Here is a 144,179-nt window from a genome sequence, read left to right as displayed (position 1 = left end):
GCAGAGATTGTAGACACCCCTGTGGGTCTCTGAGGGTTAAATGTTCTGTAAGTATACAATTGGCTAAAAGCATTCATTTCTGGCAGCCACAATCCAAACAGTTATACCCTACAAAAAAAGATTGTCTTAAACAAGGCAGCCAGGCAGAGAATGAAAACAATAAACATAACATAACTCAGTCTATACAGAGCAGTGGTACAATGGTGTACAACCTCAACACTACACAACAACCACATTACAACCACAAGCTATACATATTGCAGGGAGGGCTTACATACTATATAAACTAATTTAGAAGACGGCATAATAATTATCTTATATGATCTTTATTGTCTTTACATTGTTAGAACTTTTGTTTTTCTGTCTTGATGAAATGTTTGACTTTGCGTTTGGGATGATAAAGACATCAACTTAAATTAAAGTGAAAAATACATTCAGATTCAGAATACACAGAATTTATAGAATAGCCCTTTTTCACAGCAGCCATTTTAACTTGTCATATTAGGAAAAGCACAGGTGTTGTTATCAACATTAACCATGGCTGTGACAGTGACCCGGCATGTGCAGTACCAGGACCATGAAACCAAAACAATGTTATAGAAAATAACACATAATAATACTATTTCTACATATAAGTGATAGCAAACTCAACAGTAACGTATATATGTAATAACAACAATAACAAAATAAAAACAGAAAAAGAAGTGTGCACATGTGTATGCATAAGTGTGTACATGTGTGTGCGTGTGAGGGGGATATTTGTTTACATCTGAATGTGTATGTGTATACATGATGACTGAGTGAAATGGACAAAAATACATGGAGAAAAGCAAGCAGAAGTTAAATATTCCTTTCTTCTTCTGTAACATTTTAAAGAGGAACAGTTTCTTGTTCTTGGATAAGCCATTCTATAATTTGGTATCCCTGAATCTTGTAAAACTGCTCAGGAACATTCCCTTCAGTTGAATGTATCTTATAATAAAACGCATATATGAAAAGTATTTATGTTATGAATAGAAATAATCTTTTTTGTTTTTGAACAAAACGTTTTTTAAATAGAGGAGCAGATGAGCTGTGTGACTCTGATCAGGTGCAGTCCTAATAAAACAACTAAGTAAACAAACCTTTAAGATCAACAGGAAACATTGATATCTTTGATTTACTGTGTTAAGAGACCTGTCAAACAATTAAGTGATAGCATGTTTCCATACTGTCTTGAGTTTTGGTGATGGGTATAATGCATTGAAAGGGGAGCCTTAGATTGTGCAAGTAGTTCATATCCAATGACACACTAATTAATAACACGTTTCTCTCCACAGAATGGCTTTGCTGTGGTCAGACCACCAGGGCACCATGCAGACCCCTCCAATCCAATGTAAGTGTTTGTGATTGTGTGTGTGTGCGTGCGTGCGTGCGTGCGTGCGTGTGTGCGTCACATGCGTCACATGCTTAGCTTTCCTGCTCTCGCTGCACTGTCAGCAGCTTGTCTGTGGGGGATATTTATGAAGTGACACAGAGACAAAGGTACAAAATAAGGAAGATTAATACCATGTTTTTTAGGTATGTCGTGTTTTTTTTCACTGGTGCTTGTACTACTTATCTTTGTTCTCATTTATCCTGAGCACATACAAGTACGACTATACAGTTTTCCATTTATGATATATATACTAAAAGATACTTTTATTAAGAACAGCGGGTGCAACATGAAAACAAGCTACACACACATACACACACACACACACACACACACACACACACACACACACACACACACACACACACACACACACACACACACACACACACACACTATTTAAAATGTTCATCCAAGAATGGTGTAAAAGAAATGAGCCAAAAAAGAGCTTCAGGATTTTTCTTATCAATTAAAGTGATGATGTTGTTCTAAAGTGTATTTTAACTTGTATCCACTCTGGCTGTCTCTACAGGGGTTTCTGTTACTTCAATTCAGTGGCCATAGCTGCCAAGCAGCTCCAACACAAGCTCAGCGTCAGCAAGATCCTCATTGTTGACTGGGTAAGAGACAGCTTGTCAACTCTGGCTTCATGCTGGTATTTTCACTACTGTTGTTTTCTATTGATGAAAATGCTCATGTACGTACTCAAAGCATGTATTTGATAATAGGTAGTGGGTTTAAATCGCGTGGTTCCACTACTGTACATATAATATTGCTACCCCCATCCTGTTGCTAGGATGTCCACCATGGTAACGGAACCCAGGACATTTTCTACAGTGATCCCAGCATTCTCTACATCTCGCTTCATCGCTATGACGACGGGAACTTCTTCCCTGGCAGTGGGTCACCGGCTGAGGTGGGTGAAGAAACTGCATATCTTTACTGAGATATAGTGCAACAAGGAGGACATCATTACTAAATGAATTGTTGGTTTTAGGTGGGTTCTGGAGCAGGCGAGGGTTTCAATGTGAATGTGGCATGGACAGGAGGACTGGACCCACCCATGGGAGATGCAGAGTACCTCGCTGCATTCAGGTAGAACTACTGCTCTTTTTAAACATAAGCTCACACACTGATTAGATAGCATTTTAATGTCTTTACATCTTATGTGGATGCAGTTCATAAGGACTTGAACTGCATTCATCAGTCACATTTTGGATGTGTTTGGTGTTTGTTTTAGCGTGCCCTAAAAGTGGTGCCAATAACTGTTTTCAATTCATGTCTTAGATGTGAGCCTAACATTAAAAAACAGTTTAAGTTGTATCACTGTTTTTGCTGCCACCATTACTCCAGCTTTTATTGATCAGGATCAGGGTATACAGTGGAGTTGTAATGAGCCGCTCTCACTCTCTTCCTTCACACTGAACCACAACAAACACACTTTAGCTGATCAGAGGCTCCACATCTCCTCTGACGTAATTAATAATCCCTGTCATTTGGAGAGCATGTGTCTAGCACTCTCTGTTTCCATTAACTCCTGATGCTTTACAGTAAATGGTCTCCAGGTCTTATGTTTGACGGAATGTTGACTGTTACTTCCTGCTTGTGGGTTGGATAATTGTCATCGGTGGGTGGTTGGCACCAATAAAGTTTCAGTAGGGTGGGCCTTCTGGTTGTCTGGTGCATCCAACCGACAAAGGAAAACTGTGACAACCACACGTTTACTGGAAAAGGGGCGCAGTGGCAAACCAGCAGACATGAAGGAGGAAACAGCACATGTACACACAAGCATGCGTGTGTTTATATGCAGTTCTCATTCACAAACACACGTGTTGAAACACGTATGGTCGGTGGGCCATAATCGTTACAGTAATAAAAGGACAAAATAAGCCAGCAATCATCTGCTTCAGTGCATTTAGTTACTGTCATTACTTTGTACCTCCAGTTATACACAAAGTCATTTACAATCATTACTAGTGTCATGCACCCAGTGTTTTTATTAGTCTGGAGGAAGGAAAGCATTTAATCCATTTGCTCGTAATTTAGATTTGAATTTGTCCCACCCTGTTTGTTCCTTAACATCAGAACAGAAAATTGTGAGCACAATGAAGTAGGTAATGCTGGCTTCAGTGTTCTGTTTTCATGGTGAGTGACCTCCCTAATGTTTTTGGATGTTGTGGAGTTTTTGTTATGCTGGGAGGGAATTTTGTGCCTTCCAGAGTTGGATTTTTTTTTTTTTTTCCTTTTTTTCCAAATTTAAAACAGAATATGTTATGGAAAGTATTTCATGACAAAACAGAGTTTAACCAATCTCCAAAGTGATCAAATCGAGGAAGAATTGAAGAGACATGCTCCCTCAAGTTCAATGGGAATGACAAAACTGATTCAAATTATCATTATTATTACATAATGTCAATCGTATGGCCCAGTATTCAGATCTGGACCTAATAGAAGTTCACTTTGCTCGGAGCTGCAGATGGCGAGAGTTGACCACATCAAAACATTTCAGATAATTATCTGCTCAGCTACAGAAAATAAGACTCATCTCAGGACCTTAGAACAGGATTTGAATTTAGATCACAGATTGCATGTGAAACTTGAACTGTAGTGTAAACTTGCATGTCTACAAATACAATGTGGTGCCTTTTTATACTGAGGGATAATTAAGAATGAATGACAAGTCATGTTTTTGGCACTATGAGCCTTTAGTTCAATAGTAGAGAGTGAGGCACGTGGCAGGAAATGTGTTAGTGAGAGAGAGGGCATGATACAGCTAATAATAATCATCATTATTTTACCATAGGTCTACATAATCTCATTGTAGGCCCTAATGGGGAGGCCTGTTGCCTTAACAACTCATAAAAAGCATTGTTCCTTTCATATGGAGTCGAAATCTAAAAAGGCCCCTACCTCCCACCCACCACATACACGCCATACACCTCCTCTGTAATTAATAAAGTTTTCAAAATGCTGAACAGTCTGTGGGGTGAAAAACTTAACGTGTAAGCCATTTAATGGAATTCATTTTATGGGTTTAAGTTTGTGAGTGCTTCAGCTTCAGAGGGGGAGCTTTGTTGCATTTTCACCTTATCCTTCATTCTCCCCAACCGCCCACCCCCCTCCCCCTCCTCCTTTTCCATCACCCTCAACCCCAGCCCCATCACCCCTCACACACATACACACACACATACACACACACACACACACACACACACACACACACACACACACACACACACACACACACACACATTCTCCCTCTTCCTCTCCTCCTTTGATTGATCTTTAATAAGCGTCCCCTTCTCTCCTCCACCCTCCCTCCCTTCCCTCCATCTTTCCATTAGTTTGTCTGTAGTTACTCTCTCTGGGGGGAGCGTGGCAGCTTTAATGGGTCTACAGGGGAGGTGGGGTTGGTTTTTGCGGTTATGTGTGGGGATGAGTGAGGAGTGCGTGTGTGCGCATGCTTAATTTTCACGTGACTATGATAAAGTTTAGGTCTGCTTTATGGATTGACTTTATTTAATGAATCATCAGGTAATACATCTTCAAAATATAACATACAGCATTATTAAAGCGGGGACAAAGTCAAATGATTTCTCGTGTGTTTGCGTCTGTATGTGCATGAACATTCCTCGTCATCATTCCGTCTTGTTTGTCTTTGTGTTATTGTGTACGTGCATGTATACGCTCATGCTGGAATGCGTTTGTGTGTTTTATCTGTGTTCTCATTTTTGTCTATGAGCTCATGTTGCCATCTGCATGCAGTCATGGCAGCAGTATGTGTTTGTGTGCATGTGTGCGTGTGTGAGTGTGTGTGTGTGTGTGTACAAAAAGGGAGGGAGGGAGGGAGGGAGGTCTCCAAAGTCCCCAGGCAGAATAATGAAGGTAAATGGATCCCATATGGACTGTTTTTCCTCTTTTCTCTGTGTTGTCAATGACGTGAGGAGAGTGACAACCCTCTAATGGGAAACAGACTCACGCTCGACTTTGAACTCCACCGACAGCATCAAGCTGCAGAGTCAAGTCCTCCCCTCCTTCAGGACAGCACGGCTCTCATTCTTAATAAGAATAGCGTTAAGAAAACCTTCATCTGTTTCAAGTCCACAAACAACACCAAGCAGCTATAAGAGCTGACAGAACAATATGACTTTGTCAAGCAGACAGTGTTACTGGAGGCTCGGCAGCCTCTACAACATCCAAACAAGAGTCAGGGATCAGACAATCTTTGGTTTCACTTACTATGTTAATGACTTTTTTAGATTTAATTATTTGTCCTTCAGGCAACTGCAATGATTAGAAATGCGCACTTTGACTTTTAAAACAACTACTGTTCACTTAATATTAGGGACAACCCTCATGAGCATATGATGAGATGTGGGCTACAGCTCTGGTTGTTGAAATGCAATATCATTATTGGGACAGTGTATAGAGGTGTTCTTCTGTTGTGGTCTTCTGTGGATAATTAAATGTGACTGTCCCCAGTGATGACTCAGTGGGAATGTCATTACTGTAATGTAAACACTTTTTCCACTGTTAAATGAATGCTCATAGATCTTGTGATTAAGTGAACACATTCTAGCTTGGCTGTTTATGTGACTATAAACAAAAAGCCTAATTTCCTCTCTTTCTTTTCTTTCTCTAGTAGCATAAAATTAAAGGTGCAGTGTGTAGAATTTAGTGGAAACCGGCGGAACAGACTTGGCAGGAATGAAATATAATATTCTTAAGTATATTTTCATTAGTGTATAATCACCACAAAATAGCAAATTGTTGTGTTTTCATTACCGTAGAATGAGCCCTTTTATAGGGGGCGACAAGGACAAACCAATCACTTGGTCTGGAGAGAGCCTTTCGCTTTTTTTTTTTTTTTTTTTACAGTCACCGTACATTCCTCTGCATGCTTCTGCACCTTTAAGGCTCAAATGTGTACATGGGTCCATGTGACAAACAAAAGATCAGACTAACAGATGTTTCTGACTGTAGCAAACACAGCAACATTTTTTATTACCTTTACCTAGTAAACAGGAAAACTGGACTTGTATCAACCTTTATTGGCACCCAATAGGAACTATAACAACACAGACATTTCCTCACAGCGTCAGTGTGTGTTTGTGTGTGTGCCTGCAGGACTGTGGTGATGCCCATCGCTCAGGAGTTCTCCCCGGACGTCGTTCTGGTGTCGGCTGGTTTTGATGCTGCCGAGGGCAACCCCGCTCCTCTGGGAGGGTACAAGGTCTCCGCCAAATGTAAGCATGACTCTCCACCACAGACTGCACAGTCTGTCCTCCGGTCTACAGCCCAACGTCTGGTTTTTATCAAGGGATGCCAATAAGAACTTTATTTTGTGATCCTGTGGGTATTTGGAGATATTAATAGATTATTACAGCTCCTGTCAAGCATGGACCAAAACGCAAGAGAGTTGTGCCTTCTACAGTACCATACCTCGGAGCATCACTGATGTAACCATAATTATAGTAATTAGTAGCCGGCATGGTACTGTGGGAGGATCAGCAAGGTAAAAATATACTGCACATTTGTTTAAGAGAATATTGGAAATTATAGCAAAAGCGGTTTTGGTGCAGTAAGTTGTCTCATGATTGCAGTTTACCTGCGTAGCTTTATTCTTATTTTATTTTGCGTGGTTCATATCTCATCCTGACATTTCTGTGTGTTTGTCTACCAAAGGTTTCAGCTTCCTGACCCACCAGCTGATGTCTCTAGCAGGGGGTCGTGTGGTTTTGTCCCTTGAGGGAGGTCATGACCTCACAGCTATCTGTGACGCATCCGAAGCTTGTGTCAGTTCACTCCTTGGCAATCAGGTAAGGCATGCTCGGTAATGGAGTTCTTATTAATACCTTCCTCAGAATCATCTGCTTAACCAACAGATGAGGGAAACATCTGTCTTAGTGCTGAAGTTCCCAGAGTTTGTGGAATATCAGGGCTTTTTAAAGGCCAGACACAACAGGCAGGGAGGTCAGGGAAACTTCCAAGTCACAGTTACTTACTGTACTTACTGTAATTATGTGTCCCATAGTACTATGTTGTATACTAGCTACTGTAGAAAATGTGCACTTTCACATTGTCAGTTGTGTATGGATTCATGAAGTGCCTATGTTTTTTGTGGTTGTTTAAAACTGTGTTTACTGCATCTCTGGGAACAATTGAAATGATGTGATTGTGTTTTAATGGTTGCCTCTCTGTCCTGTAGGACCCACTGCCAGAGGAAGTCCTGCTCCAGAAGCCTAATGCTAATGCAGTCCGCTCCCTGCAGACTGTCATACAGATACAAAGTGAGCAGTGTATTCATTTATTCATTCATATATTTTTGTTGTTTTATTTAATTGTGTTCGTTTTCCTCTGTTACCTTTATACCATTATCATCAAGACATGCAGCCTCTGGATATGATACTTTGATCAGAATAGTATTAAACATGCAGTATTAGCATGAGGACACCAGTAACCTGTAAATGTGCGTGTCACAGGTCAGTACTGGCAGAGTGTGAAGGCTTACAGTGGATCAGTGGGTCTGTCCTTCCTGGCTGCTCAGAGAAGAGACTGCGAGGAAACAGACGCTGTCAATGCTCTGGCCTCACTCTCTGTGGGAGTTCTTTCCAGCAAGAGGTACCTCACACACATTCAGCCACACACGCTCATACAACCAAGCAAATATAAAAATCTAACTTTCACACTCTCAATAGCTCTCCCCCTAATGCTTGTTTTTTTTCACCTTTTCCTCCAGCCTTCCTGCTGAGCCGATGGAGCATGACAGTGACTCCATGTAGAAGAATCTGACCGATCACCTCACGGAACTCACTTTCAGGAATTTGGCCCAACCTGTAGCCTTGGATCTCCTGCGCTGTCAACGACCATGAAGGGGACATTTTTGTAATGCCACTGAGCCCCACCACCCACTTGCCTTATTCACACACATGTACATACACCAACACACAATGCTGAACCTCTACAAACCTGCCGCATGAGCGCCTCAATGCTGGCAACTATTCAGCTGAAGCCAGCAGCACTACTTGCAGCTGGGAATCCTTCTGAAACCTCACCAAAGAGCAATACAGGATGCTTTTTTTTCCCATTAGACTTTTCATGTCTCCTGACTGACATTGGATTTTGTGTGTGTTAAAAACTCAGAAGTACAACGGCTCTGTGACCACAAACCATATAGAAACAGACAGAATTCAGATGCAGAGTCCTGCTCTGATTTTTCTTGAAGCACTATATACCAGCTGTTTTGTCGCCTTAACTTTGCCTTAACTTAAGGACCAACATCAGGGTTCAGAGGGAGGAGACTTTGGATTATAAATTCCTCTCTCCTGTGCCATTTTGCTTCCCAAATCGGAGGCCAGCTGAACAGGATGCAGAATGGCTAATGACTGAGTGAACCTCTGACATCAGGTGAAAGCTTGCACGCTTACATCTGATGGATAAGATGAAAAACAATAAGAAGTGGTCACATCATAAAGAAAGAAAGAAAAAGAAAAAAGACACAGAGATTGTCTGTATTGTTTTAATGATGTCATTATATGCAGTTTAACCACTAAAAGAAGACAACAAAGAACTTGAGGTAAAGAGAGAAAATGAAGACACAAAAATGGACATCTGTGGTTTTGTAGAAACAAAGAAAGGGCAGACGTCCCTGTTGTTTTATTGCACTGTGCATTCCATAATGTGAACCATAAGAAATTCCAAAGCTCTGGGAAACACAAAACAACTCCTCTTTCTAGGTTATTTAATTGTTTATTGAAGATTTGGATGAATGGTGTTTGCTCTCTTTTTCCCACTCGCAATCTGAGATGTCTTATGAAGTCTCCGACTCACTCAATGGACGCGAATTGACCGAAATACTGTGGAGTTGTATTTCCCATGAAGTTCATCTGGAAAGTAGGAAAGATTTTAAGAGCAGGATTTTTTTTTTCACTGCTATTCAGTGTCTTAAATGCACACACACACACACACACACACACACACACACACACACACACACACACACACACACACACACACTACACACACACACACACACACACACACACACACACACACACACACACACACACACACACACACACACACACAAATAAATACCTAAACACACAAGTACTAAATAATGAACTTTTGATGTACCACTAGTATTGAATACTGTATATTATTGTTTATATTTGAGACTAAATGAGCGTTCATTCCACCACTGAGGACCATTGTATTGTTTTGTAGTAGCAATAATGTTAATGCACTTAATGGACATCACCCAAAGATAACTGCCTTATAACAGCCTGCACTTGGCAGTGGGGCTGTATGGAAGCAACACGAGGGACCAGTATGGATACTGCTCTTACAATGACTCTTGTTCTTAAGACAGCATTTAGAACCTGTGGATTTAGATGAACATCTTATATGCAGACTTTTGTATACTGTTTGTTGCAAGGATGAGTTCATTGTTGTCCACATACATGCTGTATAATGAAATACAATTTGAGAGTCCTGGTTTATAGTCCTTCAAATGTTTTGTTTGTCATATATGGTTAAAAAAAAAAGAAAAAAAGTGGCCGAGTCACACTCTAATTAAGGAAACTCATCCTTTGTGTTTTGTTTTGAAGTGAACATGAGTGTTTTTCCACGTGACTCTTTTCCATGAGTACACACTTTTACTCAGCTTAATGTCACCGTGCTTGGAAGCAGCTCTGCATGTCATGCTACCATCAGCAGACGCTATGTTAAAAGTGTGAAAAGTGTCTTGTCAGTCATCTGTACTGAAGTGATGTTCGTAGCAGAAATCATGTGGATCAGTCTTTTGAAGAATTTTCTGAGAGCTCTGCATTCCAACAATCAAAATAAGAAGATCACGTTTCTTAGACTGGAGGTTATTGTGTAGCAAAGCGGAGCTAGTTGAAGTGCATTTTCCCTGCACTAGGCTTTAGATGGACAATACTAATGTTTTTAGATCAGAGCTGTGGATAATGGAGTCTAAAGGTCTTTAAATTTGACAAAATACACAGCCAAAAAAAAACCTTTCAGATTTAAACTTTTTTTTTTAGGGTTTTAAAGTTTCTTAAAATAGCATCTTGACACAAAAACTCTTCAATGAAACTGCTGGCATTGTCTGAAAACAGCTTAAGAGTTTTCTCTTTTAAGTCCATGATTGGACTGAAAGCAGCATAATCAGATTTTTAACTCTTGTTGGCAAAGATTTCAAAAAGTGAGACCTGATTTGGCGTTTGTGTTTAAATGCCGGTTTTGTTAAAAAAGGAATAAAATCTTGATTTGAAATGAGCACAATCTGAACAGCATGTTAATTTGACCGGCCAAAGGAGATATTGTCAGCTTAACGTCTAGGAAGGAATCTGTAAGTGCGCCAGGAGTTCAGCTTGCTTTAGTCAGACTCTGGGCATCATCTGCCCAACAGAAGGCCTCAGAAGCTTTTATAGAAACCAAAATGGTAGGAAGTCCCACTGCTGTCGTTGTACTTCTCCACCCTAAATAGGAATTATGTAGGAAGTATTGCATGTGGAATTGGCATTCACTGAAAAATGCGTCATTCTTTTTAACGTTGTTCATAGTAGTCTTAGCAGCAAGTGACAGCATTGAAACAATGTGCTGTGTCTCTCTTATACAGTGTGCCCAGCAGGTGCATGTGGTGTCGATGAAGTAACTGTCTGACGTATGGATGAGCGTGTGTGTGTGTGTGTGTGTGTGTGTAAGTTGTGTTGGTATTTGCATGTGCACTAGTACATATGTACACTTGTGTCATGTGTTTCTGTGCATGCTTTTCCAAGTGTTAGTATGTGTGTGTGTTTTTGTGTGTGTGTGTGCGCGTGTGTGTTTTGTGTGTCTGTCAAATACTGTAAATGACTTCTGTATTATATTCCCAGTGGATGTATTATTGTCTTATGTAGAGGCCAGTATTGCCTCAGCTCTTAATTCCCTTTATTACTGATGTCATTTGTACCTTCTTCTTAAAGAAAGACACTGTAAATAGAAACTCCAAGACCAAAATACACATGTCACACATGTGCCTTGATGCATTCAGTAGTATGTGTATTGGTAACTAACTGGACTTACAGTAACTCTGTATCTATAAACATGACATTGAAATCTTTGTTTCATACTATTCTTTATTATTTACCTGTATGTGTTGTTTTTCTTCCATATTTCCTACCATTTGTATGTATAGAAAGATTGTCTATTTTGTACTGTTATTTTTGTCTTTTCCTCTTGATTAAAAAGAAATAATTTCCAACAGCTCTGGTTTTGCCTTTTTGTTGGAACATGATATAAACGTTGCATATATACTGTGTGCATAAATGCATTTGATAATAAGAAGATTTGTCACGTACTGTTTCCAAAAAGTTATAAAGGTCAAATTGATTGAAATTATAAAATGTAATTCTATGAAAAATATAATATCACCAGCAAATGATCATGAACTGAATCCAAAGAAGAAAAATGTACCTGGTCTAACATGATTCTTCTTTTAAAAATCTTCAAGTTTTTTTTAGAGGAAACACACATAAGGGAGGCCTCTCCTTTTAATGTCTCTTTAAAAGAGGGTGATTGCAGTTTGTTAGTTTCAAGTCCATCCAAAATAACTAATTACATATAGAAACTTTCGAAAATGTGTACAATGGGAGATTATTAGAGTACAGCTTGAGTGACAGGTGCTAACTCCTCCAGAAAGAAAGCTAATTTGCTAAATCAATTCCAGATGTTTACACATTGTTTACCAGCAGATTTACTGATGCCATAACTACAGCAAAATATTACAGCCAAACATAAAGAATGAATTCATTCCATTTGTAAGAATGGTGAAACTACAAGCTATTCTTGCCAGAGCTTTGTTATTGCTTGCTGCTAACTACAAAAAACACAACTTATATGATAATGCCTAAAAAAGCTAATAAACAGATATCTCATGTCAGCCAACATTGGCCATTTAAGTAAATTAAACTCAATTAAACACAATGTAGAGCAATACTGTCACAATGTGAGTGCGTACATGCACAGTGTTCTTTACTTCTACCACAGAGGCAGTAAGAAAACAATATTGTGTTCAACATGCCGGGCGAGGAATTTTTCCATTAATCTTAAAATGACTGAACCCTTACTCAGGCATTAGGATACACAGCAGTAAACCTGCAGGCCAGCGTCGCCTAACTGAAATGATCAAGCTACAACTCCGAATTGAGGTCCAAACAGGCTATAAATATTCCCAGAGCCCTTAATTGCACATTAACGTGTTCTTTTTGGAGGAATTAACTGTTCCTGACTGACCAGGCAAAGGCACACAGACCTCATTAAAAAAAAAGAGCAGATGAAGGAGGGAGGGAGTTAAATAGAGAGAGAGAGAGAGAGAGAGAGAGAGAGAGAGAGAGAGAGAGAGATAGAGAGACACAGAGAGAGAGAGAGAGAGAGAGAGTGAGAGAACAAATGAGACAGTTTAACAAGACAGACAGGAGACGAAGAGGGTGTGGTGCTTGTATAAATCTTGCACCTTTCATCATCCAGTTTTAACAAAAACAAGAATCTCATGAATAGTTTGAGAATAGTTTTTATTCTTAAGACAGTCTCAAACTATTAAAATGATATACAAGCTGCATGTCCAGGTTTTTTTTCTTACTCCTTAAAAAACAACAAAGCATTACACACCACCTATTAGCCTGATTACCGTCTGAAGTCTTGTTCCTTAGCTGCAGGTTTCAGATTATTTTACACTGACAGCTATTATATAAGTTTCTTTAGGATAACATCTTGGGGAAAAGTGGTATAAAGGATGAAAAAACCCCCACAAATACCAGTCCACCACATCCACCTGTACTGTCAGTTTCTTCTCAATGAATGACAGTTCTTTGTTGGTTAACTTGTCCCAGAGAAAATGTCCTCAGTCTGCATACTGATCAAGATGCCTTCAGTCCTTTTTTTCTTTTTCTTTTTTTTCTCCAAAAAGTGAGGTACCTAAAATGTTTCCACTTCTCTCAAAGTCCACATGTCTAGAATGGTAAAATGGTAGCACGGAGCAGAGATGAACAGGGAAGATCACAGTCACTTTATTCAGCAGCTGGAAAGACAAAAAGGCAGAGACGTTTCAGTTTACTTATACTCATTTCAAGTATGTGTCCGTGTGGGTGTGTGTGTGTGTGTGTGAGAGTGAGTGTTAGGGTGGGGGTCATATTGGCCACATTTTAACAATTCAACATGGACATGTGAATAAAATCTTTCCAAATTATTCCCCAAAAAAATCCAACCAACAACATAATTTCACATTTCCAAGATAACTCCTTAACTTCTCACAATTCGTTTCGTGAATGGAAAAACAACATGAGGTAATTGTTCAATGTTTTATACAAGGTGATACACTGCACTGTAACATTAGACTGAGTTTCAGGATTGACAGTATTGACAGTAAATATACTTTGGACCATAGTTGTTGCCAAAAATCACTGTTTAAAAAACCTCTGACACCAGTAAGTAGCAGCAAAACTCAAAGCTGTCACTGCCTCAGCAAATAAATCCACATGTACTCAGTATTAATCTCTCTGATTTTTAAAGCCAGTCACCCTCGTTTCATTTACAACATGCACATGGGCTGCTTTTCCTCTTCTGGCCCAAAAACTGAATTCTTTTTAAATGTCAAGTGTCTTCTAACATGTCAGTGAAGGTTAGTCTTCTGAGACCACACTGTGCTGACTGTGAGGCTCAGTAAAAGTCTGGAGCTGGAAACATTAGCTACCTCCCTGGGACACTCTAATTATAGGTTGCAGGGCTTCATGCATATTCACAATGATGGAGGAAGTTGTTTGTCATGGATATGCACCAAATACAAATCCCATGTCAAACCCTGTTCTACTGGAGTTTGCTTGTTTATATGAAATGAAAGCTCAAATGTTGCAGGTGGTGCAGATTTGAATTGCATTAATTCTCTTTAAGCCAAAAAAAAAAAAAAAAAACAACACTGGATTTTTGTTGCTTTAGAACACATATATAATTTGGTAGTAAGGCTGTCTTAGAGAATGGTTCTTTTTTTAAACTCATGACACAGGGGGGGAGGAAGGTAGGAGGCTACACCTATGCATGTGTGCGCATTTGTGTGTGTATAAATCAGCTCTCACCTCCTCCATCACTCCGAGCGGTTTATAGGAGCCCAGCAGGGAGCCACATCAGCCTCCCCTTTGATGGTGACACGCATGATTCATAGCTTTTAGAGACCGTTTGTTTTCATTACGCCTCCTCGTCAGCTCGCCGTAGCTGTATCACGGTTTCATGCAAACGCAAGCAAATTTGGGCCCGAATGAGAGGAAAGAATTTCAGAGGAGAGTTTTTCTGGCACTAGAAGAAACAAAGGGGCTTGGTTTTGGGTATAAAGAGGAGAAACTTAAGTCAGGACGACGGCTGCCCACGGTTACTTTTTCCACCGTCGTTTGGGTTCAGAGGCGGTCAGGGATTCATAATGTGTCAGAGTCTTGGAAAAGTAGGAGATCAAAGTATACTGAAATAGTCCAAAGGTCCAATATCTCCTGAAACATCCAATTTAGTCTTTCCAGCTCTGACTTTCTTCTAATCCTTCATCTGCATTCTCTTTATAGATTTTTATAAACCTTTATATACTTGCTAGCCCCAGATATAAAGCTCCAATGTAGCTCAGAGTATGCATACCTATAATGATGAAGATGGCAATGATGATCATGATACTGATGGCAGTTATGATGATAAAAAATCAAGGGTGATGATGGGGATGAAGCTTCAGCACCCAAGGAAGCCCAGAGGTCCAGCAGAATGAGCCGAGCTGTCACATGTGGAGGCAACATTTAACCATCTGGCTCGAAATGTTGTTGATACAAGTCCGGCTGTTTTTGTCTCTCACCTGTCTTGTCCTCCACTGTCATCTATGTAAACAGAGTGTAAAAAATCCTTTTAAAAAGCTATGAATCATACACCCACCACAATGTATGATGTATTTCTTCAAATGCCAAAATTGCCACACATGAGCAGGAACAGCTACAAAAACAAAAGCACCTCAAGAGGTCATAGTTAGAAATGATTGAAGATACATGGCTGGACAATAATGAAAAACTACAATGGATATATTTATATGTTTTTATGTAGGGGTAGTGGTTTAAAAATCAGCTAAATCCAAACGCTCACATAAAACTACTGGACTCTCCTCTCGTCTAGAGTCACGCAGTCTTTCCATCATCACTGAGGTAAACAGATGATGTAAGCTGAGGTGTTAAAATACTATGAGTCAGCCCTCCACATCAAGTAACAATATTTCCCTGTCAAGAAGAATTTATCATACATTTAATGGCAAGAGTCAAAAGACAAATTGTGCTTTCCGGCAGGGTTAGTGACCAGCAGACATGGTCGACCAGGCTCCCTCCATCCTCCAAACCGAGAAGGCGTAGCTCAGTCTTTCGTGGGCCAGGTAGTTACACCCAGTCAGCTTAGAGTCCATCTCGTCGCTCTGCAGAACCTGGTACAGAAAGTCAATGTAGCGCGATGCTAGTTTAAGGGTCTGGATCTTGCTCAGTTTGTCAGAGGGGAGCGTTGGGATTATCTTACGCAACGAGGCGAAGGCGTCGTTCAGAGATTGCGTCCTCTGGCGTTCCCTGATGTTGGCGATCACCCTTTGTCCATGTGGGTCCTCGAGGCCTGAGAGATCCCCTGGACTAGGACCGGGGCCGGGAGAAAGAGAAGGGTCTGAGGAAGGAGGTCGATGCTGAGGACTCTTCTTGAGTCTTTTGGTTCCAGCTGGCGTGAAGATCTGGTTGTCCTCCCCTGGCTTGACCTTGCCATCATCCAACGACGTAGTGGCGATAACTGTGGTAATGTGATCCTCTGTGTGTGAGCCCGTCTGCCGTTTATGCCCGGTGATCCCCGGCGTTGCTACGACGACGGGACAGGCGTTAGAAGGTGGTCTTCCTGTGTTCTCCGCACTGGAAACCACCTCTCCCTCAGGGTGGTCATCATTGGACTGCTCCTCCTCTCTCATACTTGGCCACGGTTTGTTTTTTCTTCTCTTCTTCTGTCTCCTTTCTGTGACTCCCCGCTTCTCTCAGTATCTCTGGTGCTTCTCTCTTTCCTCTGGTATGTCTCTCTCTCTCTCTCTCTTTCTCTCTCTCCACTCCTCCTCTTCTTCTTTCAAACACTTTTCCTCTGTCCTGTTTCTGTTTGTCTTCAGGAACTCCCTCTGTTACGTTGCGTGCTTCCTCCGGCCTTCTGCTGTGTTGTTCTTCTTCTCCAACAGTTATCAGCTTTACATTTTGTCACGTCCGAACACGCCAATCCAAAATGATTCACTAATCACCCCTCAATTTTGGGGGTTTTCTTCATCTACACACATGAAAACCTGCCTACGATCACTTCCCAGCCCCTGTGAGTGTACGCTGCATCGGCAAATCAGGCTCATGTCTCGCTCCTGTGGCTGCATGTGAGTCGACAGCAACCTGAATCTGACTTTTTAAAGGGAGGGAACTGTGTAAGTTACAGCTGCCCACTCGTCTGACTTGCTGATTGGTCCAGAGGTCTTTTTTTTCCGGACAGCTGGGCTTAAGACAACAGGAAGAACGAATCTTAAATGATTGGCCCGATCAAAGGGACGAGGCGGAGACAAAGGTGTGTCGTACAGCCAACCAAATCGAACCTTTGTGACGTTCGCTTCTTCTCATAGAAGTTGCCCAAGTTTATAGGTTCCAGATTTCCTCCAAAACAAGTCCTTACCATCCCCCCTCCTTCTCGCTCCCTGGTTCTCTGTCCTCCCCTGCCTCCCCTTTTTACAACTCAGCACCATCATCGGTTGCTTTCCGTTTGAAAAAATGTTTCTGCAGTTTAGACAAAAAGAGAAAACGGCAGAATAGTCTCTACACGTGCTTTTGTTTCCTGCTTGAAAGTTGTACAAAATTCGTCTACATTCTTTTGCCACATGGTAACTCTGCCTGCTTTAAAAACAGTGACCGATCTGATGATTTTCTTAACATGTAACATTGGAAGCAGATGGAGAATTGGTGAAAGTTTTACTTCATGGTGGTGAATCAATTCTTTGAATTTGGGAAAATGATTCTTATTCTTATTCTTATTTCTCTCGTTCTCTACGGAGTAAAAAACGGACTATATATAAATAACTGAAGGGTTAGGGTTAAAAGGATATATGATTATATTGCAGTGTTTCTCTTTATCTACAGTAAAGTAGATACAGATCATAATCATAATCATATATCCTTTTACCATCACACAAACTATGGCCTCCAATCAGCATAACAAAAGCAAAAAGGTATATTTACTGTGCTATGGACGTACAAAACAAAGATCTACTGGATTAATAATTGGACAAACGATCACATAAATATTCAAAGAACAGCATCTCGTGTTAACAGAGGGCTTTTTCTTTTGTTTGTGAAACAACAGAGATGGTGTGTTTTATTTTACTGGCAGTGACTTGGCTGTAGTTTCTAAGCACAGACCTGGAGGGAGCAAGGAGCTGGCATTCAGGCAGCTCTGCAGCACCGAGGTCCAATCACAGAATTAAGGAAAGAATGAGTTCTGTGGATCGAAAGTGAGGCCTGTGGGACGCTGTGTTACTTTCATCTGCTGAGCTGCATGTAGAGCAAAGGCTCGGTCCAGGTCCAACGTGCACTTTGCTGTCCAAAGTTCTGGGGTGAACCTTCAGCATGGACCATGGCCAAACCCCCCATAAGAGAAGAGTCTATTGTTAGGGGTTTTGTTTTTTTGGACACAAGATGCTCTCAGATGAAAACGCTTGAGTGAAAATGGCTTTGAACAGGCACGCTTCGCATTAGGACACAGAAGTGGAAAATATTAATGTCAGTCCCTCCTCTCTCTGTACTGAGTCAAGATGGCTCAGGTCCACAACAAGAAGAGAAACCTCTATTGTCTGACCGCAGATTATACAATTTCTCTCATGCACACGTCACTGTTCACCATAACAGTGTAACTGTGTTTTTGTTGCCACAACAATATTTGCACTAATGTACAATGTGTAATAGCACATGGATAAAGGTGCTGCACTAGAGTCTCCTCAATGTTATCTTCTTCTTCATCATCTCTTTCTATTAAAACTTTTAATCATGTCAAACTTAAAAGTAAATAGCAGTGCAAAGAAATGAAAGTGAACAGTCTGCAGAGTCTGAGATGAAATGAGGAACAAAGCAGCCAAAAAGCTCAAACACCTTTTAAAATATCATGGCTTAAAGATTGTGAGACTTGGGACTGGAACAACAACAAACAGATGCAGACATTGTGGTCAGGACATGGTAGCAGTTAAGGTAGCACAACATCTGGTTATATCTCACTGCCCATTCCTCCTAGAGCATAATCATGTGTGATTGTGATTAGCTGATGGTTTCTAAGACTGATGATAGACCTTGAGATTAAACAATGTGCTCTTTTTATCACAACCTCTAGTTATCAACTGTATACATTATGCATAATTGCAACAAGGAATTTCTGTCTACTTGTTCTGTATATTGTTACATAGCTTAACCAATGTCAAATCAGGGCCGATTCATGACTCGAAAACTTCACAGTCTGAAAAAAAATTTGATTCGAATGCAAGTTTGTCACTGTTAATTGCAGGCAGACTGCATGAATGTACTTGCATGCGATCTGCCTGCAAAATATACTCTAAGTGACCCAGATCTTTTACTTGAAAGAGAACTGAGAAACATGTGCAGTGAAATGAAATAAGATGAATTATTTTCATGTTTGCATTGGTTTCCTCTCATCCTAGACATGATAAATAGTAGAAATGCAATCCTCCTGACAAAATGGCGCATGTCAACTGGTGCCTCTTTTTTTGCACTGTTGCTGCCCACTGCTCCCAAATATGAGAAAGTTTAAAATGTTCATTATTTACTTTACTGGGATTAATTTAGTTTGCATTTCATGCAATGCACATGCATCCGCACAAGCATGCAGCAATGCAATCCTGCAAATACTTTCATATTGTTTAGCTGATCAACAGTTTCTAGCAGCTGTGCCAAGTAACGTGCAATGTACCTGCAAAGATAAAGAAGAAGACTGGCAACTAGTGTAAGCATGGAGGATTGTTGGTTTTTGTTGTTTTATAAGGATTGATTTACATATATTTAACATATTTGCTAGGCTTCAAGGATTCAATGTGTTTTGGTGGGAAAATATAAACATAAACATAATTTTGTATGCACAACAACTGCACATGGTAACCATAAGAACTTAACTTTAAGTACAGTAATTGATACTGTATGTCTGGCCTGATGAATATAAGTCCAATATTCAGAAGTGAAAGAAGAGAGCAACAGTATCTCAAACCAGGCATGCACTCACACAATGATCAAATTAATATTAACGTTAAGTCTGTTGTTTGATTGAATAGAAACATTCAGAGTAGAAAGCCAGAGTTAAAGTAACAAGCCGTTCTCACACACAATGCTTCAAGTTGTTGTGGGAATTAGAGTCTGTTTCATCCTCCTCTCTGTAAACATCATCAGATTGTGTGTCCTGTCTGTAGGCGATGGGACACCTGTAATGGATCACAACTATTTACATATCACAGCTTCTTTGAAACTGTTCCTTGCTTGCTAAAAATAAATACCTCAGAGCCAGAGGAATGACGGAAAATGGATATCAGGTCTTGATATAAACACTCATATATTGGGACGGGGGAGAGGGGAGGGGCGAACCATGCTCACAATGCTTTGTGTTGTATGGGAAGGCCCCCCGGAGGCTGACGGGGTCTGGAAAAAGGGGAAAGAACACCGGACCCTGTCTGTTTGAACTTCACGCTTAACTGAGGACTTAGCATAAATATTTCCACTGAGAGAAATGAGAGAATGTTATCACATGTGGAGCTTATATATACACACAGCACACACACACACACACACACACGAGAAAATGCATGGGTTTACAGTGTGGCATGCATTTACACAGAAAACACAATATAAACAGAAGGATGTCAGGTACAGTACCTGGTAACATGTGGTTTGTTATTCTGTAAATATGGAACAGCACCTCCCCCTTTAATCCACTTCATTAAATTCATGGACAGCAGCTCCAGGAAAACAAGGGCAGCAGCCAGAGGAGACTGTTTGTCCCATTTACATACAGCAAGACTTGGATATCAGCTATTTCTGAGAGAGCAAAAAGTCTTTGTAATATTCTCCCAATAGAAATTAGGAACTGTGCTTTATACAATGTTTAAAATATATCTGAAATATGATAAAAATCGAGCTGCAATGACTACAGTTAGAGGCTGCAGCCGATGTGAAAGTACCTTCAAATGCAATACCACCAACCGCTGCTAGATGCTGCAATTGACTCACTCAAAACTCTCTTTCTAGAAATACTAAGTCAGTCATTTTTCTGAACAGCTCATTATGGTCTCAGTTGCTGAATTCTGACCCTTCCTACTCTACAGTACCTTATTGTTATAAATGTGCTGGTGGTCATTTTGTAAATTGGTGCTCCATTACTAAGATTTGAATTGAGTAACTTTGATGTCTGCCGTGTGGGTGTTGATTGACAGCTGTGATTGACAGTTGGCTCAGTTGCTGCTCTCTCCTCGCACTGTTGCAATATATTGATAAGTTTAATGTTATGTGATACTTGCCCTGTTAGTGCAATTTAGCCAAAAGAGCTAATGTTAGCTTTGGTGTGAGGTACTCCTTATTTGAAAGTTCCTGGCTTCAAACAGAAAAGATGGAGCCGACAATGAGCTGCAACTTTGGGGTTCAAACTTGCTCCAATGCAAACCAATAGGTGACATCACACCTCACTACAACTAGTAAAGATGTACATACGGGCTAAAATCTATTCAGATATGCATTCATAAGTGCTGTTTTTTTTTAATTAATTGACTCTAACTTGTTGATAATGTTTTATATCAGTCTGATTGTTTAAGATTGTCAGGAAAAAGGGTTGTGATACATGCTCTCCATGTTTTTTTCTCTTTCTTTTTATTGCAACTCTACACAATGCATGTGTTTAATGAATTTGTCAATGTTAAGTCATATTATAAATCTGGTTGCAAAGTAGCTATTGAGCTAATCCTGGCACATTTACATTGATGTTGTTTAAATATTAGTGTTGAGTAATGTGCATTGTCCCCTATAAACAAACACATAAATAAATCCACGAGCCAACCGGTGGGTGTTATGGAGGCACATGCAAAGGATAGCCTCACACCTTAAGAATCCAATTACGATGTAAATGATAGGAACCATGGTCAAATGCCAAGTCACTTCATCATGTTGTTTTGTTGTTGTTGTTGTTTTTCCCTGAACAGTTTCTTTGCTGGGTTGAAGTAGAGGGAACAGAAAGAGAGAATTTAATGTATGTGGGTTGTATATGGGTATGATATTGACATGTATCAGTCCAGATTAACCATAAATAATCATGACAGCCCAGTCAATGCCAGATATGCCATTGAACCTCTAGTGAAAGTATTTTTACAATGTCACTAATATTTTATTTTATATTTTAAACATACAATGTGCCACAAAATAAAAGGAATACGGTATGTCACTTTACACCATCAGCAAAACATATATCTTAGCAAACGATACACACCAAACATGATCACATTTTGACATACAAGTATCAACACAAAACCCATGGTGCAGGTGAAATATAACCATATTAAAATAATTATTGTTGTTATTGTACATAATGACCACCGCCCCCAAGGACACCTGCATAAGAACAAAATAAGTTGTTTAAGATAGGGTTCAGCAGGAATAGAGGCTGCACACAGACCCATGAACACCTGTGATAGCCTGCTGTGGGCAAATGAGGATAGAAAAGCTCCTAAAGCTGCCCCCACTGTCACACCACACCTTCCTACCCACCCATAGTGGTCTACTACCTGTCCATACTGGTCTGTTACTGCCCCTGCTGCAGCAATAGATACCCCTATTGCCCCTGGAACCCCCATCAGAGCTCCTATAGTGAGCCCTGGACTTAGCATTGGAAGAACACCTTTTAAAACACCTAAAACTGCAGTACCATAACTTGCTGCTATAGCACAGATTTTACCTGCTCCACCCCTTTGCCATGTGTCAAACAATGACATTCCTATAACAACTGCAAACTGTTGAGAGGCTAAAACTCCTACAAAAATGCCCTCTAGTACAACACTGCTGGTGTTTGTCGTAGATGGTGACTGTTGGGCAACAATCGGCTGTCCTACAATATTAAATACATCAGTTATGATCAACATCAATGGCACAGATGCAATGTTTAGTTTGAATATTTTGTCATATTCATTTAGAGCCAAAATAGGTACAACTGAGAGAATCATAAGACACAACTTTGATTTGACAAACATAGTCATTGTAAGCCCAGGGAGCACAGCAAATGACAGAAACCACAAATATAAAACTGAAAGCGTGTAATAATTGCAATGTCTAAAACAGACAAGCGTTAAAACAGCTAGAGTTGGTATCATTACTAAAATATTCATGAAATGTTTCAAATGATCTTTAAAGGCAATGGACAGAAAACCTTCTAACATGAGACCCAGAATGCAACCTGTTGCAGTGACACCCATGAAACACACTAGCCCAGCCAAACATTGCACCTTCCCCATCGCTGCTTCACCCATTTTTTTAATCACCAGGGCATACACTGATAATCCAGAACAGATTCCTACAGCTAATGACAAGTTTAAGGTGAAATTACAAAACACGTTAGCCAATATGGAAACATAATCGTTATACAGAGGATCATCCCTTTGTGACATATGCCGTTTTCGTCTTCTGTCGTCTACTGTTTTCCAATGGTTATTAATCATAATGTATTCGTCTAACTTGTCCATAAGCAGTCTGTTGTCAGCCAGAAGTTCCACGGACTGAAGCATGATGACAGCTGTTCCTCCCAGCAGCAGTCCTCCTACAACTCCACATACCACTCCAATGCAAAAGGTGGCAATAGAGGGTAGGCGTAGACCTCTGTTACAAGGGGAAAAAACAATAAAAACAACAAACAGGAAATTCCTCAGCTATGATCAACAAATTCAAATTCATGCACACAGACAGTGATAATGATCAGCCTTCCACAAGCACTGAAAAGCTGTCAGTTAAGCTGTTGGCTGAGTTGTTTTGTTGCATGAGCACACACACACACACACACACACACACACACACACACACACACACACACACACACACACACACACACACACACACACACACACCATGTTTCCATCACTTCAGGGGACATTACATTGACTTACATTCATTTACTGGACACTTATCCTAACCGTAACCATAACCACTACATGCCTAATCTTAACCCATATCCTAAACTTAACATAACCCTAAACTTATAATAACTTTAAATCAAGTCTTCACCCTAAAATAAATCATTTACCTTAAGGGGACTTGCCTTTTGTCCCCATAAGACAGGCGAGTCCCCATAACATAACTGTGTGAACAGATTTAAGTCCCCACAACATTAGGAATACCTAGTACACACACACACACACACACACACACGCACACGCACACACACACACACATGCGCACACACACACACACACACACCGCAGATGCAACAAAACCTGCATAAAATCCAATAATACACTATACACATATAAAAACTATAACCATTAAACAATAATATTGAAATACATTATTCATAGACTGCTATTAGCTAAAATGATGATCCAGTAAAAATTAAGCTTTATGATTGGGTGGGCCTGGGTGCATATGGGGATTTTGTGCATATGCATTTTTTATGTATCTGGTCTGCTGTGTGGCTCACCTTAAAGTGAAAAAAAGAAAAGTTCATAGCAGTAGGGTACAACTTAATGGCATCGTGTTCACAAATGATAAGAGGATGCTGCTACATGTTTTGGACATAGACCACAGGGCATACTTCAATTGATTATACTATCGAAGCAAAACTGAAATTGTTCCTGCATATCTTTCTACACAGAATTTATTGGTTATTTTTCCTTACACAATGATAATGCATCATTACGTTAAAACATTTTTAAAAAGGGAAATAAAAACAACATAAATTTATTTAAGCTTTATTGTATTGAAACTTTATTTTGTCTTTTACAGGAGAGGAACAAAATATATGCCACCTCCAAGAACCATGTCCTCATTGTATAAATCAATTTAGATGTGTCCAAAGATATTAGCTTTGACTACCATCTTCTACGTTCTTCTTCGGGTTATTCATTTGAGTTTGTGAATGTTGCATTGCTTTCAGTATTGTTGCCTTTCCTCAAGAATGGTGCAGTGTACATTAACAGGGGTTAGAACGTTTAGGCAGGTCTAACCTGTATTTAGCTGAGGAGTTTCTGACAGAGTTCAGCACTGCACTCGTGCAAATCAAATATGAAACTGAAGTCATGCAAGTCAAGTGAGTTCATGTCAAATTTGTAAGTTCATGTCCACAAATCTATAGATTTCGTGACTATTTCACAAACTGCTGTGAGACTCTGTTGGAGCTTGATGTAGTTAAAGTAGTGACAGTTGATTTTGAAGTAGTTATAACAAGCTTCACCTCAAGCAGCTACAACAGTTACATGCTGCTCCCCAACACTGATGCTTTGGTGTTTGGTAGTATTCAGTATTACTATAAATGACATCATTAGATTATTAATACTTAAGAATCCAATATACATATGTGAGAATAGGACACTTTTAATATCTTATGATAATGAATAGCAATTTCACGCTTTTAAATTGTATATATTAAAGTTGCATTCCCTTTTTAATTAATTGTGTTTTAATATTTTGTTAACATTGAATCAATATTGACCATATCGTTTTTTAAGATGAATGAGCTCACCTGTTTGAAGAGTGAATCACTGAGTCCTCCTCCATGGTATATGAATGAAGCGCCGGTGTTTCTGTAGCTGTAATGCAGGTGAAGATGTTGGTGAATCTTTCTTCTTGATTCTTTCTAAGCATAAGCCATGTTGATTAAAACTAGATCAAATTAGTGTAAACCAACTGCAGATATCATATATCAACAAGGCAGTAAAGCATGATGCTCTCCACACTTCATGGTGTTCTGTTATGATCTATAAAACATTTTCTTGTTATTGACTTGACTTACCGCTCTGAGTCTGTGCCATCACCTCGATCCACAAGTATTATAAGGGTTATATTTAGTGCTAGTATTATATAATTATTTATGTTTTGCCTCACACAAAAGCAGGTTTTATAGCTATCCGAATGAACCTTTGTCCTCATCAAAAGTTCTCTTCTCACTCTACAGTACAGCTACTGTGTGATGAACAGATCGCTGAACCTGAACAACAACATTTCAATCAGTAGTTTATTGTATGTAGAAACAGATCACACCCTACCCTACCCCTAAGCACGGAAGGATATCACTTTGCAACACTGGTGTACTGCAAATGTATCTTTACAACATTGCACAATGATCAATTTTAGTTGCATACTGAAGTGTGTGTTGATCACTTTTGATGTTTACATTCACAAGAGTTACATTCTACAATACTGCAAACATGAGATTTATGTGTCGATTTTTTTTTTTTTTTGGAGCAGTTTGGAGCACACACACACACACACACAGACACACACACACACACACACACACACACACACACACACACACACACACACACACACACACACACACACACGTTAACATTCCAGAGAAGACACAGGAGGATAGGCACAGACTGTGGTCATACACAAGAAAAAAAAGTTGGATGGGTTTTCAGTCATTACATTTCTGACAAAACACATTTGAGTAAATGTTTATTTCCAGTGATGGCAGGTACTGAGTCTAAATGTTAACACACATGTTCAAATCTAAACATGCAGAATGAGTTTTTATTGTGTATTAAATTAAAATGAGCATTAGTTGGTCACTGAAGTGGACATCTGAGGGTTCAACTCAGTGGACAAAGCAGAGTCTTTAATGAAGGAACAATATTTACAGAATACCAAAGTCCAGGTTTGAATTAATAGACACAAATAGCACAGTAAGAAGCTGTGCTATCTGCATTAGACTGCTCAAACTTTGTTTGAGCAGTCTAATGCAGCATAGAAATAAAATAAGATATTAAAATATATACACATAACACTTAAAGCACAAGCACGAGCCAAGCACAGCTCACCAATACTCATTACCACATACACATTCGTACCCACACAGATGAACAATCTGATCAGTTTCTACAGAGACTGAACTACAGATTATGGGTTTTTTGTTGTTGTTGTTTGTGATGTTTTGGATTCTGTACTGAGACACAGTGAGAAATGCGGATGTTCAGGTTCTGAGATGCAGGCTGTTATGAAAGATATAACTTCCAGTAACTTCCAGTTCATCACACAGTAGCTGTACTGCTGAGTAACAAGAGAGATTTTGACCAGGACTTTGCAAACATTCATTTCAATAGCTATAAAACTGTGTGAGGGACACAATGACTAATTATATGGAATTTATAGCATTTGTGGATTGAGATGATGGCACAGACTCAGAGTGGTAAGTCAACAAGAAAATGATTTATAGATGATCTCAGAGCACCAGGAATGATTGAAAACAATCTTTATTTTATTTTTTACACTTATTTGACATATAGCTTTAACCAACATGATCTATGCTTTCAAACAATTAACAAGAACATTCACCAACATCTTCACCTGCTTTATAGCTACAGAAACACCAGAGCTTCATCAGTCTGCCATGGAGGAGGACTCAGTGAATCAATCATTAAACAGGTAATATCAGGAATCTTTATTTAATTTAGCCCAGAAACATCACATTTATCATACATACAGTATATTTACCAAACAGATTTAAGTTATTATGAGAACAGTGTCTTCAGTTTTAGTTTACCTTTGCTATAAATCATTTAAACATGCTTCACTCTTCCCTTTTCTTCTTCATTTGTTCATTCCAGTCGTGTGAGGACCCTTTTTTCTTCAGGTAAGATGATTAATTTAATACTGTTTCACTATGTTAAAATACTGGCAACATTTCCATGAACTAAGTTTTATATTACGTCTACATAACAATACAGTATAAATAAGCACGAAATATCAAACAATCACTGGATTAAAAACTCTTTTGTGGTTTGTGGTAATGTAACACGCAGTCTTAAAGGAGCAGTCAGAAAAAAAAGAGTCAGAGCAGTGATGGAAAGATTTGAGATTGTAAACAGTGCAAAGAAATGCTGAAATATCTCAACACAGATCTGACTGAGCTGACTGACTAAACTACTCTGCTGACAGCTTCACAGACAGGTGTTGGCTGCTTGTAGAAGATAGATATCCATCATTGTCTGAACAGGGCAAATCTACAATCCATCCATACAAATCAAATAGTATTTGACCTCAGTTCCAAATTCACTTTGTCTTGTGTCCTACAACTCTTTCTTTCTGTCAGGCTGGATGTCTTTCATTGGAGCTTTAACTGGGATGGTATTTGGAGCTCCAGGAGGACTTCTACTGGGATCACTGGAAGTAGCCACACTCACCTGCCTGGAAAGCAACAACAGTCTGACTCAGCCGTTACCTGAAGATGTTATGGTTGGACTAACAGGGACATTGTACAACTCTATAGTGATACTGTCATCAGCTGTTGGGATCATGGCAGGAATAATTTCATATGGAGTAGTGACCTCATTAAAAGGAGAAGGAGCTGCTGATGAGGCTTTGGCTGTATCTGCACCAGTTTGTCTGATGGTTGTCACTGTAACTGGTGCAAGACTGGGAGACATCCTGTTTAGAGATACATGGATTTGGATTCATATAGTATATGGGTCTTTAATAGCACTGGTTTTAGTATTTTTTACACATATTGTCTTTATCTACCTTGAGAACTGCAAACCATCTTTATCAGTCCCACGAATGTATACTTTAATCATAGAGGCAATTTTATTTATCCTATTTAGCCTCATGTGTACATCAAGTATACGTTTTCAGTCCCACAATCAAACTCTAACACTCCTGCTATCTACAATAATCATAACTTTTTCATACCAATCTTTTTCTGTTGTCAAGTATTTGAGAGCTGATCGAAGTGTACATCTTGAAATAGTATCTGTGTACATCATGTTTTTTATTAGTGAAACATTACTTACAGTGATTAAACCAGTGACAGCCTTTAACACCGCTGCATCAACATTCACTGTCATAGCAGAGTTCAATCCAGTTTTTACCTCTCAGCTGTTAATGGTTATTCTTGGAATGTCATTATTCAAGATGTGTCAAACAGGAGGTGCAGATAAAGTTTGTTTTGCTGCAGCATTTTCTGGTGGTGCAGCAGTTTTAGGTATCATAAAGGAGGCTCAACCTGTGCTGGGTCCGGCTCCCTTGATAGGAGCTCTGATGGGGGTGGCAGGGGCAGTAGGGGTATCTCTTGCTGCAGCCGGGGCAGCAGCTGACCGCTATGGATGTGGAGGACGGTTGGGGGTAGCAGTGGGGGCAGCTGTGGGGGGGTTTGCAGCTTCATGTGCCCACAGTGGGCTGTCAGGGGTGTTCATAGGTTTATGTGCAGCTATGATCTCTTTTGTACATGATTGTGAATGTGTCGCTATAATCTGCTATGATTTTTTTTGCCAAAGGCATCACAACAATAATCGCTGTTCGATAGTTTTAAAATGTATGATTTCAGAAGTGTTCTTTAGGTGGTTACTTTATACAAATGCTATAACGATATGTGATGTGGCAGAATGAAGATGTTTAGACCTGCTTGAAGCTCAGGAAATATTTCTAAAATGAAAAGAAAGCGTTTAGCTGTAGAGTCAAAGTGTGGTGTATAAGAGCCATTTAGGATACAAATTAGACATCCATTTTTTAGATTTCCCTCATTGAACAAATAGTATTATCTGTTGTTTTTATGTTAATAAGAATGTGACTTCATGTTTTTGAAAAATTGCAATTTGAAATAAAAATAAAAATAAACAAAAAAGCCTTTCTCAAGTGCTGTAATAACAGAATCAATGAAGGCAACTATCTGTCAAAAACACTATGTTGCTTATTAGGATTCAATTAGAGTGGTAAATACAGGGTTGTACTGATAAGACTGGTATTAATGAGTCAACGAAGGTAAATCTCAATCTCAATATTTGTGGACATTGCAAGACTGAACTTCAGATTATGTTTGGTTTTTTGTTGTTGTTGTTTGTACAGATGCACCAATATCAATACTGATATCTGATATTGATCTGATCCTGACTCAAATAGCTGGGTTGGTATTGGGATGTCATTATTTGTGTTATGGCAAATGGGTGGTGCAGGTAAAATCTGTTTTATTGCAGCAGCTTCTGGTTCAGCAGTTTTAAGCATCATAAAAGAGGCTCCACCTGTGCTGGACCCAGCTTCCTCGATAGGAGCTCTGATGGGAGCGGCAGGGCCAGTAGGGGTTTCTCTTGCTGCAGCTGGATCAGGCATCCAGGTAATCATGACTGTTTGAGGCGTTTAACATTGATAATTTGTGCATATTTCATGCTGTGGTCATATAATACAGACTTACCCCCTCTAGAACACTCTAGTAGTCTGGCAGCATACATTCTTAGTTTTTGGCTTTTTGACCGTTACTTGTCAGTCAGTGAAGACAGGAAACACAAGGAGAGACAGATGAGGATTATATTATTTATGACATGTATGTATAGCTGCTCTACGACCTGTGTCCTCTGTAATTATTGCACAGCTTTTCTTTATTAATAATTCACTGTTTTTGCCACCATCAAAATCAATAAAGATAATTTTTGGGGAAATCCTTCTTGTTTGACTCCTGATATACACTGCTTAGCAAATACTATTGTTGAATTAATTTGTACAACAGGGACAAATGTGCAGTTTAAATTAAAGTGTGCAGTATGGGAACGTGATGTGGCAGTTTTGTGTTTTTTGCACTTCATTACACAACATTTTGACAGAAAACACAGTCACTAATCAGGTAAATACAGGGTTATACTGATAATATTGGTATTAATGATTCAACAACTGCACATTTTCTCTCGATAACATTTGTGGACACTGTAAGTCTGCACTGTTTCTACAAAAACTGAACTGCAGATTATGTTTTTTGTCATTGTTTGTGCAGATGCATCAATGTATTTATCAGTCTTACCCTAACTCAAATAATTGAATTGGGTGACAATGGGCCAATCTGCTATCAGATACCATTATTTTAATAAATAACAATTCAGTAAACTTATATCAGTGTATTTATTTTTTACAATTTGTTTTACAAAGTGAGGAAAGCAATCTTTAAATCAAGTTGATGTTGACATACACATAAAAGAATGATTCAAGTCCTCTCCACACAGTGAGGCACACAGCTTATTAAACACTGGTATCGGATCAGTACTCTCAGCCAGTTCAAAGCCCAGGCATTGTTATAGGGACTGAAAATATCTAATGTGTGCATCTCTATTTGTTTGTGAGGTTTTGAAGTCTATACTGACCACAGTCAGAAAATTTTGTTGTTCAGGTTCTGAGAACTAAGCTGTTATGAAAGATATACCTTCCTGTAACGTGCTGTTCATCACACAGTAGCTGTACCACAGGTTAACAAGAGAGCTTTTTGTGAGGACTTTCAAATAATCTAGATAGCTATAAAACCTGTTTCTGTGCAAGGCAAACAACAAATAATATAGGACTTATAGCACTTGTCAATTGAGGTGATGGCATAGACTCAAAGCATAAGTCAGTAAGACAACAACAAGAACACCATGAATTGTGGAGAAAATCATACTTCACTGCCTTGTTGATATGATATCTTCACTACCTCTCAAGTCTCACGCATTGACCGTGAGACACATGCATTTCAAGCAGTTGACGGCACACCTATTGTTTCTCACGCTGAGAAGTGATAGAGCCCACAGCAAAGAAATTAATATATTATATACAGAATGTAATCCATACATCCCAACTCTCCCGCATATTGATAGCGACTCCCTGACGCCCGTAAATGAGATCCAATTTCACAGAATCTGGAGCGAACGAGCAAGAGTGCGTGCTAGAGAGTGACTGCGCGCGCGTGTGTGTTTGTGTGACTATCAATGCAGCGCGTGTGAGAGCAAAGCGTCCTTTTAGCTCTGTGTTGCTGCTTATTAGACAGCAACATGGGAGTGTAAAACAGCACAAACTATATCAACAATGTGAGCATTCACACTATGAACTATAACGTTGCGGTGTCACGCACACGCTGCGCGCTCCAGCTGCATTTTACGGCTGAATAAAATTGATTATTGATGTTACTGCTATATGTTGTACAGAGCTGATTCAGTGTGTTGATCAGAAGTATTTCATGTTTCAGTACACAGTCCCAGCATCTGTGTATAATAAAGAGAGACAAACCTATCTAAAGAAATCCCCTCTGGCTGTCATCCTGCTCCAATTTATAGCGCATCAGTCCGCAGTGAGAGAGGAGCAAAGCTGCATTAAAATAAATAGTCATCTGTCTGTTTCAAAAATTAAAATTATATTTGCCGGTTTTGAAGTTTTACTGTAAATGTCATGCTGGATACAGATTTTGCCTTAACATCACTTGTATCATACATACAGTATATTAACCAAACATCAGTAGATTTAAGTTATTATAAGAACAATTTTTTCAGTTTTGTTTGCTATCAAGCTTCTACACAGGTTTTGCTCATATTTTTCTACTTCATTTGTTCATTCCAGTCATGTTAGGAATCAGTCCCTTTTTTCTTCAATTAGGTTGATTATTCTTAATCCAATTGTACTTAGGCCTGCATTTATATATGGCTTAAAGAGCGTTTATTTATTATCAGTCTTATAATTTTTTTAATGCAGTTTGACATAGTAACATAACATACACGGTTTTAAAGGAGCAGTCAGGAAAAAAGTGAGTATCAAAGCAGTGATGGAAAAATTTGAGAGGGTAAACAGCTCATAGAAAAAACTGAAACATCTCAACACAGATCTGACTGTTTGTGGAAGAGGAATATATAATATAATATCATATAATATAATTCAATGTAATATTATATTTTTTAAAATAAGAAAGTAGTAGAGTTTTGGATAACAAGCAGAGTGCGTTGCGTCTCAAATACCACTCAAACATACAGCTGACACAGAGAGACGTCCTCCCGCTCGCCAAAGGTGTGTGTGTGTGTGTGTGTGTGTGTGTGTGTGTGTGTGTATGTGAACAGGTGAGTTAATGTAAATAGTTCCTAACTGATATCACACAGCAGATTTTTGGAGCATGCAGTATTTCAGTGTTCTGAATTGTTTCAATAATGTGCACATCCAGCATATGTGGATGTTTTAATGGGGGTTGAGTGTTTTGCGTCTGGCCGTGACAAAATATTTCTTTGAAGAGAGGATGTGGTCTAAAGAAGTTTAGAAGCACTGTGCTACACTTTCAATTTCACTCTCAATATTGAAACTCCATTTTCTGTCTTTGCTTAAGTGTAGACCTAATTCAAGTGTTTCATTTAGATAAATAGGACAAATCCAGTATTGCTGACAAACAGTGTTTGACCTCAATCAACTTAGTTCCAAAAGAACTTTGTCTTGTGTCCAATCATTTTTATTTCCCGTCAGGCTGGACATCTTTCATTGGAGCACTTTTAATTGGGATGTTATTGAGAGCTCCAAGAGAAGTTTTACTGGGATCACTGGAAGTAGCCACACTTATCTACCTGAAAAGCAGTCTGACTCACTCCTTTCCTCAAAGCACTTTAATATCACTAATAGAAGGAACATTGCACAACTCTATAGTGATACTGTCATACTCAGAAGTGATCAAAATAAAGGAGCTGCTGGTAAGGCTTTGGCTCTAGCTGGGTCAGTTTGTCTGATGGTTGTCACTGTTACTGGTGCAGCACTAGGAGCCATCCTGTTGTAGATATATGCTATGAATTGGCAACTGCTAAAATATCAGATAAGGGGATTAATTACTTTGTTGTTTGTTTCATATAAATATGTGGTCCTATGTGTAACAATTTGAAAGCAGTAAGCTTGTTGTGTAATAAGAATGCATCCCAGCTGGAAGACAGTTTACCCTGAAGTGTAATTAAATAGGTAGATTCTTGATGTTGACACGTCCCACTTGTATAGGTTAAAGGTTTATTATTAACAGGAGATCGGGGTCAAACAGTCAGTCATAGCCCTGATCATACTTTGTTAAACGATGCAGAACTAACCATAAAACCCCCACAGGATGTCTGTGATTGTGTAGTTTCAGAAGAAGGGGGTCACCTGGAAGTCACTATTGCGCCTGTTTAAGGAGGTCACAGGAAAGTCACATATCCTGGACTGTGAGAAGATGGAGGATGGAGTCAGATCAACAGCCAATCAGGAGGAGACAACACCTCACACATTGCATCAACATTCTGTATTGTGTATAAAATGGGTCAGGGAAAGCATAGAGTCAGACTTCATGAACTGACAAACCACTGTTGTTCTTCAGGGACAGGAAGATCTCAACCCAGAGCTCTGTATGTTTTATTCATTTACTGCTAAATAAAATAGCCTGTGAGACCGCTCATCTTCTCCTATCCTTTCATTTAACGAACACACGGACTAAGCTAACACATAGCGTAAGATTTAGCAAGTAGAATTACAGTAGCTCAACTCTGTGATAGTATAGTTGTAGGAATTTTGACATGCTTTGTTTTGTTTTGTGATATATTTCAATCTTTACAGACGTAATTTGAATCATGTGGCTTATGTGTTTTTGTGTTTTATGTGGGTGTTTTGCATGGGCCATGACATATCAGACACATACACACACACATATATATATATATATATATATATACACACACACACTCATATATGTGTCATAATAGTTGTGTGCATCTACTTGTCCTTAAGTGAGAGTAGACAAGATAAATAAAGCAGTGTGGTCAATTTGGTAAACGTATGTGACACACAGGCCTAGACTACGTCTGAATCAGCAAGATGGCGGCGTGAGAAATAGGAAGCGATGCTGTTCATTTCAGTACAGAAGCACACTTTATTGCTGATAGAAATTATGCTCTTATGTTGATATTATATACTGTATGCTTGCAACAGTCATTGTTGCGTTTTCCTTATTTGGTGGAATGTATGCAATATTTTTTGGTAATGGTTTTGCATGGAGTCTTCATAGAGGGCATTTTTAATAGAAATAATGATATTTAGCATGATGTATTGCATTGGGATGTAAGTTGCATTCAAATTTGAGACTCACTGTAAGGACTTGTGTGGCATTTAACGTGTTTTGGTTGGGTGCTAACTTTTTCTGTAGTATGTGTGGTAAGTTTGTACTTTAGCTATACGTTCCCATAAATTTATGGTGTTCATGCCTTTGTAAATTTAACTTTTTTTATTTGTAAAGTCAGAAGATGGGGGCACTTCAAGAGTAGTCACCCTGGGGCACTGGTTTTAGTATTTTTTACACATATTGTCTTTATCTACCTTGAGAACTGCAAACCATCTTTATCAGTCCCACGAATGTATACTTTAATCATAGAGGCAATTTTATTTATCCTATTTAGCCTCATGTGTACATCAAGTATACGTTTTCAGTCCCACAATCAAACTCTAACACTCCTGCTATCTACAATAATCATAACTTTTTCATACCAATCTTTTTCTGTTGTCAAGTATTTGAGAGCTGATCGAAGTGTACATCTTGAAATAGTATCTGTGTACATCATGTTTTTTATTAGTGAAACATTACTTACAGTGATTAAACCAGTGACAGCCTTTAACACCGCTGCATCAACATTCACTGTCATAGCAGAGATCAATCCAGTTTTTACCTCTCAGCTGTTAATGGTTATTCTTGGAATGTCATTATTCAAGATGTGTCAAACAGGTGGTGCAGATAAAGTTTGTTTTGCTGCAGCATTTTCTGGTGGTGCAGCAGTTTTAGGTATCATAAAGGAGGCTCAACCTGTGCTGGGTCCGGCTCCCTTGATAGGAGCTCTGATGGGGGTGGCAGGGGCAGTAGGGGTATCTCTTGCTGCAGCCGGGGCAGCAGCTGACCGCTATGGATGTGGAGGAAGGTTGGGGGTAGCAGTGGGGGCAGCTGTGGGGGGGTTTGCAGCTTCATGTGCCCACAGTGGGCTGTCAGGGGTGTTCATAGGTTTATGTGCAGCTATGATCTCTTTTGTACATGATTGTGAATGTGTCGCTATAATCTGCTATGATTTTTTTTGCCAAAGGCATCACAACAATAATCGCTGTTCGATAGTTTTAAAATGTATAATTTCAGAAGTGTTCTTTCAGTGGTTACTTTATACAAATGCTATAACGATATGTGATGTGGCAGAGTGAAGATTTTAAGACATGCTTGAAGCTCAAGAAATATTTGTAAAACCAGAGTTTAACAGTAGAGTCAAAGTGTGGCGTATAAGACAGACAACACAGACTTCTGTATATGTCCATCATACACTTTTTTTTATATGTCTCTTGTTGTGTTTTATTTTGTTTTTGTTGTTTATTTTGTAAGGATACTATTTAATGTTGTTGAGAATTTGCAATATAAAATAAAACAAGAAAAAAAAAAACTTTCTCAAGTGCTGTAACAACAGAACACACAGCAGAGTAACGCCATGAGCAGAATAACAGACAGGACAAACTATACAGTGTATGATGTTTGCAGGTGATCTAAGTTTATAATAATGTGGTGGCAGTTGATCAACTAGAGAGACGACAACTGATGGTTGATGAACAAACGAGTGAAAGAAGATTTTTGTGTTTTACATTAAAAAATCTGCCATTTACTGTAGAAGACTGCAGTCTATGAGTGTGAGATATTTCTATGTAAATGTGATTTATTTCATAATTCATGGTAAGAAAAAATGTATTAAAAAATCATGTTAGAATCTCATGTTACCTGATGAGCGTTATATTCAATCCAACAGGATCTTGTCAATACATTTCTGACAAAAAACATCAGTAAATGTTTATTTCCAGTGATGACAAGTACTGAGTCTAAATGTTAACACACATGTTCAAATCTAAACATGCAGAATGAGTTTTTATTCTTATTATATTAAAATGAGCATAGATTGGTCACTGAAATGATTAACTGTGTGTGTCCGCTATCTGTCCCGCATTGCTTTACGTTCTTCCTCCCTGGTATCGGCTGTCAGGCCCTTCTGCACTTACAGAAAGGGGAAACATACTTTCACGTCTGTATCCCAGGGTTGAATTTGAGGTCTTAGTCCCCGCTGTGAACCTTTAGAGTCAGTGATTCACAGCATCACTCCAAACCACAATAACCACTCTGTCTGACCCTGCAATTTTTGATGAGATAAGCAAACCTATTAGTATTACATGATGTCTGATTAAGTTGATTAGCAAAAAGGGTACAAAACCTCACACTTTACAAAGGTTCATGTGGGATTTATAAAACCTGTTCCTGTGTGAAGCAAACAAATAATAATTATATTGCTTTTATAGCATTTGTTGATTGAGGTGTGTCACAGTCTGTTCTGCTCTTCTCCTGCTGCTGGTAAATTTCCTTTCACCAAACCCTTGCTCATCTCCCGCTAATCAGCCTCACCCACCTCATCAGATAACTCTGTTCAACTGGACTCTCAGCTGCACCCCATCTGTATCAAGCCAGTATATATACTCCTGTTGTCCACTCACTCTTGGCCAGATTGTCATTTGCAATTGCTTCATGCTTTGCCAAAAGGGCCAAAACTTGTTTGTTACCTGCCTGTCTTGTCCCATCTTGAAGCAGCTCATACATGACAGAAAAAGATAAGTCCTTGTTTCATTTTCTGCTTTTATTTTTCCATGTTTCATTCCGCTGTCTTTGAAGTTCTATTGTTCAAATTTCGACAAATGCAGTGAAAATCCAACACCTGAATCTGTTTTTGATGCAGTTCATGCAAAGGTTAAATACTCCAACAAGGAAATATCTCAGCTATCATCAACCAAAGGCAACTGTCTGCCAAAAACATGTAACCACTTTCTTTGTGTAATGAGTCTGACTTCTTTCTCATAGGCTGTTGTCATGGTGATAAGACTAATGCTATTTTAATACATATTTGTTTAAGGTATGTTAATATGATTTATTTGCACTTTATGGATATTTTCAATAAAAATACAGTCACTAATCAGGAAACGACAGGGTTAAATTGATAATGTTGGTATGAATGATTCAAGGCAAATTTAATCTCAGTAGCAGCTCCTGTCCAAAGGCTGTGTCCAGATTGAAGTGTACAGGAAACAGTTCTGCTGGTGGACACACAGATGAACAATATGATAAGTTTCTACAAGGACTGAACTACAGATTATTGTTTGTGATGTTTTGGACTCTGTACTGAGACATAGTCAGAAATGTTGTTGTTCAGGTTCTGAGCTCTGGGCTGATTATGAAAGGTGTATGTAGGTTTTCCAATAAAACCTACTTAAATTATTCATATGGAACCTACAGTGTAACTTCCTGGAACTTCCAGTTCATCACACAGTAGCTGTACTGTAGAGTAACAAGAGCTTTTGACGAGGACTTTTGTCGTGTTCAAAATTTGAGGAAAGCGATGCAGTCGATGTTGAGAGTTCAAATATCAAAGTATTTATTTGACAAAGCAAAGAATCATACACAGCTGTGGACGTGGTCTACTTCACTCAGAAGTTCTGTAGAAAAAGCTCTTGAATTCCTTATGTACTTTGCAGTTTTGGTGATGCCACATCCTTATTGGTTCACAATGGATGCTTTTGTCCTACTTTTGGGGTTTTCCATATTATAGGTGTACGTGTCATATGCTTTAAGATTCTTATTGACTCAGGTCTGAGATCTGTCAAAAAAAGATAATGAATTTGGGACCAGTTCCTCTTAATTAGCCCACAGGAACCCTAAATCCTTCAGTGGAACAACTGAGATGCATAATTGTCCGCTATCTGTCCCGCATTGCTTTACGTTCTTCCTCCCTGGTATCGGCTGTCAGGCCCTTCTGCACTTACAGAAAGGGGAAACATACTTTCACTTCTGTATCCCAGGGTTGACTTTGAGGTCTTAGTCCCTGCTGTGAACCTTTAGAGTCAGTGATTCACAGCATCACTCCAAACCACAATAACCACTCTGTCTGACCCTGCAATTTTTGATGAGATAAGCAAACCTATTAGTATTACATTATGTCTGATTAAGTTGATTAGCAAAAAGGGTACAAAACCTCACACTTTACAAAGGTTCATGTGGGATTTATAAAACCTGTTCCTGTGTGAGGCAAACAAATAATAATTATATTGCTTTTATAGCATTTGTTGATTGAGGTGTGTCACAGTCTGTTCTGCTCTTCTCCTGCTGCTGGTAAATTTCCTTTCACCAAACCCTTGCTCATCTCCTGCTAATCAGCCTCACCCACCTCAGCAGTTAACTTTGTTCACCTGGACTCTCAGCTGCACCCCATCTGTATCAAGCCAGTATATATACTCCTGTTGTCCACTCACTCTTGGCCAGATTGTCATTTGCAATTGCTTCATACCAGACCTTCCAGCACTCATTTACAGATTGTTTTCCTGGTTTCGACCCTTGCTTGCCTTGGACCTCCTCTCCTCGTGTCTACCCCGGTGAACCCACCAGCCTTCTGTTCCTGACCTCGAATATCGCCTGTTCCTGTCTGCCTGTGGCTGTGTGGCGTCCTCTGGCTTCGATCCTGTTAGGATAGCCCAGAGAGTCCTGCCTGGTCATACACCTCAACTCCGTGAGTGCTACTGGCATGATCTTACCTGCTTCCTATTCTGTGATAGGAAGCAGGTCTTATACCTGCCTATACCTGTTCAGTTACCTTGCGGACTGTAATAAAGAGCATTTGAAACTGCTCACTGGTGTTCTGTGCTGCAATTGGGTACTACCACCTCCATCCGTTACAAGGTGATGGGACAGATTTAGTGGTTGGTCAACAAGAAAATGCTTTATAGATTACAAAACACCATGAATTATGGGAAAAAATCACTTTACTGCCTTTCTATATCTTCAGTTAGTTACCAATATGACCTATGTTTTCAGAGAATTAACCAAAAGGTTCACCAACATCTTCACCTGCTTTACAGCTACAGAAACACCAGAGCTTCATCAGTCTGCCATGGAGGGTTCAGTAGGTGGCTCTTCAAACAGGTGAGATCAAGACTATTTCTTTAATTTAGCCCATAAAGAACAGATTTATCATACATACAGTAGATTCACCAAGTATGTAGTAAGTTATAAGGACAATGTGCTCATCTTTTTCTACTTCATTTGTTTGTTCCAGGCGTGTGAGGCCCCTGCCCCTTTTTGCTGCAGGTAAGATGATTATTTTGACTCCAATGGTACTTAGACCCTCATTTATTGACCATAAAGGCACAGAAGCATGAGGATTATTGTTATTACAACAGAATTGTGGATATCGGTCTTTAAAAGAGTACTGTCATAGCCACACGACACATGGTTTTAAAGGAGCAGTCAGGACAAAGTGAAAGTCAGAGCAGTGATGGAAATATTTCAGATAGTAAACGGCTCAAAGAAAAGAATCTCGACACAGATCTGACTGACTAAACTACGCTGCTGACAGCTTCACGGACTGCTTTTGACTGCTTGTAGAAGATAGATATTCAGTTTTGTCTGAGTTTATTCACTGTAATGTTATACCTTCCATATTTGTATCATGTTGCTCTCTGATCTGTACACTGATAAACATGGAGACAAGAGATAGACACCCTGACAGTGGATCAGACTGCAAGTTCTTCTCTCATCAGCAGCTCACATTACTATTATAATATCCAACTGAAATGTTTAGGGTTGTTTTTCATTGTACATCTTAATTATAACCTAATTTCAAATTTAAGAAAATAACTTTTTTTTTTTAGCAATAGTATTTATCATCTTCACATCACCTGTTGGCTTTTGTTCTGAGTGATTTGAGAATGAGCTTATATAGTTGAACTTCATATTGATATAGTATATTAAGCTATATTTTATAGAGCTGATAAGCTTTTGTGTACATCCAGTTTACACCTAATTCAAGTGTTTCATTTAGATAAACAGCACAAATGTACAATCCATTATTGCTGAAACTGTTCCAAAATAACTTGATATTGTGTCCAATAATTTTTATTTCCTGTCAGACTGGATATCTTTCATTGGAGCAGTTTTAATTGGGATGGCATTTGGAGCTCCAGGAGGATTTCTACTGGGATCACTGGAAGTAGTCACACTCACCTGCCTGGAAAGAAGCAACAGTCTGACTCCCCCTTTCCCTGAAAGTACTTTCATAACATTTCCTGTAGTGGGGCCATTGTACAACTTTATAGTGATACTGTCATCAGCTGTTGGGATCATCGTAGGACTTGTTCCATATTCAGAAGTGATCAAAATGAAAGGAGAAGGAGCTGCTGGTAAGGCTTTGGCTCTAGCTGGACCAGTTTGTCTGATGGCAGTCACTGTAACTGGTGCAACACTCGGAGCCATCCTGTTTAGCGACACATGGATTTGGTATATAGTATGGGGGTATGTGATGGTAGGATATGTTTCACTTGCTTTTGGTGTGGTATCTGCTTTTTTTGGGGTATCTGCATTGTGTGAGTACTGGGGTGTTATAATCTTGGGAACAGTAATTGTTCTATCTGTCCTCCTGTTGATATCAGCTGTACATAGTTTTACCAGTCAAACAGGAGCAGTTATAATATTGAGTTTCCTGTACTTAAGAGTAAAGGCTTTAACAAACGCAAGTCTAGATTTTAAAATGGTGCCTGTGTCCATTGTGTTTTTAGTCACTGATATATTACTTGCTGTGATTAACCCAGAGACAGCCTTTGACACCGCTGCATCAACAGTCACTGTAGCAGAGTTCATTCCAGTTTTTACCTCTCAACTGTTAATGGTTCACATTGGGATGTCATTGTTGGTGTGGTTGTTGTTCTGGCAAAGTGGAGGTGCAGGTAAAATCTGTTTTGCTGCAGCAGTTTCTGGGACTACAGTAGTTTTAGGTGTCATAAAGAAGGTTCTACCTGTGCTGGGCCCAGCTTCCTCGATAGGAGCTCTGATGGGGGCAGCAGGGGCAGTAGGGGTTTCTGTTGCTGCAGCTGGGGTAGCAGCTGACTGCTATGGGTGGGGAGGAAGTTTGGGGGTAGCAGTGGGGGCAGCTGTGGGGGGGTTTACTGCCTCATGTGCCCACAGTGGACTGTCAGGGGTGTTCATAGGTTTATGTGCAGCTATCATATTTTTTGTACTAACTACTTTCAAATATTACAATGAGAAAAATATAAACGATCAAGTACTTTTAACATCAGTTTCATGTTGGATTTTGGGGAAATTCTTTTACCGTATATATCTGTATTTCAGATATGAGTGAATTAATTTGTACAGCAGGGACAGACAGTTAAAATATTTCCAGTGTACCGTACGGTAACGTGAGGTGGCAGAGTGAAGATTAGACATGCTTGAAGCTAAAGAAATATGTATTTGCCTTAAGAGAAGACAGACTTCTGTATACACATTTTTACATGTCCCTGATTGACAGTATTGTTTTTGTTTTGTTTTTTTATTGTAAGGATATTATTCAATGAGTATTTCGATCAGCAAAAAAAAAAAAACATAAAAAAAAAAAACAGTAACACATCCCTCTAACAACAGGGCTGCATGGCTGATCGAAAGGGTCAGGGCTGAAGCTACAAGCTTATAGATGCCCTAACCTTAAAACCATACCTGTAAATATATGCGTGTGTATATACATAAACAAACATACATGCCATCTACACACCTACATGTACATACTCAGCAACTATCAAGTAAAATAAACCTTTAACATTAGTCCCAGAAATCATTCCCCACCGTCAAGACTATCTTTCCAAAATGATTTTTTTGCACCAGATTTTTACTTTGATTTCATCAGTTAACTTGTTCCACAGCTTCACCCCACAGACAGATACACGCATGCTTTTCAGAGTAGTGTGAACAATTGGTTGTTTAAAATTCAATCTCCCTCTTAGATTGTATCCCCCTTCTCTATCACTAAAGTTTTTTTGTCTGTCACCAGGAAGTAATTTATGATGTGCTTTATACAGAATTTGTCTGTATAAAACTCTACTAGATCCCAAAATTTCAGTGTCTGATTTTATGAACGTTAAATTGGTGTGATCATAATAACCTGCTTTGTTCACTATTCTTATTGCTCCCCTTTGCATATTGTATATTAGCTGTAGGTTGCTTCTGTAGGTGTTTCCCCATACTTCAACACAATAAGTCAGATATGGTAACCCAAGTGTACAATACAGTGTTTGTAATGTTGAATTTGTGATATAAGATAAAGGTTTTTCTCAAGTGCTGTAACAACAGATCACACCGCACAGTAACACCATGAGCAGAATAACAGACAAGATAAACTATACAGTATGATGTACAAGGTGATTGAAGCTTTCACTATGATGTGATGGCAAATGATCAACTAGAAAGATGCCACCTAATGGTTCATGAATAAATGAGTGGAAGAATATTTTTGTATTTTACATTATATAATCTGTGAAAGTGTCATTGATTTATTAAGAAACTGCCAAATCATGAGAATATCTATTAAATCTTCCAAACAAATGTCTTTGAAATAGGCTTCAGGTTTTGGAAAAAAAAGAAATGACAGCATTTTTATACAGAGTCACATGTTAAAATCTCATGTTCATTATCTGATGACCTAACCTGCTGGCTGGCAGGTTAGTTCAGAACAAGTTCTTTGTGTTGTACTTGGGTTTTTTCTTTGCCAATGGCAGTTTTATATGTAACATCTGTGATGCTCAGCATGTTTCCAAGGCAACCCTCTGTCAGGCTGTCAGAAATGCAATGAAGGGTATTGATAGCCAAGTGGTTACTGCGCATGCCTCATAGTGAAACTTTTGCTGCAGGTCTTTCTTCTCTCTCTCCACCAGCTACTGTTGAATTAAGGTGAAAGTGTCCAAACATAAATCTTTAAATAAAACTAAATTTGACTCTTGCACTGAAACGTTTACACTTTTGTAGTGTTGTATGTATAAAGCCATTTAGGCGTTGCTTTCAAATATACAATACTAAATACTGGCAGTATTGGGATGGCTGAAAAATTGACTTTCTGTTTTGCTTAGAAGATTTCACTAACTACTGAAATATATCACATGTTGAATGTAGCCAATGAGTGCTGTTTAATGAGGGCAGGCTAAACAACATCACAGCTGCTTGTAATGAAACTATACTACTTACTTGTTTGATCTATATTTTTATATTTCATATTCAGTTGCTGCCAAGTAGGCCTACGTTTTATACCTGTTGGGGTCTGCATGAATATTAAATGTGCCGTCCGCACACATGCACGCTCACACACACACACACATACACACACACACACACACAGAATATAAATGTTTAATAAGTTGACCACTCGAGACAAAATGTTTCTTTTTTTTCCCATTAATACTCACACATTGACTGTCAGTAATTGTCTTAAATATATACTCATCATCTGCATGCATTCATTAATATTTCTAACTCCTCTTGTTGCCATGGTGAATCATGTTATCTGTGCTCCATTGATGAGGGTTTGATATCTCCTCATGTACGAGCTTCACTCAGAGTTACTTTGACTCAGAGTTGATTGAACTAACTGTTATCACCTGTTCTGAAACCGAAAACTCTGAGTTTGACAGCTCAGAGTTGATCAACCTAGAGTTAAGGTTTTAACTCAAAGTTAGTTAAACCTGCTTCCTGAAACAGGCCCCAGGTGTTCAGCCAAACAGTCAACATTGATGTATTCTTTCAATATATTGTACAAAGTTCAAGCATTTTTAACGTTTTGATCATTTTGCACAGTGAGGAATGTTGATGTTCTATAAATTATAATTATATAATTAACTAAAACTAATATATTCTTATTATTTATCATCATTCATCATTAATAGATGTTAAAATAATAAGTAATTTATTTTACTAACAATAATAACAATTGACCATCCAGAGCCTCTGTATTGCCCAAACACCCCCCCCCCCCCCCCCCCCCCCCCCTCTTTTTACATGAAATGGTTCAGTCCTGAATCCAAACCAAGTGCAGCACAGGTGCTGCATTTTCTAGCAGTGAATTGCAAGTGAGGAGGAATACTAGTTTGGCATAATACCTCAACAGCTTCATAAAATACAGTCAGGGTTCAAAGGTAAGCTTTATCAATAGTGAAACAAGCTGTTAGTTTTGCAGTGTTAGTGTTTGCAGGTCACTCCTCTTTCAGCTGACATTCAATCAGTGTAGGTACATTTTTAGCAAGCTGTTCATACTAACTCAGTTGTCCCTGCCTCTGGTGCCAGGGAGAACATCCCTGTCCCACCATGAATTAATGATGTCATTAAGATTACATTTAAACTGTAAAAGACAGTCTAAACCACATCACATTGCATCTAATAGTGAGTTCCACTGTATGCAGAATGCTGCCTGCATGTCTACACAGTGTTATACCTTCACAGCTCATTATCAGTAAATATTGTACAGTTAGTTTTCGACTATAAGAGAGTTACAAATCTGCACAGGTAGAGTATATTAAATCTTTGAATGGGTTGGTTGGGTTCTAGAGGTGTGGTTACAGTAAGTGTGCATGGTTGGTGTGGCCTGTGCCTGGTGGTAGGGCCCAATGTGATATCTGTCCAATTGTTATATTTTATTTGGAGCATTTTTTTTGGATATCACTGAGATGACTGGAAATAGTCATATGTAACATCCTGGTAAGCTGTACACCGATGTTAAACACCTTGTTACTTCAAAAGACTGTCATGTTGTTGACAGGAGAATTGTGTAACTTCATAGTGACACTGTCATCATATGCTTGGATCATTACAGGAGATGTTTCTTTTCTGAAGTTATCAAAGTGAAAGGAGATGGAGCTGTGGCTTGGCAACTCTTTAGCTCTGTCTGGTCCAGTTTTGTCTAATGGCTGTCACTGCAACTGGAACAGCACTTGGATATGGTGTAGTATGTGGCTATATGATAATACTGTTAGTATTCTTATCTTCTTATTATTCTAATCTTGTGTATTCACTGCTCTGCACATATTACTGTTTATTCCAATAAGAGATAAACTCTGTGTGATGATATACAGGTATTGTACATTTAAAGCATAAATTAGGAACTCACATCAATGGATTTTACAGATGTTTTGTCACACACAATGCATTATGTAAATTTAAGGTTACTGTTTCATTTGGTACAAGATGACTGAAGTCTCCAGTAATGTGACAGTAGTGTGTTGTCAGCTTTAAGTGCCACCTGGTGGTTGAAGAATAAACCAACAGGTGTAAACTCACCTTTGTCACTTTCATCTACTGTGGATTATTTATAGGTACATATGTTCAAAAAATGTTATTTATCTTACTGTATTGCAACAGAAGTGTTGAATGGAGATCAGCTGTGTACAATCAAGGTGTAACAATAGGGTTAGTTATGTTCTGAACTATTAAGATGCACTGAGACAAAAAGGTGTTGGATTGGCATGAAAGAAATATGTTAATCGGGTATAAGTATATTCAACTGTCTCTTGTTAAATTAACATGGCTTTTTAATCTTAATTTAGGGCATTTCTGTCATATCAAGTATATTCAAATGTCATCTGTCATCTTTTTTGCAACGATTTGTTCATGTAAAATGTTCAGAAGAACAATATGAATAAATGATGCAGTATACACAAACTGCATATTTGCAAAATTAACAACCCTCCATCTTCCATTTTTGCAGCGTGGAGGAACATTATGCAAATTAAACAAACTTAACACAAAATGTATTTATTGTATAGTACCAGTCAAAAGTTTGGACACACTTACCCATTCTCTTAAATTAGAAAGTGTGTCAGTTAATTGTAGCACTGGCCTTGGTCTTTCATTTCCAGAAATGTCAATTACTCTTGTTTGCTTATTGATTTGTAACTTTAATCATCATTTCATGGTTGAAAAGCTTGTCCTGGCTTTTAATGTGTGGCTGAAAGTTTCAAAAGTAGAGTTCAGAAACAGTGACCTGAATATCAAATAACATTGTGGCAAGCCATTCCTGCACTCACAGGAGATGTGGACAGACTCACAGGGTCAGATGCTCAACTTAAATTTAAAAAAGGGGTGAGGAGTGCACAGTTTTCAGCTCTGAACTGAAAACTTTGGACATTATTTTTACGATTTTGAATTTGAGTGAATTGATTCTCAAGTACACAAGGTGGAGCCAGAGGCAACACCTCTTTTTGCTTACTTTTCGAAGTAACTACATTTGTGTGTGTGTGTACAGTATATTCAATAATTAAGTAATATTCAAGTAATGGTGATATTGCCACTTTTACTACTAAAACAGCTTATGCATAATTATGAGTATGCTTTATCCTCTATGGTTGGACACTCTGCTCATATGTGGTTTAATTTAACATTGTTAACATTAACATAAGCATTGTGTAAAGAAAAAGATGGTCAAATCATACTTTTGCTTTTTCAAATCACTACACAAATTCACTAAGTAAGGCCTAAAAGTGCTCAAATGCAGAATGCATGAAGTTAAATCAAACTCAATCTGACATGACAAAACTCCAGAACAAGCACGTACGTGGCCCTTAAATTGAAATTGTTTCATCAATTTTCTACTTCTAATTAGTTTATACTAATAATTTTAATGATTCATTTGCAAGGTTTTTTTTGTTACATACTGTTTGATGCTGGCACCCTGTTCTTTCCCAGGCCCCTACTTCCCACACCTGCCAACCAGATGTCCTTCCTGATGTCCTTGTCTCAAAGCAGCGCTGGTGTTTGATGTCCCAAACTGTGCTTACGGCACAGTGACAAAACAGATCAGTAGAACCAGCAATGACACCTCATAATCTCATGTTAACCTACTGTAATGGAAACATGGGAATGCATTTGAGGAATGATACATGCACATTATAATGAATGTGTGAGAGTTATTAGAAAGGAAGGGTGTTTCTGTTATTGGTTTCAACAGGATGAAAAACAGCTGGAGCGTATGAGACTGTCGCATTATCACAATTTTCTGTCAACAAATGTATGCTCAGTTGGTCAGTAAACACTATCTGTCTATTTTATGAACCTAATGCTTCCGTGCTTCAATATACTATGTATGAGTTCCTGAACTCTCTTCACTTTTACTTTTACTTTTTTCCACTTGACTTTTCGGTGGCAGGTGACCTTGATCCCTCAACTGAAAAGTGTCTTGAAGTAGCACCTAGTTTCTGTATTAAAACATAACAATACTGAAGGAGGTGGATGTGTTGAGCGTTTTCCCCCTGTGGTGTTTACAGTCAACAGTAGATATCTGCTCATGTGATGTTACCATGTGTAGCAGACCAGGTTCCCCTATTTATCATACATCCAAAAAGCGACACATACTGTAGATAAAACCAGTCAATTATCATAAATTGTATATGCAGCAAACACCGTTTCTCACATGTAATATTTCCTCTTGCTTGGAGTTAGACTGGTGCATGGTAGATCCCAGGAAAGAGTGAAAAAGGGTCCTGATACTTTGTAATTATTAAAATGAGTTCTGAGGACTTGATCATAATACTGTCATGCAGTTCATATTTTTACCATCAATAGTCCCTATAGGGGTGTGATTTCCTGGCAGCACAGCAGACTGGGCCTCTTGGAAAGGAATGCAGTCCTGCACACATTTGTGGATACACCTCTTGTCGTTCCAGTAAACAATAAAGGGTGCTGACTTCCTTGTTTTCTCTGTATACTGCCTGTTGTCTTTTTAGACTCACCTGCGGCTTCATTGAGTGGGAAGAAAAGACGGAGTGACGAAGAGACAAGAGATAGTTTTAAATGCAAAGTTGGAGTGGAGGTAGGATGGATACAAGGTTTTGACAAGAAGAGTGATAAGAGAAGAAAATTAAACTACCAAGCAAACGAAAGAAGCTTCCACCACCATCACCTTCACCATGTCTTTGAACAAGCAGGAAGAGCAGCTAGCCCAAGAGCTGACCTGCCCCATCTGCCTTCAGCTCTTCTCTAATCCTTTGGTTCTCCCCTGTGGCCACAACTACTGCCAGGCGTGTCTCCAGAAGACCACTGACAAGACTGGCAAAACTCTGCCACGTTGCCCAGAGTGCCGCGAGGAGTATCACGGTGTGGATACCTTGCAGAAAAACTTCAAACTCAACAACATCATCCAGGGTTACTTAGCGAGTGCACCACCGCTTGATGGGCAGCCTGAGCCGCCACAGAGGGCGGAGGTTTACTGCGACCACTGTATAGATGAGCAAAGACTGGCAGTGAAGACCTGTCTGAAGTGCGAGGTGTCGCTGTGTTCCAGGCACCTTCAGAGACACCACGAGAAGGAGTCATTCAGGGGCCACTCTGTGGTGGAGCCCCTGACTGATCTGGGCTTGAAGGAATGTGCCATACACAGGCGTCCCCTTGAGTACTTCTGCTCCAATGACATGACCTCGCTGTGCACCACATGCTTCATCGAAGGTTATCACCAGAACCATGATGTTCTCACCTTCTCCGCAGCCGAAGAGGAGATGAGGCGAGCGCTGGAAAACCGCAGCAAGGTAGTTCTAATTGGTATACTTTCAAATGCTTACTTCTAGCTAAATGCAAGCATAACCTAGAGATTCTTCAGAGCTTGTTTAACTGATTATGCCTATAGGCAAGTTTTAAAGTCAAGTAGTAAATTAATAATAAATGAATATTTTAGTGTGTGTTAAGTGTTAAGTAACCACTTCTTTAAAGGTAAAGTATTATTACTATCAAATTAGTGCTTACATAATGATGAGGCTTTCCTTTGTGTCTGAGAGAAACAACAATGAAAATATGACACAGACAGGTTTTTTAATCAAGTGGCTGGTGGCCATCTGGCACACAACCAGCATTCTTAAGATTGGAGAACGATAACAATCAGTCAGCGATGAGAACAGAGTAATGACTTCTGACAGGGTGTACATGAGTTGTCAATTCCTGGTGTCTGATTCAAATACTTAAATTACATGTTGGAATTTTTCCCCCCTAGTGTATAATGTTTAACACACAAACCTCACATGGATTAAACCTGTGTTTCCAGGTGGTTTCCTGCAGGCTGCAGATGACTGAGACTCTCCTGCAGAAGATAGCAGAGGAGCAGGGAGCGTCTGAAGCTATAGAGAACAAACTGGTCAATAAGGCTGTCTCACTCATGGACGGTATGAATGCACTTGTGGACAGGTAATGTACTGTGCATGTGCCTACTGCCCTAAAAAGACACGTGGTGTTCTAAAGCAGATACACAGATGTATCGACAGATGCATTTTAAAAACATACCAATCAACATCTCACTATGAGCAACAGGGTCCTAGATGAACATACAATATTCTGCCAAAGGTGGAACTAATTATTATTATTTAAAAAAAAATTATATTATTATCAGGTTTACCTAGATATGAATCAAAATCTGATAACAGTTGTGGGGTTGTTGGGTAATGGTGTATGACCACTGCCAATCAAATCTCATAAAGTCACACTCACACAGTCCTGATGAAACAGATTACCAGAGTTTTGCACAGTTAAACACTTAATAAGTACTACCTAAAGGCAAATTTCTTTTCATTTCAAAATGTACCATAATGTACCAAATACACACAAAAGAAGACAGGAGACGTTTCATGTGGTCTATGATGGTGATGCTCTGTACTGAAATGCCCCCTACGGGTGAATGATGAAGTTAAATTAGCAAGATGATGTACTATGTTATAAGGTGGGTTAATGCTTTTAAATGATAGTTGAACATGGATGTGTTGGGCCCTCCTGTATTGCAGTCACTGACAGTACAGTTTCCATTACGTGCATCAGATTACCAGCAGCAGTTGCTCCTTCAGGCTTGAAGAGCAGGAATAGGCAGTGACTGTTGCAGATAAAAATGCATACCAAAACTCGGTGTACCAAACATTTGATGCGATTAGTCCAGTTTATCAGCATTTTCAACCTGCCATTAAACGTGTTCAGATGTCATTCACTGTTAAGGTCGAGGTTTATGTGCTACACCATTATAATGATGTCACTGACTTGAGCTAATGTGTTGTGTTCAGGTACAGGGAGCGTCTGCATCTGCTGTTACAGGAAGAGCGAAGCCAGCGCAGAAAGAGCTGGCAGCTTGGAATGGGTTCACTGGAGGAGCAACATCAGCAGTTACTGGAGGCCCAACAAAGTGCCACAGAGGTCCTCAATGTAAAAGACTCGTGTGTCTTCATACACAGGTGCTGTTTTGTTTTTATGCAACTTTAACAAGTACAGACATGTGATGCAGAGAAAAGCAGATCACATGCTACGGTATTATGGTAAAACAATGGAAATCAACTGAGGAAAACTTTCTGTTCTCCAGGTTCATGCTGATTGACCATAAGCTAAGGAAAGTCGTGTCAGGCAACATCCCCCCCAAGATCCCCTCAAAGGCTCCGCTCAACACCAAGCATCTCCAAGCAAGCTTCAAAATCCAAGACTTCCGCTCAGAAATGAACCGCCTCCTGGATTCCTTCTGTCTCCTTCTCAACCCTCTTGACCTCACCTTCAATCTCTGCACTGCACACTCCAGTTTGATAATCTCTAATGACCTGCGCACAGTCAAATATAGCCCTACCAAGCAGCCTTATCCAGAGCACCCAGAGCGCTTTACAACCGCACCCCAGGTCCTCTGCAGCCAGGGGTTCTCAGGAGGTGAGCACATATGGGTGGTAGAAGTGGGTCCCAACAGCATGTGGTCACTGGGTGTGTGTTACAAGAGTATCCCTCGCCGTGGTGACCACAGTCGCCTAGGACACAACTCTGTGTCCTGGCGACTGCAATGGAAAAACAACAAGCTGACAGTGTGTCAGTCTTCCGGCAATGTGGCTCTGGGGGAGACAGCCCAACCTCCCCTGAGGATTGAGGTAGCTCTGGACTATCATGCGGGGACATTAACGTTCCACAGCACCAAAGGGCGCAGGGAGCACCTTCACACCTTCAGGGCTGTGTTTAGGGAGACGGTTTACCCAGCATTCAGTATCCACTCAAGCACAACAGAGTCCTGGATCACACTGCACAGTGAAATGTGAACATAATGGCTTTTGCTTAATATTTCCCATGCATGAATTTATTTGGACATTAATTTTGTATTTACTGATTTCTTTCAAGGCTGTATGGAAATATTGTAAAAAGCGCAGATTGACACAAAAGTCTGCCAGAATGGTTCATTGAAGTGGAAGCATGACTTCCTGACTCAGAGAGCATTTGTTGTATGCAATGTTGATTTGTGTCAAGTCCCACAATTCAGAGCTGTGGACTAACTTTTCCAGCACTGGGAAACTATGCTGTTTAATAAATACCATTATAGGCGTGTTTATTTGTTGTCTAACATGACTGCATTACTGACCTAGATCATTTTAGTCACGTGAAAAAATTTGTTTACAAAAAAATGTTTTTTATTTGTGATTCAGATGATTTTTGTGGAGTATATAGATCAGTATAAATGTTTCATAAATGAATTAATTAGTGTATCTGATACAGTAATATTTAGCATGTTTCAGTTGTGTGTGTTTGTTTAAAAATAACTGATTGTCTTTTCAATATTGTGTGTCGCCTGTATCTCTATATACAGTAAACACTGATGTACGTGAACTCTGACATTTGGCTGGACTGTGAGACATGCTTTGTGTTTATGCTTTAAATAAACTCTGGTGATAATGTTTGTGTGTCTCCTGACTAAATTTATGTGCATCCATAGTTCATATGGCCTTTTGACCACAGTTCATTCAAGGTCGCTTTAGTGTGTAACATCAGGGGCGCCAGGTTGGGCTGTAAATGGGGGACCAACAGTGATTCACCTGTTTTCATTTTAACCAAATGTATGTGAAAAATAAACAGGTAAATAAATAAATGTTTTTAATGAATACTTCGAGTTGCCAAATACACTTCAATGATATAATAAAATCAGAACAAGCTGTGAGATTGTGGATACCTGTAAGAAGAGGACGGTTTAAGAAGAGTCTGGCAACCCTGATCCCATCTGTCACACACTCTGTCACTGGGCAGGACACTATCATTATCCCATGCTAGTAATAGTATTATACGAAAGGTGATTAGAAAAGCTGTCACGTTTATACCAGAAGGCATGGGCTCGGGAGAGAGTACGACCAGAAAGGTGTCTTTCGGTGTCGATGATGAGGACAGAGTCAGGATTCTTCGGGGAGTCAAGGTAATGCTAATTTAGCTACTGATTGAGCTTTAATGTTAGCTACACCTAGCATTGTACTAGCTGGTAGCATGTTACTCATAGTAAATTAGACTACCAGTTTATTCTCACTTGAATAAACAGAAGGACAACATCTTGTATAATGACTGTTCAGCCAGTGAGGAGGATGTAAAGTGATGCAGGGTTGATTTATGACCCAATACGTGCTCTTTCTTCCTCACGCCAAACTTCATTTATAATTCGCTTAAGGTGGAAGTGTGTCTTGGATATTGTTAAAGTAACATGTCCGGCAGATGACCAACGCCATTCATAAACCTTTAGGGTCTTCTGGTAAATTCGGCATAGGTTTATTCAACATAGTAGTAATACATTAATTTGAAATGCCACATTTTTCATCATAACTAGCTACCGTGTAGCGTTTGCTAACTGTTGTAAACATAAGGCAGCTAAGAGGCTAACCAAGCGTTTGTGTTAGCTACTATTTTGTTCATTCATGTCAATTGAACGTTGGGATTATTGCTTAATTATGGAGTGATTCCCACACATGTCTTCCATGTTGTCTTGTAGCTGTGAGGATAACTGTTCATAACCAAACTGAGTTTAAGTGGCCATATTCCCTATGAAGTCTGGCGTGCACTGTTGCCTTCCCGTACTCTGGGAAATGTCGGAATTTTGTGAAGTGCAAGTCATGACCAACCAGTGAAGTGGTAGTGCAATTGTGAAAGTAGAAAAATTAAATTACTTTGTGTTAAAGTATTTCTAACGTAGTTAATCGTAAGGGTGTGTTTAATTCAGGATGTTTAATGTATTGTAGCAGCTTAGGAATGCTAGTAATTATGTCTTTCTATCTACTGGTGCTGCACTATTAATCATATTAAAATTTACACATTGATTCATACCTCTAAGCAATTGTGTAATTACATAATAATGATTTTTGCTGGACTTGCTTTGCAGAAATATTTGAATGTTGAATGCTCCTAATTCTATCCAGTTACCACATTAGGATCGGTTCATAGTCAGGGGGAATGGAAACATAAGGTGATCATTTATAGTGATGTGAACTGATCCACCCTGTGCCCATCACACCCTGTTGAGTGTGGTTACAGGTGGGGCACAACTATGATGAGCACACCCAGTAGGAGTGCTGGGTGTGGTGCTTTGCATGTTCCTTAATCTTTAATTAGGGGATGCTTTCAATTTGAAGGCTTAAAGACATGCACGCACACACATTAAACGCATTAATGCTTTTAGAGTGGCTGTAGCCGTAGTACATTTCTACTTTTTGAGATGTATGAGAACTTTCTTGCATTAAAGCTGTAATTTCCAAATTTCTTGTAGGATTTGAAAGCACCATCAGACCTAGTTAAACTCATGCAAATGCAGGCTACTAGAGTATGAATTATCAGTAGAATAAAAATGTTAAGAATATGCAGTTCAAGCAAGTTTAGAGTTTATACTTCTGGAAGCTACATGCATCATAATGTTGGTGAAAATGTTTGTAAAAAATGTCTCATAACCTGAAAACGACGAACTTTGCAGTTTATCTTATTTACCCGCCCAGCCTCCACATTCAAATGTTGTGAGTCATAGAAACAGTGAGTCAGTCAATGGTGCTGCTGACTGTGGTTTGTGTTGTAGCTATGTTTAATGATTTCCAAGCAAACACACACATGCACAAACATAAAGTAGAGCTGTAGTGATCCACTGTATTCTGGCACACTTTGCTGATTCATTAGTTATATCCCAGGCCAAAGTTACTCTGTACTTCCCAAACGATTAAAAAAAGATGTGAGGATGATTTTCATTCAAATAAAGAGGACACCACACCATGTGCGCAATGGGCTTTATGCTCCAGTTAAACTTGCAGAACGGCTTCTCATTGTTTCTGTTGTAAACAAAACAAAGCAAAAACATTTAGGGCAATCTTATTTTGGTGCCTCCATTATGTGTGAATCTTGTACGTCATTCTTTCTTTCCTTTCTTTTTCAAAACTTGTTCTTCAACCCCTCGTTGTCAGCTTTCGGAGGATGTTCTTCAGAGGATGAGAGGAGTGGCCAACATTGCTCCAGAACGTACACCGTCACCATCACCAACACCAACACCAACACCAACCTCAACCTCAACAAGCCCTAAGAAAGACACAGGTATCCCTCATCTCCCAGTGTTTTTCTACACAACAAAGTTAGCTGAGAATAGAGTTAAACTTAACTTGGCTGACCTAATTAATGTGCAGTTTACATATTTGTCAGGAGCACACACCTGAATATAAGACAACCCTGATTTATAAAACGACTCTGTTTCCAACACCTGTTTTTGGAAGAAGCCGAATACTTGCATACTAAAAACTTGCAGACAAGTTTCCCCGAGTTATTGTTAGTTTGAGGATAAACTACAGCTGTCAGACTGTACAACCAGCACTGCTCCTAGTAAACCTCTCACACCCTTACCTGGACAATTTTCACAAACTGCACTTTTTCAATGTACTATATTTTTACTACTATTGTTGTTTGTTTTATTGTTTGTGTACTTACTTATTATGTATTGTTTTTTATTCTGTCTATTGATGCTCTTCTATTTTTTTTACTGTCCACTTGCTGCTGTAATAATGTAATTTTCCCCACTGGTGGAATAATTAAGGAATATCTTATCTTAAATAGCTCTCTCTCTCTCTGGAGCCTTCTTGTTCAAATTAAATGGGAAATACTCCTATTAGAGCAAAAAATAAACCTCACATTTGTATGCCTAGTTGTATACAACCCCCTACCCCAGAATTATATATCATCCTCTATATTTAAGCCAATACACAACCATTTAAAATACCCAGTCTTTGGATATTAAATTACACTATATAATAATTCTTTCTGTATCAGGGCTATTTTTAACAGCCGTACTGCAAGTAACCAAACTGTCTCTTTTCATAACAGCTTGTTTCCTGTTAGTTTTGCTCTTTAATATCCACTCTGTCTTTGCCCCAGGTGCCTCTCGCAGTGCCAGCTCAAGCTCTCAACCACAGCAGAGCCCACAGCACCGAGCCCAACCCGGTTCCCAGTCCAGCAGTAGCAAACCAGCCTCTTACGCCAAAGAAGAACAGAGGAGGTGGGTTGAAGTAGTTTGTGAAACACATTCTGATGATTCTGGCTGATTAACATTTAAGATTATTGGAAAAAATATTGGAAACTTTTTGATGAAGTTGCTGCTACCATACTTATATTTGTTTAAATTGTGTTAAAGAGTTAAATTAGGTTCCGGTATTAAAACTATACACCACACAAGAAACTTTTTAACAAAATCACCTTAAGTTGAGAGAATTTAGGCAAACAAAACTTGAATAGACTGATTGGTTATGGGATTTTGGTTGGAGCTGAAAAAGAGTCAGTTATTTTGGGTTGGGTAGATATTAAAAAATAGGGAGGTACTGATTGATAAGTCAAAGATGGAGTTTAGATAGGGTGACAGTAAAAACATTTTGCATATGTTTATTTTCTTTTTCCCCATCAAACATGCCTCCTTTCAGTACAGTTAGTCAGGTTATAGGATGAGTGACATTTGGTTGCAGCCGTGAGCAGAAGATACATTCCTGAATTGGAAATGGGTTTTAAAAAGTAATAGAAAAGTGTATTAATTTGTCACTTGAATCTTAGACCCAGCACATCTTAAGTAGTCCATTTGTTTGAGAGGTTTGAAATTAAGTGTATGCTGCCCTCTTGTGGAAGTAAATATTAAAAGGATTTGAAGACGGTGGAAAGCAGAACCCGATGGTAAAGTGCAATGAATGGAAATATTATAATGTATGTGCGTGTACATGTTTGGTGTTTGTTTCAGGTACGAACGCCAGCAGACAAAACTGAAGGAGGAGATGGACAAGATGGCACAGAGAGAGAGGGAGGAGAGGAGTAAAACAATGAGTCGTGAGAGACAACAACGCCAGGAAGCTGAGAAGGCCAACCAGCTGGTACGAACGCACACACATACACACATGTGTGCATGGTTTTTCAAACATATTCTCTATCCAGCATTACATTAACACAGTCACACTGATGCAGAAGCTGGCCAGCAAGCGACTTCTAATTATTATTGGACATTTCAAACTGACTAGCCATTTAATGATTGTTATGCTGGCCATTCAAAGTACACAATAATTGATGCCATGAGTCCATCAGTACCTTAATGCAACTGTTGGCCTGTTGCTGTAGTGAGTGCCTTAATGTCAGCTCTCATTTTAATAAAGTATGCCTCTTCTTTAAAGCGTGATTCTTCTCAGCCATTTTTGTTAGAGGCCATCACCTCTGAAAAAGTGAAGATGGACTGAAGTGGTTAATCTTTTAATCAGATTTCACTCCTGGTTGATTTGGAGCAACTATGGTTACCGTGGTAACAGCAAGTGTCTGATACTACAGTAAACACTCCCTAAGCAGCTAGAATATTTTGTCTGAAATACACAGAAGAGCAACTGGTGCATCATTTTACAGTGGCATATAAGTACTGTGGTAAGACCAATAAAGTTGCACATCAATCACTGACAGATAAGAAGTGTTTTTCTCTATGCAACCTATTATATATATAATATAATACCTGTTTAACAAACACCTGCACATGGATACAAACCTGCTTTCCTACTGTGTACAGTGTCCATTTTATATACAGTCTATGCTCTATTCACAGCTAACACAGCTGTTTATCACCACCTATCCACAAATAAAAACAAACACTGACCAAATGAGTGGGAACTCGCAGCTTGAGCTTAATAACAAATGTTGCTTATTTTAAAGCTTTCTACACTATTATCTGAGCTGTAGATGCGGGGTCTCGCTTTTTAACTGGACTGGCATGGTGTCTCGAATAGTCAGGAAATGTAATCTATTCAAAGAATTTAAAAACATTCACCCATCGTTTTGTGAAGGTTTTTATCAAGGACACTTTTGTGGTTTAGTGTTGAGAAATGATGAGGATAGAAATAAAATTGACAGCGAGTTATCAGGTCAACCCACAGGACTGATAAAGTCACAATGTTGATTAATAAAGTGGTTTATTTTCAAAAAGAAAATTAAACTGAGTTTAAAAAACAATAAAACTTCTGTGCTCCCAGTCTCAAAAAATTCTTGCTGCAGGTACAAAATGTCTTTCCCAGTGAAATATATTAGTTTCAAAGTCATGCTGTGTGACACGAAAAAAATTGAAAATTCTTGTCCATGGGCATGAATCAATAGATTAAATTTTGTGACTAATTTACGAAATGCTGTGAGACTGGATTGCTGTGTCGTATTGCAGAAGCACTTGTGAGTGTGAGTGTGGGGGCGTTGGGCGGATGGACAGAATGAGAGAAGAGAGTTACAAACACCGGGGTAGTTTTATGGTAGAAACGAGTTATGTGTGTAAAGTCAACGTCAGATCATCTCAGTACAAATGGTACTTTCTCATCCTCTTTGGGGGGGGGGGGGGGGGGGGGGGGTACTGCCTGTACTGCGATAACAGATCAATGCTTGAAATACAAATAAGTTAGGTCAAACACTCCCATCCAAATCGGTGAACATAACATTTTAATATGGTTAAAGCAGGAATGTCGGTAAATCAGTCTGCATTGATCTTTAAGTTAATGTGGCTGATTCTTACAGTATCTGCTGTCCACAGCTGCTTCATGTTGTATTTACTTTCCGTTCATTAAATGCCTGCAGTAGCTGAAGGCAGCAGGACTGATATATTGATAAACCTGCAGCCTCCAATTAAATATGTAGCAGAGTGGAGTGCCTTTATGCATGGTCATTCACTGCTCACATGTTTACCTTCGCTAAATCGCCTGAAAATGACATCAGGTTGCTACACAATAACCTCACGCACCTCTTCAAACATCATAGTGGTCGGTTAACACTCAATCTGCCTGTTTATGTGGGAGACATCACATTACCATAGCCTTATTTTCCACTTTCTTTGAAGCAAGTTTATCATGTTTTATTATTATACATAAATACATTACGGTGCAAATGCAGACAATTTACAACACTAAATACATTAGAAATACAGCTGAAATAGCAATGTAATAACAGCTCCACCAATTATATGCAGTATTTATTTGTAATGTACATTTTATTTGTTATTATAGTAACTAACTGATTGAAAGGACTACAACATCTATCTTTGACTGCAGATTTGTTGTGATGTGTCGTCATGTCGTGGCACCCTGAACTGTCCAGACATTTCCTGAAAAAGCACTTCTCCTTATCCTTATTAACTTGAATGGCTCAGCTGTTTCAGAGCAATAGGACGAGTGATTTGTATGGCTGAGAGTATTTCATCTCCATACCCATACATCTATACTCACCATAGCCTTTTTACACTTTGCTCTGCTGCACATATTGTACATACAACAAAATAGCAGGGGCACATGGAGACGCCCACAAGGTTCTGCCATCAGGTTCTTTGAGAACTTGACAACCTACTATACTACAAAATGCAACACCCATGCAAGAGTTTTTTTATTTATTTTATTTTATTTATTTACATATATTTACATTATATATTATATATGTACATATATATTTACATATTCATTTGTCCATTTATACATTTATCTATCTATTTCTTCTGTGTATATATGGGGACTTTAGCTTTTTAATTTCATTTTTTTCTTTGAGCTTCAATTTTTTTGATTTCTTCAAATCTGTCATTTTAGTAAATGGACTGTTTTCACTGTAGAACCAGGTGTCTCCCCTGCTACTTCTGTGTCCTCCTCCGCCTGCTCTTCCACCCGCTCCTCTGCCTGCTCCACCACTTGTTCCTGCGCCTGCTCTCTTGTCCTCTTCCAACTTTGCGGTTTTCTTAACCCCAAAAAGTGGCGAGTTTGTTTCCAGACTGAAGTCCTGGGTTCTGGGACCTCTTCTTCAGCCTCAAGGCCCTTCTCCTCAGATCCACACACAGTAGAGAGCTTACGCTTCAGCACGTTGAGTTGAGTTTTCAGGTCCTTCACCTCTTTCTGAAGACCCTCCTCCCTCTTGGCAGCGTTTTGCGTAGGATTGTGGGGGAAACCTTTTAAGTCCTGTATTTCAGCGACGAATTTGGCGTTTTTCTCCTTGCTTAAATTATATGCCAATTTCAATTCACTATAATTTTTTTTCAACTGTTGGTGTTGTTTTTCCTTGTTGTCTCTCCTTGTCCGAATGGCATTGGCACAAACAATTGCTGGATCTAGGCGCCTTTTCAGGAGCTCTCCATCTAGCATATCTTTCTTCTTTTTATAATCCTTGATGTACTTTTCCTTGAGTTCTTTTTCCTGAACCAACTGTTTTTTAGTGTTATGCAGCTGCTGTTCAAGTTGTTTGATTCTCCCCTCTCTCTCATAGGGGTAGTTCACTGTATCTTTGCTCAACAGGTTCTTGAGCGTCTGAACTTCTTCTAGAAGTGTGTTGCGCTCTAACAAAGCCTTGTTGGCATCTGCCTCCATCTGCTTTTTCAGCATTTCTACCTCTTCCCTTGCTTCCTTCTCCCTTTTAATACTCTTATCCTTCAGACCTACTTGGAACGCTAACAGCGCTTTTGTGTCTTCCAACTCTTTGATACGTTGGTCCATCTCATTTTTCGTAGGGTTTTGCTTAAACAGGTCACTAATCTTCTCTACGTCATTTGTAAGTCTTACGCAGTTGGACATAGCCTCCAGCAGAGTCCTCTGTATTTCTATGGCATTGGCATTTTCCTGACCGGTCTGGTTGCCACATTGGAGTTGAGCTGCCATGTCGAAGTCCTGTGTTTCCTGAATTTTCTTTGACTGGTAGTTACAAAGTTCTACTGTGTTCTAAAGATGCAATTTGTCTCTGATTAACAGGTCTAGTCTGTTTCACTGTTTCAGTCTGTATGCCAGAGAGGTATTACAGACCAAAAGATTCAGTCCTATTTGAAAACTCTGATTCCAGGTCTATGACATCACATATGACATCACATCACTTATGACATCAGACATATTTGATCCTGTCATATGCCTTTGCTCTGATTGACAGGTCAAACCACAAGTATTTCACACAGCAGAGATGTTTTTAATGTTGATCAGTTGAAAATCACAGTATGCATCTTTTAATTTATAAATTCAACTCCGTAATTACTTTTTTTTTTTTTAAATGACAAAGCTTGCATTTGAATTTGTGTATTTGTATGTAGGGGTGGATGATATTGCAAAAATATATCTCTATTTTATTCAGGTAGGATTACAGTCTCACCACGATTCTTTTTCATGTTGGTTTACAATTTTTCAAGTTACTCAACAGTGCTCAATATTCAAAAAACAGTGCTGTCTATCACATTATAGCAGACATTTGTGTTAGGGTAGGGGTTCACAAACAACATACAACATGTACCCCTGAAAGACTTGAAAGATTACATCAGTCATTAATAACATATTAAATACTAATATTATCATATGATATTATGTGATATAACCTATAAGATATGTTGCCATGACAACAACAACAAACTTGTGCAAAAGTTTGTTTTCCTTCCGTTTCATTTAGAAATTCACTGATTGTTTGATCATGTCACTGACTGCAGCACTTATAAATCGCGCTGCAAATAAATGTGAATTAAATGTGGAATTCGGACCGGGCAAACATCTAATGTAGAATAATGTTTGCATTTAATAATGAGGAGTGATGTGCGTTTCAAAGTTCTATCCGCGGGATTTGTTATGTCCAGCCAGATAAAAGAAAAAGTGGATGGATCACATTCAGACAGGATCATATGCAGTGGTTCACATTGAGCCGGTGGGCTGTGTTTATAGGCTTACATTAAACCATCATTAATCAGAAAACTGTTTTATTCCTGTCATTCACCGATCATCTCACTCCCTCTCTGCCATTCACTCTCACTGGACCACCATTCTCTCTCTGACTTTCTTTCTCTCGTCCCTTTTTAAGTAATTCAGGAAGCCAACAGCACAGCCTACTTCACTTTCGTTTAACTTTATCAAACGAATATAAATGTCCTCACCTCATCCAAGTCTTTGTCCTCCCTCAAAGCAGCTGGTTGTACAGAGCTCTGACTAGTCTGATCACCGGCTGCCGGCCACAGCGCACACGTAACTTAATTGATAAAACAAAATCTCCGGACACGCTGATGGGACTTAATTAACAACAGCAAGGCTATTTGTTTGATTTTATCATTGTAGCCTATGTTCAGTTCAAACAGTTACTTTAGAGTTCATTCTTTTAAAAACTTTTTTATAAAATATATTTGTTGAATCAAAGCTAAATCAATTGAGGTCACCGCAGTCATGCAGGTAATCCGTGTGCACGGATATCTAAACCGTTCGCACGGATTACCGGACAGTTTAGATATCCCTGCGGATTGAGTTTTTTTTTTCAAACCATGTGACCCCAGGGAGCTCTGTACTGTATAAACATATGTGTATGCCACTAAAAAAAATTTAAAATGGAGAATCGGGACCTAGTGATCAATGTCTTTTTTCTAGCTTGCATTTATTTATAGATCATATTTATTGATTGAGTGAAACCATGTCCTTAATTGTCTATTGTATTTTACTATTTTGATACTTTTCTTTCTAATTTTCGTTCTATCGTCTGACAGGTGACGTACACTCTTTATATTAACGTTGTTACTTATTAAAACAAACATAAGTGAGCCAGACATTCATTCTTTTGACAGGACAAATTATAAATAGGAAAAGGTTGTTTCAGACAATGCTTTTCTTTCTCTTTTATTTCACACTAAGAAGGATTCAAGCAAATTTGCTAGAGGACATCATACTAATTCAAATTGATGATGTCATATACATGAATTTCTACTTCTGGATCTGTTTCTTGAAGAGAGACAAAGTCCTACTAACAGGTTCTTTGAAAACTTGACTGCACAATAACCATAATCTACACAATGAAACACACATTCAAAAGATGTATTTATTAATTTATTTATTTACATATTAACATAAATATATATTTACATATGTATCTATCTATTTTTCTATGTATGGGGAATTTAGTTTTTCACTTTCAATCTCTTCAATTAAGCTACCCACCACAACCCCTTACCCCCTACCCCCCAAAGTAATTTAATAGTCCTCCTCCTCATCCTCCTCCTCCTCTCGTCTTCTCTTCCACCTCTTTGGCTTTCTTAATCCCAGAAAGTGGCGAGTTCTTTTCCAAGCTGACATTGTGGGTTCTGGGTCCCCCTGTTTGGCCTCGTCCACAATCTCAGGGTCCCCCTCCTCAGCCCTATGCGCATTGAGCTTATGCTTCATTGTGTTGAGTTGAGTCTTTATCTTCCTAATCTCTTTCTTATAATCCTCCTCCTTCTTTGAGGCGTTTTCCTTAAACATTTCCATTTCTATTGCCATCCTTTCCTGTACGAATTTCTTCTCATTTTTCATTTGTTGGATCACAAAGCGATTACTTTCACATCTGCTAATGGAATCCGTGTATAAATTGTTGAGGTCCTCTAGTTCCTCGCACAGTTGGGTGTGATCGTCAAGTTGAGCCTTTAACTTCTCCTGGACTGATTTATTGGCCACTTTCAATGAATAGAATTTTTTTTGCAGTTGCTGGTGATCTGCCTGGAGTAAACGATTCTTTTTCTGAGTAGCAGGGACGTTGGCTCTTTCTGTTACTGGACGCTTTTTCAGGATCTCCCTTTCTAGAGCGTCCCTTTTCTCTCTGTACCTCTGGATGTATTTTTCCTTAACATCCTTTTCTTCGGCCACCTGTTTTTTGGCGTCATTCAACAGGTCCTTGAGCTTCTGAACTTCTTCTTGAAGCATGTTGCGCTCCAAAGCAGCCCTTTTGGCATTTACATCCATGTTCTTTTTCAGTAATTCTACCTCTTCCCTCGCTTCCTCCTTTTCTTTAATGACTTGATCAAACCCATTTTTTGTAGTAGTTAGACTAAACAGGTTATTGATCTTCTCTACGTCATTTGTTAGTCTTATGCAGTTGGACATAGCCTCCTGCAGAGTCTTCTGTATTTCTATGGCATTGGCATTTTCCTGACCGTTCTGGCTGCCACATTGGAGTTGAGCTGCCATGTCCTAGTCCTGTGTTTGCTGCATTTTCTTTGACTGGTAGTTATTAAAGTTCTGCTGTGTTCTAAAGACGCAATTTGTCTCTGATGAACAGATCTAGTCTGTTTTAATGGTATGCTTGTGTTATCACTTGCAATTTTCTGTTTATCACAGTGGTGTTACAGACCAAAAGATTCAGTCCTATTTGAGGTCTATGACATCACATATGACATCAGAGCATACGGTTTGATCCTGTGATCTTGATAGGGATTTGATCAATTGGATCAAAGGTAAATAGTTGAATTTCTTATTTTTCCTTTTTTTCACTTTTTCCCCAAACTTTATTGACAGGTCGAACCTTAACTATTTCATACAGCAGAGATTTTTTCAGTGTTGATCAGTTGAAAATCACAGTATGCCCGTTTCATTTATCAGTTCAGTGAAATTCTTACAAAATTACAAAGCTTGCATTTGAATTTGTGTATTTGTATGTATATTTTTCATTTGATCACATATTTGAACCTCCCTCTAACGCCAGAGATTCTAGTCAAAAGATTTTTAGGGCTGTCAAAAAAATCACGATTAATGACTGAATTTCAATAGTTAATCACATTTTTATTGAATGTTTAAAAATCTATTATCTTGCATTTCACAACAGCTTTTAAGTCCATATTAACAATGTAAAGCATTTGTTACCAGTGTGTCTAGATAAGGAATCAAATAAATGCAAAGAAAGATACTTTATGAACTTGACTTTTAGATTGATTTCAAATCAAAAGAAGTGCAGTGAGCCTGAAGCAACACAATGTCTACTTCAAAAATATAGCTTGCCTTAAACTATGAATTATAACAAATTGCTAATAAAAAACAGAAATAAAAGTAAATTGCACAAATCCTATATCACACAAATATACAAACAGAACAACCTCTTACCTGAGGCTTTCAGTGAAGAGAACTGAGGTCAACCTCAGAAATGGCCTCCATTTTTAATTTCTGCATTGAGTCTATTAATAAGTCAGTTTATTAAGATTTAATATTTTTTCAGGCGAGAAAATACCTATGTAGATTCCCAATATATGGTCAGTTTATCAAAATAACGCTAAACAACTCCTAAGATGATCGACCGGTCAACTGAACGGAGTGGTTGCCGAATTGGCGGCTGAGCTGCCATGTCTTAAGGCCTGTGTCTGCTGCATTTCTTTGGCTGGTAGTCACAAAGTTCTGTTGTGTGCCAAAGATACAGTTTGTCTCTGATGAACAGATGTAGTCTGTTTTACTGGTATGCTTGCGTTATCACTTGCAGTTTTCGGTTTATTACAGTTGTGTTACAGACTGACTGACAGGCGGTGGGGCTCACGGGGAGATTCATTTGCATTGTTTTGCACAGTTTTAACAACACAAGGCCCAGAGGGTAACGGAAAGTGGAAATGAAGAGGCAAAATGGAAAAGCTAAATGACTCAGCAAATCGATTAACGAATAGGATATGTATGTATGAGGAATAGCAACAAGGAAATGGAAATGCAAATGGAAAAGGGACTTGCCCTTTAAAATGCCTGATTAAAAGCTGCATTCTTAATTCTGTTTCTTTTTAAAACTGCATTTTTTAAAATTGATTTTTAAATTCAGTTATTTTTTTGGGAATTTATGAATGTATTTTTAAAATCGATTTTAAAGTTGTCTTTGTAAATCCCTTTTCATAATTCATTGTACAATTAGATATTGAATAATGCAATGTTGCATTAATCTTTCAGTGACCCTTGAAGTCCTCCTTAGCTGACCAATTAAAAGTAATGTAAATGTAAAACAGGTTACCCCAATCTTTCCTTCAGTCTGACTGGTTTTATCTGTTACTCAATCTCATTAAAACATATGAGGCTTCACCACGTACTGCAGGACATTTTCTGACAGTAATACCTCATGTCGTGCTTCTGCTGCATTATCTGTTAATATATTTTAATTGATTAAATTATTAATGGTAATTAACTGATAATTAATTATTGACATCCTTACTTTATATAATCTATTTCTGTACGTGTTGGCCCAATTTGTAAAATAGCAAAGCTAATATGAAATTTCTTTAAAACCTAATTGTTGGTGTGGGTGAATGTGTGTTAAGGCACCACAGTTGAATAGGAACAATATGAATCTTCTTTAAGAATCAGAATGGAACTAGACCCAGATACAATATATTTCCTTATTATAACCTTTATTTTTAAATCAGAAAATTATGCAGATTAGGCTAATTCGTGAAATAATTTTAGGTGTGTTGTCTTCCCTTAATCTTATGTGAATACTAATAATTAAGCAGCATGAAGTCACACATGCCATACAACCAAGAGCTGTTTCCATCTACTCTTCACAGTAATGGGCATTGACTTTGCTATGATGATGATTGTGTGGAATCATGTTTTATCTTCTCTGGTTCAGTTATCTGTAGGAAACCATTCCACCTGAGCCTCCAGCTTTGTAGAGCAGTTCTTTGAGAAATGTACAGTGCAGTACAAAGTCAAGAGGTTGTGATATGTAACATAACAAGCTAGTGAAGCTCTGTAAATGGACCCACGTTTCCACATGTGCAGTGTACAAGGAACCACTCTCCTGTGACTGAAAATGTGATCACTGTTATTGGTCTTTGGAGTAGTTTTTAAACAAACTACCATAACCATAGTCTTTGTGGCAAAAGAACATGTCACCCAGTTCAACAGTGTGACTCGTTGATTTTTCTGGGGCTTTTTGTGACTGAGATGAACAGCACAGAGAAATACAATATGTAAGGCTTTGGATACACACTGCTACTTATACGTAGGATGCGTTCAATGTTGGTTATATTCTGCACGAGATTTGTTGACAGTAAAAAAATATGCCTTATGCTGTGTTCAGACAAAACGCAAAGCAAATGTTCGCCTTGCATGAGATTAACCACGGGATCATTTGTGCTTATTCGCCCCAAAAAGCCAAAATACATTAGTGTACATTAGCTGTAAGCTAGTTAGTAACAGCAGGCGCCAACTGTGTCTTGAGGTAGAGTTTCTGTGAACACCAATATGATGGTACCCTGAGCCCGCACATCTTACCTGACCACTTAAGAAACAATAGGATATAACAGCCGCCATTAAAGTATAGGTATCTTTGGTATAATACTTTTGTTGATTAGAAATCTAACATTTGTTTCTTAAGTGGACAAATTTACTTTCTGTACATTTATAATAGATGTTAAGTGTGAATGGTAGTGAAAAACATTTCTGTAGGACCGATGGTACACTACAGGTTATATGAATATTTATAATTCCTAGTATCACCTACACTCTTGGCCTCTACCTGTTGAATGTGGTTAAATGGATAACTTATTGACACCTCATTGGCCAGATTTCAAACAAGTTCATTTTGAGAGGAAATCAACAATCTTGCAGAATGGTGTACAGGAAACAACCTACTGCTCAACATCAACAAAACCAAGGAGAAGAAAGGAAGAAAAAACTCATCAGCGTGTCTACATCAGTTAAGCTGAGGTTGAACAGGTGACCAGTTGGTTCCTGGGAATCAGCATCACACAGAACCTGTCATTGATATCACACTTATCTACCATAACAAAGAAGCTCAGAAACTGTATTTCCTAAAGACTCTTAATCAGACAAAATTCCTGTCCCAAGTTCTTAACTTTTACAAAGGAGCAATAGAAAGCATCTTGACTAGAAACATCAGAAATTGGTTTGGGATGTGCACGGGCCAAGACAGGAATGCTCTGCAGCGGGTGATTAAAATCACCCAGAACATCATGGGTACCCATACCGGTCATCAGTGATATCTGTGAGCTTATGGGCCAGAACAGAGCCCAAAGGAGACTCAAAAATTAAAAAAATGATTAATCCATATATGTAATTTCTGTTATTGTGAGGACTACAAGGGACTACAAACTACATTTTGTTATACAACCTTGTGTTGTAAAATGATCATAATAAATCTTGATCTTGATCTTGAATCTTGATATCACATGGTGTGATCTAAGACTTTTTTGTTTTGACCATCACCTTTTTTGCTCATTATGAGAAACAAATATGTTGTTCCTCTTGGCGGAGCGTTGCCTTTAGAATTATATGACATGGCTATCTTTGCATAGGAGGCAATACTGAAATTAAGCACTCAAATATTTAGTTTGAGCTCTTTTTCCTTATCTGTTAACAAAGTTGATGGCATGAAAAGCACCACTTATTTGCCCTTTGTGACTGAGAAGGGGCTGTTATAATCATTTAAAGGAAAATTAAGTTACAATGACCGCAAGTTTTTAAAATGAGTACTGCTGTCCAAATTCAAAATATTGGGAGAGTTGTCTCCCCCCGCCCCTGGCTCTTGGCGTTTTTTAGGTCAAATTTATCTCAGTTTGATCCAGTTTGTTTGTTTGTTTGCTTCCAAGGCTGCAGCACACTAGCAACCTGGGTTGTTGAAATGGGCGTCAACCTGATCTCACAGAAATATGTGAAACGGCCATGACCTCCTAATAGCACATTAACGGGGCGGCGGCACGTAATGTGTGTTCGGCAGTGGGCCGAATCACACACGCCAAATCAAAACCAGACTGTAATTTACTACACATGCAAAAACCCGCTGTGTCGTGTTTGTCAGTCACGTGTCCTTTCGTCAATACGCTGGATGATATGAAAATCCGTCTGTAACATCCACTCGTGACACGTTGGTGGAGCTGTTGTAATCTGTGTGTAATGATACACTACCTTTTCTTTTAGTTTTTATCAGCACTCGTGTTAGCACTTTTGGCTGAAGGCTTAAAGGTTTTACATGTATTCAGTTCAGTGATAAAGCTATGCAAAAGTGGATTAATTTGAGGGTCTCTAAGTAAAAGGTCTTGAAGGGTCAAGTCGTGATTCATATAAGGTTTTCTTTGGATAAATAACTTGTTGGAGCATTTCACGCTGAAACAAATTGAGCCTTGGGATTGCATTTTAAAATTTCCATGATGTTGCTCCCTCTACCTCCTCCTTTCACCTACTACATCCCTGTTCTCTTTCTCCCCCTGTCTTTACTATTTTCTTCTCCCTATTTTCTTCTCCCTCTTTTCTCCCACCCTCACCCTCACCCTCTATCTCCCTCTGCCTTTCTCTCTTTCTATCCCAACCCATCACTCTCTCCCTCTTGCCCTGGGGACTGTATTATCAGTGTAGTGCAAACGGTAAATTGCACCCTGAGAGTTTCCTGGAGCTGGAGATAGGAGCAGTGTTGGGGTTGGAGGTAGTTGTGAGAAGGTAAGAGCTTGTTTTACACATCAGCCAGCACCAGTTTCACGTGACTCCCCTCTTCTCTCCTTCCCTACCTCTTCTACCTACCCCCCCCTCCCGTCCTGTGTCGAGACATGCTGTAGCGCCTGTCTTATCTCCACTCCAACATACTTCCACTGTTAATAGAAAGCCGCTGGAGGGACGTCGTGAGCAGAATGACCAGTCGAGCAAGCCCAGACCTCCTGATGCTGAGGGCTCCTTATAATTACTGTTTCTTGTGCTATGAATACATATATGCAGGTCTGCAGCAGATTTACTCACATCCTTAACTCAAATTAGATTATTTTCCTGTTGTGGAATCAGAGGGTACGATCGCCCATCACCTCCAGCTCTTTGTCCTACCCCTGCAAATCCACTGTGTAGTCGAACAAGTAAAATTACTGCTTTTCCTAACTCTGCGACTATTATAAATGTTTATTCTTTGAGCTTGGGAATGAAAACCTACTTTTTAATTGGAGGTGATCTCAAGGCTGAACCTGGGGCTCAGTCGTGACTCCAAGTAAAGCTTTTAAGTAGCCTTTTGTTTGCTCTTTTTGGCTTTACAGCAAGTCTGTGTTGCCCCCTTAAAGTTGTTGCACACAACACGGACAAATGTCCATGAAAATATCAAAAGTCAGTTTTTGGAGTACAGTGTTGGGTTGTCATCATTAAAAGTAGGAAACAGTCAACTAGGAAGACATACAATTAAGTAGAAACAGGTATTAGCATGCTCGAGCATTTGGTAATAGGTAGTCTGTGTGAAAACTATTAACAAATGCTCGAATGGAGTCATTACACGGAAACACAGACTCCATTAGTTTAAAGTAATATACCCATAAAATGCAGAAGAATCATGTAGTTTAGTATTTTCAAGGCGTTGAGTCACTTATTAATTGAATTTTGAGTTTTAATTTAAACAGACAGCTAAGAAATAGTAAAGCTAATTTTGACAGTATGGAGGGGATGTTTGGAGTGGTGGAAGGGGCCAGATTTCTGTATTATTCTGAAGTATTATTGGCAGACTATGCAACAGTTTCCCTCTTTATAATTACAATATTGCTCCCACTTTAAAGGGGTATTCCAGCAATGTAGTATTACACTTTCATAAAATGAGGGGACTCACCAATTTGACAAATTTAATAAGGAATGGTCAAAAAGGTTTATAGTGCCTAGTATGGTTCAGGCTCCCCAAATTCCACGTACTTCACCAGTTAAATGCTATCACTGAGCACCATTACTTCCTTTATATCTTTTCCCTGTTATTACCATAATGTTTTCAGCTCATTATTATTTTAGCACTGCCATTATGTTACTATCAGGATCCTCTTGTTTTTACGAGCTATAATGTTAAGTGCAACCAAAATACTGTGTGAAAACCTGGACTATTTGTAAGGAAGCTGACAGTTAAGAGATAATGCTAATTGCTAAAACTAACAGTAGCACAAGTAGAGAAGAGTTGTTAAGTTTACAAACTGGCTCATTAATGTCATTTACACAGCAATATTTATCTAAAGACGTTAGCCATCATACTGGTCATACCATACCAAGTAAAGCTGTAACAACAAAACACATACGTTGCATTGGGAGGGAGAAGGTTATTTTTTAAAGTTACCTTGTTTTCTTCTAAAGGAGTACTAACTTTTTGGCTACAAGAGGACAAAATCTAGAATATCACATGTGTTTCATATATTATCGCCATATAAAGTTTAACCTGCTTACATATCCAGAATATATGGAGCAACATTAACATTTATTTGGCGTCATCAAGTCCAATATTCACTCTTTTTTTAACCCTTGTTTTGATTTCCGGCAAATCCAGAGAAATGTCCAGTAACTAGTACAGTACTAGTATTTTCAGCTCCTATAACATCTTCATGACTTTTTTGCTGGAAACAATTGATGACTGTGAGAATGAACCAAAGAATAACCATCTGATTAAATAAATAGAGTTGGTCTTAATGTTCACTACTAAAATATTCCGAATTTTTAGAAAGTGTGTATCATAAATTATGGATTATTGTCACTTGAAAATGACTGTAAATTGCCACTTAGTGTCACAAGATTTTATAAACAGATTATGGCTGGATACCTGCCAGTATGACTGGTGTCACTTTAAAAAAGTGGCTACCTACCTACATTTGGCAGGTGGCCAATGTTAATTTCACACCCTGTGAGGGAAGAGTTTAAAGAGACGCCAGTGATGCAAGTGATGAAGACTGAACATGTGGGAAGATGAGAAATAAGAGGTGACAGCCTTTACTAAGTAATTGGGAACAAGAAGGATGTGCAGATGTAAAAGAAGCGACTGAACATTTTGTGAAGATGTTAGGATGAAGAATGAAGAGGAGTTGAGAATGAATGGAAGTGAAAGAGAAGATGACACGCATTTCCTGCTGAACTGAACTGAAAAGGAGGGAATGAGCGAGATGATGAAAAAGGGAGTCTTCACAAGGGACTTTAACCTTTCCTGGAGGATCATGAGGTGGTGGAGGAGGAAGAGAGCAACAATGGGAGGATAAAAGGGAATGACAGAGTATTACTTAATAATTGTTGGACAATTTAAGAAGGATGAATGAGAGAAAAAAGAAGGGAAGTACGAATTAAAAAGGTTCAGAAGCAACTACACATTTCCCATTAGAGGTGAGAAAAAGACGAGGAATGATGAGGGAGTGATAGAGAGGGGTTGACAGGAAATACTTATTCTGGTGGATGAGGAGAAGAGCGAGGATGGGGAAGAAAGGATAGGAGGAGGAAAGAGAGGATGGATTAGCAGATGTATAAGCATTGCCAATAGAGAAAAAAAATGGGAGTGATATGTCCAGCCATTATCTTGAAATTAGAACAAAAGGATGAGAGTGAGACGCAAATGATGATCGTTAGATGAGTCAACATTCACTGTGGAGTTAGAACTAAAGGACGAGAAGGGGGAAATGCATAATTACTGTAAGGCGTACAGGTAAAAAGACTGAAAAGAGTGGAGGAGGATTAACTGTTACTTTAAGAATTGATGTAGGAAAAAGGGTTGATAATGATAAAGGAAGAAGGAATGCAGAATTGTGACGAACGTGTGTAGGCCATCATCAGTAGGGTCAAGAAGACAAGGAAGCTAGGTACAGAGTTGAGTGTCGATCTAAGGTGTGAGGAGAATGGGGATAGTGTTCTACAGGTGACGAAGGGCTTCCGGTCTTGTGATGCGTGGTCACAGCACCGAGTCACAAGTAAGAAAAAGCCAGACAATGATGTGTGGCATCTGCTATTTTGTTTCCTCTCTCTTTTAACCCGCCTTTAAATCCCCTCGCTCATTTCCTCTTGTCTTTTGTCCTCTTCCCAGTGAACTGCCTGCTCCCACCGTTCCTCTGGCTCTTTCTTCATCTTTCTGCCAAGGCCTTCACCCCACTGCGCTGCGCCCTGTGAATAGTCTTTGTTAATAGCAAATCTTCCGCAGATTAATTTCAGAATGAGAGAGGAGAACGGGAGAATGGAAAGAAAGGAAGCAAGTTGAACTAAAGGGCTAAAAGGGATTTTCTCTTTTTATAATCTATTAATGGCCTTTTGGCGCCTGTTGAAAGCAAAAAAAGGTTATAAGTCACATTAGCATACGGTAAATTTCTCTCTCTCTCTCCCTCTCCCTGTTCTCGCAGAACAATTAGGAAGCCTATTTTATTAGCTGCCCTTTAACTTCCTCTGATGGAGCTTTCACTAATACAAAATGCCATCCATGCTTTCGTCATTCTTTTAACAAGCCTGTTAAGCACAGATGAATCAGTCGGGGGTTATGAGAACATGGCAAAGAAATAATGTAAGTTGGCTAAAGTTTCTATGTTTAGAACACCCTTTTTACTGTCCAGAAGTTGGACCTAATTGATCAGAATCAAACTGGCGCTCCTCCACTGAGTTCTTACACATACACATGTTGAGTTTACTGGTCATTAGCGGCAGTGTGTGGATTGGGGTTGTATGTGTCCTGTGGTTTTGAAAGGAAGCTTTGTATGGAAAATGACCGTCATCGTGTTATCTTTGCCTTGCGCTTGGAGACTAGAATGTTTTAACAGAAAGCTTGAATAACAGTTGCTATCAATTTACATTTGGACCCATACGGGGGGCTCCAAGTCAGGATACCTCTTTCTCTTTTTAGAATGTGTTCCTGGAAGTTCCCCCAACTGAAGTGCAATGCCAGAAGAACTGAAATCCTCCTTAACACAGTTTATGTACACGAGGACACACCCGTAGCAGTAAACATACCTTTTAGTTGCAGATGTTGGATCTTCAAAATGTCTTTATTTTTGTCCTGTTTAAATGATGTTGTAGGTCAAAATTGATAGAAAAGGTCACTTGTCTCTGACAGCACCCTAGAGGTAGAGTTTTTGGCATGAATTTCACCTCCACCAGCAGTTCCCAGCTTTATTATAAAGGTATTTAGAGCTTCTACAAGATGCAGTAAAGGTTATATAAGAATAGCTTATAGACTATATAGAGTGAAAGACAAAGTTGTTCATTTGCAAAGACAAAATTAGTATGGAGATTCAGTCAGTTTCAATACAAGTTGAAAATGCTGGGATATGCATTTCCTCCAAGTGACACTAGATGGCAACAAAAGCATATTCCATGTTTCACTGATTTTACATAACAGTGAAAGCATCCCTCTGTTGCTGTCTCTCTTTATTTCTCTCTTGTTCTGTCTTTTGCTTTGTCTCTGTGCCCAATGCCCATCATGCACAATATCAAGTTAAATTTCAAGTGTGAAATTCTCTTATTGGAAAGCCAGCAACAAATGTTATTGCAAAGGCTGCCCATGTTAATCTAATCCACCTAATCTCTCCCCGTGCAATGACCTTTCATGTCTCTCATTATTCTTATTACTTCAGCATTAGCTGTATAGAGTGGCACAGTGACAAGGAACATTTCATTGTAATGGTCAAATTACTTGAGTCCTCCAAGTTGTCACATGCCAAGTGCTGTTGAGGTTCTTAGTCTCACCTGCTTGTATAGGGTTTGCTAAAAATATCATTTGTTCCACAGAAAGTAATTAGCTTTACTCAAATTCATTAACAATAGAATAGCACATTCTGTGAGTCTAAAAAGATTTTTTTTTAAGTACTTACTTGGTAATGTGTCATTTTAGTCTTATCTTGCTCTTGTTTAGTATGAAAAACAAACAACAGTGTTTCATTTAAATTTGATTTGGCTTTAGAGGTTGCAACAGCTGGAAATCAGCTTCTAAAAGGCTTCAACAAATATAAAAGTGAATGAAACTTTATCATTGTGCTGTATTGCTTATCCCACCATAAACAAACTCTAAAATATATTCCACAAAACTGCAGCATCATTGCCATTTTTGATTAAAAAACAACAACTTATATAGTACAGGTTAGTCTAGGAGAACAGTTTTGAGATAAAACACTAAATAACATGTCCAGCATTGGACCTTAGTCTCAGAATCACAGTAACCTAACTCTTCCTGTCAATAATAACATTCACAGGATATACTGCATACCTACAGTTGTTGGGAACTTGACATCTTCACTACAGTATAACAACATTTGCGATGTATCTCACAACTTAGTCTTGTAGGCTTTAAGAATCTAAATGTAATAAATGTTAATAATTGTATTAATTAATCTCAATGCCCTCATTCAACATTTTTGTGTAACCTACTAACTATTAATATCATTGTCAGTGAGGTATCATGGGATAGGTAGGTAGATAGATAGGGTCAAACCTCTGACGATAAACTTATGATCAGTATGTACTGTATATACTGATATTATACTAGAATTTAATGGAGGGGTTGGAGTTGTTGTTCTGCAGCTTGGTCAGCATCCTCTGACATGTGACAAAAGTCTGCAGCTGGAATCAAAGGTGGATGTTGCGGTTATGTGGGATGCACCTTAACCAGTAGGCTACCAGGACACCCACTGACTAACTTGTTAAGTCTTAAGGCGTCTCCGGCTTTCATACTGCGACCCCAAATTACTGCAGCCCAGAAGACTGAAATGCAGCACCTTGCGCGCTTTGAAGGAAGTAAAGTTGGCACGGGTCTTTCTTAAAAAAGCCCGCTGTGTTCCTAGCATGCCCGAGCCTGTCGTCCAGGTGCAATCCAGGGGTTGGGAGCATTTTAGTCCTGTGGAATTCTGCAACCTTGTCTTGCTGATGTTCAGCTAACCTGCTTCGCCCTACAAAATCATCCACCAGGCCTCTGTTTTCTGTTATCTGTTGCCCATTGATGCACCTCACAACAGCCGATTGTTCAGAGAACTTTAGAAGGCGGCAGAGGTACGACATAACCAAAGCAATAGCACAGAAAACCCTTCACATCTCAGTAATACTCCCCTTAACAATATCACCACAACTTCACAACAAAGAGGGTCAAACTATTTGTCTCAGATGGTTTTCTGGGGCAGCAGCTCCACTCCAGAGCAAGATAGCACCAGAATCCCTCTTGTCCGCCTATCTGTTTGCCGAGCAGCTCTGCTGGAATGAGCCAGATGTTGGCTGTGATTGGACAAACCTTCCTCTCTTGTTTATACCTAAACCCATGTAATCAGCAGCAGATTCTTTGCTGATGGAGCATACAGTGCTGCCTCTCTCTCTCTTTTACAGACTCAGGAATCTCATTCAGACTTTGGTAACGGGTCTGAGTGTAACAGCTGTGTTCACGCATACACACACACACTTCCACATAGGGGAGAAGCAGACTGAGGCAGATGGGGACATGCTTCATTATAGCACTACATATGAGCTGGTGAATTGCTTGATGTTTTATCATGTACTCCTCTGACTGCTTATTTAGTCAGACATATGGTAACTTGCTGCTATTAAGCCATTTAGATGAGTGAAAAACAGGTTAATTGAGTTGCTTTGCTTAGCGCACAGGTTTTGTCTTGAATTTCAATGGATTTAGATCATTCAAGCAGCCAGAGGAAAATTACTGTGAATATATATACAGACATACGCTTTAATTTTGTATGAATGCATGTACAGATATTCACACCGACATGCACTCACACACAGTTGATCACAGCGCTCGTGAACGAGAAAGAAGTAAGAGTAAAGGGGAGAAAAGAAGATGTAATGAGAAACAGAGAGGTGAAAAGGAGAGGGAAATCAGAAAAGAGGGAGGAAAGGGATAAGGAACGCTGGGAAATGAGGTGAATGAAGGAGAAGTAGAGGAGGAGGTGGAGGGGGAGGAGGCAGAGGTACAGATAAGCCTGCAGTTGTATCAATAATTGTAATCTGCAGCAACTGACATGGTTCTGCATGTAAAGCTATTAGGCTGACTGTGCGCTCACACACCAGCCAGCTCACCCCACCACGCTGTCAGATAGTCGGGTGAGATGAGCCCAGCAAGCAAGCAGGCAGACAGACACAAGTCAAGTAAATCCTGAATTGAATTGATTACTTTTATCTACAATTACTCGTGAAAGTGCTGCCGCAAAATAGTTGGTCTTTGGCACACGTTTATAGTGGTCTGTAATTGATATAAAGTCACATTTTTAAAATAGAAATAAGTAGGATGTACCTCACTAAAGCAGTATTGTTTTAATCCACTGCATCATCATGCTAAATACAGTTTTTATCCTTTTTATAAAGCTTGGAACATTCCAGGGTAAGATGATAATTTCCATAACACATTTATTGTGGCAAAATCAATATTTCTGGGAGGCCCCTCTCTAAATATCTTGATCTGTTCCTTATATTTCACTGAGAAAGATCATATCGTCTGACTTTCCATTGCAACCAGCCACAACCTAACACCACCTTGGTCCAAGCTCGATAATCAGTCATAACGGCCATAAGCAGATGATTATACAGTAGGCTCCTGCATTGTGTGTAGTTCTCTACCTGCAGTCCTTCACATGAACACTATGGATTGCATATTTTACACAGGGTTTCAGCCATAGGTCTGCTGGCAAATGCAATGAGATACCATCTTATTTTGGGGGCTTCCATCAAACCATTATGAATCATGAACAGGTAAAAAATATCACAGCCTGTCAAATCTGAGTTCAGTCAATATGAATCTGAATATGTGATGATACAAACATGCAGGCATGCTGTGTGATTTTAAAGACGAAGAGTGTATTTTGGGATTCGTGGCACCAGGCCATTGCATCAAAATCATAGAGACATACGCATGCATTAACCCAATGAGTGATCACTCTGGTGATTTAGTCTCTCTACTTAAACTAACCATTGTAAAAGATTAAGTGTATTGACAATAACATACTGTATTGTGCATGCTTTTAACAGATAGTCCCTTTGGTGTGACATATATACATGCACACTTAAAACATAGTACTCCCTGTTTTCAGTCATTTGCATGACCCCACTGAACTACATCTTGTGATTATGTAGAAAGTACTGCATAACAACTAATTAAAACATGAAAGAAGGAATGCCAGATGAAAGAGTAAAACTATGGATGGAGGAGAGGAAGAAAAGAAAAGAGATGAAGGGCCAGTGGCCCATATTGTCCCGCTCCTTCCTCTGCTTAGCTGTCTGGCTGTAATTATCAGTCAGATTATTATTGAGTGCTAATTTATTGCCTTGCTGGGAGCTATGTGTTAAATAAACGCAGCGGAGTAAATAAAGAGAGGGGGGTGAAATAAAGAGGGAACACTAGAACAGACTGCTGCTCCTATCAGATGGTAACACAGTGCACACAGTGGCCACAGGGGAAGACAGAGCTGTGTGTGTTTATCATTCTACGTGTCTGTCCCAGTCGTTCTTGCGAGCCCAAACACAAGTGTTCCATGCCCATGTGGTGTGTTGATGATCCGTCGGACTGTTAACATTGGTGCGCTGCCCTCTGATGCTCTTCTTCATGTGTTCCTTCTGTACTGGATCATGGAGTTGGCCCTCCTTAGCTGATATTAGTGTGGCGTCTACCCGGCAGACACGCTGGCTGGCAGCTTAGCCAGCCGCCATCTGTTGTCCTTACAGCTTGGCCTCAAAACCTAAAGTACCGTACCACTGTTGTCGAGCAGAGCTGTACAACTGTTTAAAAAAAAAAAAAAAAAAATTGTTGTCTTTGAAAGAGTTTGAGGAGCAGTGGAGTTCAACAACTGAAATGTATGTTGTCAGTTCTTTGCCTGAATGAAGTAATGTAAAATGAGTTCATTTATTATTTAAATCCATCCAATCAAAGAAAATTCAAAACTGACCAGACATTCGAAAGCAGCTCTTAACAGTTTTAATACTCAATGCCATGGAAACATTAAGTACTGAGGTTCAGCACCCAGCTCTACAAAAGCAGAAAGTGATACATTGGTACTTATGGTTAGGGTGAAACTAAACTAACTGGACGAACAACTTAATTCATTGATTTGACAGTTTTGATGAGCTGCAATCTTGCATCAGTAGCGCTGCATGGACTCATACAGTAGGTTTATTCCTCTGCCTCAACAGCATGTTACACCACACTACTGTATTCAAAGGCTCTGCTACATGTATGTGTGTCTGGTGGATCTGAACAACGCAGAGCACACAAAGAAACTGTTAGATATGAACACGATTTGAGACAAGGGAACGTCCTCTGCCATGATGATGAGCCTCTAGAAACAGAGGAAATGCACAATATGTAATTTCTCTGCTCAGCCTGTGTTATCCTCTCATCAATAATGAAATGCTCAATGTGGTTGCTAGGTCCATGGAGCTGTTACATTACAATGTAACAATAATACATGTATGCACATTACAATGTGTGAGATGTAGGCAGGCAGCTGGTAATGAGGAAACAAGGAATGACCAATGCAGAATTGAAACTAAGGCTCTTCTCACATCAATTTTAATAACATGTTTCAATACAGAGTTAGTCAACAGTGTGTCTGAGAAGCCATACTTTATTTTAGAGATCTATTGATGTGATGGAGAGAGAGAGAGAGAGAAATAAAAATATTGCACAGCTTGAACATTTGAACCAGCCAAGAGACAGTGATGATGTCGTCTATGTATGTTCGAGTGTTTCTCCATTAACACTCTGATTTCTTGATTATATAAATGATGTGTTGATGATCTGGTTTCTAGATTACAGACTGTCCCTATTTGTAGATATTCACTTTATCACCTGAAATGACAAATATACAAATTCTTTTTTGGGTGGATTTTTCCTTTTAATGAAGGAATGGACCAAATTCACTGGACCATTGAGTAAACTCCACTCACACTATAATGGAATGAACAAAGGAAGAAGGTGTGAAATAACACAGGGTTTTTAGTCACCTGAAAAAAGTTCATTTAAATTCAATCTGAAAAGGAGACACACAATTTTAAACAGAATGTATACATCTTGTCTGTAGAAACCTGTGTACTTGTCTAACATATGTGCACCATATGCCACTTTTTTTCTAATGAAGAGCAGCTGCTTTCATGTCTTTATTTGCCTCTGTTCTGATAATCTGTTCAAGCTATTTTTGTGCAAACAGGAAACAGAGGTGCAGCTATACTATATTTGTATTTTTGCAAGATAATATTTAGACCTGTTAGACTGTCCCCTTTCTCTTCCCATATGTCCCACAAAAAAAACTTCTAAAGAAATTTTATTATGATCATCACATGTGATATTGATTTTTATTCTTTTTCCCCACATGTAATATACCTTAGATTACAGACTTAACTTGCAGTAGATTGACTGAACATTTTAAGTGTTTAGATATGTTTTACAACTGCATTAAGAAAACCTAACCTGCGTCACAGCTTTCCTGAAGGTATCCTATAATATTGTGTAGCCTCCTCTAAGTGTTGCTTCGTTGTGGCAAGAAGTTTCGGACAACCGAGTACAGTTTTCGCCGCTTGTGGAGCTTTTCAGTTGTTAGTCACATCATCACTTGTGTCTAGTTAACAAGTGAAACTGCACCGCTAACAATGGGAACAGTCTAAACCTCTCTACTTTGAGACGTTTCCACAACAGAGGCTCTCATCTATCGTTCCCGCTCGCTGTGTGATTTTGTTTTCCCTCTCATTGTCGCTCTGTGTTTTTGCATTTGTTAGCCATTTAAACCTGTCTCTCTCCCCTCCCCTTTATCGTTTTAAGCTCATCTTCCCCTTCTCTCACTCTCGCTTGCCTTTTCTTTCACGCACAATTTACACATTTTCTCCCTGTCGGTCGCTCCTAAATAGATGCTTCACACCTCTAGCTGTGTACTGAATTGATTCATATGCAGAAGGCGCCTGGAGCAGGAAGAATGTACGATAATACGTTTGTAAGCTAATCTCCCGTTTAGCTCATGGCTAGCAGCTGCCGTATTCAATTATGCACTTTCTTAACTGCAGTTGTTTCTCGGCAGATGTTTACATTTGTTATATATTTCATCTTCCTCTTGTTGCTTTTTCTTCCTCTCAATAAGAAGTAAAATGTGAGTCTCTCCTGTAAAAGTGCAAAGTCTGTAGGTTGAAATCTGCATGTAGCAGTTAGTATTCTGCCACAGTTTGCTTTTTGGGACTTTAATGGTGCTTTTAAACCTGCATTAATGTATTTGTTGTCTATAAAAATCCATTTGAACTCAGGTGCAGACTAAAATGAAACCCCTTTTCTTGATGACAACCGTGCCTATTTTTTTGTGTACGTCTAAAAAGAAAAGTGCTTAATATTCCAGTAATTTTAAACTACTTTGTGACTGAGCATCCCATTAAATGGAATTCCTTTTGTGTTAGACACTATTCTGATGGTACCTCTGATACCATACAAGGGGAAAAATACAGACCGTACAAAATGAACAAATGCAACAGCTCTAGTATTGAGCAGAGTGGTGTTATAATCCTTGTAGAACTCACCTCACGTGTGTTTGTGAGGCTTGTTCATCATCCTTGAAGCTTTGGGGGTCAAAATCGTTTCTCTGTCTATCAATGCCAAAACAAATGCTGCTGCTGTACCATTATTAGACAGAAAGGCTATATACTTCGTGCTTCAATTGACTTTTTAAACTTAATGTAAAAGACTGCAGGGTCAGATATCCCTGGGTATCAGACCTGAATCTGTCCATCATACAGATTACAGAAAAAGGTCAAGGACTAAAAGCTGGCATTGCTGAGACGCATACTCTTCTTGACTTTTTCTTTAATTATACCATAGATTTACTGATTTAATTCCAAATCCATATCCATATCCATAGATTGAAATTCTTGTCAATGCTTAAAATGCTGATACTTAGCAAGAAATGTTGACCATGTCCACTATCTTTGTTCGTGTTGGAAAGCTAACATTTGCTAATTAGCACTCAATACCACGGAAAATAGAGGCTGATGGGAATGTCACTAGTCTTAAATCAAAGTATTAGAAACATTAACATTTCAAAGTTAAGGGATCAATAGAATTACTCAAATTCCGGAGGGGGTAATCCATACTAGATTTGTCAAAAAACTTTTACTTGAAGCCAAAAATGTCTAATGAACCATGAATACTTCAACAGAATTTCACGGCCATGCGTGTAATAGCTCAAATATTTCAGTCTGGACCAAAGTGATGGAACGACAGTGACGCACAGACCCCCCCCCAACCAACATGGTAATCCTCCATTGTAAAATAAAGTGGGTTAATATTCCTCCAAGTAAGCTATCGAAAAATTATGTTTTTTTTTGTTATTGTTAACATTACTAGAGAAACATTTCAAACAATAATATCCATTCAGAGGGTAAAAGCACCATCTGGGGATAATAATGACCCTTTACTATGAGTCAAGGCTACATTAGTTGTGTAAGAGGTGTCATACTGTTTTAGTATCATTCATCACTGAGGTTACACAGTACCACTTTTAGATGTATCAGAGCGGTTTCCAAGATGCTAAAGCTGAAGGCTACACAGCAGTTTATGATAAAATGAGGAAGGATCTCAGCTCTGTATTCATTTAATCTTCTGTCTCTAAGTTCAATTGTAAAGTTCCCTGTTTATCTCATCAAGTAATCTCCTAGTCATGTGAGCTTGTATTAAGACCGGCCAGCGCAGTGTTTCATCAGATGATGTTGCATTGCGTCGTGAGAAAAGCTGAGCCAAGATCAACTTTTTTTTTTCTTTTTTTCTTTTTTTTGCTGTGTGTGTTTGTTTTTCCTGAGCCTTCTGCATTTGCACTCTGCCTGCACCAACGCAAAGGTTTTATTGAACTACGCAGTGCTAATGTTGATCTAACCACAGCCTAAGACTGTAACACAGAATTACCGCCGGACTCATTGACACGCACACATTAACACAAGACGGAAAACAAGATTGACTGAATGAGTGACAGACACAAACAAGACCATGTCAGGTATCCTAACAGAGAGAGACAGACCAAACAAACATGAGCATGTAAGCCTCAGTCGTACTCTGTGTGTGTGTGTGTGTGTGTGTGTTTTGGCGTGTGTGTGTGTGTGTGTAAAGTCACGCCTGGCTGGTTGTTATCTACCATAGACTCGTAAGTCCCTGGAGGGACACCAGAGGAGCCATCTGATTCACTTGCAGTTTCTTCTGTGACTGCAAATTAAAACAGGACCAACACAGAGAGACACAGATAGGAAAAGGAGCTGTTTTTTTTTTAAATTCATTTTTTAATTAAATCCATTCTGTTTCTGCTTAATCCCCACCAAACAGATAAATGTCTAACATGTAAAATTAGCACACCAACAATCTTAGTCCCTCTTTTCACCTGCAATAACACGCACAAGCTGCAGTTTTTACGCGACGGTGGAAGTATCTCTCGCATCACAATCCCGCTCGCCTTTTGTCTCCCCTCAGTTAAGGTCTGTTCACGAAACGCAGACGATAGGCTCTGATTTGATTTGGCGTTCAGCAGCCCTGATAATTATGATGAATCTTCATCCTTCTAAATGCGTGTGTGTGTGTGTGTGTGTGTGTGCAGAGCAGACTCTCTTTACCTCAGTTATTCTGCACCGATGCTGCTTTTCAGTGCCACAGGGCCGTTAGTCACAATGATGCTTTAAAAAATATTGATTGGCATTAATTTGCTGGGTGTAGCAGATGTGTGGGAATTAGCACATTAGGGTTAGTTAAAATAGTGCCCTGACAGACTGTCAATCTCAGAGATACTAGATGTTAGTTCTGCTAGTTATTATTTAAACTTTCCAATGTGACAAACACCCATCTGGCAGCAAAATAAGCTTTATTAACAACGTCTGCTCCAATAGTAAAGTATCTGCAGCAAGTCTGTCACACGCAGACAGAGGAAGAAAAAGGCTGTATTCATTATTTCTACTGAAATAACATGAAAAAAACAACAAATTCACACACACAAACTTATGGCACATCTTTTTAAAAAAATATGCTCAGAAGGACTTTTAAGATGTCATGTTAACCAAATGAGAAAATTAGTTTGCATCTTTTTATCTTTAAAATTGACATGTGCTTTTAAGATGCACAGTACGCTGAGGATAAGATGACTGTCTCATTAAGTAGGAATGAATTTGTGAATTAGTTTTAAAATAAGATTTTCCGATGTTACTTAAATACCATAAGCTTTGACACAGGCTACTAAGTTTCTATGCTGAGGAAATGCCAGGTGATATGACAGCACTTAAATACTGCGAGCCACCCAGAAGCGCTAATTCAAACAGTGAAAGTCACGTTTTAAAGCCCCCCTATGCTCCTTTTTATTCTTATTGTTGAGCTTCACTGTGCAGAATCATGTATTGTGTAGTTTTGACACTAAAATGCTGTTCTCACATTTATCTGCGAATAAAAAGAAGACGTTTTTCTTAAATCAGAGTTCAAGACGTGTAGGATTTGTGACATCAAAACAAGTTGGGAGCCAATCCTGGTTTGATATGAAACTTAAACAAGTGCACACTTTGGAAAGAGAGTTACATTTTCAGTGATTTAGTAGACATCTTGTGTCCAGCAGTTAAACCTGACGAATGAAAAATATTTACATATTCATAGATTCTGGGTTTTTTTTTCAATGAGGCAAAAGAAATGGATCTGATTTTAAAAATGTATGTCTAACAAGATAGTCGAACGATTCTTTAGGGGGGAAAAACAACATTCCAAACACATTATTATTCAAAGCAGACCATTCAAATATGTCTGGAGGGGGTGATTAAGGAGAGAGACGACTGTATGGACTCTTATCTATTAACTACATTGATCACGTGACAAGATGTACCAGTATGTGTCTAATTCAACTCAGCAGGGATATACTGAGCTGTGGACATTTGCCTGTGTGACAGTGAGCTTTGTTCTCCTGTCAAAATGCCTGTGTAGTTTTGTATAATAGTTTTTCAATAGGCTAAACTTCCATGCATTTATTTGTTCTTCTGCTAGCAATTAATATTTCACAGAAGTACATATTTAGGCCAACACTTCACAGACTTCTCAAAACGTATATTAAAATATACATATGAAGTTTTTATTAAGTGTTAGTTTATTAATTTGGTTTCACTGAATAGATCTTTCTGAGGTGTAGAATAAGAGAAGAAGTGTGTGTGTGTTTTGTGTGTGTGTGTGTGTGTGTGTGTGTGTGTGTGTGTGTGTGTGTGTGTGTGTGTGTGTGTGTGTGTGTGTGTGTGTGCGTGTGCGTGTGCGTGTGCGTGTGAGTTTCTCAACCTTGAGTTGGGGATCCCATGAGGAGTCGTTTAATATACAGATGAGGTTGCGGGAGGTTTCTAAGACTGATGTATAGTTAATGTTAAATGTGCAATACGCTGCTTTGAACTTACTGTATATGATTGTACTGTGAACCCATGTTGTTTTATGGCAATGTGGGATGTAAATAACCACAAAGCAGTTAATGTGAGCTACCTCTGTGTGTGTGGTGGAAGAGATAATTAAATATATGTATTCATTTGGAATGACATCATTTCCATAGAATCCATCTGAGATCTCTCTATGATCTTGGAAATACAGAAAAATGTCTCACATTGATAGTTATACTAATTTGTGTTTCTCTCTACCTCCTTCTTGTTTCACCACCTACTCTTCTCGTCCTCTTTCTCTTTCTACTGCCTGTTTCTCAACTTTTCTAGTCTGCAGATGAGATAGAGGTGATGGTAAGGTTCACAATAACCTTCAGGCTTTGTCCATTCCACCCATCCCTCCCTCCCTCCCTCCGCTTTCCGCTTAGTTTTCTTTCACTGCCGTCCTCTCGCACAGACTGAGGGTCATTTCTGAAATGTTGAAACTACATTTAATCTTCTGATTAGACTTATTCTCAATTATTTCTATCAAAACTGATTTCTTGACAATTGGAAAAGTAAAATATCTCTAAATTGCTGCGTCTCGAGAGAACACCCCCCCCCCCCCACTTAGATTTGATTGAATTGAAAGCAAATCGAACCCCCTCCCAGCTCCCTTCAGTCTTATACTCACATTTATCTTCTTCTTTCAGTTCATCTCTGTCTTGAGCACTTCTCTCCTCTTCTGCACTCCCTTCTGCTCCCTCCATCCATCCTCCCTTTATGCATTTCATATCCTTTCATCAGCCCTCGCTATTCACTCTTTCATCTTTCCCAACTTCTGTTTGTCTGTTTTAAATATTTACTCAGCATTTATTAACCCCTAAGACTTTCAGGATGGAAGTTAAAGGAGGTAGCAAGAAAAATCGGTAAAAATTCAAAGTTGCACCACTCAATATTGTGGCATTGTTCAACTATAAATCAAACTGTGCACCAAGGACATATTTGCGGCTAAGTTAATATATCTACCAGCTTCTCTAATAATTTAATCGTAGAGTTCAATTTAAATAACACCAAGTCTTTAATCACAGAAGCAGATGGAGAGTAGAGGACATGTATGTGAAGTCTACAGACCTTATCCACTTGACAGACTTTACTGCAGGGTCGATGTTATGCCAAGTGGACAGAAAGTGACAGTGACCTAGCATCCATAATAAGACTACATCATATCCTTACCTTTTGTAATAAGTTATTTTGTTGATTTTTTAACTTGTTGTTTTTTTTTATATGATCGCTTTTTATTGTGGCAGTGAAAAAGTAGTAAATCATTTAAAGAATGTGCCATGCTTTACTTGGAACAATATTGGGAAATAATAAAACTGTGACTGTGAATTAGATGTACTTTATCAGTCAGATTAAGAACAACAATACAAATATTTGCTGAAAAACAGGGTTTTTTTTTTCTGATTAAACACCATCCTCTTGCCAGAGATTGTCTGCTGGACCTTCTGTAAAACCTTCTGTAGTTTATCTTCTTTCTTCACCCCCCATCTGACAAACCCTCAAGGACCTGTTCCCCTCCTCCTCCTGCTGATGCCTGCAGCAATTAGTCCATGTATTCCTTGTGCCTGTGTGTGGTCAGGCTTGTTAGTATAGAAACAGTCTGCGCTACGGACATTATGGCAGATGAAGTCAGAGGCTTTCTTGTTGTCCTCGGTGTTGTGTGCCTTTTTTGTTCTGAAAAACATTTTGCATAATTGCAGAGAACGTAATAATGATTTTTTTAAAACATCCATGTATTTATTTTCAGTTTTTTCATACACACCTTTTTCTTTTTTAATCATGCCTTCAGTTTTCACACATATCTGGATGTGGGGGGCTTTAGACATAAATATAAACTTAGATAGTCTTCCAAAGCAGTTCTGATTAGAATGAAGTTGATGTCGTCCTTCAGCCTCATGTCCCTCCACAACTTTTTTCAAACACTGATTCTTATGTGGCCCCTTGGCTTTAGTGAAGAGGACAAATTTGTTGCGGTTCCCTTTCCTCATGCTGTGCTTGATGACCGGCCACCTCTGGAGCCAGGAGGATTCCTAAGGGTCCAGGAAGAACTGATCCTCACCAAAGGACTTGCGGCCACTGATCTATTATGACACAGAGGGGTAGAGAAGGGAGAGAGCACAGGAAGATTGAAGGGGTTTAATTAGACACCCCCCCCCCCCCTCCATAACCACCAACCAAGCAGGCATCTGTGCAAAAATGCAAATAAATGCAAATATTGTCAGAAAATCCTTTGTTAACGTTTAATAGATTTTGGTCCACTTGGCAAAACATGTGACATGGACAAAGTCTTTGCACTTGTGACATCAGTGTTCAATGTCATGGTGAAAATTCCCAAAGTTTTGGGTCCTGCTGCCCAATGCCAAAACTTTGCATTCGTAATAAAACTCTGTGACTTTTTGTAATAACACAGTAACACTTTGATAATATGTGCTTACATGGATAAAGTATCCATGGAGCCCACCATGGGTCTTTGCCTCTTCCGCTTCTTCCTCCCACATATTGGCAAAGACCCCTGGTTTTGCTGCCTGATGAAGTAGCTCCAGTTACGTAGCATCAGTTATGATGAGGAATAACCTTTATTAGCAACCCTCGTGTGTCATGTTGTCATGAGAACAATTGTATAAAAGTGAATCTTACGCAGCAACTGCAGAATCTTTTTCCTTGCTACTGACAAACAGGTCAGGATATCCTCCTTCCTTTTAAAGGTATCTATCCATAGTTCTTTTAGTGGTCATCTGGTGGACCACCATCTTGCTCCTCATGCTTTTGAGGCCCATTCCCACATCAGCTGATTGGTCCCTGGTGGGGTTTGATTCATAAAGTTGATCAAGTTTCAAGTAAAACCCTGCAGGGGTCACCTTCATGCACTGCCCACCACGCTGCGTGTCCATCTGTTTGTGAGTGTAAGAAAAGAAAATGAGTCACTATATAAAAATTAAATAGAGAAAACACACAGACTACATTAATTACCAATTACACTACGAACATTAGTAGCTGCGTGAAGTAAAATATTTTTTAAAAAACATTTTCCTCTTAGCAGGAAATGATTATCAGAAGAATGACTATTTCATTTTGGAAATTATATTCATAATAACATGATGTAGTCTAAAATGTTAGTAGGTTGCAGGCTGCTGGGCCATCTTCAAGTTTAAACAAGGTTAAACCCTTTGTATCAGTGAAATAGCTTGACAACACATCACAGTATGATTTAGATTATTAAGCCTGGTTAAATGATGTTAAATCAGAGGGTTGTTATTCTCAATATTCACAAGGCCATCTTCAAAAGTTTAACAGTTGCAACAAAGTACAAACAATTAGGACAAATGGAATGGCCTCATATATGCAGTACACTTTTTTAAGATGTGTTTTTCCTTGTATTTTACTTTTATGTAAAAGTAATTTTCTTTCAATATTGCACATATCTACTATCTAAAATCTTCTAATACATGCAGTCTTTTAATGTTGATTATATCTTATGATGTTAATGATTAGTTACTAGAGTTATTCACATTATTGAATTAAATTCTAACCAAAAAAACTGATGAATTATAGCTGTGGACAGTTCTGTTTTTAAAATCAGATGTCACTTTCTATCTTTCATCTCTTCTTCCTACACCTTTTTTTTTAACGTTTTTTTTCTTCTTTGTACTGTACTCTTCTTTGTCATTTCTATTTCTAATGTGTAGTTTTGTCACACATCACGCTGTTATGATTTTCTCTAGTCATTCAGTCAGAATGAATATATGAGCCCTGTTTGTCAGTATGCTTTCAAGCAGCTGTCCCTGTGCATGTTTTCTAAACATATGCGTATGTTTGTCACCTTCAACGCTTCATAAATACTTGAAAATAACATGATGTGTGGCGAGATGTGCGCTGTGATTTTCCGTGCCGCCACAAAAGCAGGTACAATGGATGGGTGGGTGGCTCGTTGAAAATCGAAGATTTTCAGAGAACTGTAATTTGAGGGTTGTGGCGTGCCTTTTTTCTATGGTAGGGTGCTGTACTACACTTGTACACATCATGGACAAAAGAGTGCTTGTGTTGGACCATTTGTTCAGGTAGTTTCGGTCTCAAGATTTCACTTATATTCCAGAGTTTCAAGCATCTTTCTATTATTATGACGTGGGAAGTAAATGAATCATTAATAACGGTGAAGAATGGATACCCACGACTGAAACAGTAGTTCTTGGTCTCAATTAGCTCACTGAAAGATAAATTGTCTCAAGCATTTAAATAATTTACAGACCAGACATTTAGGGTTGCAATATTACAGCCTTTGATACTTTAACTTTGCGCCACTCTTGCGTGTTCCACAGATGGACCTATGAAGAAAAAATATAATTAGATCTCCAGGACGATGGCTGACACATCCACAAAATCGTGGCCTTTTTTTTTGTCTCATTAAATCCTAAAACTTACCTCAGCCAACGCTTTCCTCTACCAGTCTGCTGTGACCTCTTTGGAACCTTTTTGACATCTTCTTCAGGAAACCTGTGTAGAAAATTCAGTTGTTGTTTTTTTAGTGTCTCACATGTTTAATCTAATATAAATATTGTTTTTTCCCCTCAACAACTGCAGAAACATGATTTAGAAGTTATATTTGCCATATGTTGAACTGATGTTGGAGCTCCAGGAATTTGATACTCATTATCTTTCTTTTTTTTCTTTTGGTAAAACTGACCATTCAAATTAATCTGTTATTTCTATCTTATGATAAATACTGAATCTAAAAATCTTTACATTTTCTTAATATACAGTTTATAAGTGGCATATTTAATAAGCAATCTATCTTGGAGAACTAATGGTTTGTGCTTGTTTAGGAATGACAGTTGTGTGTGTTCTGAGACAGCTGGACAGTCGTCTAATGTGAAAGGAATGTAGAGGATGTAATGTTGGTGGGACAAAGACTAGAGGAAGTCTTCATTTTGTTTAACAGAACTATTTTGTTTTTCTCTCCTTTCCTATCCTGTTAATAATCTTCTGACCTCACACACTTGACTTCAATTCAAATTTGACACTTGTGAGTGTCTCTACCCCGAGGTTGAGAACTGCTGCCATATTGTATCATATTTGAGTAATATAATAGAATATTATAACTGAAATTTAAATAAGATTAAATTAAATTGACTTATTTTATGAAAAAGAACAAAAAGCAAAGTACTACTGCTGTAGACTTCCCCAATCTCCTACTCTGCAGTGTAGGAAAATGCGGCATTTCACAGTGTTTAATCCACCTCTCTGTGTGTGTGTGCGTGTGTGTGCGTGTGTGTGCGTGTGTGTGCGTGTGTGTGTGTGCGTGCGTGTGTCTTGCAGGCTCAGCAGCTACAGAGGAAAGACTCACAGCTGAAAGCGCTGGATGCCTTCTACAAGGAGCAGCTGGCACAACTGGAGAAGAGGGTACAACATTTGCACGCACACACACACACACACACACACACACACACACACACACACACACACACTCTCGCACACACAGAGGCACTCAGAAACCTCATTAGAGGCTTTCACAGACGCCCAAAGTTGCAAATACTAAACACACAAACAAAACACACACATAACACACACAATAATTGTGCATATTCACTCAGGCGCATCAGCATGACAGAAAATGAATGAATATAAATGGCCTGTGTTGGACACCATTATTAGGTGTTGCTACATGAGCAGCGTGATTCTGGTCCAACAATACTAAAAAGTACAATGGCGGTGACAATTGCATCAAAATTGTGGTTGACTACCACAATTCTTTCTTTTTCTCTTCTTTTCATCTTTTCTGAAACATTTTCAAATAGGACACTTGTTGGTACTGTTAGTAATTTTGCATTAAATCAAGACAACTCAGTACAATGATATCTTATTAAAGCTGAAGTTAAATACTTGTGTGTACATATGCGAACATGTCTAAAGTGAGCTAGCTGCCACAAAAGATAATAATAAGAAGGAAAGTACAGTATAGACAAGAATCTGGTCTTGCTAGGTGTGTCTGTAAATGTAATTCAAAAGGGGGCATGGATTTTAGCCAGCCTGAGCATCTCCAGAGAGCCCTTACAAGCCCTTTCATTCCCTTTCATCTGTCTGTCTGACATTTACCAGGCAGAAAAAGGTGTGGAAGCCGCTGGTCTCGATTTAAGTTTCAACCTCACCGGGCGCCACACAAGAAGGACCTTTACACGGGCTCTCTGGGGGGGAAAGCACTCCTCCATTCTCTCCGATGAAGAAGACCTTTACAGGACTTTATGTGTAAAATCTAAGTATTATGTTCTGTTTACCGTGGCGAATCCGCAGCCCGTCCTCCAAAGGGAGTAATGGAAGCAGATGGAGTCGCATGGGCCGACCGTAACATCGGAGCACCATCACTACAATGCTTCAGCTGCCCCCCCCTGTTGTCCATTCATTTGTAGCTGAGCAACTGCATAAGTCACTCACTAAGCCTTTCATTCACATGTTCAGTTAGGAAATAATTCATTGGAATTTAATCATGTGGTTATTCCTGATTGCTATTATGAAAGCAAGATAGAAAATCTCATACTGAGTTTAGAATAAAACTTACCATAGCCTGCTAGTTTTTAAAAAATGTGTGTGTGTGTGTGTAAGTAGAGGTTATGTTTAAAGTCTGCCATAAGCTAACATAAGCGGATAGAGTACTTGGTAGCCACTGACTCGAGCAATAGGCTTTTTTCTGTTTGGTTAAATCTGAAGTTTGGGTTTTTTTTTATAAATTAGGCGCGTCCAATCCGTAGAAAAAAGGGAGACAAGAAAGAGTTTCTTTGTCTTTCTTTTTTTGTTGTTGTTCTCTTCCTCTTTCTACCTTATTTCTGCGGCTGTTTAGTTTAAATAAACAAACAGATGGACAAAACACACACAGCTTTACATCGTCGTAGCACAAAATCTGTAATCTAATAACCATGCAGACAGCATAAATAAACATTTATTACCTCAATATGAGTTGGCTTTACACACACATACATACACACACCCACACACACACAAGCACGGGTCTTGGTGTCAGATGCCTGGCTATTTGTGTTAGCCTCATTAGTAACAGGTTGGGTTTGCAGAGGGAATAGAAGACTGGCAGGCTGGCATACGGGTGGCACAAGCTGTGTTTACTGTTGGGCTTAAGATGTTAGTAGACAGAACTCTATGTGTGTGTTTGCGTGACAGAGAGACAGACAGATAGAGAAAAAGAGAGAGATTGTACGTGTGTGTGTGCGTGCATGCTGTATATTCAGATGCACACGTACTGTATGTGGTAAGGCGAGAACGTAGTGTCTATCTGCAGGGCGCAGGGTGTTTGCAGACTGCGCCAGAAGCCATATAATGCCAAAGTTTTTGTCTGTTTGAACTGTTCAAACTGTTCAAAACGCTCCATTTTCGAGGTTTTAATTTTCTGAGTCAAGCTAAAACTGAGCCAGGCTTATGTCGATGTTGTCTCACCCCGCGCGTGAACATACGTCCAGGTTTGGGATGTAACATAAAACTCCTAACATAAAAAATTTGACAAGGTTGGAAGAAAAGTTTGTAATTTCAGCTGTAGTTCCTGAGAAAACCACCAAAGAATCAACAGACAAACTCACTCAGGATGGAAAACATTTTGAACCAGTCTTCTTGAATAAAATGTGACTGTTCTCTGTTGGATGAAAGAAAAAAACTGCCAAAAAAATAGTGAGAATTGATTTTTTTTTTTGATGAAAGTTAGAAATTATGTTGGATTGAAATACAGTCCTAAAAAAAATAGGATGTATAGTTCAGTCTTGTACTTTTTAAACAATCCAAAAGTCTACTTGTTTGATCATCAACCTAATCTAACCATCCATCCACCCACAGAAACACACCTGCCTTGCAATTTCTTAAAAAAAAAACACGCTTAACAATATTCAAGAAAACAAGTAGTAACATTTAAATGAGGTGGACCATATCTTTTCTTAGTTTAATACCATCCTAATTCTTTTCCTCCTCTAGTTTGTCTCCCTCACAGTCTTTCTCATGCTCTCTCATTCTCTCTCTGTCTCTCACACACACACACACACACACACACACACACACACACACACACACACACACACACATACTCCTGTCATAGTAGAGTATAGTTTGAAGCTGGTGGAAATAGAGCGTACAGAAGGAGATAATAATCCTCCTCTAAGTCTGACAGGTTGCTTGACATGCTGTCAGCAGGGGCCTCCTCGTAGTGCACCAGAAATATCCGCACACTAAACATAAAAAAACACACACACACACACAGCTTTACTCCAAATAACGCCATGGCAGTATCTATAATATTTCTGGCCAAACAGAGAGGCACAGGACTTATTTAAGATAGCACACATACATACATGCAGTATAAGCATTTGCACATGTTCGCAAATTATATCTTATTCATATACATGCACACACTGACAACATATATGTGTGTGTGTTAATGACATTCGCTTGTTGTGCAATCAATCGAGCAAAGTCAGCCTTCTGATCAGATTCAGAATCTACCAAGAGTTTTTTTTTCTTGTAAATACTGTATTAAAAAACTCCACTTTTCTGCTGTGTTGCATTTTCTTATGGAAATGCATACACTCTGGGCCCTATGTAGCCCGAGTCAAAGTTAAACGCTTTCATCCTGTGAGGAGCTATCTGCTCAATATGCTGCAGCAAGTGCTTCGGATCTGCTTATTAGTTTAGCTTGTTAGCAGCATTTCCACTGAGGCTGCACCCATCTGGAGATGAAGATATGAGTTTCATAATAAGTTAACGTTACAAAACATTGCAGAGTTGTGGCTAGCATTGCAGTTGCCTCATTATCTTGCCGGAGCAAAATAAAAAAAGTGCTTGTGTACAATTTTCAACAGTGGTACACACTCTATAAGTATTCTCCAACCAGCTGCATTTGATTTCAGATGAAGGCAGCTGTAACACAGACGAATATGACAACTGATTTTGACACTGAACTTGAGCTGAACTTGTAGTGACACCAAGACACAAGGTGAACAAACTTGTGTTGAGAACTTCAGCCTGTATGATAAGGACAGACAGTGTTTAGTTCGCAGTGGTGCTGAAGAAAGTCTGAAGGGCAAAACCCAGAAGCAGCAACTTTCTGGTGTCTGCCAGGCCACCAGCAGAGATTCCAATAAGTCATTTCTCCTGCCAAAGAAATAGTCTGGTACATTACCCCTCTTTAAAATACAACACATAACTTGTGCTTATTACATATTTCTGTACAGATTAAACAAATGAGATCTAACCAGATACCCATGTACTTATAGCATTGGGCTTTTTTAATATGAGCTCCAGATGTTGTATACTTATAGTACAATTTAGAGGATTTTTTACATTTGGGATCTGGTGAAGAGCATGTAATTAGTCTTATCTGTACTTCGTAAAAATCTAAGTTTAATCATGGCCTTTTGAATAGCAAAAAGATCTGACTTTATATTAGACAAAGCTTTGTCAATAGAGGGCACGATGAATAAATGACTGTACTGTTCACATATAATAATGAATGGAGCTGTTTCAAACCAATGAGCCAAGATCATTTACATACATACAATGGAAACAGGATAGGATCAAGTTTTGAGCCCTGTGGCACCCCTTTTGGTGACCATCTGCAGCAACTGCTTGAGTTCTGCCAGCAAGATAATTGTGAAACCAGTTCCATGCATTTGTGTCAAAACCAATTGAGCCAAATGAAGAGTGTGATATACTGTGTCAAATGCTTTTGACAAATCAATTAACAGGGCAATACGACACTCCCTCCTAGCCAGAGAACAAATTATATCATTTACTACCTTACATGCTGCTGTCAGGTTGTCATGTCCAGGTCTGAAACCACACTGATGGGGGTTTAAATTGCAGTGCTCAGATGGAAAGTGAGGCATTTGATTATGGATGAGCTTTTCTAAGATTTTGGCTGAACATGACAGTTTGCAGATTGGATGGTAGTTATTTGGATGGCCGGTGTCACCGCCTTTACATATTCCATATAGATATGAGGGTGGTATTGATCGTCTCATCTAACTCTCAGCAAGAAAGTGAATACGCATATTTTCCTATTGTTGCACTATTCCTATTTGCAGTATTTGAAGTTACTTTTACATTTTAATTACTTTGGCGACATGCATAGCACGTTTCTCTGTTTACTTAAAGACAGCAACATTTTGACTGGTAAATGAACAGACAACGGGTGCTGTCATTACTTTTTTCTCCTCAAAAGAAATTACAGGACATGTCATTTATGAAGCGGACCATGGAATGTAATTTGAGTTGGAAGTAAAAAAAATACTGTCCTATGTGCTGTGTGGTCAATCTTAATGTAAATATCTAAACAGGCTTAAATCAGCTAGCATTTGAAGCAGGTCTGGAATAGGGGAAAATGTGGTTGGCTGGTCACAGGCATTGCTGACTCAGATTGCTTAGAGCATTGACCATTGGTATGATTGGCTGACAAGAGAACCAATCAAAGCAATGCTCACAATTTGAGCACAAACTGCCAAATGAATGGAGCCTGTCTAGATGTAGAGACAGCCCCTTGTAAGCCATCCTACCCTTGATGGTGTTGCACTCAAATTTGTCCCAGCGGCTTTGCTGACACATAGAAACATGCCAAATGAAGGCATTCATACACAGCTCAAAGATGCAAACTAACAGAATGAATGTTACTGTATATTTTGCATACATAACCTTTTACTGAAAAGAACATTCAGATGTAATCTGTTTTTAATCACCAACATTTTGTTTACTAGCTGTTATTTAATTGCACATTTTTCTCAGTAACTGTAACAGATGTTTACATTTATTTCAGAATATAATTTACTTAACACCATTACATGTAACTAGTTACTCCCCAACACTGGTTATGTAAATATTAATATTGTAACTCAACAGAACTAACAGAATAGACAAATAGAACATGTGCATAAAGACTAGTGGATAGAAACACTTTATTTGCGGTTAGGTTGCAGATACTGTAACGTTAGCAGAGTTGTTAGTCAGAACAATTAGCTGACTAGGTTTTCCATTAGTGACCTCCGTGACCCCTGAATGGCTACAGTACAGGAGAAGAATACAAGACATACACACAAAAGAACAATGCTTAAGTAGATGGGAGTATGTACATTTAAGCATATAGAGCATAGAATATGACCCAGACACATCTTCCAAGCACACGCACACACATAATGCACACACCTACAGGCCCCCACAGAGTCCAGGGTCAATAGTATGACACCATATAAAATTCTTTTGTGTTGCTCAGTGAATGCCGTTGCCACCATCAGGTCAGACCAAAAGGTTAGATGAAGTGGGAGTATGTGTGGGTTAAAAGACTGCTCCTTTTAACAGCTGGATCAAAGAGTGGCATATGTGTGTGTCTGAGGGTTTTTTTGCCACCCACCTGCAGACTAATGTTTGTGATTTTTTTTTTGTCTGCTTAAGCAACTATGTGTATTTCGTATTGTCGTAAAAATTATTTCATAATCTACTTGTCATTTTAAGTTTCATTTTTAATGAATAGGCTTGTTTAATAGCATTTCATTTCATTATTTAACAACAAACATACAGAACAAGTTTATAGACCATGCATTTAAAAGGACATAGAGAGTAAAGATGAACAGAAACACCAACCATGTGGTCCCTTCTCACGTCAACACCGGACAAAGCAGAAGAATATTTGTTTCTTTTTCATTGAGATCAGACGACACCATAAACACTGGCAACAGGCAAATCTGAACAGTGCAAATTTACAAAACATGAACAAACCATTTACAAGAAATGACCTGTGACAAAACATTTTGCCATCTTCGTAATTCTCAGCCACATCAATTCCTGCTCCTACTGAGCCTTGTACCGTCTTCTTGACCCCCTCACTGCTGCTTGCTTGCCCTGTAACATCAGCCTCCGCTGGCTGATAAACGTTATCAGTCTTACTTGCTTGTCCTTCATCCTCCACCGCATCAATCCCTCTTTATCCACTTTTTAAAGAAACTTTAGACGCTCCGCTTCTGTGACATTTTGCAGTGGTATGTAATGATACCAATGTGATGGATAAAGCCAGCTAAACAACGAGGTCATGCACATCAGATCAAAGACTAAACTAGACAATAGCTTATTAATATGCACACTTGCCACCAACTGGACAGGAGTAGTATATCGCCCTCAGTGTTCTAATCTGTCAAAATGATGGAAAATATTTGGTTAATGCGACCTCAGCTCTGTTGGTCATTTATGAACAGCGAGAAGTCTCAGCCAACTCCTCATTTTGTGGTTTGTGGTTCATCATCTTGAAAACTACCTCTGACCTAATGCCAAATGTAAACACCTGCATGCAGAGAATGAACATAATCTAGCAACAGCCAACATTTATGTTTTACTTTCTCGCCAATGTGAGATGAACTAATATGTATTTCTGTATCGTTTTGGACTGAAGGCACCAATATTTTGGCTGTAATACTTTATGTTGAGCAGAAGGAAGGGTAGGGTGGTGACTATACAGTGTTAGTATAAAAAACCAAAGAGACAGCAGATGACAGCTGCTAGATCAGAAACTCAGCAAACACCCTATAATTCGGTGTCTCAATGGCAACCAATGACGCAACTCTCATTGCTTCATCCCACTGAGTTAGGTAAAAGGAAAATTCATCCTACAGAGAAATTGACTTCAATTTTTCCATATTAGGCTGATACTGGACTGGGTTGGCAATCCTGGGCTAAAAAGCCAAAATTACTGCTCATATCTAGGAAAACAAATAACACTGACACTAGAAATGTATTCTAATATGCCCATGTCTCTAGACCACATTATTTATATCTTTATTGTCTTTTTGGCAAGAGTTACTCATGTTCACAAAACTTCCTGAGGCCAGATGTATTGTATAAATTACACAAACCCCCCAAAATGACTTTCTCAAACACAAACACGTATCCTTAAAACAGTTAATATGTATTAAGACTGTGTACATCTCAAACATACTGTACCTCAGGCCAGAAGTAATCTGGTTGCGTAGATGGAAAAATGAGAAACTAGTAGCCAATTTAATCCGTTTTATGATTAGAAAAAATGTCAACCAAAAGCAGAAATGTAAACTACATTTTCATGTATTACCTTTGATGTTTAATGATGGCAACTGAGATATCACAGGTTCAGAACAGCTGGATGTGATGAATTAACGCTGTTACATACATCTACAGTCGTGCATGGTCGTGCATAATGACTAACCTGACGCACCAGATGGTTTGTTACGCAGAACCATCTGAGAAGCCGTCCATGGAAACCGTTGCTTTCGGGGCAGACACTTTCAAAACATACTTGGCAGGTGATTGGATGAATCATCTGTCTATCACTGTCTTACCTTGCGAGGCAGCTGGGTCTGTGAAGACACAACTGTTAACTTGAAGCCTGACAAGATGGATTCTCGTGTGACCTCGTGAATCCAGCTGCCTAGAAAGGTAACTCAATATTAGTTGCTCTGGCATTATTATAGAGCCTTACCAATGCCAATACAAATCTGTGCTGTTCTTTTTACTCATAGGTCTAAAGACTAGTGAAGCAGACAGATGTATTGATGTACGAATGAATTCACTCAGGGTTAATTGAGGGAGTAAAAACAATGTTTGAGATTCATACAACAGAATGCGTACACACTGCTTTAAAAATCTGACACAATACATCAGACAGCTGTGGTCACTCGCTCAGCACCCATTGCTTTTCCCCTGAGAGAAATGTTCTATTTTCAGCCATCAGGAGCTGTAGTTTTGCGTTACGTAATCTTTTTTTTTTTTTTTTTCACACTCAAATACATTTAGATTCAACATCCATGTCGTAGCAATAAAGTGTACATCTGTTCATTTTTTATCACAGGCAGGGCTGCATCTTTACCTTCATACCTTTTACATGCACACACTTACACACACAGAGCCCAATGCAACCCTTAATAGTCAGAGCAAAGACAAAAATCCCTGTTCACCTCTATTCTCTTGCCTCTGCCGCTTCTCGTTTCTTTATTTCTCTCTACCCTCCCTTCAAGCTTTTTCTCCCTTCTTCTTTCCCCCGTCATCCCTCTCGTCCCTCTCCAGCTGGTCCAGTTTGCTGGTTAAATATTTGGGGTGGATACTGGGTGCTGGAAGGCCTAAGCTAGGAGGATCAGCCGAGGAGAGGCTGCAGTTGTTGTGGATTAGCTGCTTGTTTTATCATAATACCACTGCCTGCTTGCCTGGAGTTTGGTGCTCGCCGGGCAAGCTGCACAGTCAGAAATCACAATTTCTTTAAAAAATGTATGAGTAATGCAGCTCATTATTGCTGCGCTTTAGTTACACTAGTAGAGGCTGGAATACTACTTCACAACTTTTCCTTCACACTGCGAGTTTAGTGTGAAAATAATGTCAGTGAACTGGGGTCCTGAGGTCTCCTGTGTGGTTCGCTTTATGGGTTTTTAAAAGTCTGAATGGCACAAAATGGAAAAGACCAAAATGGGAGAGACAGATGAAGAAATGTAGGACAGAAATAAATCTGTTGGTCATATGTGAGGACTGTCTTTATTATGTTATCAACTCTTATCAGTTTGATTTTATAAGAGAGACAGAAGGATGGGATTACTTTTTCATGACTTAAGTGATTAGGATTTGTGTTTTATCACAGTGTAGGATAAGATTAAACATATGTTGTTAACAGAGACCACCCAATATTGGTCAGCTGCTATTACCGGCTGATATTGGCATGTGACAGATATCGGTGTATATGTTGACCAGTATACACCGATATATATTTTTCATTATTTTTAAAGTTATATAGGCAGTATTTTATGAATTTTTCATTTTTTTTTAATTCAAGTTTTAGGTAGGGTTGGTAATCCTGTTCAGAAGCACTTTTTGTTATACTGGGTGAAATGGTCCTTCTATTATCATAGGTATCAATACATTATGACTTTAGAAAAAGGAACGGAGAAATCAGACCTCTGTGGCAGCCACAGGACTGATAAAACTCCGACCAATCCATGCTCTTCGCACCAAAAAGCAAAAACCAATCAAGTGCCTTCATGTCTAGTTCTGCATCCGCCCCCCTCTCTCCCTGCCTACTTTGCGCGTGCACAGTCTTCACCTGTCGCTGTTGCCGGTTTGTGGGGGCGTGGCTTGGACGGACTCACTGACGGGAGGGGGAGCAGCGGGGTGGAACTTAGAGGAGGCAGGAGGAGGTGCTATTTTCAAATCTTGCTAGATTTCCAACATTACCAACCCTACCTTTAAATATATAGTTTTTTATAATTATGAAATTCCCAGTGAAGTTTTTTTTTTTTTGTGGGCATATGTCTGTAGAATATCTGTATGAACTATAAAATATCATACCTCCATTACATATCTTTGTCAGAGTAAGAGTTTGATAACCACATTTGAGGGATCATTGCTAAAAGAAATGTGTGTTTATCTATATATTCTGTATATAAACGATATATTGGCCGATTTATCAATTTTTTATTTTTTCACTCCCTAATATCGGTATCAGCCCCAAAAATCCTGTACCAGTCAGGCTCTAGTTGTCAACATATAGAAGTGATTTAATCCAAAAATGGATGTAAAAGTATGGGGTTTTTTTTTTGGGGGGGGGGGGGTCTCTTGGTTTATCACACGTCTCAGGTTGGATCTCAGGTGTAACTGTTGTTGTGTTTGTGGCCACAAAACTGGATGAAAAGCTTTAAGACGTGAAGCCACTGCTTAAAATCTAGTTCTAGATTCTTCTAAAACTCATATATGCTGCGAACATATAAAACCATGAATAAACATTACATATAAAAACACACTTACTTACTATGCAAAACAACAATTCTTAACTAATGCTCTCTGTTTGTGTCTTCCTCTGTTGTCATGTGTGTTTTTAGAATTTGGAGAGATTCCAATCGAGCAAGGAGCAATTCCACGAAGCTGCCTCCAATACGGAAGTGAACGTGAGGTAAGATGCACACATACACATTCACACACACACACACACACACACACACACACAAACTAATTTACGATTCCAAAAGTAAGGACACATTATTCCTTGGGGCCTCTAAAACACACCCACCACCTCACACATCTACATAGGCATGCACACAGCAGACTAATAAGCAGCGATAGATAGGGATCTGCTCCTTTTCTCTCTCTTTTTTTTTTTAACCAGTTAAATGCGTGCATTCTCCAGAGCAAACCTGACTAATGTGATAAGTGTTTTAATTGGCTGCTTTAATTAAGCCGAGTTTAACAATACCCTATTTCCCCATCCTCGCCTCTCACTGTGGACTTGTAATGAGCCACAGCTAGGGAAAAGGTAGCTAATTATTGCCACTGCAGTGCAGTCTGTAAAACACCCTACTGTAATTCAAATTAGAGACCTGGCCTTGACTTGCTGTGAAATTTTGTCTCACACCAGCAAACGGGCTTTTTCCCCCCGCGATAAATCTCATCAGCACAGCTCACAGAAGTTAAACTTATGTGTTTATGGGTGGAACAAAATAATAATAAACACCACAAAATACTTCATGTCCTTCTGGATGTCCTTATTGCTGAGGGTAGGTTTTAGCTTGAGAAGAGATTTTGTGTGTTTCTGATGTTAAATTTAAAATTCAAATTTGACAAGAAAAAAAAAAATCATATATATGTAAAAATGAAAATCCTGCTTTACTACATCCTGAATCTTGTTTTTGGAATTTTGTGCATCTGTCCTAATGATGATAAGAACTTTTTAGTCAACAAGTGGATGCAGTGCTGAAACAGAAGTCCAGCTGGGTGAGTCAGAAGCTCATACAGGTTTTAAACCAACCACTAGGTTAGCCAAACTCACCTGCTATAGAAAATAAAGACAAACAGTTAAAAGAGTCCTGTTGTAAGTAAAGCCTGACCTGATATATCAGTCAGCTGATATTATCGGCCGATATTGACCTATCACAGATGTATTGGTATATATGTTGTCCAATATGTGTCGACATTTCTTTATTCAAGTTTAATATATGCATATGTTGTTGTTATGTGTTTTGTTTGTTCCGCATGTTTTTTTAAATTAATAGCTAATTCTAATAATTACATTCCCAGAGAAGTTTGCTGTTTCAGTGCACTGATGTCATTTTATACAATAATAATAATGTATTGTTAAACTGTAAAATATCATACATTCATTAGATTTGAGGCATCATTACAAAAATGTTTTATCTATGTATATTCTGTACATATATTGTCACCCAATATATCGATATTGGAATTATTTTACTCCCTGATATCAGTATCGGCATCAGTCCCAAAAATCCAGTATGAGTCAGGCCCTAGTTGTAAAGATCCGTCACAGTTGACAGACTTCTTGGTTCACCTTCGACCTATTATAGTTGCTGTTGTTGTGCAGTTTTTCTGTGCCATGAGGATTTATTACCGACTCTTTTCAGCTTTACTCCAAAACATAAATCCATCCATTTTCATCTGCTAAGCTGCTAGGACATGGACATTCTTCTGTTGAGCTTATGTTCCAACTTACCCATGAAGGAGACAGAGATAGTCAAAACTTGTCCACGTGTCACTCACAAATACAGAGGTTTAGATAATCAGCATAAAGGTTTGTGCTTGCTGGACATTATTGTAGCATGTCCTCCAATTTCAGCAATTACTTTGTTGAGTACAGTGTTTTCCAAAAGTACAGAAAGAAGAAGGTGTTATCAACCAGAAATATTATTTAAAAATGACATTATGGTTAGATGAGTTGAGAAAATGAGAACCAATCAATAACATTTATTCCAAAATACAAAAGATTGTGAATTTTAAACAGGGATGTTCAGTCAGTTAATTCAACTTGGAAGAATACAAAACTAATAGATCACCTCTTTGACTCCATTTACATACAAAACTCTGCACTTCAGTCTCATGCCCATTGAGAATAACACACTTTGGGCTTTCCCCCATGCTCACACGTACCGACTGTACTGTACATACGCAGCTCATTGTGAGCCAGCCGTGTAGTTAATTCACCTATTACATGGTAATCTGGAGCGACTGAACGCTGTTATCAGCAGCTTAGAAATATGAGATCCGCAGTACATTCAGATTTGCAGCTCTGCCAACGTGTTTTTGATGTCTTGTGATGCTGAAGACCAGGTGATCTTACCTCTGGGGAATACTGTACAGTAATACCTCTAATCCTCTGCTTGTTGGGATGGTGTGTATGTGTGTGTGTGTTTGTGTGTGTGTGTTTGTGTGTGTGTGTGTGTGTGTGTGTGTGTGTGAGTGTGTGTGTGTGTGTATGTGTGTACCGTAAGGGGAAAAAGGGGGTATTCTAAATCCATGAGTGTTTATCAGAGAAGATGAAACGATCCACGCTTCCTACAATACCTTTATGGTCAATTATATGCCTCTTTTACAGGTTTTAGAGAGTGGATTACTCTCCCTTTCATTCTGTAATCCAATCTAACCCTAACCTCCGGGGAATTCAGTAGTGTTACTTTAATGAGTGGATTAAAGTGTGAGGTGAAGAGTGTATCTGTGTGTTTGGTGACAAAATATTCAAAGTAAACAGGGGTGGGTTGGTTGTGGATCTGTATACAGCAGAGGTTATATCTTCTTCTGGAGCCCACCAATGCTGTAAATATATATACCAACATAATACTACTGAATAAATGACACTGCGACCTTACATATGATACATGCCCCACCCTACAGTTGATGTGAATATGTAGTTTGTGAACCCTTTAGAATTTGCTCTATTTCTGCATAAATATGACCTAAAACATTAACCCTAACAGTAACCCTAAACCTAAAACTAGATAAAGAGACATCAATTAAACAATTGAGTCAAAAACCTCACACTTCTTTGTTTATTTATTGAGGAAAATGATCCAATATTACATATTTGAAAACCATACCAAACACAAATACTTATTTAAAGTAGAGTATTTTTATATGTAAATCTTATTTTATATATCTTAAAACTTCTCTGTATGTCTGAGCTTCACTGTGCAGAATGATGAATGAGAGCGTTTGACACTAGGAGACTGTTTTCACATTTATCTTCAGAAAGTGGAAAGTTTCTTTGAGCTCATTGAAAATCCAATTTTAAGGGGGCGGCCCGACAAGCAGAATTTGTGACATCTCAAATAGTTTGGAGACAATTCTGGTCCAATATTCAATTTACACACGTGTGAAGTGGAAACTTAAAGTGTCCAGTGCACAAACACTGAGAATGGACTTTACAGTGAAGTAAGAGACATCAAGCAGTTAAACTTCCAAAATGACAAATATTTGCATATTCATAGATTCTTGAATCTTTGAATCATAACAAATGTGAACATCTTGTCCGCAGATAGTTGTATTAAATGCATTACTGACTCCTTACATTTCAGCTATGTAACCCAGCTACACTGTTGTTTGTAGGTGCATTATTCAGTAAATTCCTACTTGCTTACTGAGGGAAACCATGCATTGTATTACCTAGAGTAGCAGGACTCCAAAAAACGAAAAATAGGATCTCTCAGTATTCTGGCTCTAGTGATTGTTTTGGCATATAAAATTCAAATGTAATTTTCATCACAGCAGGATCTTTTTGGAAATTGATCAGTGAGATTAGAGCATTGTCCAGCTGTTTTATTGGATGAATGGTGTTCATATGTGAGTGAATCAGGCCAAATGCAAGTCACAGTAACTACAGAAATTGCCAGCTACAGAAAAAGTGTTCTCTTCTCTTCTCAAAACAAATGAAATATATGTATATTGTGTGAGATTCAGCTGTATCCAGTTCAGCTTAGGTGAGTGTTGTCTTGAAATCATAAAATTCAGCTGGAGTTTTATAAGAGAGAGGTGAAGATCTGAGAGTAACCGACATGCTAAATCATTTATGTATGAAAAGCAGCAGAGATTGCCATGTTCAGACCTTTCAGATATCAGAACCATTGAGTAGTCTGTGGGAAACTTCAGACAGACTCTGGTTTTATGTTTTAAACTTTTTTTTTGCGTGAAGTTTCTCTCTGTGCTGAGCTTGAGAACAAAGCTAGTGTAAAATAAGATGTGGTTGACTCCAAAAACCTCCTGGCTGCACTGTCTGTGTCATTCTGTGTTTTGTACAAGTGTGTGTGTGTGTGTGTGTGTGTGTGTGTGTGTGTGTGTGTGTGTGTGTGTGTGTGTGTGTGTGTGTGTGTGTGTGTGTGTGTGTGTGTGTGTGTGTGTGTGTGTGTGTGTGTGTGTGTGTGTGTGTGTGTGTGTGTGTGTGTGTGTGTGTGTGTATATATGCATATGCATATGTGTATGAGTGTGTGTGATGTGTTAATCCACAGTTTAATCCTTGGAGCAAAAAGGGCTTTGGCTGCCAGAACTCTGGGGGTTTGAATGAACCGGAGAGCACATGGCCAATGTGTCATCATCCCTTGTGTGTGTGTGTGTGTGTGTAAGAGAGGAGAGTGAGAGAAAGTGTGTGTGTGTGTGTAAGAGAGAGAGTGAGAGAAACATAGTGAGATTGACTGCAAATTGTAGTACTCTAAAACATCAAACTCAATGGGGCATGATAGAACAACCTCAGTAACTTCCACTATCCATTCTCTTCGTCTCTGTCTATCTTTGCATTGTCCAAACCTTCAAACTTACATTGAATTGTATCCATCAGTGCAGTTAATAAGAATACAAAGTTAATTTAACTCATTATTCATATATACTGTACTGTACAGTATAGTTGGTTGTCTAAACTCACCAAGAATGATAACATATATTATAATAAGTATATATATATATATATATATATATATCATAATAAAATAATATTAATTTTAGACTGGTAGTAACTGATTTTATTGGCCAGGTGGAGGCAGCTGAAATGAGTAATGAACACAACATTGACATATCATCACCAATTTAGTTCACATGGCCACATTTTGCTAGCAAATAGCTAGCTCATTTAAATGTCTGGCAGCTATAGAGCAGTATTATAATATGTTTGGAGTCATGCTTCTGTCTACCTAGTGAATGTTAAGTCCAATAATCAATCTGTTTTATCTCTGGTAAAACCTGACAACCATATCTGGCTCTTTAGCTTTTAAATGCTCCACTCTGTCCTCTAACTAGACGCTTACTATGTCTGTTTGCCGTCTGGTGCTGAGCAGGTGGTGTACAGTGTAGGGTTTTAGAGGTGTGAGCAGCTGTAAGCAGCTCTAAAACGATACTATGAGAGCAGTGAGATTGAAAAAACCCAGTAAAGTTGCAGACGGACAAATAATCAATGAACTGAAACTCACTATAAAGTTCTGCAAATTCGAGGGGAGCTGCAGCGTCGGGTGATAAGCCGTCCCAACTCACAGGGTTTGCAAGGTTTGTGATTGATTCGAAATATAACTTCAAAAGTGAGTTGAGCCTACAGCTGTAATCTTCATCACAGCGCCAGGTATAATTTTAAATATATACTGATATATCTCCCACTTATATTGTTCAGACAAATGTCATAAATGCTTTAACACCAGGGGCTGCTTATGATTCTTTACCTGGTTGTGACTAGACAGTCAGAGTTGATCTGAGATAATAATGACTTCATGTAGTTTTCATATCACACACTCCAATGGATGCTGTTGCCTAGCAACTTAGTAGGTTCAAACATAAACCACGCAATATATATATATTGCCTATATACTGTGTAATATGTATATTTCATATACAGGTACATTTTACCTAGATGTGGTTATAGGTGTAAATGCTTGTGTTTTTAATCTGGTTTCGTTATCACTATTATTAACAACAGGTGTTTCACAATATTATTTTAGGAGAAGTCAAAGATTGGGGGACATTGATATTTTATTAAAGCATAATGACGTTCAGTTGAAAAGCTTCCACAGGTAAATTTTAGCCCGTGGCAGTTCTAGTGTTACTAGGCAGTCTTTGTCAGATCCTCCCTGTCTGTGTGAGAGGATACCAGCCTCAGAGATCAATCAGTGATAAGAACGACAAGCCAAGTCCAGACTGCAAGTTACAAAATAGACTACTCTGCAGTTGTTGTTGGCTGCGCTCTAAGAGAAAAGCTTGACAAAAACAAGATGTGTGCTTCACTGAATTCTGACCCAGTTCAATTTCAAATGTGTACATTACAAGCCACTGAGTTTCCACCTGGCTGTTTTACTGAGAACACTTACATAGCAAACTGGTTTCAACGGCAAGGGGAAATAATGTTAAAGCAGGTACGTTGCTGACATTATCAAGTGGACTGTCATCTGCTTTTATTTACAGCTGTCAGAAGTATTAGCTTATTACAAGATATTCTTCATGTTAACACAGACCATGACATGTTATGACTGCTGTATTTCAAGCATTTCCTGAATCTAACCAGGCAAACTTTTCCAAGCTCTTCTCATGAATAAGAGAAAGCTGAGTTATATGTTGTGTGTTTGTGTGTATATATACAATATTCAATATTCAAGTCCAGGTGTACTTGATTCAGCCCTCCTTGGATATAGGCCTGTCACAATAACTACTTTTGTTGGACGATATATTTTCTTAGAAATAATCGCGATAAACAATATTATTGTCATTTGAAGATCATTTTAAACCACTGATATAATTATGATATAATAGCACAGTGAGGAATGGAGGACACTACTTGCTTAGCCAATGTGACATGAATAGCATCTTAGCTGCTAACGTTCAGTGTGGCAATATTGAGGTAAAAAAAAATGTGTCAAGGCCATGTGTCATACGATAAGTCGACATATAGATATGATGATGTTGACAATTTTGTTATTGTACGATAAGTCAATAAGGATATCTATTTCCATTCAAGATATATTTCCACTGATGTATATTAAGATGTATGACTGGGCTGGAATCCATTCTTAACTAATATGGTTAAAATAATATAAGATAAACATTAAGATAAACAAATGAATGTCAATGTACATTATAAGAATGAGTGGAAAATGAACTGATGCAGTATATCTCCACAGCTGACTGGCAACAAATGTGCAAAAACACACATGAAACAACTTAGTCAAACTTTGGGAAAGAAGTCATAGAAGATTCTAATTCAATATTTTAAGACACTGAATAAATTCAAAGTTAAGTATAAAGAAAATGTAACTCCAAGATGTTGGAGAGAATAATGCGGTGAGCAGATGGCAAACCACAGTCATACATTCTGGTCATGTAAAGCTGTAAGTGGCTTCTGAGAAAATTCAATTAGAGAACTGTTAAAACATATTTGATATTCCTCTAAATAAAAACCCAATAGTCCTGTTTCTTGGAAACATACCAGAAGAGATTAAGAAGAAAGATTCTCACTTCTTACTTTTAATAAGGGAAGCAATAATTAAGCAGATTATAAGGAATTAGTTAAAATATGGTAATGGGTTAAATGAAATATATGGAATAGAAAAAATAACCATGTTGTAGAAAGCAGCCTCTTTACCAATTCGCTACTTTTCAGAGCTGCAAAATAAACCGACTCTTCAACAAATAACATTTTGAAGGTCATGGAAATGTTCAGATTCATAGAATATATATATATATATATATATATTTATTGTATCTTACTACAGAGCTGTGTCAATCTTTGAAGAAAGTAAATTCACATATCCGGCGTGAGTAAGAGCGAGAGGCATTGAGGGGAATGAAGTACTCTACGTCCACTTCAGTATTTACAAGAGACAAAGTGAAGTCTGAGAACTAGTACGTATAGGACCCTCTCTCCGCCTGGTCGCAGGTGCGATAGGAATGGAGAGATTGGGGAGAGAACGAGTGAAAGAGCACGATTTAAGATATGGGGGGGGGAGAGAGGATGTGTGCCCTCAGTCAATTGAAAAGCTGTCAAGGTGCAGGTGCATACAAGCTATAAGGTAAAGATAAGAGGCAACGCTGTCTGTCTCGCTGTTTTCCTCTTCACCTCTCCCGCCCCCCCCCCTCTTTCTCCCTTGTTATCATCTCTCTTTTTCTCTTTACCCCACCAGTATTAATCAAACCGGTAATGGTAAAGTAGTCTGTTCAGGAATTCTGACCCTCCAACATGTCAAATGCCATTTCCTGCCTCACTAGATAAGGATGGACCTGTTTACCTCACTGTCTTGCATTTTTCTGCAGAGCATCAAGGTTCTTAAGGGAGAATGAGAATAGCTCCTCTACTTATTTCCCTCTACACCGCGGTTTAAACATTTTCTCAGCAAATTACATTTCCCCAGCACTTTACAGAAATGTAAGATTAGGGTGAGTTATGTGCTTTAACTGTTTCTTGTCTTACAGGAGTAACATAGTGGAGGCTTGTTGTCTCTGTGAGTCCAGGAGGTAGTTTGCTTTGCCAAGAAATAGCTCTGGTGCGTTACTCCCCTTAAAACTACAACCAATCTGTCATTTTTACACTCCACCTTTAATGTAGGATATCACTCGCAGAGTCACAGCAGGAAGAGTGTATTAAAATAGCAGTAATAATGTTAAACCTGTCAGTCTAAGCTAAAGCAGCTCAGAGCAAAGAGAACCCCCCCCCCCCCCCCCAGACTCCAGAAACAGAAGGTTGGTAAAGGTAGACAAAAGGTCAAAGTATTTTTAACATTTTGTTGAGAAACAATGGACTAGCTGTAATTTGTGTTGGAATGTCAAATAAACATGAGCTTGAAACTCATAAGTGAAGGATTACAGACTTTTGAATGTGGACAGTAACAAAATAGATCCACCTGGGATTCAATTTAGCAGGGACACAGATGCACCTTTGTTCTTAAATGTGATCTAAATATAACTTTTAGTCACTGACAAAATGCACGAATTACAGCATAGTAACTCTCAGCTTTCAAAAAAGCTCCCACACACTATTTCGCTCACTGCTGTTTGTTTAATTAAGTTGGTGAAACGTTTGGGTCTTTCACACATTCATCAGGCATATCACGGGCAGCATTACCACTTTTTAATACAGGCGTGTCCAACTCACTTTAGTTCAGGAGCCACATACAGTCCAATTTGATCTTGAGTGGGCAGGACCAATAAAACCTTTGCATAATAACCTATAAATAATGTATTACATATATAATACATACTATAACTTGACTATAATAAACCATCTAGGGTTACCCTGGTAAGAAATACTGATAAAATGTGTCCAAGCCTCCTGAGGAAAAATCTGTCCTTCGAATCTGAATAACGTTGCAAGTCAGTTATCATGCTGGATGTCCACGTGAAGATCAGAAGCCTTAGCTGTGAATGGCGAGAGAAAATAAGTGAGAATAACAGCGTGTTTTATTGAAAAAATGTTACTTTTCAGCAATTTTCACACTTTACAAAGTTATCCAGTGGGGCTGAATTAGACCCCTTTTGGTGGACTGGTCCTATAGATGTCGTATTTATTGATAAAGTGACATCATATCCTTAATTGTACTGTTTATCTATTGTTGTATTGTACTAGTTTTCTATTCTTTATCATTTCCGTTCTATCATCTTACATGTGACATACACTATTTGTATTAACCCAGGTGCTCAATTAATCATTTAGACAGTGATCTTTTCTAGTCTTCTCATTGGTTGATTGTATGTATATATTGACGTGCGGTAATGCTGCCTGTGATATGCCTGATGAACCAAATCACTGCAGTAACTTCATAAAACAAACATAAGTGAGTGAGACAGTGTGAAGGAGCTTTTTTTTCATTTTTTGATTGCACTTTCCTCCTACGCACCTGCCACTACTCAGGTGTGCAGAGATTACTTTCTTTCATTTTTGGAGAAATGTAGGAAACAACATTGTGTTTAATAAATATTGTAATAATTGTAAGAATAAGTTTAAGCTGCAAGGTTGTTAAATAATGATTTATTGAATAAGCACGTAGCGCACATCTTGTTCATCAAGATGCTTTATTGACAGAATTTGCTATAATGCCATAATGAGGCATGTAGTCGGGTATTTAGCTGCTGCTGCTGCTCTGAGTTTTTGTGCAACATTTATTTATTTCCCCCAAAGCCTAATAATTAAACATTGACATCGAAAGCTACAGTACTTCTGCGGTGCTTTCTGCCCACACAGACGTGGCATTATTTTAAAATGAAACAACACACTACAGTCAAAATTTGTAATAAAACATGTAAGCAAGATGTCTTAGACTTGGGTTTTGTATTGTATCCCTCACAGTCAGCCACAATATTAGATTCCTTTCATTTTTCTTCTTCCTCAGGCACTATTTTGTCTGAGATGTTAACATGATTTTCTAATTACTCGCCTGAAACACAGTAGAGATACCGATGCTTTGTAGTTGACAGGACAGAAATAAAATGGCATGTAGGACAAACTGCTTCACATGTGTAGCCAAAGCTATTAACTAAAACACAAAAAACAGAGGCGATAAAAGCATCTTCCTATCAGTCTCGTAGCTTTGCCAGAAGCATTTGTAGTCATCAGTGTGTGTGTGTGTATGTGTGTGTGTGTGTGTTTTTTGTGTGTGTGTGTTTTTTGTGTGTGTGTGTGTGTCGTCTCCCATTTTCCAATTTCTGCTCTTTCATTTCCCTCCTTCTTCCGTCTCCGTAAGCTGGTCTGCGCGGTCCAGAAGTCTGAGGCCTCCACGTTTCTTCCGCCTCCGCCTCCGTTTGCCGGAGATTAAAAATAATGGGCAGCGCCATTAATTAACCAACTAATCTTACTGTTTATGTTTTGTCGTATTTACAGCTCACAGACGCGTAGAGAAGTCTCCCAAAAAGGAGCGCTCCTACACACATTTCAACGCTTTAACAGCACACACACACACACACACATGAACAGCAACAACAACCCTGTACGTGGCTCGACAGGCTGTCAGGGACGGAGCTTTACCTCGTTCTTCCCCCTCTCTCCCTCTCTCTCTTTATTTTTATTTATTTATTTTTCGGTAAGCGGCTCAGTTAATATTGTTGATTTAAGACCTCACCTTCAATTTGGTGTAGCATGTGGACAGAGCTTTAGCTTTTGCCGCGGCTGAACCAATTTTCTGCTTCAAGTGCCTTTAATAAACCACGCAGCGCTATCAGGAGGCTTCGGCTTCCCTGATGAAGGCCATTTATTTCAAATTAAAGGAGAGTTCCTTATCTTCGGCGGCCTCGAACAGAGAGGGGAGAGATAAAGATGGCGCGCTTTGGTGTCGTCCTCTCTATGTTGTTAATGTGATGAGAGGAGAGAAAGAAAAATGGGGGAGGGGGGGGGCTGAAAGAAAAGTAAGAAAATAGACCAAGTTGGAGAGAAGAAAGAAAGAAGATCGATTAAACAGGAAAGATAAACCAATGGAGGTGGTGGGGGTTGGGGACAAAGTAATCTGATAGGCTGTCGTGTTTTTAAAATGGTCTTGTGAGAGAGCGCTAATGGACGCTTTATTTCCTCCTTCGTCTTTTTGATCTTCCTTCCTCTTCATGCGTTTTTTTCCCTCCATCTCTGTTCATTTTCCTCTTTAACCCCTATCACCCCAGCTCAGATAAACTCAGTCACTGCAATCTTTGATACCGTTGCTGATGATAAAGCGGCCGTGCTATGGATATGGATATTCTGTAATTGAAACGCTGGGGTCAGCTTTCCTTTGGGAATTCAAAGCCCCCCCCAAAAAAGAACCTTTAATTTGGCTTTCAATTAAATCGGGTGTTAAATGCTACTCGTGGAGGAAGTGTGTACGCACGCACGGGCGCGGTGTAGAGGAGACCAATGTATGTTCGTGGCTTTCTATACCTGCGTGGGTGTACATAACTCGCTTGTCTCTGCTTCATTCAGTCAGAATCCATTACAGTGAGGCACCCAGGCAGCAAGCCTGTCATAGTTAACAATCACACAGATAGACAGTCGGAGACCAATTATAATACAGCCCACATATCAAATTAAGCACTGCTAATTCAATCTATCAAAGCCCACTTTTCTGCTGTATTTGATCAGGAAGATCCAACCCACTCAATTAAATGTGATTTAGCACTAATTGCATGATTTATAAGGAAGCACGTACTATACTAACCATAGGTTGTTAAACAGGTTGCAGCGAGTCTAGATGGTAATTGTTTTTTAATTGTCTTTGTCCTGACTCGTTTAATCAGACCTCGGCCCTCGCAAATGTTTTTTCATCCTCTTTTTTTTTTAGTCGTGGCTAACAGTTGTCTACACTCACTGCGTAGTAAAAGCTACCGCTACCATGTTTATCTACACAGGATGCATTCAGGAACAGTACTGAGTGTAGGTCACCCCTGTTCTGACATCACTCATACCACAATACATGATCAGAGCAACACCAATACTGGATTTTTGGGGCCAATGACAGTACCGATATTAGGAAATTAAAAAAATTCTGATATCAAGCACTTGTGGTTAACTGTTAACTGCACCAGATTAAAGGTTTTTAAAGTTATATATGATTACACATTGTTGTTAGGTAATAACTGATTTTTGGTCACTTGAACAGTGTGAACCCGACAATGACACATCATATTTTGTGAACATTATCATTCATTTTGAACCATGTTTGTGGCCACCTCATGAATTTGAGCCGAATATTCAATCTCCTTTTAACTTTGGTTTTGTCTTCACCAACTCCTGAGGGAAATATCTGGCTCTTTAGCTGCTAAACGCTCCGATATGTCACCCAGCTTTGTTTGTCTCCTGGTTGCTGCCAGGCAGGTTTATCATATGCTGAAAACCGCTGCCTGTTGCTGCCTGTATGCCACTAAGAAATGTGCTTAAAACATTATTCCTTTGCAACTTTTTCCTCCATCTCCAAGGAGCTAAGGTACCTGATGACATCATGATGGACTATAGTTTTTTCTTCATCGTAGCCCGTCTGCATTATGTTTCTGCGAGCCTAACTGTCAGTGACTAGTGGAGACCGAACATAATTCCATCTTTCTCTACATTTGTGTCTCTCTTTGCAGGTCACGCAGCACCGACCCGGTGTGTTCTGGCCTGCAGGCCCAGATCTTATCTTGTTACAGGGGGAACAGAGAGCAGACCCTCAAGTGTGCAGACCTGGCCAAAGAATACATGCGGTGTATCAATGCTGCAAAGAAGGTGAGCGCTTTCTCAAAATCTGGAAGATAGAGAGAGGGAAGATTTCATAAATAGATGAATTAGAGTTAATATGTCTGGAACAGAAGTATAATTGCAATTATTGTGTCAGCACCCTAAATAATAATGATAATAATAATATCATATTGTACTTCACTTGGGGAAGTTTGGGACAAAACACTCCAGTATGAGTGGTGGCGTTTGAAGTTTTCCACGGAGAGATATGTTGTTATTTTCAGAGCGCTGCTGTCTGATGTAAAAGAAAGAAATCCATTTTTTTCTCATGTTCCTTAGATTATTCTGGGGGAGTTAAGAACAAAAAAAAACAGTTAGATTGATAGGATTTTGAGTGCTGTCACTTTAGGTTTTACACAGAGAAAAGTCTTGTCATTAGAAACTGCTTTCACAGTGAATGTCTGATGTAAAAGTACGAAATCCAAGTTCACCAGCACTACCGAACTTGTTTTCCTACCAATACTGAAAGTGACACCTTTTCAAAGCCAAACACAGTCAAATATGTCTTCAGTCTCTGCAGCCTTCAGCCTTTTGGGTTTTTTTTTTTAGTTTACAGGCACAAAATAATTCAAAGAAAGTGAAGAAAAGCGGGCTGTCATCAGAAAACAAGCAGTAAAATTGAACGTCAAACCAGATATATGGACAGCATTCATTATATTTTTTGCTACTTTCTGAATATAACCGTGCACTTGAAGTACATTAACATTGCCCTTGGTATATATTCAAGTTTAATTAGGCTTTGAATTTAAGAAAACTCACTCAAAATTGCAAAAAATCAGGATTCAAGTAAACAAGAGAGGGTCACCCAGTCAGACGCCAATATAATGTCTGCAGTTTCATCATTGAATTTCAAGTAGTGTATACAACCAAATTCTGACTGCTTTTGACTGTAAATAGGATTTCATAATCTTCACAGAGACTTAATTTGTTTATGTGCTTTGGATGTTTTGCATTGGATTGAGTTTTAACCCCAGACTCCATCAAAAGCAAAAGAGAAGGATAAACTATGTGTGATGCTGATGATATAAGGCTCTAAATGCAGATATTTACATCATTTAGACATTGTGTTATAACAATAAGAGTACATCTTCTAGAGATGGGTATTTTCAACACAGGTTTTAAATCTGAAAATGTTACAGCATGCAACATATTTTCAGTTTTTCTCTCTATATATACACTTTTATCCTCCTGTACCAGCAGTCACATCATTGTCACCTAGAGATTCAGTAATGGAAGAGCAAGTTGCTTTGAGGTTATAAGAGTAAAATATGTGTCCAATCTCTATTGAGAGTCCTGATATTCCAACCACCATCTCTGGTGTCATTTTAACTGTGATGTGAGATTTGATGAAATCTATTGTACAACATTGCATTGATGTTTAACCTTGTAAAAAGCACAACACAGTGACGTGAGACTAGAAAATTTCAAGGCGGACCTAATTATCAATTACATAAAGCTTTGTGAATTAGAGATTAAAAACTTTATATAAATTCTGGCAAAGCAGAAAGATTAAAGTTGTCCGTCACCACAACAGATGACATTTGGAGTCGGTAGAGGCAATTTATGAGATGAGTGTAGATCCAAGCAGAAGAAAAAGGACAGATAAAACATTTCACATGAATTCCACATGACGGAATAACAACAGTAGGATTTGTATTATTGTTGTTGAATGTTAAATCAGTGCAAACAAGTTAATATTAACAATGGACAGATAGATAACGGTTTGCTACAGGTGGTAGCTGGCCAGCTAATATTAGCCTTGAGCTGGGAACGTTCATGTTAAGCCGACCAGTTGAAAGAAAATAACATGTTATTATTTAAAGAAAATAACTTGCAGATAGATTTTTAATTGTATCCTGTAGGCTATAGGCTTAGCTGTAAACCCATGTGTCCGCCTGGTACATGAACACACTGTAATTAATCATAATCACCTTTGCTTACTATATGTATATTTAATATTTATCTCATCACTCTTCACTTTATTAAATTACTTCACAGAAGCAGCTTCAGCTGTATAGTCATGGTGTAGATTTCTGAAGATGGTTGTGTTGTTATTCTGTGTAACTACACTGAGAAATGCTTGTATGTATAAACATACATTGCCAATAAAGATGATTATGATTTATAGATAACATTATAAATGATTATCTATTAAAGGCTGTGGCAATTTAGATGATTAAATATGAATTAATTGTTAGACATGTCCAACACATCTAGTCTGATATTATGGATGTCTTCTAATGAAGCTGGACATGTGCAGCTGTTTGCTGTGTGTGTAATACACAATGTGGATTTTGTTGGGCCAGTTGTTGAATAGTGACAGAAGCTCAGTCATTTAAAATCAGTGTTTGTGTTATTAAAATGATCATTTAAGTAACTTGTGTTAACAATAGGCAACGGTAAATGGTAAAAAAAAGAAAAGATATTACTTTATATACAGTGCATACTATATAGAAGGTAGTTATGTACAGTATATTACGTATAGCCTGTTTAGATTTACAGTGGTGAGTGAAATATATTGCACATTTTGTATTTTAGACTAAAATAATATATATATAATTTGTAGGTCCAGTGTGTTCTGATATAAATGTTATCCCAGTCTACCCACAACAGACTTCCAGTCCAGACTCGTTTTATATCAAATAATCTGCTGTGTTTACTGTATTTAATGTTAGTTCAGCTGCTGGAAACAGCTGCTCAACTGGACAGATGTCCTGGTCCAACAACTTTATCTGTCCATGTACTTCCACCGCTAAACTGCATTTATACTCAGAGCAGGGGAGTGTCTCTTATACAGTTCATCTTTTGTGTTGATTTTGTCGGAAGTGTGTGTAATTTGAGTCCTGCTGTCGGACATTCAGCTTTAACCGAGCAGCTGCTTCTCTTCAATATACTAGTTTAGCATTAGCGTGAGCCTCAGATAGCTAGTCCACACCACTGCCAAGCAGCTCAATAAATAACTCAATTTAATTAAAGAGTAAGAGAATCTACCTGCTGGCACAACTGCATACAACAGCAAATGTGATGACAGTTACTCACATCCCTCCCCCTCTGCATTATCACTTCATATATTTTTAATTAGTTTAATTATTAACAGCAATTAACCAATAATCAATTCATCAGTGAGATCCGTACTTTATATCATCTAATTCTCTGTACTAGTTGGACCAATTTGCAACATAGCCAAGCCTTTGTGGAATTTTTTGGAGGGTGTGGGTGGATGTGTTTTAAGGCGCCTCAGTTTTCAGCCTCAGCTGTCTTTGTCTTGAGTCGACTCATGTTATCAGCTACAGAAAGTGTCTACTGAGTCAACATTTCCCGCCTTTTTTCTCTTTGGCATTTTTCTTGTATCTTATCCACAGTGAAAAACCAGCTACCTATTCATGCGCTCAGTAAAATCTATCCTTTGTACTTCACTTTTCAGCATTCCACATTACTCGATTGGAGCTCCACAAGCATTATGCATCACTGCAGCAGTGTTAAGTTATAAATGCACAGAAAGTTAGAGAGAAAATGTGAGCAGGAGGAGGAGGAGGAGGAGGTGAAGGACAGAATATTGTAAGCTTGCACTTCCGAAGTCTGTACAGTAGAGGCGTTTGAAGCTGTAGCTGCTCATCATGTACCCGGACAACGTATTGCGAAGCCTCATGCTGCTCTCTGCTCACATCCTCGGTGCGTTGATCAGGGGCACTGAAGCTTCCCCTGGCATACAGTAATACACCATGTGATAATCAGCTCGCTGAAACTTGATCCCCCCCCCCCTCTTGTACTAATGTAGTGTGTGTGCATGGATGCCTGTACGTGTGCACACTTTCAATAGCGTCTGAAGCTTTTGTATTTGTGTTGTATGACACCCTGCAGACACACACACACACACACAAACACACTTTTCTAGACACACATCTGAGCGTGTGTTTGTGTTCTTGTGTTTCTACACTCATGACAGCCGAATGTCCTCACAAGGATTGGTGTGTGTATATATATATATATATATATGTGCGTGTGTGTGTGTACTTGTGTGTGAAAGTTTTGTTCCTTGTATTAGCTGGTGTGAGATAACGAGGAGTGAAGTGAAGACTCTTTGAAGACTGTCTTTTAAAGAGATGGTACACAATGTGTGTGTGTGTGTGTGTGTGTGTGTGTGTGTGTGTGTGTGTGTGTGTGTGTGTGTGTGTGTGTGTGTGTGTGTGTGTGTGTGTGTGTGTGTGTGTGTGTGTGTGTGTGTGTGTGTGTGTGTGTGTGTGTGTGTGTGTGTGTGTGTGTGTGTGTGTGTGTAGCCTTGCTGTATTGCAGTCTGCTTTAACCTACACATCAAGGTCTCTCCTCTTGATTAGCCCTCGAGGCATCTCTCTGACTTTCACCCCGTGAATCTGAAAGTTTCTAAAGTTCCCTCTCCGTGTTGTGTCTTTAACGGCTGTCACTGTGAAATAATAAGAGTTAACAAAAGTTCTGACATATTCTAGTTTAGCTGGGGTTTAAAAACAGACTAGAAACATTAATTACTTACTAACATTTGTATCATTCTTATTTTCTCTTTCGTGCATTAGTTTTCATTTTTCATTTTTTTTCCTCTTGCTGTGTAATTTGTTCCTTCATTGTTTTTATTCATTTTCTATGTTATTCTTAGTCTGTCTTATTATCAGCTTGTCAGTCACATGTGAAACACTTTGAACTACATTAACCTGTATGAAAGCTGCTATAAAAATACATTTGTATTGATTTGATTAATTGATTAATTGAAAAGAAGTGTTAATGATAGAGGACCCAAAAAAATTAAGTAATATTAATGCGTATCATCAGAAGAAAGAAAGAGTAGCTCTGCAACCACTTGAAATTCCAGTTGTACCAAACTACAAAAAAATAATGAATGCCACAAATTGTGTAAAACCACTCATACATGCCTCTTAAGAACAAATCTGTTTGTACAAGTAGTAGCATCAACCTAAAGCTTAACATTTAGATCATGTGTTTTTCCTTTGACTTGCGACCCTGCAGTTAAATATACACATTCAGATCAGTGCTATAAAACCGTGGATAAGTCATTTTCATTCTCAGCCTTACAGACGTATTACTAATTATTGATATGTGCGTTTCTGAATTGTTTATGTTGCTACGTTACCTAAATAGATTATTATATGCTGAAGTTTAAATGCGGCTCATGATGTTTTTAAAGCCTCACACTCATTCTTACCTGTTCCCTGTCTGCCTGTGTAATGTTATGAGGAAGAAATGCAGCAAAAAAACCAAAAATTACCATTCATAATTAATTATTTAATATGTCAATGTTTGATTCCAAAAAATATGGGGGAATTTTGATGCTGTGATAATTCTACTATGTCTCTTCATATTAAATGCCTGCATGTTAAAGACAGTCAGTGTTTTGTGAGCCTAGAGATTTCTTCATATTTATAAGCAAAGCTAATGAGTGATGTTTTCCACATTGTGATTGTAAGTTTGAGGAGTGTCCAGGACTATGTAAAAGAGACTAAACCACAACTGCTTATTTCGTTAATCAAAGCAGAGAATGAACTGATATAAGAAAGACAGGAGAAAAAGCAAACAGATGATGACTTTTTTCATTCCTGCTATTTCAAATATGTGAAAGAGGATTTAATTGGGACTGAACTTAAGTCTCGCTCCTGTTTTTTGGTTGTTGGTTTTTTTCAGTTTTAACGGAAGAGACTGTGATGTGTTTTTGATCAGTGTCACAGCGGGTCAGTAGGCAGGCCTGAACATCACACACTTCTTCCTGCTGGGCTACACACTGTGTGTGTGTGTGTGTGTGTGTGTGTGTGTGTGTGTGTGTGTGTGTGTGTGTGTGTGTGTGTGTGTGTGTGTGTGTGTGTGTGTGTGTGTGTGTGTGTGTGTGTGTGTGTGTGTGTGTGTGTGTGTGTGTGTGTGTGTGTGTGTGTGTGTGTGTGTTGTACATGCATGGGTGTTTGATAGCAAATGAGGGGAGGATCCCACAGGCCCTGCAGAGTCGGAGCAAACAACCTCTAGTCATTATCCTCTGGGAGACTGCGAGAAAACACACACACACACACACGCGCGCGCACACACATACGAACACACACACACACACTGTCTGTATGCCTGGTGGGATTCTCAAGTCATTTAGCGTCAGAGAGAGCCTGGCTCTGATGCTGATCAATGTCAGCAGCTTGGCTCACAATAGAGAGCGGAGAGAAAGAGGAAGAAAATGAACTGAACAATGACAGATTGTGCAAGACAAGTACAAAAAGAGAGTTTTTGAAAAAGTGGAGATTTTGGAAACATTTTGAGCGAGATCGACACAAAGTAAAGAGCGAAAATACCAGAGCAGCTTCTACAGAGAGTAAAAAACAGTAAAAGAGAAAGATGATTTTTACAGCAGCATGTCCAATCAAGATGTATGTGGATCTGCAGCAAGGTCGAAGTCTGTCCAGCTGCAAGTTGAGACCTCTGAAACTTTAAATGCTGTTATTTTTCCCCTTCAGCAAGGCCAGCTACTGAAGCACGCACACACACACACACACATACACACAACACACGCACACACATATATATCCGGAGCCCTGCTGTGGAGCAGGCTTTGTGTCTAATACCGAGGGAGTTACAGTACTCCTAAAGTTAAAAGCTGCCTGTCAGATGAGAGAGAGATAGAACGAGCCAAACAGAGAGAGAAGAAAGAACTAGAATTACAGAGTGGTGCAAAACATGAAGCGAAAAAGTTTAGAGAGTACAGGAGAAAGAGATTTGGAGAAACTCCTCTTTCGGTGCGCTTTAACATTTTCTTGATACATCTAAGTCTCTCCAGCCCCTTTTTTAACCATGTCAGTGTGTCATCTTCTTATGTCAGGTTTTTACTTTGGAAAACAGGTGTTAAAATGAAGGATTGAAGGATATGTTTCCATTTATACAAGTCTTATCTTAAACACTCAAATTCCATGCTTTATTTGGTCAATGTAATAACTATTTCTCTCTGTACTGGATATGCAACTACATTACACGAGAAATCTAAAACATACTTCAATCTGATTTTTTTTATATATGCATTCAGAAGTTCAGCTAAAGCTAATATGAGGATCCAGGAGTCTAGATTGAGTGTCCTTGCTGCTGCTGCCAACAGTGAAAATACACATGACTGCCAGGACACTTGATTTGCCCAACTCAGACAGCTGATCCCTCATGTAAGCTTCAGCTGAACTTGACAATGCATATTTCCTCTGCTTATTTTATCCCCCCCCCCTTTTTTTTTCTTTTTCTTTTACAGTGTAGTCAAACTGGAAAGGGATCACTTCAGAATGGAGAGGAACTGATAACTGTTTCAACATAGCAAATATTATTATTGTATTAAGCCAGGTTTTAAAAAGACTGAATCTATCCATTAATAAATATTTGTCTTCCAGAATAACAGAAAAAATTCTGAACTTTGTGGTTTTGAACCTTTGTGGGGCTGGATAGAAGAAAACATACTTTGCATTACAGTGAAAGTCAACCAGCTGACCAGTGGCAGTATATCAAGATTAATTGCTGGAGAACAAGGCAATACAGGAGAGAAAACTTGTTGACACAGTAGCTTGACTAGTTTAAGAGCTGCTGGATAGAAATGCACAGATCATGTATGTCATCTCTCTCCTATGTTCTTGTTTAGCTGTCTAAGCTATTGAACTCCTCAGTCCCTGACAGACATACTGTGGGACAGAAGGAAGCAGGAGGACTAAATGATGAGATGTCAGTTATCATGCTGTGAGACGTTTACTGAAATCACCCAGTGTATTAAGATTGATGGTCACTCTCTGCCATTAGGGGCAATTAGTTACACTTTAGATTCCCCCTGTTTAGCTATTAATTTGGGTTGCTAATTGTTTAGCCATTAATGTTATCCCAACCAGAGCTACAGGCAGGTGACATGGTGAATAGAACAACAAAGATTTTGTGTCGTACTAACTTATCAACAACACAATGTGTTTTTTTATAACCTAGTCCGACACCAATCTTTTTCAGCATACCCTTTCGGTCAGGTTGACATTATTTTTCTGTGAATATTAAAACTATTAAAACCACTATTGAAATATAAATCTTTTTATATGACATAATATTGCTATGGTTAAGGGATTATCATGTTTAAGCACAAAAACTGCTTGGTAAGTAAGTACTTGGTTCATGTTAGGGAAACATCATATTTGGAGTTTAAATCTTAAGCTATTTAAACCTGCATTATCTGATTTTTTTTTTTTAGAAACTTGGAAGAGGCAGAGACACATTGTGGACACAACACTTTAATATCTTCACCTTCTAACGTGGAAATGGCTAACTAGTTTTCTTATTTCAACATGCAGCAGTTACGGAGCAACATTATCATTCATACAGAGTCCTGTTCCTGTCCAACTGGTTAATCTAAGTCCAATATTCACTCTCTTTTTGCTACGTTTTTGTTTTCCACCAACTCCTGAGGGAAATGACTGACTCTTTAGCTGCTAAATGCTCCACTATGTTCACCAGCTGTGTCTTTTGTAGTTTGGTGCTAGGCAGGTAGCGTAGAAGCTTCCTGCTATGGCCGAAAATGACGCTAGGAGTGCTGAGAAAGAACCAAATCAGTAAAGTTTCAGACAGACAGCTAAACAATGAGTTGAATCTCTTTTGTAAAGCTAAAGGGAGCTGCAGTCGGGTGTTAATATTCTCTAGTTTCATCACTTCAAGCATTACTTTGTTACATTAAGCCATTTTAAGGATAGGAGACCTTTGCTGTCACTTTAAAGTCAGATGTTTTGTTGACTTTCCCACCCACATCTGTCATGTTTTAAAATCTAGCTAAAGTTTATTTTCTAAGGTCTAATATCCTTGTATAAATACACCACCTGTAAAGTTAAGCCCTGGTATATGAAGGCAAATACTTTATGGAGGATGTAATATTCTGTTTTTGTTGACACCGTGTCAGATAGGTGTTGATTAAACTCCACCATGGTTAACCCCAGAGTTGAGGTGTTGATGCACTGAATTGGATTATATTGACAGGGGCTTCTAGTCTTATGTCCCCCTCAGAACATTAAAGCAGGGCAGGATTGGAGTTAATCCGCAGGAGCTATCTTTGAACCCACAGAGGAATGGTACAGAATTTTTTTAAGGAACACTGTTGTGATTCCAAACGGGCCCGGCTCACCGTCCAGGAGCCTGTCTGCTGTTTCCGCGACTCGCTTAGAGCGGGAGCATGATTCCCTGTGGATAGCACAACAGAAGATACGGGAGGAAAAGAAAATAGTTTCATCAAGTTTTGATAAGTCCATTCTCAAAGAAAAACCCTACTGACAATACTGATATACTGATTATAAATCTGTATCTATTGCCCATCTGAATGCACACCGACTTTGGCAAAGCCACTGAATCACAGCGGTATAAAACACGATATTGATTCCTCTTTTCTTTTACATTCAGTTTTATTGTTGATTGAAAAGGACTCATGCCGGTACAAAGATCACTCTGGCTCAGCTAGTCCACTAGTAGATAAAAATATAGACAAACAAACTGAAGAAAAACACAATGAGAAGGCTGGGGACAAAGGATTGTATTGAAGAAGGAAAAAAAAACTGTAGTGGTAGATGTGGAAAAACCCAATGAGAAATAAAAGAGACAGGCCACGGCAAAGACTGGACTTAGACAAAAGAAAAATATACAGGAAGAGGAACAGGCGAACATTAAAGCATGGCAGGAGAGCAATGAGAAAGAAGAGACAATTAGGTCTGAAGTGAAAGCTGAGATTAAATGTTCCAAGCAGAAGCCAGAGATCACTTCATGTGAAACAAATAATGGAACAGGCTTCTTCCTCCACAGGCAGCGTTGAGGAGGAAAAATAAGCAAGATTTAGAAAAAAGGGAGAGATGAACGTCGTGATGAGGACTGAGTGCAAAGCTGTAGAGACATTACAAGAAGATAAACAAGAGAAATGAGGAAAAAGAAGAGGAGGAAATAGAGAGAAAATATGAGTAGACAGGAAGAAGAAGAGTTAGTGCGTGGGAAACATAACAGGGAACACTGAGCGGTTGAAGGAGAGAGGGGGAAAATGAGGTAGAAAGGAGGAGGAATGATGAAGAGGAGGAGGTGGACAGTTAAAGAAGAGAGGTGGAGGCAAGAGGAGAGATGGAGGAGACAGATGAGAGCGAGGAGTGAAAGAAGGAGACATGAAGCGAGAAGGAAGAACACATGAGGTAAAAAGGTATCAGGAAGTGAGAAGCAAGAAGGGAAAGATGAGAGGATACTGTCAGGGGAGAAGTGGAGGAAGGGTTAGAGATGGACAGAGGATGAAAAGATACAGAAAGAGAGAGAGGGAGAGAGAGAAGACAGGCCCCTCAGCAGTCAACACTAATGAAGAAGAATGAGGGGCTTCAGTTGCTTGCTGGACCTGCTACTGACCACACACACACACACACACACACACACACACACACACACACACACACAAAGTTTCACATACTTTCACTTAAGTATCTACTCTTCAGTTTTTTTGACACAAAGTGTATGAAGTGAACACTGAGTCGAACTCCACATTCACCTCATCGTTATGCGTGAATAAATATTACAAAATGTCTTGTAGCTTTCTTTAAACTCGGCCTAATTAAGGAACAGAAGTTCTGGGTAATTTTTATATTTTTGTTCTGAGAGAAATCATCCTATATTAAAGACTGAGCTGAGGGAGTTTCACACCAAGCCTCTGAATAAGTATAGGTTGCTTTAATTGGGGCTGTTTTTTGGGTTTTCTTTACATCCTCTTTTAAAAGTGCAGAACTTTTCTACAAGGTTGATGTACTGTGGAGCAGATAGCACTCTTTATCCTTTGACGCTCTATTTGTGACTTTACCACAGTGACTTCCTCCCCACAAGAGATAGGAAATAAAAAATAGGAATAAAACTCTTAAATCTTAACAAATTGTTCAGTAGTTGTTTTCTGTCTGTTTTTTTTTCTTTTCTTTTTTTTTGCAGAGGTGTTGAATTGATTTTAAAAGGTGACAGTCATTTGAGGCACATTTTTTTGTCAGCTTCTTGTTACTTTCCTGCTCTGTTGATGGTCTGTTTGTGCCTCATTAGCTGTGACAGCCTACAGACAAAGGGATAAAAAAAGTCTTAAGGAAGCCTTGAACTTTTTTTCTTTTTCTACCCAACTCACAGTGTCGAACAAAAGTTAATAAAGACTTTATGGAACACAGTGGTATAATGGTAGAGCACTAAAAAAAAAAGGCCTGTATTGACCAAAAGTTTTTACTTGCAGTGTTATTATCCTGAAGTTGAATTGTACCAATGAACACGTCTGTTTAAAAATGGATTCTTTAGCTTGTTCATTCATATGTGGTGAACTGTGCTCATAAATCAAATCAATACATTGCCAGTGTGTGGGCTCACATAGAAGTCAATGAATAAAGTGAACACACATAATTTGCATACATGAATTCAAACACAACCATAGGTGAGAGGCATTTGGGTTACCTATTGACATCAGGCTCTCTGCATTTCATCTTTATTTTTATTTTTATTTGTATGTTTTTTTACTTATTACATTATTACACTTTCTGCTTATATATATGAATGTGTGTATGTATATAGTTGTGTGTGTGTGTGTATTGTGTGGACTGTTGCATTACCTTTTCATGTTTTCTCTAGCTAATGCAAAGCACTTATATGCAAAAGCGCTATATAAATACATTTTACTAACTTACATATAGCCTAATATTATACTATGGTCCAAACCAGAGGTCAGCAACCTTTTGATGTCCTTTGCCAATTTATAATGTTACATTTTTTTATTTTATTTTATTGGGGTGTTTTTTGTATTTTTACAAAAAAAAAATGTTTTAAATAGAAGTGAGAAATCATCAGAATGAGGTGGGTTTTTTTAAATAATGTATGTTCACCAAGTCCAATGGATCCCCAAGATGACCTGTAGACATGTGTGAAAGTTGTTTTATGGATTTTATAGTCAGTGTCCCTGACTTTAAACAAAAAGTAGCAGTCATTTAAAAAATGCTGAGAAAGTTGAAGATGGTGTACAGTGTTTGCTGCAGCAGATTCACACAACATTTCAAATAGCATTGATTTATCTTTCATGGTGTTTTCTGAGCTCTGCTTGCATTTTGAGAGCATGTTTGTCCCTCATTGCATTTTGGCTGTACGACCTTGAGGCATGTGTTGTTGTGTGTGTGTGTCTGTGTGTGTTTGTCTGTGTGTGTACAGTGTGTGTGTGTATGTTAGGTCTGCTACAGAGTTGGATTCTGGAGTCATGATTGTCTAACTCACTGGAAAAACAGCCAAATGTACTATCGGAGATGGAAGGATACAGTTCAGGATAGTCATTAGCGCCAGTGTAAATACACACACACACACACACACACACAAACAGCAGGACATAAGACTGTGACTTATATGAACCTGTGAGTCCAGTTTCCAGACACAAGAAAGTCTACAAGCCTAGAAACTTTTTAACCATTACTTTGTAAACTGCTGCATTAGACCTGTCTCCTTTTTTTTTTTTTTTTTTTGGAATTCACCATTTACCAGTTACCTGAACAAACATGGACACTCAACTCACACATGTCCGAGCTTCCTTAAACACACATTGACACCGAGGGTTTGTAGAAAAGTTTCTTAGACCTTTTGCCAGTTGGTTTATCTGATTGTTCACCAGTTTGTTTTTACCATAGTGTCTCTTTTATCTATCTTTAATGAATCTTCCTTCATCTGTCAATTTTGTTTTTCTGCCTCTGCCTCCTTTAAACCAACACCTTTCATCTAGCGTCTATGCCTGTCTGCAACTATTTTTCCCCCCTTTACTCCTCTCTCTTTGTCTCTCTCTTTTTATTCTTGTCTCCTATCTGTTTCTCTTTTTCCAAACCTTCGTCTTATTCTCAACCATTTCTTTCATTTCTCTCTCTCTCTCTGTACTCGGCGGTTGACTTATTGATTTCATTTTCATACTGTTGGCAGTTGTTCCCTCCATCATAAACCATCAGCGTTGCCTCCTTTCAAGCTGGCATTGATCATTGTTGAGCCGATCACAACCAATCACAAGCAAGCATCATTATCCGCTCGCGCTCTCTCTTTTGTTGTTCGTCTGTCTTGTATTGTGTGTTCTGTGGGTTATATTTTTTAATCTAGCTATTCAGCACTCTGGTGAAATAACAGTCTTATACGTTTAGGTATTTAGGTGGTGAATAAGGGTTCTCTTTCCTTTTTCCTTTTTTTCCCCCTCAGACTTTTTTCCCCCTCAGTGTTGTTAAAAAATAGCTCAATCAGATGGAAAGCTGAAGGTTTTTCAAAGAACTGCAGCACAAAACTTTCACGAAAAAATAATCATCACCTAATCATACCTGTTTTTTTGACAAGGAATTAACGTTAACTATGAGACGACTTAACAGGGTTCATAGTCAGCGTAGTGTAAAACACTTAAAGCGGATACGTGATTGAATTTTATTCTCATTAGCTGCTGTCAAATTTCAGCTGTACTGTTGCGACACGTGTCCAAACGTAGAATTAAACATCTTTAATGAGGACGCCTTGTCCTGCTGAAAGTTTAAAGCGTTTCAATTTTTTCTAAAGGTGTCAAGATTGGTCACTGTTGTTATGACAGTGAAGATGAGGAACAGTACGGACTCTTTAAACCTTTATTAATGAGTATTTTGTGGGTGTTTTAGGGTCAACTTTGCACATCCACGGAGGTGTCAGTTTGATTTCATGACCAGCAGCAGCACAGAGGTGTAGTCACTTTTTTAAGGTTGTAAGTTGATACATTCCAGGTTTGAAAGGAAAAAAGTTTGTCAGAAAAACTGAACTTGTGACAAAAATACTGTCCTAATATGATTTTTAAAGGAACATAGCAATTATTTCTAATGAACATTTCTGTCTCAACATATTCCGTTTTAAAGACTTGCCAAAATATCCTGACTTTTACAGATATTCAAGGTCATCTAACGACCAGCTGAAAATGATGTCCAAATTCTCTGGTTCCAGCTTAATCAATAATTAAAAGGAATTTTTAATTGCAGCTGTAGTTATCCCATGCAACTTTTTTGTAGCACATTACGAAAGATTCAGAAAGGTGGTTGTTGGCTGTGGTTTTCTGGCAGCAAATCATATGTCGGATTAATATTTCAGTCAAAATCATGAATTCAAATCATTTTAACAGTCAGTTCTTAAAATGAACGAGAAGGCAGCCCCTACACTGGCCATGAATGGGATATGCCAGTATGAAAGTGAATGAAAAATTGCTCCTTTACCGGAGAAAGAAGCCTCGTTGATTCTGGGGGAAAAAAGGACTTTTAAGCACATCTTAATGCAGCAGTGTGTGTTAATCTGCAGTGGCTCTGGTGTGTGGGCTTTACATGGAAAACAACATGCGCAGGTGTTTTGACACACCACCGCTGTGTGTTTCCTTTGTGTGTGCATGCTATTCATCTCTCTTTTTTTCCTACGTGGCAGCTGTTCTGTCCAGCACCTTCCTTCAGTAAAGACATTACATTTTCATACCTCCACCACTATTGGCCACTGTTGGGTTACACATAAAACTTTCTCTCAGTCAATCTTTTTCTTCAAATAATGCTCACTGAGTCTCTATTGGCCACCCCTCTCTCTGTCCCAGTATTTTCCTTTCTCTTCTAACCTCTTCTTTACTTCCCAGTCTTTTGTTGCGCCGCACCGTGCGATCGAACAGCACATCAAGCTGAATCCACAGCCTCTGTTTCCTCTTTCATCTGCCTCGTGGCCCTCGGCCGCCCTCTGAGCTTTCAAACCAGGGAAGAGTTGGGGGTGTGGAGACGTGGAGGGAGGGGGTAGAGTTGACGGTACTCACAATTACCTCCCGAGGGAAGCATTTTCACCAGCTTTTGTACCCCTCGCTCGCTGTAGCCTGACCTTTCCGAGCACCACCACGGCTGTCGGCTTGCGCCACCAGACCCCCTACTCTCTCCCCCTCTGTCTGCGTTCCCCGATGGGGGTCCTGATAATGATTTCTACACAACCTCGTATTGTGTTGTGTTGAAAGCCACCGTGGCTGCATAAGCAGTCGACACACTTAGTTGTTGTTTTTTTTCTGGGTGCATTTCACACCAATAGTCTGGTCAGCTTTTTATCGCTAGCTCCCTCCCACCCCCACCAACCCACCCTCGCTCGCGCACTCATGAAGAGGTTTTGTGGAACCACGACCACCAGCTGGGATAAGAGAGGACAGCAGCAGGGCTTTTAGGTGGGTTTTTCACCGGCTTTTGTCGCCTCGAAGCAGCCGCAACATTATCGGAATGGTCCACTTTATACCAGCCTCCCTTTTGTGTCCCGTTGTCACTCAATCCATCTGTCTCTCCACCTCCTCTTTTTCTTTATGAGTCGAGGCCTGCCTCTCCTTTTGTGATTGCTCTCCAATTCACACCCTGTACTCTCAAAGAGATCGATTCTTTTTTTCTTCGCTGGCCTTTTGTAAATAAATAAATACCATTGTGTTATTGTTTGCTGGCAGAGCTGTGTTGACAAGTTCAATTTCATGTGAAACTTTGAAATTGCTTTTTCATAGTTGCACGGCAGTTATCGACAATGCTTTGTCGAGCAAATGTATCAAAGTTAGCTTATTATTTATATTGTGCTAAAAAGATGACTGGTTTAAACCTCTCTTCGCATCAACTTTTTTTTTGTTTCATTTTTTGATTTCGGTCAAGTAAAATCTTACATCTTTATCTATGCCTCCAATCGACCTACCACAACATTTTACACTATCATTAGCCGGAGGGTACTGACTGATCCAGTGTAGATAGTTTACAATAATTCCTTCCAAAGCTTTATATCGTGTTCAATGACCAGAGGCTACGGTTGCACACTTGCTTCTTCTCAGTGCTTTAGGCAGTAGGGTTCACTGTCAGTCAGATCCTATTGTCTAAGAAGTCAAGATTGTCTAATACACATCAATTCAGTGTTGCTTTACACAGTTATTCTGTGTGCTGGTTAACTGTTGAGAAACTTTAACTTCAAGTAAGGAGTTTGTGAGATTCCTTTTTAAACTACGATGCCAGAAGAAGGAAATTATGCCTGAGTTGTTATACTTCGTGAGCCTCCGAAAGAAACAGAATTTATGTTTTACCTAATTATTAAGTCTGACATTGTGTTCATGTTAGATTTTCAGTAGTGAGTGGTACATCTAACCTTCCAATGTGATTTTCAGTCCACACAGAGTAGTTGCAGTAGCGCAGGAACACTTAAGTTTTTTTTTTTATGTCAGTCAAAGAAATGTCATCCAAGCCTTTCACCACTCATTTTTTTTTATTGATTTAGAGGTCTGGTCCTCTCTACCTAGTCTGCACAAGACAATAAATAACAAACACATCACAAAGCCACCAACTTCACCACAGACAAACATTCAGGGAGAGAATGTGAAAAGCTCATGTCAAGGTGAGATGTTTGAAGTCAGACTGTGTAGCTTTTGAAAGAGAGTCACAGAACTTCCTCTTGCAAATAAACAGTTGGACTTATCAGCAATAACACACTCTTGTTCAATTCAGTGCTGAGCCTTCTTAAATAAAATAACACAAGACAGTTATGTAGAGTAACTTCACAGGATCAAACAAAAACTTCAGGTCCAATTAAGACTCCGTAGACAATACAAATCTGTCAACGTATTAATGAAAGGACTGAAGAACATAGCAGGCAAGTATGCAACATTCAGCAACATTTCGTGCTCTTGGTCTCTTGTGTAAATAAGCAAGGACTTGCCATGCCATGCCATGTCCAGCTCTAGTTACATTACAAATTCAATGTGCCATTATCCTGTAGTTACAACATGTGGCCATGTGGTGGCACTGTTTAACAGATTTTACATGATCATGCTGGACGGTCAAAAAGTTGCGTGGAGAGTTTTAAGAAAAGATAGTCTGTATTGATTAATTGGTTCCACATGAATTTGATGAATAATTACTGATTGTGCTAAAATAATCAGTTTATCAATTAAATATGGATAAACAGAAAATTAATTAATCGTGTTTTTAACAAGCAAAAATGTTAAATTTGTTTTTCCCTGACTCTCAGATGTGAGGATTAGCTGTTTTTCTCTCCAAGTAAATTAAATGTATTTGTCTGTATTTGACTGTTGGACAAAACAAGCAACAGTTTGAAGATGCAGTCTGGATTCTCAGAAATTCTGATGCATTTTTCACTATTTTCTAACATTTGATAGAGTAAACAGACTACACTAATGAATCAGTCAACAAATTAGCTAATTAATTGAATCATTAGGTGCGGTGTTAGTTAATTTATTCTTAACAGAAGCATTGAATATAGCTGATTGTTGAGGTAAACTGATATAAACTTTGTTAGCGGACACACTTTTTTACAGTGCATCTTCTCCTCCACGTTCCCCTTCATCTCCATCCCTCCATCCCTCAGCAGTGGTGTGGTCAGGCCTAACAACCACAGAGCCTCGGCCTATCACCTAGGAGCCCCAATTGCCTGCCAGTCATCAGATAAAATGGATTTCCAATTGAGTTAAGGCTCCCAGGCTGGGTTTGGCCGAATGGAGAACAGGCAGACTTCTGCTGCTCATCTGCCTCTCCTGACTTTCTGTTTGTTATTTGTTTTTCTCTTTCTATGTCCTACTGTGTTCTGGCCCTGTCCCTCTTCTTCTTTCTCCACCCCCCCTCACTCTACATCTGTGATCTCCCCCGACCAGAGCCACATGAAATGAAAATAGGCTTGTTGTAAGAGCTCTGATACCAGTGTGCTATCTGCAAGGCTGAGTTGGTGATGTAACCCCTGCATGTCCTCTTAGGCAGAGTCTACTTTTAACTCAGGTTGGATCTTCAATTAGAGCCGCAGGTGGGAAATCCATTAGTGTGTTACTGGGTGAGTTGTGAGTTTTTACCAGTTTTTTTTTAATACAGTGTAAATGCACGGATACCATTTAGTAGAATCAATCAGAATAGTAATCTCTTTGTCGTTCATGCCACTGTCAGTAGTACACTTTTTCTTCACAGAGGAAGATGATCATTACCCACTATTAAAAGCATATAGCATATAAAGAGGAGGTAATAGGGGAACATTATAGATGATAGAATAGAGCAGACAGGAGAAGGGAACAGAAGAATGAGAAGAGAACGGGGGTGAAGAGAGGAAATCCAAGAGATGAGATGAGAGGGCAGAAAAGGGGAGCCATATTGATCACCCTGCTCTGTGAGTCTCTCTGTGGTTTTAATGGTTTGAGTTTCACAGCTGGAGGGAACTTCACAGTGCTTAGCCCAGATACCATGCCCTCTACGAACACATACACAAATCCCCACGCCTGCACATACATTCGTACACACAATATCTCTACCAGCTGGCATTACGTCAATGCACCCTGAACCTTAACTCAATTTAGCTTGTTGCATAGTTCCACATGAGTTAGTTGAGCTGTAGGAGTTCAGTGGCACCAGAAGTCATTCAGGACCAAACCTCATCCCTGCTGCTGCGTCAACCAATGAAGCCAAGCAAGACTGAGCATGGTCGATATATGATAGAGAAACCAAAGCGGATTTGAAAGAAATTTTAGCGTTTGCTTTAATTATTAAGAAAAATAACCTTGGACCATAGACACAATACCATTTGTCCTCCAGTTCCCCAAATGAAGGAGATGTGATGATGAGATATCAAGGCTAAGAGTCTACAGTGAGACTGAGACTGTGCTCTGACTTTGACAAGGTTGCAGTGACAGCATGTTAACAGGCTGATGTTCAGCAGTTTGTATTTACTTTCTTCACCATCTTGGTTTAACACGTATGCATGCTAATTAGCAATAAACAAAAAGTTCAGCTGAAGCTACAGGTGTCTAGTCATAAACAAAAATAATGGCCAATGTAAAAAGTTGACCTTATGATAATCTCGATAAACTGTGATGGAAATCATGGAGGTGGGTAATTCAGAGACACTTCGATACAATCAGCAAAATAGTTGATTGACACTTAATCGATAAAGGATACACTAAGTTAACACTGTCAAATGTTACCCAAAGTCTGAAGGAAGAACTATAAACAACGCCTAGTTCATAGTCCAGGTAAGGGTGTGTTTACTTGGCTAGAGTCATAACATAATCAGAGACCTTGCCATAAGATAGTTTACTCCAGCACTGGTTCTTATGTTAATGGCCACAAGGAAAAGTCGTCCTGACCCGCAGAAGGACCGACAGCTGGCTGGCTGCTCTCTGTCTGCTATATTGAAAATTCCTTCACAATTCCACCTCTCTTGATCAACTTACCTCAATATCCGTCAGGGTTACAGTAACATACACCTGTCTTAATGAATCAAATATGTGAATTAAAGGATACAAAGATTCATATAATTCATATTGTACAACAATTCAAAATTAACCGTGTAATGTGTGAATCAATCAGACATGTTAATACTAATCCACACATAAAAATATAGACATATGAAGGCAATGGGAGACATATACACCATACTAAGGTAGAAGAATGCTGCTGTGTGTTTGTGATTTCTCTTCTGTGTCAATGTAATGGAGGCTATAATGCAGATATTTCTATAGGGTCTACTTTCCCAATCAAAGGAATTAGATATGCTAAATAGCACGTACCATGTGATTCATCATAGACAAACAACTATAGGCGTTTTCTCCACACACTAAATATACTATCTTAAGGTAATGGAGAGTGGTTCAGAGAGGTTGCTACTATTGCGTTGCAATTATTTTCTCCCATCTTTGCCCTGTCCCTTCCCTTCTCCTTGGAAACAAAGGGTAACATTCTGTAATCCATGGAATCATACAGGGGGTGGGTAAACCGAACAGTCACGTATAGGTGTTCAGTTAGGACTTTATCTTACACCAGGTGCACAGCGGTGCAGCGTAAGGGTCTTTGCTAGTCTGAGACTGACGCAGTTGTCATTTTTCCATCCTGCACCTACATTGTTTATATAGCAAATTCACTTGCACCTATTGGAGAACCCATGGGCATGTTGATCTCAAAATGTGGTGTGGTCAGGCGCATTGTTGGCCTCACCACAAAAACCTGGTCTACAGTCAGTGGCACATATTTCCCTGTTACACAAACATGCAAAAAATTAGAATAAAAGGATTACATCAACATGTTTTCTTTTCTTAGTCTTGTTAACTGATACGGTGCATTCCTTCAGATATTTTTGTGGTGCACTATGTCAGATGTCATTTAGATTTTGCAGAATTAAGGTTCATTCACTCTTTGTAGGTTGTGTAAATCCCATCTTTCCTCTTTTTTTACCCCTGCTTTTCAGAGGCGGTAAATTTTCCATGCAGAACTGACAGTTGCTAATGACCGTGATAAATCCAGTGAAATACATAATCATCCTCTGTTACCATGTCTCCTCCTATTATTATTGCAATCATCCCTAAAATTAGTACGTAGTAAGGAGAGAGGCAGATGCTCAAATGACACGAAAACAGCAACTCCAGCCTGGTGCGGCTGCTTGATAAATAAGCTAAATGTGTCTATGGCAGAATGCTTCACATCCACATTTAACCAGGTGCTAAAGCTTAAATAAATCTAGCCCTCTCTTTATTGTGATTCTGTGTGGCAGATGAAGTAGTCAGGGTCAAGCCTCCCCATGGTAATCAGCTTATATTATCATAGCTAGGAGCTGTCTTGTTAGATGCTGTCTCTCTTGGAGAGCATAAGTTATAACTAATAAGGCTTCAAAGAGTTTATTGACCTTAACACGGAAGGCCAATCACCTACTATTAAATGACCATGAGCAGCTCCAATCTCTCTAGAAAGGCACTGTATATCACATACCTTTTTATTGATCATTTTGATAGGTTTCTCTCCACAGTTGTAGGAATGGATCTTCTTGATGGCAAATTTCAATTCAAAGTGGCTTGATAGATTGTGGCTTTACAGCATCATCATGCCAAGATTTCAGGGTGTTGAGAGCCCACTATCTGAGTGAAGCTCTTACCATATTTGTGGCTTGGAATCAAAGTGTCATACGTGTTGTGCTCTCTCAGGGACAAAGTGTTGTTATGGTTTCAAGGACTTCATTGATCTATGGTTGAAAGTTGGAGGTTGCAGTCCTTGGATTAATTGCATGTTTTCAAATCGAAGTTATGTGGACCTGGTAGGCTATAGTTCTCATGGAGAGCCATTGTATCTCCCTTAAAATAACAGAATACTAGCAAGTACAGAGATTGTAAATGGGAAATTTACTTGATCTACTCGGAATGTCCCTTAGTGACAGTTCTAGTTAGAACCCTCCGATGCTTCAAGTTGTAACGTCCAGTAAGGATTCCTCAGATATAAACAATTCTGACACACATTTTCTAACTGTAAACTGTCTTTTACTGTCTAAACAATGTTTATGAGTTTATTTTTTCACTCTCAAATACCAACATTGTTATCAGCCCAAAAACATCTAGCATCAGTTGGGCTCTCCTACGAATCAAATTATCTACAATTGCACAAGTTTATTAATGGCATCGTTTTTTTCCAAAATAAAGCTGTTTGTGCACATCATTATGCATGGGAAATACTGTAATTTCAAGGCTTTCTCAATCTTCATTAATGTGAATTTAATTAACAAGGGACTTCATCTACCCTCGAGGCATATTTAGGGTGGAGTGGATATTTTAGCACGTAACAGCTATGCACCTTCCTCGAGGGTTGCCAGCCTAGACTCTCCGTTATGAGACAATTTATATGCCTTGCTGGGGACTGCACTTTATTTGAAAAGAAATGGGAAGACTGTTTGATTGGCCATGTTTGCTGCCAGCCAATAACTCTGTTACTATGTTTTCTCTCTGCCTACCACATGTCCAACTGTGCTGCTTTTAAAAATACCAAATATAAAGGCAAAAATAATGGAAAGAGTCTAAACTTATTGAATGTCATCAGCAGGATGTATGAGCTATTAAAGAGCTGAAGTAATATAAAATGGCTAATAGAGCTCAGAAATGCCTATTCAAAACCTTGAAGGGGATTCGGTCAAAAAACTGCATCATTATTTAATGTGTCAATGGGAACAGTTCTATAAAATTCTAACAAGTGTCAAACATAGACTTAGTGCAAGAGACACAAGAGACACAACACTCACAAGTTGCCATTTAATGCAACAGAAAAACAGCATCTGGAGTGGTGATGTAGACGTAAGTAACATTGGTCAACCTGTTCACTCCCCACCATTATTGAGATAATCCCTACTATTACCAAGTCTGACCTTTCAGTTATGGTCAGTTAAAACCAGGAAAGTACGCAGAAGATGTGGACAATCCTTGCACCTAAGAGCATTTCAAAGGTCAGAGAATGTGACAGGAGTGCAAACTAATTTTCTACTCTTTTCTTTCCTCTTTTTCTCTTAGAACTTGCTGGTCAACCACGGATGAAGAGTGGGAGAAAAAGGGTAAAACTGTGTATTGACGAAGGGTTTTACTTTGGCTATAAGAGTTGTCGCATTCCTGCTTTAAATTATATGATAGTTGATTTGCTGTTAGCATGCACTGTTTTTAAAACCTTCTTTTTATGCTATTTATCTAGAGTATCATTTGTTAAAGTAGCTCTATTATTCTGCACTGCTATATTCTATGAGGAAAACTTTTGAAGAAGGAAAAAGTGTGTGTGTGTGTATTGCACTAGGTTCACGGTCTGAGTCAGTACACTTTCAGTTCGGTCATTTCACAAGATCGGCAGAAGGCGTTTCTAAGATACGAGCTGTAAAGATCCATTCAGGCTCATTCGTCCATCAGCTGAATGTGAAATTCACCATACGTCCGAACCTCTGCTGCTTTTGTTGGAATGAAAAGGAAAAACATTGTAGATATGAGCTGAATTGAGTGCACAGGGACCGTCCGTGTTTTGATATGACTGAAAAAAAAAACCTGATTTGAGTTATTGCTTTTGCTTCAGGGTTTTCTTTTTTTTAATGACACAGGGATCAGCTCAGGTAACCCTGGCCTTGACTTAAATTCATCAGACCTGTTTATGTGTTATATGATTTTATTAAACCATACATATCCTGTGATGATCTTGTTGGGGTCAATCATTTTTCTTTCCTGGCTGCTCAGTTGATTTAATCCTTTAAATATTTCTTTTAGTTTTAAAAACTAAATATGTTGCATTTAAATTTTTCTCATTCCTCAAAAGAAATAAATAATTCCCTTTTGAAACCATTTTTCAAACTGAAATGATCGTGCTTCACAGAACAAGTAAAATAAGAAGAAACCTTGATGAGGTAGTTGGATAGTTAGTTAGAGCCTGACAAAAGCTACCCTACACTGTTGAAGCGTCAAAAGGGCAATGCACCAACTGCCATGTGGACATTTCCCAATTAAGCACCTCAGACTGAGCCTCACAAGCTCAGATTTTATAGTTTTCAACTTCTCATATACTTTTCAGCTTATGAACCTTAATTTTGAGATGAGTGTTTTTGGCGTGGGAGGGGTCATGTCCAGGTGTCTTTTGGAGGTACTAAACTGACACGATCAGAAACAGCTAGACAAGCGGGAGCTGATGATAATAGAGAGCTCATTATTAAAATACAGATGTGGGTTCATTCAGGACTCTGGTAGACAAAATATCTTTAGGACTAGAGGAGATTTTTGTGTGTGACACAGTGTTAGTGAGTTCCTGCATGAAGATACAAGAAGAGGAGAAACAAAAGTACAGTACTGTCTACAAAGAAAGAAAACATCTACAGTCTGACATTGAAAAAGTACATGAGAAATATTGCTTATTCAATTTGAAACTTGATGACACTAAAATGAAACCTTGTGATTTTGTCCATGAATAAAATATGTGAAATTATGTCTGTCTCTGACCAAGTTTTTTATCTTCACATAATGAGAAGTTACAAAGTGTTATCTCATGCTCATCCATCCTACATTGTACTGACCAGTGGATACTGTGTGCTAAGATGGAAACCCATTCACTCCAGTGAAGGAACATAAAAAAAAGTTGTGGGTGTTTTTATATATATATAAGTATTAATCACTGTTGAAATGTGTCGACAAAAACGACACGGTCATTCTCTGCATTGACGTTCTTGACAGAAGATCAGTTCTAAATGTTGCAGGGAGTAATGGAATAAGAAGGAGCAACCACAGTGAACTTCTAGATGAAAAGGCTGCAGGCTGCACACACCTCCAACTCCTCTCAACAAGGTAACCAACACATTTTTTTTATGATCTACTGTTATATAGAATACTCCTTGCATTATTTTACAGCATGAAATCTGAGCTCAGTTGTCATGACATATTGTAAGAAAGCCAATTAGAGTCTCACTTCTTTATATAAACACTGTGAGATTGTTTGGCAGTGCTGTAAACGGCAGTTGCTCTTTGTTGTATTTCTGACAACTTCACCAAGGAGTGTTTGCTGCTCCCGGAATTCTGGGACATGTAGTATTAAAACCACACTCGCTGTAACCTCCAGAGACCAAAATCACTGCTCAGTGTTGTGCTTTTCCTTGGGGACCAGGTCCATTCAGGCTCAACTCATTTTTATGTCATTCATGGCAGGGGAATACACATTATTATAGAGGGAGTAACAACATCACGTGCAGATAAATACGTATTTTGAAAGCCATTTCCAGGGTCAAGAGAAAATCCTAATTAACACGATATACTGTAGGTGCATGTAGAAGACAGATATTATGTGTTGTAATGAGTACATGATGTATAAAGCTGAAAGATTTAGCAGCACTTCAAAACACAAACTTATAGAGGAATTCATGGTATTCATGTGAATAGTTTAAAAAAGTTTTTATCAAAAGTAGTGAAATTGTAATCCAATCCATATTCAACATTTTTTTTAATTACATTTTCAACAATTAGACAAGCTGTGAGTCGTCCACCTCAGCCTTTTAGCCTGAGGTAACTGAAATAGTCATAATTAGGATTGTGAAGTACACTGCTGTCCTGGTGCCTGAGCTGGATGTTAATTTTAAAAAAGGGAAGATTGTAGTCAGTTAATGAAAACTAAATAATTGTTTCTCAGTGAATTTGCCTCATTTTTAAGGATTTTCCCCCCCTAACCCGTGTGTACTATTTCCAGGCAGTTGTGTGCAAGAGATGCTGTATCGTCTGTGAGCGACAGCGAGGTGTACCCAGGTGTGCAATAATGTACTTGATTGACTTAATATAACAAGTTTGACTCGAGTGCCTACATTTTCTCTGCTCGGGGGAAATTCTCTCTGAGATGTAGCTTTAAATTCTTTAGTGAGGCAGCAGTAACTGGCTCAGAGCACAGAGTTTGGCTGGCAACGCTCTGCTGCTATGCACCTCACTGTTGAGCTGCTTCACACACACGCATACATACACACACACACACATTTGGGCCAATCTTAATAAAAGAAATGACACGGGGGTGGAGAAGGGAGGGTGGAGGATGCGGACACGCAGATGTTGCTACGGTAACAGCGGTGAGCAAAGGCTGGGAGCTGGAAGGCAGCAGGTTAGAAAAAGAGAAGTGAGGAAGACGACATTCGGCGCATTCAAATGCGTCCGTGCTCTCTCCCTGTTGATCCTGTGTCATACCCAATTACCACTGCAGCGAGGGAAGGGAGGGAGTGCAAGAACGTGGGGATGTAAGGGGGGTGGGTGGTTGGGTAGGAAGTAGAGGAGAGGAGAGAGAAGGGGGGGGGGGGGGGTGTACAGAGAATATAGAAGGAGAAGGAGGAGGATTCTGGTGTCTGCTTGAACCTTTCAGAGAGATGCTTGCACGTGCAGGTGCCGGGTTAAACACCCACGCCTGTCATTACACGTTTAGGAGGGGAAGGTGGTGGTAAAAAATCTTTCTTATATGTAGCTTGAAGACAAAGAAAGATGGGTGAAGATTTCAGTGTGTGACAACTGTTGTGTAAAATGTAGGAGAATGTGTATGAACTAGAGACTCAGCTCTGCCTACACATTTGTCCCTGAACTATAACATGTTGAGACAAGTTTATTGTGTGTGTGTGTGTATTGTATTGTACAAATAATCATATGTTTGTGTAGAAAGAAGGAAGGGAAAGGCGTCAGAGTGTTTTTCGTTCCTTTTTATTCACGTATCTTTGTCCTAAAGACATGTTTACTACAGCCTGGATCTAATTATCATCGTTTCGGCCATCATTTCTGTCAGCTGTGATAATATTGTGCTCGCCAACATAATGGCTGAGATCTAAAAACATGTTTAGCCCGATGAACCCAGGCACTTTATTTTAAAATAAAATTGAACATGAGTACACCTGAATTGTTGGTGATAGTCCCTCATTGTACAAGAAAACTACGACAAGAAGATCAAAGCTAATTCAGGTAGGTAATCAGATTTCTATAACTGTCAGTTTTGGTGATAATTCTATCATTTGGATTTATTTTCTCTTTCATATAATATATGATGAACCAGATTTTTCTTTTTGTGCCTTGGTGTTGGTGAAAAAAACTACAGGTTATGTCCAATTCTCCACCTATCCAACAAGATACAGTTAGATTAGGTTTCATGCAATTTGTCTTACAGCCTATTTAAAATAAGGGCCCCCACACCACCACCAACCCCTCCCCAAACACTCACACACACATAGAAAAAAAACGTAACACATACACACACTTATACCGACCTGCCACAAGGGAAATCAATGAGTCGTTCTGTTGTCTCTCCCCTCCATCAGATTATCAGAAACACCGACATCTATTAGCCTGACACTCCAACTGCTCAACACCCAGGCCTGAGTGTGTGTGTGTGTGTGTGTGTGTGTGTGTGTGTGTGTGTGTGTGTGTGTGTGTGTGTTGCGATGCTCTGCAGAGACCTTCCTCACTATGCTGCACCCCCGATTAAAGACTTCCACCACTCTAATGCCATTAAAGGGATGGAGGAAAAAAAAGCAGAAAAGGTGGTTGAGAGAGGATGAGCGAAAAGAAGAAAAACAGGGCAGGGAGAGAACGGTCTGCTTAACCTCTGCTGTCTGACAGAGCAGGCGAACGTGCAGCGAGAGAACGATTTAATCCCTCTGTAGTAGCCCGGATTAGTTCTCCGATTTATCACTGGCTCGCTCTGTTCTCTGGGCCTCGCTGTCATTTTCTCTCCCCTCTTCATCCCCTCTTTCTCTCTCGGTAATGCGTCTGGTACTGAGTGGCTTAATGCTGTATAATGTGGTGACTTCTCTTTATCTGCCTATTGTCATTACTCTTTCTTTAGGACAAAGGGCTTCTATTGTGAGCTATAATGGTACAAATATCAGTGTGTTTGTGTGTGTGTGTGTGTGTGTGTGTGTGTGTGTGTGTGTGTGTGTGTGTGTGTGTGTGTGTGTGTGTGTGTGTGTGTGTGTGTGTGTGTGTGTGTGTGTGTGTGTGTGTGTGTGTGTGTGTGTGTGTGTGTGTGTGTGTGTGTAATGGCACGTGTGATGTATTTTTGTACTCAGGAATAGCAGTACTTTGAGCTAAGTCAGCATGCTAACATACTGGTGTTTTGCAGGTATTATGTTTATCATGTTCACCATCCCACTCCAGCATGCTAACGTTTTGCTGAGTAGCACCTAGCATACAGTATTTCAATTGTTTTGCAGGTTTTTGATCACAAGTAAAGACAAATTCCAATTTTGACATGAGGAAGGTACTAGATGAAACTTTAGGGGATCCCAGAATACATTACAGTTCATCCTGAGACTGACATGAATGCCTGTACCAGAGTTCATGGTAATCCATCCCATAGTTTGAGATGTTTAGCTCAAAACCAAAAATGTCAACTTCATAATGTATGTAGGCTTCATCCTCCTTGTCTAGTAGATGCTGAGATTGGCTAATTCAGCCTGGACCAAAGTGGTGGAGTAATTTACAGATCAGTATCACCATCCATTAAGCTATTCCCTGACTGTGGCTTAAATACAAAAATCTAGGATTGCTCCTTGAAAGAAACATTTGAACATTGTGTCTACCTTTCCAAATGCGAGATTAGTATTGATCTCATAGCTGTCCGAAGCCAAGACGTGTTAGCTCTTTGTCCGAATTTCAAAAACACACCTTCCGATTAGGACTATATGGGAACAGGACCTAGACAAGATACACCCCTTTTCTATATGCATGTGCTTTGTAGTGCATCAAGTAGACATCTAGAATCATTCCTGAGGTGAATCCTTTTGTGACAAATGCAAACATGCCCCGTCTGCCAAGAATTGATTCTGTCCAAACAAAGTATGCTAGCTTTCACCTCTTTACTGACTTGATGAGCTTTACAACACAAACATGAGGTGTGCAGAGTGTTTCTGGCTTTAGCAATAGTTGCCAGATAAAATCAGCAATCATGGGTTTTGATTTGGTTGGTCACGATCACTGCACACAGCTATTGTTAGAAAATAAATGATTCCACCGCATAACTCCCCCTAAAACCACAATTTGTTGTTCCTATAGTTTTGTTCATGTGCAGATGAAAAAACAAGATAGGCCATCTAAAAGTCCACTTTAGAAGCATTAGAAGACATATTCTTGAACTTGTCACAAAGCTAGAACCACTCTTTGTTCTCACGAGACATTAGGTCTCTGAAGCTCTCAGAAAGTGAATAATTGTACAAATGTTGAACCACATCTTTCAAGACAGAGAGAAATGATGCAGAACACTTGTGGACCATCAGGGGAAAATATTTCAGTGTTATTGATGCGTGGATCAGCTCTGATATCATCCAAATCTCCATATATGCATAAATCATCCACCAACCACCCACCCAAGCGAGTTAATTCCTTCAATTTAGAGACCAATACCATTGCTTCTCAGTGGGATACAAGTACGTGTGATGATATGGTAAAATGTCACACTGAAGTAGGCTTGTTTAAATTAAAACTACTTCTTCTTTGGTGTTATAGTGTGTACAGGGAAAATGGAGCATTTCAGAATGTCATATCGGTGACAAAAACAAATGGTGGTAGAAACGCTGCATGTCATTGGAAGAAGAAGAAGAATTGTTCTTTTTATTGTCTACTAATATTCATATTTTTATTAAGTATGTATTATTTCACCCACCTGCAACCCATCAACTATTAATCAAATTGGGTTGAATCTACCTGGGTGCCTGCAGGTATAACTGTGAGCTGCACATCACCAGTTGGTGTTCTCTGACCTGGAATTGTTGTGCAGTGCAATCTTCAGAAATCCTGTCAGGATCTCATCAGCGGCGTCCGACATGACGTGCGTGACAGACAGCTAGTAAACAGAGACCCATCCTTAGTCCACTGTCCTTGTTAAATTTTAACAAATGCACTACCACTCACCTGCTGTCAAAATGTCCACTCTCACTGCCACTGTCAGGAGGCTCACATTAAATGGCATCCATCTTGTTAGGCAAAAGAAATTCAGACTTGCTGCCTGCTTATTAAATGTAGCTTTTCAGGTAGAAAAGCGAAAGGGAAAAAGACAAATGTACTGTCCACCAGAATTGTTAAAACGGAGCAAATCTCTTTCTGCTGAGCATTTCTGAGTTAAGGGACGATTCCCACTGGAGCTCCATGTGTAGTATAACAGGCCCTTAAAAGTGTTTGCATTTCAGCCAACTCAAGAACTACAGTTCATTAAGCAGAGGATTGATTCTTCAACTGCAGATTGCAATTACTATTAAGTGGGGGAAAAAACAGTTTATTATTAAAATAATAAAACCATTAATGGAAACTTTATAATAAATAATTATGATAAACCAGTAAAAAATCTGTAATGTTTGGAATATGATTCTTAGTCACCAGTAGAGACTTAATTGATGCCACTTGCATCAGCCTCTGGCCACCTCATCAATCATCAGGACGCCCATTTAGTCGCTATTCTGGAGGTTTCTGTCTTTGTCTTCAGAGCAGTCTCAGACACACCATGCACCTGGCCACCTCAGTTCCTCTTTCATCAACTCATTTTGATATGCATTTTAAAATAAACGTGCCTTTTTCGAAAGAGTTAAAACATCAGGTACGAGATGGAAACACCTTTTGACGAATAAGTTCTGACAGTAAACATTTAACTCAAATGACTGATCAGCTCTCTCCACTGTCAGCGTCTTCACAGATATTCCCATGACATGCAAAAATATGGACAATACTAGCTAACATGAAAGAACAGTTACAGCTTGTCCAGTTGAAACAAATTCAGCTACATAGCCTGTAAAGAATAAACAGTAACACGGAAAAACTAAAATAAATGAATCATCAATTAACTATCAATAGGTTTTAGACATAATTAATGTTTGTATAGAGGTTAAATCATCTTCATTAGAACACGTGATTAAACATGTTCTTCAAACACTGTGAGCAGACATTCATCACTTTGCATTTTCTACACACAGCTTTCCTACACTTCCGGTATCCTCCTCTTCTCTTTTTATAATAAAATTATGACTTGACTTAGCTGTCAGATCACACACTTGCTGCCGTTACCTAGCAACTTAGAATGTTTAAATATCAGCCTTGTGAAAATAAATGCCTTTTACATACAGGTAAAACGTTACCTGGCTGCAGTTCTAGGTATTAATAACTGTTTTCAATCTGGATTCACCTTCACTATTTTTAACAGTAGGGGGTGCTACACAACATTATTTTAGGAAAAGTCAAAGACTGGGTGAAAATGAAAACTTTATCAAAACGTAACACTCAAAAAGAATACCGCTGGCCATGTACATACTTTTTTCAAAGCAGCCATCTTTAAAGTTTGAAGGGTGAAGGTGGAAAATTGGAAAAACTACTTACTTACTTACTTACGATGCAATGTACTTTATAAGCGTTTTTTGTTGTTGTTGTTTAATTTGTGCATGTGTCAGCATAATTCTTTTCTTCTTTGGTGTGTATGTGAGCCTTGAGTTGGGGAATACTTCAGGGTTCTGTTTTATGTCCCCACAACCTCCATACAATTGGTTCTTATTGCCG

General features: G+C 38.9%; 4 protein-coding genes across 4 annotated transcripts in view; 3 read left to right on the top strand and 1 right to left on the bottom strand.

Annotated features, from left to right (window-relative positions):
* hdac7a (histone deacetylase 7a) overlaps window positions 1-8,284 on the top strand; it is a 54,787-nt gene extending 46,503 nt beyond the window's left edge. Inside the window, exons 18-26 of the mRNA XM_062426715.1 lie at window positions 1,320-1,375; window positions 1,947-2,034; window positions 2,211-2,330; window positions 2,412-2,509; window positions 6,542-6,660; window positions 7,100-7,233; window positions 7,623-7,704; window positions 7,897-8,035; window positions 8,154-8,284. Of these exons, the coding sequence (XP_062282699.1) occupies window positions 1,320-1,375; window positions 1,947-2,034; window positions 2,211-2,330; window positions 2,412-2,509; window positions 6,542-6,660; window positions 7,100-7,233; window positions 7,623-7,704; window positions 7,897-8,035; window positions 8,154-8,196 (879 nt within the window). The 3' untranslated portion in view covers window positions 8,197-8,284. The remainder of the gene's footprint in view (window positions 1-1,319; window positions 1,376-1,946; window positions 2,035-2,210; window positions 2,331-2,411; window positions 2,510-6,541; window positions 6,661-7,099; window positions 7,234-7,622; window positions 7,705-7,896; window positions 8,036-8,153) is intronic.
* Window positions 8,285-15,531: 7,247 nt separating this feature from the next.
* LOC133988050 (twist-related protein 2-like) lies at window positions 15,532-16,450 on the bottom strand. Its single transcript, XM_062427577.1, has one exon. It carries the CDS (start codon window positions 16,407-16,409, stop codon window positions 15,762-15,764), a length of 648 nt encoding a protein of 215 aa, XP_062283561.1. The 5' UTR covers window positions 16,410-16,450; the 3' UTR covers window positions 15,532-15,761.
* A 31,708-nt stretch (window positions 16,451-48,158) lies between these two features.
* On the top strand, window positions 48,159-51,475 carry LOC133988249 (E3 ubiquitin/ISG15 ligase TRIM25-like). Its single transcript, XM_062427828.1, has 4 exons — window positions 48,159-48,849; window positions 49,359-49,498; window positions 50,359-50,526; window positions 50,652-51,475. Exons 1-4 carry the CDS (start codon window positions 48,235-48,237, stop codon window positions 51,358-51,360), a joined length of 1,632 nt encoding a protein of 543 aa, XP_062283812.1. The 5' UTR covers window positions 48,159-48,234; the 3' UTR covers window positions 51,361-51,475.
* An 851-nt stretch (window positions 51,476-52,326) lies between these two features.
* Window positions 52,327-136,437, top strand: LOC133987375 (MICOS complex subunit mic25a-like). The gene is made up of 8 exons (XM_062426716.1): window positions 52,327-52,499; window positions 54,514-54,640; window positions 55,472-55,592; window positions 56,319-56,448; window positions 89,728-89,811; window positions 100,272-100,342; window positions 113,218-113,353; window positions 135,681-136,437. Exons 1-8 carry the CDS (start codon window positions 52,416-52,418, stop codon window positions 135,702-135,704), a joined length of 777 nt encoding a protein of 258 aa, XP_062282700.1. The 5' UTR covers window positions 52,327-52,415; the 3' UTR covers window positions 135,705-136,437.
* The last annotated feature ends 7,742 nt before the right edge of the window (window positions 136,438-144,179 follow it).

The sequence above is a fragment of the Scomber scombrus genome, chromosome 10 (genome assembly GCF_963691925.1).
Source record: "Scomber scombrus chromosome 10, fScoSco1.1, whole genome shotgun sequence".
Classification (NCBI taxonomy): Eukaryota; Metazoa; Chordata; class Actinopteri; order Scombriformes; family Scombridae; genus Scomber; species Scomber scombrus.
The sequence above is the reverse complement of the archived record's forward strand: the minus strand, read 5'-3'. Positions and strand labels throughout refer to the sequence as shown.

Bases quoted from the DNA above. Each gene is read 5' to 3' on its own strand.
- LOC133988050 (XM_062427577.1), bottom strand. From the start codon at position 16,409: ATGAGAGAGGAGGAGCAGTCCAATGATGACCACCCTGAGGGAGAGGTG.
- LOC133988249 (XM_062427828.1), top strand. From the start codon at position 48,235: ATGTCTTTGAACAAGCAGGAAGAGCAGCTAGCCCAAGAGCTGACCTGC. The intron at 48,850-49,358 runs GTAGTTCTAATT...CTGTGTTTCCAG, and splicing joins CGCTGGAAAACCGCAGCAAG to GTGGTTTCCTGCAGGCTGCA. The intron at 49,499-50,358 runs GTAATGTACTGT...TGTTGTGTTCAG, and splicing joins ATGAATGCACTTGTGGACAG to GTACAGGGAGCGTCTGCATC.
- LOC133987375 (XM_062426716.1), top strand. From the start codon at position 52,416: ATGGGCTCGGGAGAGAGTACGACCAGAAAGGTGTCTTTCGGTGTCGAT. The intron at 56,449-89,727 runs GTACGAACGCAC...TGTGTCTTGCAG, and splicing joins CTGAGAAGGCCAACCAGCTG to GCTCAGCAGCTACAGAGGAA. The intron at 89,812-100,271 runs GTACAACATTTG...GTGTGTTTTTAG, and splicing joins TGGCACAACTGGAGAAGAGG to AATTTGGAGAGATTCCAATC.